Raw genomic sequence first — 122,158 nt, forward strand, 5'->3', positions numbered from 1 at the left:
CGTAAGCTGTAATCCTCAACGTCTGCTCTCGTCCCTAACACCACTCAGCCCTGGGGAGACAAACGCTTCTCCACACCTCTTGCTCTATGTCCTTGAAACAAAAGACCACTGCATCCAAACACCATGAAGCTTTGCTCCGCTGCTGACATCACAGACAGCCACGGTTTGGGGCGTGGAGAAGACTGAGTGGTGAGGGAGCTTAGGTGAGACAAATGAATTCTCTTGTCGAATCCTTCCTCTCAGAGAGCAGGAATGCTGCAGCAAGAATGTACTATTTCCGCCAAGTGCTGAGCATCCATTCTCTTGCTCCACTTCAAGCTTTCCAACGTGTAGACGGTTTTTGCAATAGTAACATATGGTGGCTGAGGAATATCTTGCAATGTTAAACAATGTATTTTACTCTTAAATTTGTTTTTTGTCCTTTTAAGTAAACTCTACATTTGGGGCTTGAACTCACAACCCTGAGATCAAGAGTCACGCGCTCTAATGACTGAGCCAGCCAGCATCCCTGAAACTTTTCATTATAGCAGCATACTTAGTAGTATTGCTCAAATCAAGGCAAGACAAATAGATTTTATGGACTAAAGATGGAATGATTTGTGAATTATGCATATCTTTATTTTCTTACTCATCCAGTATTGCTGGCCCTTGTCCAAAATACCTATATATGTTCAATAATAGTTAAATTCGGTCATGTTTGATAGTTTTATGACTTTCTCTGTGTAAAAAAAAATCAAAACATATTTTCCAACATGTCACTATGAACGTATAGTTGTCAATATTGGCAGGAAGATAGATTTCTTGCCGCTGCATTCCATGAGAATCCCGTTTCTTGCCCATGTGTTCCCTACTGCACTAGGTCGGGATTGGATGGTTTTTGTTCCTGGTCCTGGATGTGGAGGCGCCTTGCAGAGGACAGCGGCGGGAGCTGGGGATGGTGGAGATGCTGATGAAGATGCGGCAGGGAGGCGGTGAGCACTGCAGCTGGGGCAGCTCTCCTTCCCCCACCTTCCCCAGTTCTCTGCCTCTGCGTGCAGAAGACTCCACCTCAAGTCTGGTGGGCAGCGGGTAGGGGGGAGCAGAGGAGCCCAGGACCGGAAGCCCCAGGTACCCAGGTACTGCTGTGGGGGTGGGGGGGGTGGGAGCTCTCTCTGCAGACCCCACTCTCCGGCTGCCAGCTGCGTGACCCCAGCTGTGTGAATTAATTCTCCCGCCTGGGCCGCTCCCTCACCCCGCTCACATGGGGCTGCGTGAGAGGCAGGTGGCTACTGAGCAGAGCGCTGGGCACAGGGCGCCCTGTATGTGGACTTGGCTTCCTCATTCTAACACCAGGCTATAGGCGCTTTGAGAGCAGAAATCCGATCTCTTATTCACCGCATTCGCTGGCAACACGGAGGTGCTCCACAAACAACATTTAACGACACCTTCCTCTCCACGCCCCAAGGTCCCCCCCTTCCCGCCGTGGGTGCGGGGTGTCGGCTCTGTCCTGAGGCCGCACCCCTTACCAGGAGAACGGGAGCCAGGCTATTGTTGTGGCTGAGATTCTTTCCTAAACGGAAGGCCCCGAATTACAGAATAGCTGCTCTAATCTCTGTGGGGGCGCACACGGCCAGCGGAGGGGCCCCTCCTGTGGTGCCCAGCCCCACTGAGGCCAGCGTGAGCCCCTCCTGCTCCCTGAGCCAGACCCCACTGGGAGCCCCACCTCTCCTCTGAGCTGCCTTTTCTCAGGACCCCCACCACTTCACACATCTCCTCACAGAACTCCTCCCTTCTCTGCACCCCATCTTCCCTCTCAGCCCCCTTGAAACTCACCCTCCCTCTTCCTCTCCTCCTTCTCTCTCCCTCTGTCTCCGTCTCTCTCTCCCTCTCCTTCACTCTCTCCCCCCTCCCCCACACCCCAGCCCCTCCCTTCCCTAGCCTCTTGCCCTCACTGACACCCTGGCACTCCTGCTGTCTTTACGCCTGTAGCTCTCACCATCCCTCCCCCAACACCCCACCCCCCACCTCCCATCCCACCCAAGCCAGAAATCCCTTCCCCCTGCCCCCCCCCCTTCTCTGGCAGAACAAATGACCTCCGCTGTCCCCTGCTTTGTTGGCCTCTTTCACAGAAGCACTGCCCTGGCTGGAGTTGTGATCAGTCTGTCATGCCTCTGCCACACACACCCCCAAGCAGGCCGAGCTCCCTGAGAGCAGCAACTATGTCTGACCTATCTGCTGACCTCACAGCACACAGCAGTGTCCAGAATGATTTGTTGACAGCAGCTGAGACTGTGGGGTTGGAGAAACGACTCAGGCTGGAGGTGTCCGGAAGGTGTCTGCGCTGGATGAGAGCTAAGAGGCAGATTCAGCTAGTATTTATGAGCAGCTTAAGGCACCAGAGGCTTTCTCAGTCGCCACAGCCGCTACTTCTCCATGCCGCTCAAGAGCTGGGTCTTACCATTCCCATTTTACACAGAAGGAAACTCAGAGAGGTTAAGCTCACGCTCCGGGCCACACAGCCAGCCAGTGGCTGCACCAGAGCCTCAGAGGCAGGGCTGAGGTGTGGGTGGCTGTGGTGAGGGGGCTGTAGCTGGCTGCTAAGGAAGGAAACAACGTGGGTCTGGGGTCTGAGGCTGGATCTGAAGGCCTCCCTGAGTCATCTCATTATTCCCGACACTGACCAGAGCAGCTCCCCCAGCAACCCCCCCCCGCCCCCACCTTCCCCCACTCTCTCCTGCGGAAGGAGCCAGTTCTGACTCAGACCCATTCCAAATCCATCATCAAGGTGATCCGGGAATGAGCTTGGGAAGAGGAAGGAAACAGCTCTCAGATTTGGCCTCCCACTGGCCCAAGGTCCTGGCAGGACCGGAAGGAGCCACTTTAAGGATCTCCCTAGGGATCCATGACCAGAAAGACAGATGATCCGTTCATGGTAAGTGTGACCAAGAGAGCGGCAGGGCAGGCAGCTGCAGTTCCACCTCACGATCTCCCCCTCCCGATGACTCTTGGTGGGGGGGGTTCTTTCACCCAGAAAGCCGAGCCGGTTTGACCTCTCCTCCATGAACGCGCTCTGCCAGCACGGTAGAGGGTCTGTGTCCATTGGCACCCTGGGACAGGGGACTGTCACCCCTCATACTGGGAGCTCCTGAGAGCAAGGCTCCTTGACCACCCCCCCACCGTGGACTCCCGAAGGCAGAGCTGTGTCTCCCCTCTGACTGGGCGCTCTGAGGTCTGGAGCTGTCTTCCCCCCTCTGACTCTGACTGACTGACGGGGTGCTCCTGCCAGGAGGTGGGGTCATTTCTGGTCACCCTCGTCAGACCAGAGGCTGCCGCAGGTGCTTTACACTCTGAATCCCTTCTTTCCATCGCCCAGCATCTGTCTTGGACTCCAGAAAAGAGCTGAGAAGCCCACCCCCCACCTCCCACCCCTACTCTGCCTGCCCTTCCACCCAACCCGGATACTCCTTTAAGACCAAAGGGATGGGGGTTGTATCAAGTCAGACACAACAGCCCCATCCTCCCCCTCCTTCACAGGCCAGGTTTCCTGCCATTGACAGCATCCCAGCTGGGCCCTGCCCAGCCTCCACGCTTAACCCCTTCATGACCAGATCTCAGTGCCAGGGGCCTGCACCCCAACCTGCATCTATAAGATTAGGAGAATAAAAGTACCCCTTTCACTGGGTTGTTTTGAGGATTAAATGTGTTAGTCACAGAACACTGCCTAGCATACATTAATCCCCCAATAAAAGTTAGCTCCTAGTCTCATTGTGTGAGCTTGGATGGATCATTTCACATTTCTAAGCCTCAGTATTCTCAGCTGTTAAATGGGGAAGTAAAACACACTACTCCCCAAAGACTGTCTAGGGATGAATTGTGATCATGTAAATAAAAGTATTTTGCAAAGAAACATAACATAACAATACAATATGGAGCTATCATGGACCAATAAACAAAACAAAAGTAAAAACAAAAACAAAAAAACCTTCCTTTAACTAGGTGATAAAAATCTCTTACTGGCAAATGGGCCTCCCGGTTTTTCAGACTTGTTACCTTATTTGAAAAGCAGAGGGTACAGCGGAAAGGGTGGTTTTGGAGTTGGGTTTCGGCAAGATCCCATTTCCTCATCCATCAAGTGGGGTGGTCACCCCCACTGGGCCCCCCTCTAGAGTTCTTAGGAGAGCCAAAGGAGATCCGAGAGCACAGGTGTGAATGTGCTTTGCACACATTAACAGTTCTGCAAGGCAAGGAAAGGGGCCAGCTGGAGGGGGGCAGGGTGCCTTGGCAAAGGCATTGGTTTTTGAGCTCTGGGTGCTGCAGTTTACTGGGGAGAGAGGGGGAGATCTCCTGGCACCAGCACTGTGGGGACAGGCTCCCCCTTGAGACACAAGATGTCAGCTCGAGAAGTCCCCAGTGGGGCAAAGCAGAAAAGAGGCCAAAGACACCAGCTTGGCCCTGGAATCATCCCTTCAACACCCTCTTCCCAGCCAATCCCATTGGCCATCAGAGGAGCTTGGGCAGAGTCACCTCCAATGGGCTCTGAAGTGACTGTCAAGCCCAGACTTGCTAGGACAGGCTCACCCTGCACGTCAGCAGCGCCAATGCCCCCACCCTTAGGCTGCAGATTCCTGGCCTCACCCCTAGGGAGAGCAGGCCTGCCACCATTCCCCCCCCCCCCCCCCCCCCCGTCAGGACAGGCCTAAACCTGCTACAGAGGGAGACAAACACAGTCAGCTAGAACCCGGCTCTGCCTTCGCCTGCTAACCCAGAGACTCTGCCAAGGCCTAGCAGATGGGGCTGACCCGCATGCGTAGCCTGTCCCTACCCCAGGCCTCTGGAGGAAGTTAGGGAATCAGGAAACCTTGTTTGGGTCCTGGCTGTACCCCAAGCTCACTGTACCTCCATGCAAATCACTTAACCTGTCAGGGCCTGTGTGACCATCTGTAAAATAAAGGGTCTGGATCTGGTCCAAATGTCCTCACCAGTACTAAGACTGTGACCAGGAAGGAGTTAACTGGAGACCAGGCTCCAGGTCAGGAAGGCAAGGGTTAATCTGGGGGGGGGGTGGAGGCTCTCTCTCCTTTTCCTGTGGAGAGTGAGGTTTGGCTGCCACCAAAGTTACTTCCAGTCCTTGCTGTCCCTCCTGCCCTTGTCTGGTCCTGCCAACGGACCCCTGCAACGAGCTTCGGTGAGTGCACAGAGGTGAGGGCATCCTGAGCCCAGGGCTGGGGTGGGAAGGCACTCAGGGACCCAAGGGCAGGGAGACTGGCACCAAACCAGTGAACAAGTCCCCCCATCCCCCCAGCCCATGTCCAGAGCTGAAGCTGTGGGCAAAGTTCAGACCACTAACCACAGGACTGGAAGAAGATGGGCAAAAGGACGGAGGGCACAAGGATGTCTGGAGGCTTCTAGGGTGGAACGTCTGTGGTCAAGCATCAGGGCCAAACCAGGAGGCAGGGGAGAGACCGTGGATGGCAGGGTATTTTGGTCCCTGTGTTTAGGGACTTTTTATAGCCTTGCTGCTCAGGGCTGGGAAGAGGAGACAGAGATGGGAGGATACTCATAAGGTCAGACAAGCATGGTGCCCTCCTGGGACCTTGGAATCCGACCCATTGCCTGGTATAGTTCTTGAAAGCCAGGAGGGAGGGCGCTGCCAGGCTCTCCTTGACGCCTGGGCTCACAGTCACCAACTACCTATGGACTGACTTGACACTAGATAGCGGGGTGTGTGTGTGTGTGTGTGTGTGTGTGTGTGTGTGTGCTGGGGTGGGGGGTTTGGCAGGGTCTCTGTTCCAAGGCTTCTTGGGGCAGCCTCCCCCCATTCCTAGCAAGTTCCATTCTTTTGTTGCCTCCTGACTGAAGTTCCCCTCAGCCCCCAGAACTTATATGTCCCTTTCAGTTGAATGGAGGATTCAGGGAGGAGGGAGCAGGGGTCGTATGGGGTGTGCTGAGCTGTGTGGGTGGCCCATTCTGTTACTGCCAACAGCACTGTCAGCTCTTGATTTACAACCCCTCCTGGTCCCCTTCCCCAGTGGCAGAGGGGAGGTGGCGGACAAGGGTCACAGGGTCTCAGGATGAGAAGAGGGCAGGGACCCTGAGGGCAGGTTTCTGGGAGTGCTGCTTATTGGGAAGAATTTGTGGAAGGAACTTCTTAGTGAGGCAAAGGGCCCGTGTCTAATGGAAATTGCTTGGTATTACTGCAGCGAGAAGAGAAGCAAAACCTAAGAGGGAAGTTCTGATGGGCCATGAGACAGGCCATCTGAACTAGTTCTGCACCGCAAGGCTAGAGACCTGGGTTTCAATCCCAGCCCCTAACTCTCAGTAAGACCTGAGCAAGCCCCTTCCTCTCTACCAGTTTCCTTTTCTGTAGAAATGGAAATGCAGAGGTAGGCGAGGTGGTTATTTTACAGGCGGGCATTGTGGGATCCCCTTGGCAGGGGTACAGAGGTGGTAGGTAGCTGGCTGACATGACCTGGTGGCCACCTCTCTCTCTCTCCTCATGGCCCCGCTGGGACTGGGCTGGGCAGTTGGCTGCAATTACTGGAGGCTCCTACCCTGTGGTTATATCCCTGACCTCGGGTGCATGGGGGCGGGAAGGGTGGGCCCTCCTGGAGCCAGCCTGTGGCTGGGGAGCCTTCTTGTCTTGGACTCAAAGTTGCTGGGTTGGGAAGAGGTATTTTTTCCGGTTGAGGCCACTTTCGGGAACTGAGCCGGGACCAGCCCCATTTCCTTTTCCAAGTGTCCCACTTGCTGATGCTTAGCTCTGTGGCCAGACTGGGGCACCCTCAAAGGGGCATGTTTCTGGGTGGCCAGGGTGCCCCTGCTCAGTGTCTTTGAGGGATAGGGGAGGGGGTAAGCGGTAGCCGGAGCCTCTCCCTCAGGCATGGTACCGGCTGATTTGGATGGGGGAGGGGTGGCTGGCTGGTCCTATTCCCAGGAATGCCTGCAGGAGAAGTACAGGGACATCTACTCTCTCCCTGATCGGTCCTCTTTCCGTGTAGGCACCAGGGAGTCCCGGCCAATTGCTCTTGGTTCCTCAACTAGCTGCTTACTTCCAGTGGCTTATGGGGTACAATCCTGTCCAGTCCCGCTGAGATGATCCTGGCTTCTCCCTCCACCGCGTCCAGGGGACGGACCCCCAGCGCCGTGGAGAGGCTGGAGGCCGACAAAGCCAAGTATGTCAAGACACACCAAGTGATAGCACGACGCCAGGAGCCAGCTCTGCGTGGGGGTCCCGGACCGCTCACCCCGCACCCCTGCAACGAGCTGGGGCCCCCTGCATCGCCCAGGACGCCCAGGCCCGCCCGCCGGAGCAGTGGCAGGCGGCTGCCAAGGCCTGACTCCCTCATCTTCTACCGCCAGAAGCGGGACTGCAAGGCTTTGGTGAACAAAGAGAACGCCAAGGGCCAGGGGCTGGTGCGGCGCCTCTTCCTGGGCGCTCCCCGAGACGCCGCCTCGAGCAGTCCCGGCCCACCCGAGCGACCAGCGGCTCCTGGGGTTTGGGCCGCGCCCCAAGATGCCCCGGAAGCGGCAGGAAAGCGGGCGCTGTGCCCCACCTGCTCACTACCCCTGTCGGAGAAGGAGCGCTTCTTCAACTACTGCGGTCTGGAGCGCGCGCTGGTGGAGGTGCTGGGCGCCGAGCGCTTCTCTCCGCAGAGCTGGGGCGCCGACGCCAGCCCCCAGCCCGGAACGTCGCCGCCGCTCGGTTCTGGGGACACCAGCGACTGGACGTCCAGCGACGGCGACGCGGATCGCCCGGACGGTGCTGGCTGCGACGGCGGCGGCGGCGGCGGCGGCTCAGAGGCAGCGGGCTCGGCGCGGGACGGGCGCCCCCCGGTGTCGGTGGTGGAGCGCAACGCGCGCGTCATCCAGTGGTTGTACGGCTGCCAGCGCGCCCGCGGCCCGCCGCGCGAGTCCGAGGTGTGACTGCGGCCGCTGGGGAGCAGGCTCCGGGGGAGTCCGGGGTCCGGGGAGGGCGAAGGGGTGGGCCCAGGGCTGGACCCGGGCACGGGCAGGGATGCCCTGCCTCTGACGCGCCGGGTGCCTTTAGGCGAGCCCCTCCCTCTGCTTTCTTGGTTTTCCCCTGTGAACCTTGGGAGGATGGGACAAAATGATTCCGAAGGCCCTTCCCAGAGCAGACGACGGAGGGGGAGGGGGCAGCTACGTGGCCCCTGTGGAGGCCTGGGGTGGGAGATCAGAGAATCTGCAGAATAAAGCCAAAATGTTATTTAAAGGGTTCGTGATGTTGGATTAGAGAGCAGATATTGAGGAAGGGGAAGGGGCGGGCTGGCGGGGTTACGCGCGTTGGTTTTGGAGTGCGGGTTCCGGAGTGCGGGTTCCAGGCTCACTGTGTGACTCTGGGCAAGCACTTAACCTCCCCGAATCACAGCTGCACCCCTCGGTGATCGAAGTATTTTTGAAATGGTCACAAAGCGCATGGCAAAGTGCCCGGCATACAGGAAGCGTTCGATAAGCGACAGCCACTAAGACCACCACGGAATTAGTACGAACTCTGTTATGATTATTTCCTCCACCGACCCCGAGGTCGGTCCACACTAGATCTGGGAGCCAGGAATAGCGTGTTTAGGGAGTTCTGGGGAGGGGTTGCCTGCAGAAATCTGGGGTCCGCCGGCCCCACAAGGCCCCCATTCCTGGAGATTTGCTGCCCCCTTTTGGTTACCAGCTGTGAATGGGCTGAGATACGAAGAATCCAGAATTGAGGACAGTAAAGGAAGGGACCCTTCAAACCAGGATTTTGCTAACCTGCAGCCTCACACCGGGCCACTGTCTTCCTTTCCCTCAAAGACACACAAGGTCACTTGTTTGCCTCACACGTCCACACCTCCAAGTCCTTGCTTACGGTCCTCCTCCCTCTGCCTGGGCTACCTTCCCCTTTCTTTCCACTCACCCTTCTAAGATTACATGTGTTCGTTCTCCTTCAGAAATTCCTGAATTCCCAGTCGGCCTCATCTCCGAGCTCCCAAGTACAGCCTTATTTTTGTGCCTCAACTTGTCACCTCGTGTGGGACCCGCTGGTCGTCTGAGTTCTCTCCCTAGTCTCTGACCTTCCCCTGGTACAGGAACGGTGCAGAGCAGAGCCACAGGCAAGGTTTCTCGAATTAAAAGAGGCTGAACAGGGCGATGGGGCCTGTCCTCTGGGATTCCCCAGCTTCCTGAAAAGTTGTACCCTAAATTGGACACAATCTATCCTGACACCAGGGCTGTCTGGTCATTTTCTCCCTGTACGTTTGTGGGGGAAGGGAGTGAGGACGCTTTGAGCTGGACCCTGCCTTGAGGTTGCCCACCCAAAAGCAGTCATCCCCGCTGTCCGGACAAAGGCACGCGGTCACACGGGGTGTCGGGTCAGGGGTTTTATGGGGGTAGGGGAAGGAAGGAGCAGGGGCCCAGCTGGGCCGGCCGGCTAGTCGCCCTTGGGCGCAGCCTTCACCCTCATCTCGGCCAGTTTGTGGGTGAGGAAGCCCCACTTGAAGCCGGCCACGGCGTCGGCCTCCCCCGGCTCGGGGCGCTCGGTAGCCTCCTCCGCGGCCTCGTCCCCGGCTTCGGGGTCTGGCTCCGGGTTGCGTTCGGCGCCGCGCAGTATGGACGCCGCTGCCGCCTGCTGCTGCTGCCACCTGCTGGCGAACGCGTCCCAGAATCCAGGCCCGCGCGGCTCCGCCTCTGTCGCGGTCACCGCCTGCGAGGGGCGCCGTGCAGCCAGCGGGCTGCCGGAGAAGGACGGGCGTCACTGGCCGAGAGGCCCGAGGAAGGAACGAAGAGGGGAGACGGGGTGCAGGCGCCAGTAGTGGGGCAGAAGGGACCAGAGGGAGGTCAGGTGACTGGGGGGGGGCGCGAGAGCTGGGAGACTGGAGACCAGGGGAGGGCTCAGAGGCACCGGGAAAGGGGGCTGGGGTGGGACAGGGTCAGGGGATTAGGTGAGGGGTCTGGGAAGAGGGGGCCGAGACCAGGATTTCTGGGGAGAGAGTCGGGGCCAGGGGTTTAGGAAAGACTCGAGGAGAGGAGTACGGCCAGAGGAGGAAAGCCTGAGGTGTGGAGTCTGGAAAGCTGTGGGAGGAGCCCGGCCGGGGGGGCGGGGCCCAGCGACGCTTGGGGCGGAGTCAGACTCTGGGAGGAAGGGTCGGGGAAGCCAGGGTTGCAGCCCAGGGGCAAGAGGCAGGGCGGGGGCAGGGGTGAGGTTCTGGGATGGAGGGAAAGGGGGACTGGGGAAATGAGGGAACACTGGAGAGAAGGACGGGTGGAGCGACCCAAGGAAATGAGAAAGGCCTAGATGAGGGCTTGGGGGGGAGGACTGGGGAGGTGGCAGGGAGTGTGGGGGGAAGGGCAGTGATGGAGCGGTGATGAGTCTTGACGTGGGAGCCTCAGATCTGAGGAGGAGTCATTGGAGCTCTGGGAGGGACAGGTGATGAGCGCCAGGAGGGAGAAAGGAAGCCCTGAGGCTGGAGAGATGGGTGGGTTGGGGGACCCCAGGGAAGAAAGGAATAGGGGAGTGTCAAAGAAAGGGGTGTGACTAGGCTGGAGGAAAGGACAGAGGGGGTGTGTGCTAGGATAGAGCTAGGAGAAAGGAGCTGCCCTGGGTCCCACTCCCCACCCCCCAGCATCAAAGCCCTTCTAAATCAGTGGTTCCTAACTAAGCTAGTGTGCCTCAGGTCCTCAGGAGCAAGCTGCAAATACAGATCCCAGGCCTCAGCCCACATTGGGAACCACTGACCTGGACCACCTCTGTTCCGAACACCTAAATGTTCTCTCTTCTGTTCCCTGATTGTAGGGAGATGACCCCTCCCATGCGGATGGGGAAGAGAGAGACAGAGCCTGAAGTACCTTCTAGCACCTCAATCCCAACAGCCCTTCAAGTCCTCCTAAGATCTAATCTCCAGATATGTTGATTTGGCCTCCTTCCTGATCAGACAAACGGAAACAGCCGGGGGCTGGCCCTCCCCCTCCCTCCTGGGTCAGAAAGATAGACAAATAGACCAGAAGGAAAGGACATGGGAGAAGGGGGACCCTAGGCCCATCCCAGCCCCCACCAACACACGTACTGGTCAGCACTGGGCTCCGGTGGCAGCAGCTTGTCCTCATCTTCTTTGTTAAACAGAGACGACATTGTCAGCCAACCTTTCACCCCGACCCCCTGAACCTGGGAGGAAGGGGCTGGGAGTCAGGGAGGGGTCACAGCAGCCTCTGCCAGGCTCCCCCGCGCTGGGATGAAGAAGGGAGGACTCACCCGGCGGGCCAGCTGTGACATGGAGTGGAAAGCCTCTTCTGCAGGGTCTGCTGGCTCGGGCTCCACTAAGGCTGGGTTCCCTCTCTGGGACACAAGACCCCTCCCAGCATGAGAGAGGCCCCAGAGGAACGGGACCTTCCTCCCCCACTGCTAGCCTGGTATGCACACCCTGCCACCCCCAAACCCTCACACCTAAACACCCATCTTGTCCCCTCACACCCTCCGTAAATACAGACAGGTATACCTGTATTATACACACCCGCAGACATAGCCACATGCACCCACACATGTGTGGACGAGGGCATGCCTGCTGGTGTAGACACACACCTGTGCATGAGCATGCGTCCACACCGCTCTAGCTCTTCACCTGTGCACAGATGTATGTGCTGGGAGGCACCCTACAAGGACACGTGCGGTTACACCGTTCACACCCGCGAACTTACACGAATGCAGACAGCTGCACGGAGCCCCGCCTACAGCACGCTACACCACTCCGCCCATCCACAGACATGAAGGCAGAGACGTACACACACACCGTACAAACGTAACACCTGCCAACGCCTTCACAGAGGCACTCGGGAACAAACTTAGGCCCCAAATACACGCCTGAAAATACCTATCTCCAGTTCACACCTCCCCGTACGACTTCAGGGGGCCAGTCTTCATACTGACCCACAGATACTTCTACACAGGCCCATCCTGGGGCACCAAACTGTCTAGACAGATACTTACTCACACACATACACTTGTGCCCTACAGAAATATTTCCTGCCCCTGCGATTTCCGTGTGCACAACTGCCACTTATCACAGCCTCTAGATTTAAGACTGTTCCCAGTTTCAGAGCTTTTTTGATCTTTAATGTCAGGACAAACATGGTGCAAGTCTGGTTCTGACCTGATGCTGCGACAGTGATTGTCTACGTCAAGCCCCACTTCCCCTACTTCCAGTCCCATAGGGCTCACTTTCCTCTCAAGGCAAAGCCATCCCGATTCTGCTCAGCCCTGCCCACTAGAAAGTGTGTCAAGCCCCATGTACCCTGGGTGGCTACGGCCCACTGGTCCTGGAAGGATCTCTTCCATGTAGTGGCCCTTGAGATCTTCGGAGACAACAATCATTCATCTGGTGGCCCCCAAATCTTCTTCCTCAGTTTTCTTAAATACCCTGGCTTTCTGCACCATCCCATTTGTCATCCCTGAATGTGCTAGTGGCTTCTACACAAATGTGCACTCCCCCCAGAACCTGTCTCTTGCCCTTCCTTGTACCTCTCACTCCTGCCGCCCATCTGCCATGACCCACCCAGCAAGCATGGATGGTACCCACCTCCTCTGCCAGGTCCTCCTCAGATTCCCCACTTAGGGTCTGTAACACTTTGGACTTGTAGGTTTTCCAGAAGGCCTGGGTCATGGCTGCAGGGAGATAGACCCGGCACCCACGCTCAGGAAGGCAGTGAGTCAGTGGGCACCCAGTGGGTCTGGCTCCAGGAACTTGGTGAGGCCGAAAGCCTGTCCCAGGGATCAGGTGACTTCATTAAAGATGCACCAGCCTTCCCAGATGGCACAGCGCCCAGCAGGTGAACCTGACCCAGAGGAGTCTGGGGTGGGGACAGGACAGAGCTGGCTTCTGTGGCCTCAGCCCCTTGTCTTGACCCATATCGGCCAAGAATAATGAAAACATCTCCTCGGAGGCCTCCTTCCTGCCCCTAGGGGTACTTGAATTTGATCCCTTGGAATAGCTCCAGAAAAATCTGTCTTCATTCACAAAGTCCATTTATAAAGTCCTTGGGCCCAAGACCCACACTGGAGCCCCTGTGACTGTAGCCATACCAGTTGTGCCCTCAGCAGGGCCTGCCTTCTATCCCCATTCAGCTGTGAACTGGATTGAGGAGCTCCCAAGGCCCCCAGTTGGCACCCTGGGATTACATTTCACTGCTTTGTCTGGGCTGGAAACGGATTCCTTTCCCCAGGGGATGCACGCGCACGTCTCCCTGTTACCTGGCAACAGGTTCCAAAGAGCTGGAGTCCCTGAATTATTGCTGAGCTCCTCTGGTCAGCCAGGAAGGCACCAGGCTCCGATGAATGGGGAAAGGCTCTTGGGCCCACTCCCCACTCTGAGCACACAACACCTAGGCTGTGCCTCTGCCTTTGCCTGGGAGTCCAGAGCTCAGGGAAAGGGGCAAAGATGAGAGGTCCTTCTCTGAGCACTTCCTCTTCTTGTGAGAGGAGCTGACCCCAGTTCAGTCTGAGTGGATGCCCGAGCACTGTGCTCCCTGAGGAGGAACACTCCTTGCTCAAGGATTTGGTTGGGGGTGGATGAAGGCTGGAGATCCAAGGGAATAAGTGGGGAACCGCGAGAAGTGGTGAGGGCTTTGTCAGGAACTGGAGGTATCTCAGGAATCCTTGTGGGGGCCGGGATCGCAAACGTAGTCACTCTTACTCATTAACTCATTTATTCACGTCACAGCCATTTTTCAGTGCCTCCCAGGGTTGCTCAAAGCATTTTCCCTCTCCCCTCTGACCCTGGAGTCTAAGATCTGGGAACAAGCAAGGGGTGATAGTGCCCCGGGATGGCGCAGAGATAGGCGGGGCGAGGCCGGACGGGAGGGCAGAGGCCGGAATCCCCCGGGGGTACGCACCACCCAGCCGCCCCCCAGCGAGAGCCTCGCCCGTGGCGGGTGACGCCGCTCTGGGCCGCGCCCGGCGCTCCGTCACTGACGTCGACGGCCGCCTGGGGGCGCTCAAGACTCGAACCGCGCGAATGACGTCATCTGAGGCGGTCTGGAGGAGCGGGCTCTGCCCCCGGGCGTCACGTGACGTCACCCAACAATCCGGAAGCTCCCACACGTGTGCGCCGGACCCGGTTCTGGGCCGCCCGGCCCCGCGGTCGCTGGCCATGGGTCGCTCCCGCCGGACCGGTGCGCACCGAGTCCACTCTCTGGCCCGCCAGATGAAGGCGAAGCGGCGGCGGCCGGACCTGGATGAGATTCACCGCGAGCTGCGGCCCCAGGTTCCCGCACGGTCTCGGCCAGACCCGGGCTCTGAGCCCGACCCCGACCTGCCAGGGGGCGGCCTGCATCGCTGTCTGGCCTGCGCGTGAGTCCCGGCCCGGTCTGGCCTGAGTTGGAGAAGGGTAGGCGGGACGCGACGGGGGCGTGAGGTCCGGGCCCCGGGACGCTCTGGGTCTCCTCTCGTGGGACCCGTGGGTCAGCTGATCTCCCATCCCTTCAGGCTCACTGCCCGGCGTCAGGAAGAGCTAGGTTCAGGGAGGTAGGCGTACCTGAGAGCCATCACCTCACTCTTCTTACCCACCTCCCATCCCTACAGGAGATACTTCATCGATTCCGCCACCCTGAAGATCCACTTCCGATCCAAAGACCACAAGAAAAGGTATGAAGGAGTAAGGAGACGGTTGATGGATGAGTGCTGGTTAGACAGGGCTTGCATCTGGTCAACTCCCAACTCTCACTCTTCTTTCTCCCAGGCTAAAGCAGCTGAGCGTGGAGCCCTACAGTCAGGAAGAGGCCGAAAGGGCAGCGGGAATGGGCTCTTATGTGACCCCCCAGCGACTGGCAGTGCCCACGGAAGTATCCACTGAGGTCCCTGAGATGGACACAACACCCTGACCTGACCTGAGGATGCAAGGCAGGGGGGCTGCCCATGGACAGTGAGGCAAGGGCGAGGCTGGGAGAGACTGTGCCAACATTTTTTGGCCCTGGGTTTCGGGAGTGGATGGCCTCTTCTGGGTGCCCTCACCCCCAATAAAGGAACTGGATAGAGAAGACTTGCCTCTGACTCTCTAACCTCCAGGCCACTCCCCCCAGCTCCTGCCCTGTGGGGTTTTCTGCTACTCTTGTTTACAGGGCCTAGGGTATCTATTCCTCACTTGGTCTAGCTTTGGAACCTACAGCCTTGCCTTCCCTCGGGGGTCCTGGCATCTGACCTGGAGCCCCCAGATGGAGCCCAGGTCAGTGAAGGGGAGGGGAGGATCAGGTTCATACTGTCCTGCTCCCCGTGAGACCAGGGACTGGCCCGCAGAAAAGAAATGGGCTCCTGAGATTGCAACCCCTGCTGAGTCACCTCCCCCAGGACCAGGTGAGGGGCCGCCTACTTTATCCTCAGGCCCGCGGTGGCCGCCGCTGCCCCACCATCTTCCACACGGCATAGCAGGAGCCCCCCAGTCCGAGGACAGCCAGCAGTGTAGCCACAACCCCAGCCAGTGGACTCCGGGGCTCTGCTTTCAGCTCCCCAGCTATCTGCATCTGGAGGTACACAGAGGGTCCATCTGAGGGGTCAGTTGAGACTTCCGGGAAAGTAGAGGGTGGGAAGGAGCTAGAAGGTACAGCTGAGTGAAGGAGATGCCATTGCTGCCCCAGGGAGATTCCACCCCAATCCCTCTCGCTTCACTGCCCATCTGGGCCCTGGCTGCTGCTCAGGCGGCAGGAAACGTGACAGCCTGGCTGCTGGGGATGTCAGCCCAGCTATGGTAGGGGAAAAGTAGGGGGTCAGTAGCAGAAGCCATCAGCGAGAGGTACTTACCTGTAGTACCCGGAAGTAGCCAGGGGTCAGGCGTCGGAATCTCATGGTGGATGCCACTAGTCTCCCTGGCGGCCTGTGGGGTAGAAGCAGGAATGAGGAGTAGTGGTGTTCATGATAGGAGCGGAAATGAGTGCATAGAGGTTTCTGACCTCCCATATACATGAGAGCCATGCGTCAGAGGATGCTCACCAGCGTCCGCTCTCCCAGGTCTGGCAGGGGGCGGGGCAACTGGACCTTTAAATCTGGTCCCTTCCCCCGCCTGCCCGGTCCTGCCAGCCTCAGGAGCAGCTGTCAAGAGAGATCAGCATCAGGCCTGAGCAGCACCTCCCCCACTCACCAGGGAGGCCAGGCTGGGTAGGCAGGAGAGGCCTTGCCTGGCAGCGCTCAGGAGTCTGAGACCTGGACCAGGTACGAGGAAGGTCTCCCCAGCCCTGGTCCTGGCTCTGTCCCTACCCCTCAGATGGTTGGATATCACCAGTCAGTCCTCAGCAAAGAAGGAGCAGGGTGCCTTATTAACCCCCCATCTTCCCAGACATTGGTAAGCCTTTTCACTTGGTTTCTGTTGGATCAACAGCCCCTACCTTGGGAAAAGGCACATATCACTTCTTTCTCCAAGATGAAGTTCCTGCAGGGACTTTCCTATTCTTGGCTTGGGGACAGTAATAAAAGATTAGTATATACTGATTAAGAAAATTGTCCATGGCATGCTAAAAAACAGTAGCCACCTGTGCCAGGCAGTATTCTAAGAAGTGAACGTGTATTATTTAATTTGATATTAACTTTCTCATAAAGTGAAAAAAAAAAGCACATTTTCAGAATAGCATGTGGAGTATCTGCCTACGTAGAGAATGGAAACTTTACAGTGGTCCCCACTTGGGAATGGAATAGAGATATAACGACCTACTGTTAACATTTGAATGTTTTACAACAAACGTGCAGAAGTAACATCTCTAAACTCATAAAACTACCTTTAAGATAGAAGCTACCATTTACTCTACCCTTACCTGCCTAGCCCTGCCAGGTGCTGGGGGCACAAAATAAAGGCCATGTCATGGATGTGAGGCCCCCAGTCTTTTTAGGGGAGCACGTGAGTACAGTGGTGAGTCCCTGCCTGTTTGTCCCATGCAGGACTGCGTGTTCAGGGAGGGCAGGGGCTGGCTGGCTGGCTCAGGGTAGGTGTTTGGTGAAATCAGAAAGGTGGAGACAGGTCTGTGTTTATTGGGCTTCCCCAGAGTGCTACAGGTGGGCTGTTGAAGCGGAGTGATGGAGGGACACATGCTGCACACGGTGTGAGGAGGCATGAGGCAAAGGAGGAAGCCAGAGAGGTGAGGGCTGTGTTGCACATTTGGAGCCTACTGGGTCACCAGGGAGGGAGCGAGGCCTGCAGGGACCTGCGGGGACCTTGAAAGAAGCAGCCAACAATTTGCATTCATGTCTGATGCCACATGTCAGCAGCGCTGGCCGGGTTCCAGAGAACTGGATATGTATATGAAATCATTAAATGAGGACAGCCGAAACACACACACTAGGTGAGCCATCCATAGGCCAAGTGCAGAATTTGGATTTTAGGGCAAGATCATGACAGGCTTTGAAGGCTGGGTATTGGGGCACTGGTAGGGATTCCAAAGTGACAGTCGGAAGGCCAGGCCCCTCTCCACAAAATTAAAGCAATAATACCTCAGATCTATCCCATGTGACGGATTTCGAAGTACTTCAAGGAAATCATCACAGCGCTAAGGTCTAGGTGTCCCTGTTTTAGACAGGAAGAAACAGGTTCAGAGAGGTATTGAGGTGAGGCTCCATCACACAGCAAATGGCACTGATTCTGTCTGATTCCTGGGAGTCACCTGGCCTGGGATGGTGGTGACGATGGTGATGATGGTGACCACTACAAACAGTATGTTTCAGACTTGTTCCAAGTGAAAGGCTCCTAACTGGGATTCAGAATTTAGGGGCCCCATAAACTTGGATGGGAAAAACTAATATATATTCACTAACCTGTAACCAAAACTTACCACTTCCTTCTATATGGATTGAAGTATCAGCAGTATCTATGGCTTTTTCACCTATTGAAATCACAGATATTTTATATTAAATTAAAGTTACTCAACTATCTCAATATTATATATGCTCACGAGTATTTCAAAATTGTGGTGGTTATTAACCCACTACTAAAAATTGCGCTCTTTCAGACACTCCTGCTATGTAGCTGCCATTCATGGGGCACCTCTAGGCCTAGTAGAGGGTCAGTGACCAAATGGTGAACGTACCTATTCCCACCCCGGCGACCCGGGCTTCTCCATTACGCTCCTGCGTTCCTTATGTTTAGCTGTTAACTGGTAAATGTGTGCAAAGGGGTGAGTCAAAGACCACCCCACAGTTTAGTGTTCTTCAAGTTGACCAACAACACGCTGATACTGTAGAAACGGAAAATTTAAGTCTTATTTAATACTGATAAACACATTACTATGTCATAAATTCATGGTGTATTTTTTTTTAAGATTTTATTTTTTTGAGTACTCTCTACACCCAGTGAATGTGGGGCTTGAACTCAACCCCGAGATCAAGAGTTGCACACTCTACTGACTGAGCCAGCCAGGCACCCCAATCATAAATTTGTGGGGTTTGGGTTTTTTTTTGTTTGTTTTTGTTTTTTTTAAGATTTTATGTATTTGCCAGAGAGAGAGGGAGAGCACAAGCAGGGGGAGCAGCAGGCTCCCCGCTGAGCAGGGAGCCTGGTGCAGGGACTGGATCCCAGGATCCTGGAATCATGACCCAAGCTGAAAGGCAAATCTTAACCCCTGAGCAACCCAGGTGTCCCATAAATTTGTGTTTTAAATATATTTTGATTATAATTCTCACCTTCAGCATTTTTTAAACGCTTCCAAAAGCACTATTCTGAGAAAGGGTCCATAGGTTTCACCAGACTGCCAGAGGGTCTGTGTGCCAAAAAAGAGGGAGGCTAAAAACCCCTATTCCAAAAAGTTTTAGACCTATTAATGCAGGTATTATGCACAGCAGCCCATTTTGCAGACGAACTGACGCTGGGTGGGGAGGGGCGCGGAGCTAACAAGCCGCGGAGCTGATGTTTGCAGCCAGGGCTCTGGCTCCCTAACCTCTGCTTTGTGGCTGCACTCCCTGCTCACCTTTATGACTGACTTTCTTTCCTTTCTTTCTTTCTTTCTTTCTTTCTTTCTTTCTTTCTTTCTTTCTTTCTTTCTTTCTTTCTCTTTCTTTTCTTTCTTTCTTTCTTTCTTTTTTTTTGGCGGAGCCTAAAGGTCAAAGTGCAGTTTGGGGCGGGATCCCGGCCCGCCCCCAAGTCGCCTAGGTCGCACACCGGTGGCACCGCCTCCAGGCAGGCAGCCCAGCAGTCCAAGGACGCCTGAAGGGCGGGGCAGGAGGCGGGCAGGGGGCGGGCCGATGGCGGTCGCGGCGCCTCACCTGGCGGTCTAAATTGGACCCAGGTATGCCAGTGGCTCCGCCCAGCGCCCGGCCCCGGTCCCTCCCCAGGCCGGACTCCGGGAGCGGAAATTCCTGCGCGGGCGGGACCCGGCGGGAGCGGATCCCAGCGGGCGGTCTCGGCCATGGAGCCAGTAGCGACCTGGACCCCCGGGAAGGTGGCATCTTGGCTGAGAGGTGGGCCTGGGCAGAGTCGGGCTGGAGGGGCACTGCGACGGGGAGAGGAAAAGGGGAGAAGGACGAGCCAGGTCTGCCAGTTGGTTAGTCAACAAGCGATTTATAGAGCGCCTGCCAGGTACCCGGTACTGTGCTAGGCAGAAGGATCGCCGGGATGACCCCGGGGGGCCTGAGAACTCAGAGGGGTCTCCCATCGCCCCAGCATCGCCAGGGGCTGCCAGGGTGGCGGCGGGGAGGTGGTGGTTGTGTCATGAAAACAGAGGGGCGGCCCTACTGTGCCCAGGCCCACTCAATCTCCTTTATCTTCCCTCCGCCCCAGGGCTCAGTGGGCTGTTTTTAAACCCATTTTTCAGAAGCGGCAACTGACGCACTGAGCCAGGAAGTGATTTGCTTGGGCTTTGGAATAGGGCCGGTCCTCCTGTCTTTTCCCTTCTCCCCACCTTGAGATTCCCATTGAGAGAAACAGAAGGCCCAGTCAGACCGAAGGGCTTGGCGCAGCCCCACCCTGGGGGACTCAGGGGGAGGACGTGAGCCCTATTGGGTGGGAAACGGCCCAGACTGAAGCTAGGAGAGGGGAGGTGAGTCCCCACAGCCTTCCTGGTGGGGGAAGCTCCCAAAGGAGTGGAGGGAAACGGACGACGCTGCTGGCAGGCTCAGGGCTCAGGGCGATCAGCCCTGGAAAAGCAGGGATTCCGGGCTGGAGTCAGATTCCCAGGCCGAGTTCCAGGCCCCGCCCCTCCACTCACCAGCTCTGCGACCAGAGGTCTGTTTCTCTATCCATAAGATGAGAAAGTCACCAATGATCTCAGGAGGTAGACAAAATGAGACCATCATGGCAGGTGCCTGGTCTGTGTGGCTCAGTGTAGGACACTTTGGGGAGGACGGCAGCGCAGCGGGGTCACTGTACATGGCAAAGGAGCTGCTCCGGGTCTGTAGCCACGGCGTCACAGGTCCAGGAACTCCCAGTCCAGTGTTCTTGATGTCACATGGGGAATGAGGGAGAGCTATTAATGACACTCACATTCCCCGGCGATGGAGCCTGACATGGAAGGAATTCCTTCAAAGAGAGAGCAAGCTACTTAATCTCTGTTTGTACCAATTTTCCCATCTATAAAATGGGGATAACAGTAGTCATTACCGTCTACATTCAGTGAGCACCAAATGTGTTAATATGTAGAAAGCCCTTAAAATTTTGCCCAGCACAGAATAAGCTTTCGATAGATATTATTCCTATTTTTGGTCTGCCTTGTCTACCCTGTGCCAGGCATGGGCTAGAATTAGAGATGAACAGTTATTTATGGCCCAGAGCTTGAGGGGCAGTGGGAGCAGGAGAGCCCCCGACCCACCCTGGGGAGTTATGGAAGGCTTCCTGGAGGGAGTTAGATTAAAAAGGGGGAGTAAAGGAGCTAGAACACTCCAGGCAGGAGAGATAGCCCATAGAAGACCCTGAGGCAAAAGGGCATTCCAGGAGCTACAGGGAGTTAGCGCTCTGGATCGAAAGTATTGGGTTTGAGGGGCTGTGCCAGGAGATGAGACTGGAGAGGCAGGTGGCGGCCTGGTCATACAGGGCCTTGTAGATCAGGTCAGAGAGTCTGGTGATGATACAATGGCAGCTCTTACCGACTACCATGAACCAGGGAATGGGCCAAGCGCTTGACATGCCTCGTGTCATCTGATACCCACATGATCAGAAAGTAGGTGCTTTTATTATTGCCATTTCACAGGTAAGGAAACTGAGGCACAGAGCAATTAACTTACTTGCTGAGTAGTGTCATCTGTGAAATGGGCAGAACACAGCGTGGTCTCAGGACTGTGGTTAGGAACAGCTGGGAGGGAAAAGGGCTTTGTGTGAGTGAGGAAGTGGCCTAAAAGGCCACGGCACCCCTCTTCTCCCTCCAGGCCTCGATGACTCCCTGCAGGACTATTGCTTTGAGGACTGGGAGCTGTCTGGCAAGTGCCTGCTCCAGCTCTGTCCCCGAAGCCTTGAGGCTCTGACCGTGTGGCCTCTGGGCCACCAGGAGCTCATCCTGGAAGGGGTGGAACAGCTCCGGGCCCTGGTGAGTGAACGGTGGCCACGCTGGCTGCGGCTTCCAACCGCCTGGGGGTTGTGGATGGGGGGCTGGCCACTACCAGGAGACAGCCTGCCTTTTTTCTGGCACAGAGCTCTGGGCTACAGACAGAGAACCTTCAGAGCCTGACAGAGGGGTTGCTCGAGGGGACCTGTGCTTTCCAGAGCTTGGTCCGAGGCCACCTGGAAGGCTGTGCTGAGCCCCCTGCTGATGTCCTCAGTGCAGCGGTGCGGCTGGTGCGTGAGGCCCGAGTCCTCCTCTTCTGGCTCAACAGGTACCTGGGCCCCTCCTCAGCCCCTCGTTGGGCTGGCTGGTGAGGGGGCCCTTCTCATCCTTGGCCTCCTCCGGGGCCTGGGAGAGAAGAACAGAGCTTGGCTGTTGCTCAGAAGTCGTGGAGCGGGCAAAGAGGTTATCTGTGCAGGGGCACCGGGGCGCCTGGGTTCCCACCCACCCCCAGCGTGTAATCGTAACCGTCCTAACACTGCACAGAGAGCTTCTCCACTCCCTTCAAGTGCTGCTGCTTGTCCCGCAGGTCCCAGCTCAGGTGTCACCTCCTCTGGGAAGCCTTCCCTGTTGCAGGTTCTCAGAGCTCCCTACTGTTCACAGCGGCTGGAGTTATCTCATTATTGATGTACTCATGTGTGTAAGGCCTGTCTCCCCAGCGCCTAGGACAGGGCCTGGCACGTCTTAGGCGCTTGACAGCTAAGTCCTGTGCTGAGCTCTGTCGACATATCAGTCATCTCCTTTCCCCCAAGCAGAACCCGTCAGAGCGGCTCTTCTCTCCCCCCATGCGGCGATGAGTAGTTGGCTCTGAGTGGTTCCAAGACCTGACTGGTCATCACAGCCCCCTAACCACTGCCCCTCCCATCCTTCCCCCTGCCAGGTACCTCTTCTCCCACTTAAACGACTTCTCGGCCTGCCAGAAGATTGGGGAGTTGTGTGGGGAGCTGGGCCAGGCCTTGCAGGAGGTAGGAGAACCAAGGGCCAGGCTTGGCCCAGGCTGTAGAGACCAAATCAGGCTAGAGCTTTTTATAACGTGTGAATCAGCACAGGATCACGTGTGGGGGTTGGGAAGAGGCAGGGGCAGGAAGAAAGGAGGCCTGGCCACGGGGTAGGGGGCGATGGGGGCCTGGGGTCTTCTAGCTGGCAGGGGCAGCTCAGGAAGTTTGACTCTGGGGCAAGGGTGGAGTGGGTGAGGGCATACATGGTGATTTCTGGGGTTTGGCATCAGGGGGACAAGACCTTGGAGCCAAAGCTCTGAGGCCGTGTCATCCTGGGAGGAGACCAGCATGCAGGACACAGGGAGGGACCCCAGGGAAGCCCACCCGGCCCTCGGGAGAAGGCAGTGCCCCTGCCTCAGGGAAGGCTGCTGCCCTCTCTGCTTCCAGGACAGTCCAGTGGCCGAGAAGGAGAACAAGGTCCTGAGCATCGTGAGTGTGGGTTTGACTGAGTGGGGCGGGAGGGGGGCGTGCTGGGAAGGGGCGCAGGCTCAGCATCCCCTCCCCCAGTGCAGCCACGTGGCCGGGATCTGCCAGCACATCCTGAACTGCAGCCCCCAGGAGCTGCTGGAGCAGAGAGCCATGCTGGAGCGCGTGCAGCTGGACGACCCGCGGGTGAGCTCCGGCCTGGGCAGCCTGGTCTGGGCCCTGAAGTACGGTTGTCGGATCCCACAGGATCCTGTCCTGCTCTGGCTGGAAGGCCTCTTCTGTACAGCTGTGAAAGGCCCAGGGGACTTTCCTGGGGTCTTAGGTCATTAAGCACTTCTCCAGTCCTGAGGTGCTTTAGCTGGTGTGGTCTCAGGTGACACATTCCAGCCCTGGGACATAGACCTGGCGGGTTAGGGGACTGGGGAGAGGACACGGACTTTCTTGCTTTCATCTTTGACTCGTTGAGAACCCCAGAGCCCCCAGCCCTGCCCCTGTCCTGCCCCCGCCCGCTGATCCCTTCAGGAGGGCTGCTGAGAATCTCCTACCTCATTAGTCAGCAAGCCCAGCCTCCCTCTGGCCCTTATTGGAGGAGGCGGCAGGGGCCCAGAGAGGAGGGGCAGGCCCAGAGTCACACAGCAAGTTGGGCAGTGCCGACCTGGGGCCAGCTCTCCCCCCAGTTCCACCCACTGAAGAATCCTGGTCCCCCAACACCCTCAGTGACTGCAGCCTCTGCTTCGGCAGGGCCTGGAAATCCACACCACCAGTAACTGCCTGCACTTCGTGTCCCGTGTGGGCACCCAGGTGAGAACCCCGCGCCCTTCTCAGCCGCCCGCCCCAAGGCCCTGCCCTCCAGCTGAGCCTGCCTCAGGCCCACGGAGAGCGAACCCTGTGAGCCCTACCCCGCATACCAGGTTCCTGCTGACTCCCGGCTGCGGATCCTGCCTGGAGACGAGATTGTCCAGGTCAATGAGCAGGTGGTGGTGAGTGAGGAGAGGGACACGGGGTTGGGGAGTGAAGGGGCTACTGAGTAAAACCCAGGGCCGGTGGGTGGGGAGGGACCCTTGTGGAGACCAGGCTTGGGGGAGCTGCCATCCCTGAGATGAGCCAGCTCTTACGGGTCAGAGTGGCCTTGGCAGAGCCAAGGTGAAGGGCTGGTGGAGGCCTCCTGGAGGAGGAGTGGCAGGAGACCGAGGGCAAGGGCTGTTGGCTTACTTCGGAGCCTCGTGGGCGGCTGCATCAGCCCTGGGTCCCTGGCCTGCCCCCTGCCTCCTGCCCTGTCCAGGTGGGCTGGCCCCATAAGAACGTGGTGAGGGAGCTGCTACGGGAGCCAGCCGGGGTCAGTCTAGTGCTGAAGAATGTCCCCGTCCCGAAGACCCCTCCACAGGTACTTGCCCTCCAGCCCTGCCCCCATCCCGCTCTCAGACCCCTGTCGTCAGCTCTGTCACCATTTCTGGTTGTTCCCCAGACCCCTCCTCAGGCCCCAGGCTCCCCACAGCTGTCGAGCCCCTCGCTGGCTTTCACCCCGCTGTCTCCCAGGTAACAGGCTCTGCCGTCGGTGGGTCTGGGCGGGGGTGCCACGAGCTCACTCATCTCACCTCCCCTTGCTCTCCCCAGGGCCCCATCCGAAGACGTCTTTGCCTTTGACCTGACTTCAAACCCAAGTCCTGCACCCAGCCCTACCTGGACAGGTAGATTCAAAGTCCCACCAAGTGGCAGACGCCCCGGCCAAGGCATGTGGGATGCCTGGCTCTAACCTCCCCCCCCACTCTAATGTCCTCACCCTACTGCCCAGCATGGGGCTGGTCTCATGGATGCTCCTCTCTCTCCTCCCTCCTGACAGACGCTACCTCCCTTGACTCTGAGTCCCGGCCCGTTCCCCCCACACCCCCAGCCACACTGCCAGCAGGGGTAGTGGAGACACAGGAAGCCCCAGAACAGCCTGACAAGGTAAGATGAGGGCTCAGCAAGGAGGGTTGTGTGGCTCCGGCCCCAGACCCTTCTCTAACCGCTTATGGCCTTTTCAGAGTCCTGTTTCTGGTCGGAAGAAATCAAAAGGTAAGAGACGTACTTGACCGGGTGGGGATCCCCTGATAGGAGCTCTTTGAAGTCTTTACAGTGTTTGGCAAGACCACCCCTCCCATTTCATACACAGCCTCTCCTCAACAGCTGGGTGTGACAGACCTGTGCGTCCAGCCTGGGCCTCTCACCAGCTCTGTGACTTTGGGCTAATGACTCCTCCTCTGATCTTCCGTTTCCTCGCCTCTGAAACGGGAAGAGTCAGCCCTACCTCAGGGAGACACCTGTAACCTTTCAAGCCCAGAGTATGGGTTCAGAAGATCAGCTGGGAATGCTGGGGGGGTGCAGGTGCAGGCTGGGGGGTCCGGGTGGCCCTGCCAGCCCCTAAGCACCCAGGCCGTGCTCCCGCAGGCGTGGCGACACGGCTGAGTCGCCGGCGGGTGTCATGCCGGGAGCTGGGACAGCCCGACTGCGACGGCTGGCTGCTGCTGCGCAAAGTGCCCGGCGGCTTCATGGGCCCGCGCTGGCGCCGCTGCTGGTTTGTGCTCAAGAGACACACGCTCTACTGGTACCGCCAGCCCCAGGTGAGCCCCCGCCCCCCCGCCCGGCTTCGCCAGGGGGTCAGAGCCATGGTTCTTGTCCTTATCCTGCCGGCCCCTCCCTCTGTGGTCACGGGCAGGCCACCGACCCCCCGAGCCCCGTCTGTAAAACAAGGTCACTCCTGGAGAGACACAGACGGATGTGTGTGTGAAAGCAGGCTGAGCAAGGCATCACGGGCAGTGCAGAGTCACGTCTGCTCTGCCCACTTTTCCTTCCTCTTCTGTTACTCCATCTATCCTGTTTATTCATTCGATGAACATTCAGGTGCCGGCTGCGTCCCCAGCTCTGGGCCGTGTGCTAGGGACATAGGGCAGACGGGGACAGTCCCTGCTCCTCTGGGCCGGTAGCGGGGAGGGTGCATGCACGCTCAAGGACCGTTTGGGGAACACACGCTATGCTGAAGGAGAAGCCCAGGGGTGGGTAGGAGCCCAGTGGAGGTGGACAGTCCAGCCCGAAGAGTCGAGAAGGCCCCCTGAGAAATCAACGCCTGGGGGTTAGTCAGATGGGAAGGAGAAAACAGCAGGAAGGGAGAAGAACGTTTGTAAAGCTCAGGGGCATGCAGCAGCTTCCCGTGGCTCTGAGGACAGAACAAATGCATAAGCAGTCAGTCTTCTCTTTTGGGACTGTTTTCCTGGATATCTTTGGCTCCCCTTTCCTGGCTCAAAGGCCCCCCCTTGGTCACACCCCCTGCCCCCACCCCAGATTCCTGCCCTGAGCTCTAGGCACGAGGAGATTTGTGGTTGGAGAGCCCGGGAGCACTCTCTCCCCTGCCCACCCCAGGAGCCTGACTGGGCCTCCAGGGTAATGGGGCTGCAAGCTGACCCTCAAACTGTGACTTCTCCCAGGATGAGAAGGCTGAGGGCCTCATCAATGTTTCCAACTACAGTCTGGAAAGTGGACAGGATCAGAAGAAAAAATAGTTAAGTCCTGGAGTGTGACACGGCGCGGGGGGAGGGGGCGAGAAAGGGAGAGAGGAGAAGACGTGGGGGGTGGGGGCAGCAGGTAGCTGGGATTCCCGGGGCAGCCTCATGGGTTCTGGATGGGCACAGCCAGGCTGAGTGAGGCCGCTCTGCTCCCTGGCAGTGTGTTCCAGCTCACCCATGACGTGTACAAACCCTTCATTTTCGCTGCTGATACCCTGGAGGATCTGAGCATGTGAGTGCCACCTACCCACAACCCCCAGCTCCCACATGAGTGCTTGTGAGCCTGGCTCAGGAACCTGGATTCTGATCCCAGCTCTCCGATAGTGGCTGGTCAAGGCACTCACTTCCCCAAGCCTCAGTTTCATCATCTGTAAAATGGGTTAATAAGAGTTCCTACCTCTCAGAAGTGCTCTGAGGATTAAGTTAGAAGAGGATGGAGGTGCAAACCCCTGGCATACAGTAGATGAAAACTCCGAGACCCGTTTGTCCCTCCACAGGTGGGTGCGCCATCTCATTACCTGCATTTCCAAGTACCAGTCTCCGGGCCGCGTCTCCCTGCCCCGAGAGGAAGGTGGGTGTCTCACAGGGGTGGGTCCCACCAGGTCTCAGCTGAGCCTCTGTCTTTCCTGCAACGGGGGCTGAAAACTCCAAAGCCCTAGCCCACTCCCTGGCCTCCCAAAACCCTGTGAAGCTTAGTGGGCTCCCCAACTGCTCCTGTTCCCCCAGACTGCTACAGTGAGACAGAAGCAGAAGACCCTGACGATGAGGCTGGGTCCCGCTCGGCCTCGGTGAGTGGGAGACTGGTGGGGAGCAGAGAGCAGGCCATAGGGCTCAGAATGATACCTACCTCTCCTTGCGCCCTGCCCATAGCCCAGCCCAGCCCAAGTTTGGAGTCCACTCCATGGAGACACGTCACCTGCAGCCACCCCCATGCAGGGCAGCCCACGGACTTCCTTTGGCCCACCAACAGGTGTTGTGCTGGGGTTGGGAGCTGAGCTGGAGGGCGGGGGGCTGGGGGGGCCAGGATGGGTACATCCTCATCTGCCTCCCCCTCCCACAGACAACAGTGAAGGGGCGCTGGAAGGAATGGTGCAGGGGCTGAGGCAGGGTGGCGTGTCCCTCCTGGGCCAGCCACAGCCCTTCACTCATGAACAATGGCGGAGCTCTTTCATGCGGCGCAACCGAGACCCCCAGCTCAATGAGCGAGTGCACCGCGTGCGTGCGCTCCAGAGCACTCTCAAGGTCAGCTGGAGGGCACTGGGTGTGGTGAAGGGCTGGGCTCTGGGCTTTTGGTTCTGGTTTCTGGCCCTGAGCTCTGGGCTCGGCTGTGGACTGGGCCAAGTTCTAGGTTCCCAGAGCCAGCCTCTCAGTGTGAGGGTCAGGGCTAGACCGGGCCAGGTGCTGGGTTTTAAGCATTGGACTCCAGAGTGAGCTCTGGACTTGGGCTCTGCCCCTCTCCCTGGGTGATCATGGCTCCTTAGCCCCTGCTCTCTTCACAGGCAAAGCTGCAGGAGCTGCAGGCTTTGGAGGAAGTGCTAGGTGACCCCGAGCTGACAGGAGAGAAGTTCCGACAGTGGAAGGAGCAGAACCAAGAGCTCTACTCAGAGGGCCTGGGAGGCTGGGGAGTCGTGCAGGCTGAGGGCCACTCCCAAGTCCTGAGCTCTGACTCCAGAGAACAATCTTCCCACCCCCTGCCCTCTGACCCTGAGGAGCAGTCCCATCTCTGCCCCCTGACCCCAGAGAGCAACCTCCGACCTCCTGACCTCTGACCCTGAGCAGTACCTTGGCTCCTGACCTCTGGCCTTGAGGACCACCTCAGCCCCCAAGCCTCTGATATGTCCAGGACAGAGCATCCCCGGGTTCTGTTCAAGGCTGGAAGTAGTGCTAGTCCATGTGTCACCCCAAGATGCCCCCCTTTGCCTACACGTCCACCATTTCTGCTCCTCTCTCCCCTGGAGTGGGGTAAAGTGAGTGAGCTCTGTGCCATCCTCTCTCTTGCCAATGAAGGAGTGACACGCTGGGCTGAAAGAGATTCTCTCTCACCTCATCCTCCGACCTGTGGGGGCACAAACCTATCCCCCTCCATCTCTGGAACTTCTCCCTTCCCCAGACCAGTCTTATATAATCGTTCATTTTACACAAGAAACACTTTCAACAAAATAAAATCAGTTTATCTAAAATGAATCTACATGTGCCTTGACTTCCGTGTTAGAACCAGGAGTCTGCTCCCGGACGGGACAAGGATGGAAAGCTATCAGAAGGACATGAGTGTAACTAGTCTTGGTAACTAGTTAGTCTTGGTAACTAGTCGCTGGTCGGTAACTAATTTGGTAACTAGATAGTCTCGGTAGCTAGTCCACCATGTGCGCAGACCAGTGGCCCGGGCCCTGCAGCTGAAGTTCTGGGCCTGTCAGGATGCCGGGTTGCTGATCCGCGGCTAGCGGGCTCTTCCACGTGTGCCCATCTCTTCCCATCTCCTCCCAGCCCTTGGAGACCAGGGGGTGCTCTCCGGCCCTATCCCCAGGATGGGCGAGGGGGGGGGTACGAAGAGAAACAGAGGCTGGCCTTTCACTCTAGATGGAGAAACACACCTTGCATGGAAGGACAGGACGGGCAGCCCTGGAGACTGGGGTCTTGGACGGTGTAGCCGGTGGGGAGGGGTACAGGTTGAGGCCAGCTGGGAGGAGGGCCTCTGAGCCAAACATCCCTCTCCTTTCCTCCCAGTCTCACCTCCAGCTCCTGGACCCAGAGTAGGGACATGTCCCTGTGTCTCCATCCAAGCTGCACAAGAGACCTGACCTGCTCCCATCAGCCTCTGACCTCTAACCCCAGCCCAGCCCCCGAGTGTCCCTGGCTTCCTCCATGGGGTACCGAGGGGAGTCAGTGGGAGGAACTTTTCTTGGTATCAGGATTCCTTGGTGGAATGCACAGCTGGAGGTCACAGAGTCCTCTGTGATATCACCACGAGGGGGAGCAAGACCCCTTGGAATGAAGTTTCTGACGGGTGGGAGGAGACTGAGCAGCTATGATCGGTAACCGAAACAGCGGGTGGCTGCAGTGGACCCACGCCAATACCAAACCTCTGACGGTCATGGTAGGTGGCCCCTGCCTTGGTCCACCCAAGCCGGGCGTGCCAGGGAGGGGCGGGGCGCAGGGCCCGGCGCTGGCTCCCGGGGGCAGAGCCGCACTGATGGGCCGGCTCCTCACTCTCGCAGAGGGCCGCTCACGAGCCCTACGCCCGGCCAGAGGAGCAAGTACTCATCAACCGCGGAGACATCATGAGCACCAAGGTGAGGAGGCCGGACGGCCGCCCACAGCGAGCCCGGCCCCACAGTCACCCTCAGCAGCTGTGCCCTGGGGGCACCAGGCCGCCATAATAACTCTGCCCCTTCTAGCTTCTAAACGAACGTCCCCCCTGAGGACCTGCCCTAGCAGTGACCCCTACAGTGACCCCTTCATGGTATGTTAGTACCCACCTGGCAGTGCTCCCCGCGGGAACCCCTCTATAATGACAACCGCTCACCAGCAGAGCCCCTAAAGTTCTCCCTTGCAATGACTCCCACAAAGATTCCCCAGCAGTCACCCTCTTTCGGTGGCCGTTTAGGTAGTGACCCCTACACCAATGCCCCCATATCATGACCCCTCCCAGGCAACTTCTCCCCCTAGAGTGGCCCTTCCCGCAGGGGCCCCCATTCACTGAGAACAAACGTCCAGGCAGAGGCCTCCACGGTGACACCTGCCTGAAGGAAGGTCCCCGCCCTCTCCCAGGATGCCTGGGACATCCAGGAATTCATCACTCACATGTATGTCAAGCAGCTGCTTCTACACCCGGCCTTCCGGCTGCTGCTGGCCTTGCTGCTGGTGGTCAACGCCATCACCATTGGTCTGCGCACCAACTCCTTCCTTGGCCAGGTGGGACTCCAGCCTGACCTCTGCCCCCACTGATCTATGGGGGGGGGGGGGAATGCTGGGCAAGACACTTCTCTCTGGGCCTCAGGCTCCTCATCTGTTCGTGACGATTGCACTGAATGTTCTTCCGGGGCTGTCAGCTCTGACTTTCTAGGAAATTAGAGATCAAGGAAGACTTCATGGTGGAGGGGGCCCAGATTTGAAAAAGGCATTAGATTTGTAGAGAGATAGGGTGGGAGAAAAATGGTGTGAGCAGAAGCAGACAAATGGGTCCCTGGTGGGGGAGGGTATCCCATTTTTAATCAATAGTCACTCTGTGCCAGGGTCCAGGTGTGATCACAGCAGACCCAGTTCTGTCTCAGACACAAGCACGTCATTACGGATGATGAGTGTCACGGGGTACGTGGGAGCTCAAAGTAGACGTCAAACCCAATCTGTAGGGTCAGGCAAGGCTTCCTGGGGAAAAGAACGCTTCAGGTGGGAATAAAGAGTAAGTGGGAGTCAGCCAGGCAGAGAGAGGTGCGAAAGAGTGTTTGGGGGTGGAAGAAACAGCTTGTGAACAAGTTCTGTATGTCCATCTTCAAGTCCAGTATGATTTTGGTCTTATCTTTGATATTTTAAACTCCTACAAGGAATATACTACATACATGAATTGTGCTATTTGAAATCAGTATTTTAAAAATGTCCAGTGCAGTGGCTGGTGATTTCAGAGACGTGGCCAGCAGCTAGCTGGTGCAGGGTCTTTATCTTAAGGAGGATGGCCTCTATCCTATGTCATTGGGAAACCAGGGAACGGTTTCAAGCATGGAAGTAACATGACCAGACATGTGTTTTAGAAGACTTTTAACACTCACTCCCACAGGGTGGACCACAGAAGGGAGGGTGCTGGGAATGGGAAAAGATAGATCAGGCCGAACTGTGTTGTGATGTTCAGTGAAAGATGATGGGGCTTGAACCGGGGCAAGGGCCATGGGTAAAAGAGGTCCCATGCATCTGAAGCTCTCTAGGAGTCAAATCCATGGGCCTTCCTGATTGCTTGCTTGCTTGCTTGCTTTTTAAAGATTTATTTATTTGAGAGAAAGAGAGAGAGACAGAGCAAGCAGGGGGAGGGGGCAGAGGGAGAGAGAGACAAACATTGACTCTCCGCTGAGCCGGAAGCCCGATCTCAGGCTTCCTGAGATCATGACCTAAGCCGAAATCAAGAGTCAGACGCTTAACCGACTGAGCCACCTAGGTGCCCCCCTGATCGCTTTTCTTTACAACAAACGGTGAGCACTTCATATGTGCTGCCGTGTTTAACATACCTCATCCTCTCACGCATGTAGAGAAAGGGAGAGCAAGGAGTCACCTTTCTGGCTTGAGCAACTGTGTGGGGACAGTGCTGTTTGTTGGGATGTGGGGACACAGGACAGTGAGCAGTTTTGGGGAGGATGCTGAGGTCAGTTTGAGTTGAGTAGTGTAGTGGTTGGAGGTGCTGGGGCAATATCCACACAGAGATGTCTAGGGAGAGGTTAGAGGTCAACTCTGAAACCCTGCCAAGAGGTCGGGCTAGACATGGCAACATGAGGGTTGACAGCATCTGGGTGGATGGTTGCCAAAGCTAAAGGAGGAGATGAGGCCACTGGGGGAGAGAGTGTCCAGTGAGGAGAGAAGAACGCCAGGACAGAGCTCTGAGGGGGGCCTCCCAGTGAAGGACAGAGAATGGAGGTGGCTGCACGGAAGGGGACTGAGGAGGGCTGGTCAGTGGGAGGACCTGAACGTGCTGTCAAGAAGGGGATGCAGGGCCAGAAGAGGCGAGAGAGGAGGCCAGAGAAGGATCGCGGAGCATCCCTTGGGTTTAGTTCTTGTGGCCTTGACAAGAGCGGTGGAAGTGTGGTGGAGGCAGAACCCCAATAGCCAAGATGGCCGAAGGAGTGGACTGCAGGCAGCTTCCCCCCCTCACAGATTGTGAGATTGGTTCAGACAGCAGATACCAGCACTCTCAGATAGAATGAAGTAGCATGAAAAAGAATGAAATAGAAGCTGCATGTGTGTATGTAAGAGAGGGAGGGAGGGTGGGGGCAGGAGAGAGACAGACTACTGGGAAATATAAAATACATCAATCTTACCATGGGTCCTGGTCAAAAACGCTAAAAGCCCTGGTAGAAGATATGTGTCCATAAAGGTCATATCCTAGAGGCCTGTGAGTGCCAGACTGGTTTTGAACCTTGCCCTGCAGGCCATTGGGAGCCATGGTAGGCTTGTGCGTAGAGGAGGCAACTCTGATTTAGCCATAGATGCTCATAACTTGGAGGAGGCAGGAGGACTATTTATGAAGCTCTCGCAGTAAATAGTGAGGAGAGCTGTTGCCTCCCAGGGCCAGCGGGATGGAGCTGAGGGGACAGATGACGGGAAAGAAAGTTCTTCCTTATCATAGACAGACATCCTTGGTCTGTGATGCCCTCTGGGAATTTGGAAGAGGTAGGGAGCCCATGACCTTAACGTCCCATTCCGGGTTTAAGCAGCTGTGCTCAGCCTCTCATTGGCCAGTGGGTACGGGTGATGACAAGGTGTGGGGACCAGGAGGCCTCTGTGTGGCAGTGAGCCTTGAGGCATTGAGTCTGTTGGCCATGGACGTGAAGGGAGGAGTCCTCCTTACAAGACTTTGGGAACTGCCAGGGGGGCGTCGGGCAGGCTGGGAGCTGTTGATGGGGTCACAAACCATAGTAGGGTCACAGCTTCGTGAGAGATTGGGGGAAAATGAGTTGGATTTTGAAAAGAATTCAAGCTCATCAAGTCATCCGTCATCCATCCAACCGTCAGTCCACCCAGGGAAATGGACCCATGAGTGTCGGGGACATGCAGGAGTCGTGTCAGGCCTTGCCAGGGGATTTGGGAGCTCGAGCAGCTGGAGTAGTTGGGACAACCAGAGAAGGACGGGTGGGACTCAGTGTCCAGTGTCCGCCATCTCAGGGGCCAGGGCCTTTCTTCCCAATCCTGGAGCCTGTTGTGCCTCTCCCCAACCCCTCTTTTTCACGCATCCCTACTCTAGAGGTTAGGAGCAAAGGTTTATAGTCTTTATTGCTCACTGTCTGACCTTGGGCACCCCTCCGATTCCTCCTGTGTGAGATGGGAATAAAACCTACTTTGTAGGACGGTGGTGATGCTGACAGGAAAGGCACATGCAAATGGAAAATGTACTCTAAAGGGAGCTGCAGAGATGCTGAGGAAGACGAGCAGCAGGAAATGGGCCTGCCTTCCCCCGCAGACGCCGCCGTCCCTGACCTCACCCAGGCTCTTCGCCACTGACCTCTCGGCCCCTCTTTTTTTCTCTGTCTTCCATGTAGCAACACTATGAGTTGTTCTCTACCATAGATGACATTGTGCTGACCATCCTTATCTGTGAGCTTCTCCTCGGCTGGTTAAATGGCTTCTGGATTTTCTGGAAGGTGAGATCCTGGGCCCTCCTGCCATTGCCCCAACTCCTCCGTAGGGACTGCACCCCACCCCTGTGCTTCTGGCCCAACAAGCTGAGAATGTGTGTGTGTGTGTGTGTGTGTGTGTATGTGAGAGAGAGAGAGAGAGACGTGGAGAGAGCGAGAATGACTACTTCTGAGATGTCCGCAATGCAGCAGAAAATAATTTGTCCTAGGAGCGCAGCTTCCCTGGTTTCCTCCCTGGGTTAGCCTCCCTAGTTCCGTGATCTTGGGAAAACCTTGACTTCCTTACCTAAGAAATGGCTTTGAGAGTCTCCACCTTAATTGACAGGGTTCAAGAGCAGAGGTCAGCAAACTTTCTGTAAAGGGCAGGATAAATATTTTAAGCTCTGTGGGCCGTACAGTCTCTGTTACACCCACCTCTGCCTCGGGGCACAAAAGCTCTGCAGACAGACAAACAGCTTGACTGTGTTCCCAGAACGCTTTATTCATGGACACGGAAATTTGAACTTCATATAATTTTCACATGTCACAAAATGTTGTTCTTTTGATGTTGCCCCCTAACCATTTAAAAATATAAAAACCATTCTTAGCCTTCTTAGCCTGAGGGTCTTACAAAAAAAAGGGGCCGCTGGCCAGGTTTGACCTGCAGGTTATAGCTTGTGACCCCTGCTGGGGAGAGTGTCGGAGAGCTGTCCGGGTAGGAAACGGTCTTATTGCCGCATTAAATGAGATGAAGACTCAAACTTTGTTGTTGTGTTGGTTTTTTTTTTTTAAGATTTTATTTATTTGACACAGAGAGAGAGAGAGACAGCCAGCGAGAGAGGGAACACAGCAGGGGGAGTGGGAGAGGAAGAAGCAGGCTCATAGCGGAGGAGCCTAATGTGGGGCTCGATCCCAGAACGCCGGGATCACGCCCTGAGCCGAAGGCAGTCGCCCAACCGCTGTGCCACCCAGGCGCCCCTCGGTTTTTTGTTTTTTTTTTTAAGATTTTATTTATTTGAGAGAGACTCCAGAGCAAGAGAGAGCATGGGGAGGGGGCGGGAGAGGGAAAGGGGGAAGCAGGCTCCCCAATGCGGGCTTGATTCCAGGACCTGGGATCATGACCTGAGTGGAAGGCAGACACTTAACTAACTAAGCCACCCAGACGCCGCAGAAGTATCATTTGAATACTGTTACTGGGGGTGCCTGAGTGGCTTGATCAATTAAGAGAGTGACTTTGGCTCAGGTCATAGTCTCGGGGTCCTGGGATGGAGCCCCACATCGGGCTCCCTGCTCAGTGGGGAGTCTGCTTGTCCCTCTGCCCCTCCCTCCGCTCCTGCTCTCTCTTTCTCTTTCAAGCATATGAATAAAATCTTAAAAAAAAAAATACCATTACCAGGACAACCAATTAGAATTATAAGCTTTCCAGGGGTCAGAGGTTTCACTCCATAGAACCCAGAGTGTAGAACCCAGAACATTTCTGAAGTCTGGATGTCTTAAAGACTGCCTTGTGCAAACGACATTTGCAAGGATGTTTATTAAGAGTAAATAGAATGGACTGGTGCATATTTACATGTTTCCACACTCAAGAGGAGGGTAGGTACCATGCTTTCTGTGAACGTTTCAATGCACCACCTTATCCGAACTAGCCCTAGGAGGCAAGCAGACACCTGTTCCGTAAGAGAAAACATCTCCTCCTTCGTATCTTCTTGAGATTTCTTTTCAGCAGCAGTTAGGGGGTCTGCATTTTCTTAACAGTGTTATTGTTTTTTTAAATTTTTATTCTTATTTTTTTAAGTAAGCTCTATGCCCAGTGTGGGACTTGAACCCATGACCCTGAGATCAAGAATCGCATCTTCTACTGAGCCAGCCAGCTGCCCCAGGGGGCCTGAGCTTTCAAGGCTAAGTCCCAGGGTTTCATTAGCGCGAGAGAATTGAAGCAAGCCTGAGAATCTTATGTTCCTCCAAGGCACCCTGCTTGTCCCCTAAAGCAAGGTTTCTCAACCTTGGCACTATTGACATTTTGGCCTGGATAATCCTTTATTGTAGGGACTATCGCATGTTCAGACACACCCCTGGCCTCCCCCGCTAGATGCCATTAGCACCTTCCTCGGTCGTGGCAACCTAGTCGTGACAACCCCAGACATTCCCAAATGTCCCCTGAAAGGCAAAATCATCCCTGGCTGAGAACTAATGTCCTAAACCCTAACCTTCCTCTGGGGCCCAGCTTCCGGTGCCAAAAACCAGGGCTTGTGAGAGCCCGCTTCTGCCTCCTTCCCTCACCCCTCTCCCTGCCCCTGGGTCCCAGTTTACAAAACCTGCTCCCTGTTGAATAGCTGGGGTGGAAGGGGAGGCAAGAGGAGGGAAAGCGGAGATGCAGGAAAGGGAGGAAAGTCTGTAAATTAACATCTTAAAATATTACCCAGCCCTACAGGAATCCGCAAAGTCTTGTCCCCGGCTCTTACTTTTCTTCTGCCCTGCGGGGTCCCTTCCTCCTCCTCACCCCCACAGCCTATTAATCACTATTTCACCACCTAAATATTTCTCAAATCCTTAAAAATGCTGCAGTGGCTCCCTATTGTTTATAGAATCAGGTCCAATTACTTTACAGTACTTGAGCCTTCCGAGGTGCTCACTTTTACGGCCTCAGCATTCCCTGACTTGCACTTGATGTTCCAGCTACCAAACGGCTTGTAGTCGCCTTCCCCAACACCCGCGCACACACATACACACGCACACGCGCACGCGCACGCACACGTGCCTTTGTCCCAGCTGACCCCTAGTCTATGAAAGCCCCCTGCCACTTTATTCACTTGCTTTACTCCCGCTTATGGCTTAAGACTTGGTTCAGATATCTTCTCTTCCAGGAAGTCCTCCTGTCTCTCCCAGGCCAGGTGAGGTGTGGCTGTGTCTCCCTGATACTGTGTATTTATCTGTCTCGCATGGAGTTTAAATTTACTGTCTCTCTTCCTGGAAATAGTTGGTGTGCCCTGCAGGGCAGAAATCCTGTATCCTGGGGCGCCTGGGTAGCGCAGTCGTTAAAGCGTCTGCCTTCGGCTCAGGGCGTGATCCTGGCGATCCGGGATCGAGTCCCACATCAGGCTCCTCCGCTGGGAGCCTGCTTCTTCCTCTCCCACTCCCCCTGCTGTGTTCCCTCTCTCGCTGGCTGTCTCTCTGTCACATAAATAAATAAAATCTTAAAAAAAAAAAAAAAGAAAAGAAATCCTGTATCCTACCATCCAGTTCAGGGCCTGGCATATAGTAGGAGCATAATACTGGCCGGATAGAGGGCTGGATCTGTAGACAGACAGATTTGCATCTCCTTGCGTATGTGTAGGCACAGTCATGCTGATTGTGGGATACCAGGAAGGCTTGTGTTCATTGGACTGCCCGATACATTTAAGAACATTTTTTTTCGTTAAAAAATAGTTTTCTTTTTGAATATTTAATGCGGATACGCATTGGTCAAAACTATATTGAAAGGTACACAGGGAATATTTCCTTCCACTCCTTCCCTTTATCTCTTCCCCACCCCGCCAAGTAATCTTTTTATATTTATAGTCTCTTGTTTATCCTCACAGTGTATATTTTGCAATCATAAGTTAATACGTGTATATCTTAGTCCTCCTTTTCCTTTGTCCTCCCTCCCCTTGTACTTTGCTTTTGTCACTTACTGGGTCCTGGCAACCTTTCTATGTCAGTACACGGAGATCTTTCTCATTCGTCTTTGTTGCCTGGACAGTGTTCCATTGACTAAACGCTCCGTGGTTCACTCAACCAGTGTCTCATTGCCGGACACTTGTTTTCAACCTTATGCAAATGTCATTTTGTACTTGGACCAGAGTTTCCATGGGTCAGATTTTAGAAGTGGAATCACTGGCTAAAAGCTAAATGCATCCATGGTTTGCTACATAAATTCCCCTCTTTAGTGGCTGTGCTTGAACTTTTCATACCTGGGAGCTTCCTTCGTCTGTCCCCATTCCTATACGACTTTGTGCCTTACTGGACAAAGGGCTTGTAACAATTCCCTGTGTCTGTCTCTCTCGCACAGTGAGAGCTCGCTCACTTCTGAACTGGCTACTGAAGCAGTAGTCTTTGATTTCTTAGCATTTATTGTTATTGTATTGTTAATTGTAGCGTGTGTCGCACAAAGCCTGCAGCATCCAAACACGTTCCCGTCACCTAACTGTAGGGCAAGGCCATTTTCAGCACTGCACTAGCCAAGGTGGGTGCTTAGCTTAGGAGTCAGCTGTGTGTGTGACGGTCTCCACTGTCTCTGAGGCTGCACTTGGCTGTTGACACGCATATGAGACAGCAAGTGCTTGTGGGTTTTGTGGCACATTTGGGGAGGCAGCAGGAGAAGTAACAGCAGTGGATGGCAGATGACTGGTCCTGTCCTGAGAGGCACACTGAGCCCCCCATCCTTGGGGTGGTGGGAGGGCAGACCCTGGATGTCCCCACGGGCTGGGCCTGATAGACCCTTTGGGGCTGGCCCACCCCCCATCCCCCACCACCCCCAGGACGGCTGGAACATCCTCAACTTCCTTATCATCTTTATCTTGCTCCTGGGGTTCTTCATTAATGAACTCAGTGTCAACGCCATCACCTATACCCTCAGGTGAGCCGGGAACTCTGGGGAATGAAGGGAACCTGTCTGGACCCCGGGAAAGAGATGGGGTGGGGATCATCTCTGCCCCTCTAGGCAGGTCAGGGGGCAGTGGGGAAGAGGGGCCTGGGAGGGGCCGAGGGGCACCCCTGAGAGGCTGTGCCGCAGGGCGCTTCGTCTGGTGCACGTCTGCATGGCGGTGGAACCTCTGGCCCGGATCATCCGCGTCATCCTGCAGTCGGTGCCCGACATGGCCAACATCATGACCCTCATCCTTTTCTTCATGCTGGTCAGTGCCCTCCCCTAACCCCCACCTGCTCCCCTTTCCTGACCAGGGCCCCTGGGTCATTGGGGATGGGGAGCTGTCTGGAGAAGAGGAGAAACCTCTGGGCCAGAATCCCTGGGATTCCCTTGGCAGTGTTCATTTGCATGGCATTTGCATGTCCTGTCTCCAAGGTCCTTGGGTAAAGTTCAGGCATCGTCTTTGGTCTCTCTGGCAGGTGTTTTCCGTGTTTGGGGTTACTCTCTTTGGTGCGTTTGTGCCCATGCATTTCCAGAACATGCAGGTCGCCCTCTATACCCTCTTCATCTGCATCACCCAAGATGGCTGGGTGGACATCTACAATGACTTTCAGTGAGTGCCTGTGGGGTGTCCCCCCCACCCCGCGGGGCAAGGCAGTAGGAGTGGAGCTCCAGGGCTTGGGAGGAAGATGGCCCAGCAGGAGAGGGCTGCCCAGGGCTTCAAACTGGGGAAAAGGACACTCTGAGGACTGGTCTTGGTCTGCTTGAAGGCTTGTCCCCCTTTCAAAGTCCTACTGCAGATCTGTTCATGAAGACGTCCCCTGTCATGCTAACCAGCTGGGTAGCGAGGCCTCGAGCAAGACAGCAGATCTGTGGTTTCAGGACAGCCTCCCAGCCCAGTCCTAGTAGGCCTTGAGATAATGTCCCCATTTCATAGAAGGGGGAATTGAGACTCAAAGGACCAGGGAGGTGATGGAGCCCCTGCCTGCTATCTCCAGGATGGAGACAAGAGAGTACGCGATGGAGATTGGGGGTGCCATCTACTTCACCACCTTCATCACCATCGGTGCCTTCATTGGCATCAACCTGTTGGTTGTCGTGGTGACCACCAATCTGGAGCAAATGATGAAGGCAGGAGAGCAGGGGCAACTGCAACAGATAAACTTCAGTGAGGTGAGGGGGGTGGGGAGGGCAGAAGGGAGGAGAGGGAGAATGTATGAGTGCTGACTTGAGGGCACGCATGTGTGTGTGTGCGTGTGCATGTGTGTGCACACATGCTTGCACACTCAAGGGCCTGGAGAAAGTCAAGTCTGAGACCTGGGGGCAGCATCCCCCACCTTGAGTACCATCTGAGTGGTGTGGATTGCCTAGTTTCTATGGCAACTCAAAACTGAGGGGCTGGGGGACCTTAGGGCAGGTAACCAATCTAAGCCTCGATTTCTTCTTCTGTAAAATGGGAATAATAATAGTACTTCCCTCAAAGGACAATTATGAGAATTATATGGATAAATGAACAGTAGTTGGCACACATATAGAATTCATTAAATGTTAGCTACAGTGTTATTCATTCAGGGGTAGGACTTCCAAAAATTGGTGGGGTGGAGGGGGCTGTGGCTGTGACTTGAGAGTAGGTAGGGCTTTAGAAGTTTGCTAGGTAGGATTTATCAGGAGTGAAACTGGGTGCTAAGTTTGAAAAGCTTTTTGAAAAGGGGTGAGAATTTTCAAAGGGGTGGAGGCGGGGCTTGTGCATTTGAAGTTGAGCTCCCACAGCAGGGTAGGGGGGCTAAGATTGGCTGGAGCTGAAATGAAGGGCATTAGAACCCTGGTGTCCTAAGAGACTCATCCTCCAACAGGCCAAGCAGGAAGGGGCTGGGGGAGGGGTGCCGGCTGAGTGGTCCTTCTCCCCATTTCCCTCTTTCCAGAGAGGCAAGCAGGAGGTGGATGGAAGTAACGAGCTGCCGCTGGTGCACTGTGTGGTCGCCCGTTTGGAGATGTCTGGCGTCCCGCAGGAGCCGCTGTCGGGCGGCCACCTGTCTAACCTCTCAGAAAACACCTGTGACAACTTTTGTTTGGTGCTCGAGGCAATACAGGAAAACTTGATGCAGTATAAGGAGATCCGAGATGAGCTCAACACGTAGGGCGGGTACTGGGGGTACCCCGAGTCCCGTGAGTCTGGGCTGAGCAGAGCCTCGGATTCTTCTGGCTTCACGCCCTCCCCGCTTTATAATGCGGACCCTGGGGCCCAGAGGGGCTTCAATGACTTGCCGGGGGTCCGTGGGTGGAGAAGCTGGAATCCATACCTTCCTGTTCCTTCCGTTTCACACGAGCGCACAGCTTGGCCTGGCTCTCCATAGGAGTCAAGGGGGAGGGCGAAGCGGGGTGGATGCCAGGGAAGAGATGGGAGGGCAGTCCCCCTCTTTCACCTCCCCCCCACCACGCTCCCTCAGCCCTCGGAAAGTACTCACCCCTCCGCCCCCAGGATAGTGGAGGAGGTACGCTCCATCCGCTTCAACCAGGAGCAGGAGGAGGAGCTGATGCACAAGCCCCTGTCACTGACCCTGTCGGTGGTGAGCGGGTCCTCCCTGGACATCCGCGACATGACTTGCCAGCAAGACCTGATCACCGCGCTCATCAACAGGGAAAAGGTGCACGCAGCTTCCCTCTCCTACCCAATAAGAGCTCGCCCGCCCCGCCCCCGAACCCCCCCAGCCCCGCCCAGCCTCTGCCCCATTAGTTAAACTTTCTGTCTATTCCAAGATCTGATCCCCTGCCCGGGCTCTCACGCACCCCGCAGCCGCCGCTGAGCGGGTTCGGTTCCACCCTTTCCTCCTCGGAGAGGCTCTGCCCCGCCCCCCATCAGGCTCCTCCCACTGAGTCACTTAAGTCTCTGACGTCCTCAAACCTACCCCTTCTTAGGGTGGCTTGAGCCAGCTCAGTTTCCACCTGGTGGCAGATACCTGGGTGCACTGTAGGCAGAGAGGATCCCTGGGTTCTCGCTAGAATGCATCCCGAGGCCGGAAGCTTCTAGGGAGAAAAGACACACACCCATATGACTTCGTTTTTTTCTCTGCTTCGCACACCACGTGACTGGGCTAGAATGACTGGAGCCTTGTGGAGGTCCACAGCCTAGGCTCCCAAGCTTGGAGAGGACACTAGGCAGCTAGAGTCAGACATATGAAGCACTTGCCTGGGAAGCCTGGTTGGGGTAGCTGCTGAAGCTAGCAGAGGGGAGTGAGGGAGTGTTTGCCCCGTGAAAGTGAAGGACTGACAAACCCCTTGTTTTGCAGGTTCAGGAATCCAACACAAACATACTCCTTAACAAGCACGGGAGCAGTCGCTGAGAGGCAGCCTGGGAGCCAGGGGCCTGAGCTGCACCTTCCTGCATCTCTATGTGACTTGGCACAGTCTGGCCTGAGCCCGTCTTCTCCCTTATACCTAGGCAGATGCCTGGGGCTGTGAAGGGGATGGCATCTCCAGGGCTTGTGTCTGTGAGCCCCAGGTCCGGAGGAATTCAGATGGACAAGGATGCTGGATGAGAGAGGGAGCCCCACAGCAAAGAATGAGCACAGAAAGGGGGTGCTGGCCAAGGCAGCCAGGATCTGTCCTAAGGATGGACAAACTTGGCCCCCTGCTTTAGGCCAGAGCTAGCTGGGGCCCAAGCTGGCCTAAGCACCAAGAGGAGAAAGGTGAGGCCAGTGGGACCAGGCATCTATGTATTGACAATAAAGTTTTGTGTTGGGATCAATATGTCTAACTGGTGGATCTCCCAGCTTGGGGCAATCTTGCCCCAGGTCTGATGGGCAAGACATATCTTGACCCTCAAAGGCCCATTTGTCTGATGGGAGAGTTACTGACAGCACTCTAGAGCTTTCCAGTCTAATGGGAGAGAGAATCTATACCCTGAAAATTTCTGACTTCATGGTAGGGCTGTAATCTCCCCTGAGTGTTCTAAATTTTTGTGGCAGGGGAGGGGGTGGGAATCTGGTTCTCATGGTTGGGAGCCCCAGTCTGATGAAGGAGACAGCCTGAAGGTAGAGAAGACTGGTCCTCCTTCTGGGGGGCCCTCGTCTGATGAGGTCACCACTGACCAAGTCATGCAAGTACAGGCAGTTCTCTCCTGGGGCAATGGAGAATGACTGGCAAACCATGGCTCCTGGTAGGCTTGCCAGAGGAGAGGAGCACTGGCACTTGCTGGAAGATCGCAGGAGGAGTTTCTGGGTTAGGTGAATGAGATCTGGTGGGGTACTTGGGACCTGTAGAGATCTCCTTGGGACCTTCACACTAAAGACTATTGAGAGCCGCAGCAAGTTCCTGAGCTAGAAATCCAAGAGTCTGAGAGAGCTGCGGCAGTCACAGGCATTAGGAAGAGCTGCCTCAGAGAACTGGATTCTCATCCTAGGGTAAGTCATAGGGCCTCATTTTCCCCATCTGTGCAGTGGGGAGAGGGTGAGATTGATCTGCAACTCGAAAATCAAGTGGCTAGCACTTAGCCCAAAAGTTGGGAGACCAGTAAGATCATCCATGTGGCTGAGACTCAGAGTCCCTCGTGTTGGGTTGGGGGGAAGGCTGGAAGGCCCAGAGTTCTGCCCAGCTGGTCAGCCAAGCCTGACAATTAGGGGCCTTGGGGATAGTGACCAGTTGGAATGGGAGTCCCCAGAGGCCCACTCATTGCAGCTGATGGGAAACTTCATCCTCCATCCCCCTCTAGTCTACTTGGTTCCAGCCCTGTAAAGCCCCCTGGGGCCAGCTGGGAAGGAGTCTGGACGACTGGGGATGGGAATGGTAGTATCCTCAGGCAGATGAGAGATGACACCAGTGCCAGAAGAGCCTCACTTTCTTGCAGCTGCTGTCTGTTCCCTGTTTGAGTCAAGACTCTTTCTCAGTGCTCTCCAGGTCCATCAATCAGCAGGGTCGTGGGCATCCAGCGACTTTTGCTACTACTGTTATTTCTTGCAGATGGAGCCCTCAATCTTCCCGGTGAGCACCCACATTATACCTGTTCCATCTATCCTTCTCCGGGGGCTCTCACAGATCAGAAGAGGGGGGAAGAAGGTGACAAAAGAAGAGACAGAAAATAGTGTCCCCAAGAAGATCTTATAATGTGAGTGCAGCCATCACCCACCCAACCCTAAATTGTCTGAATGGCTTGGGACACCAATGGATTTGGAGGCAGGAGCATGACAGGGTAACCTCCAAGGGACTTCCGGCTTTGCTCATCCATCCTTTTCCAGGGTGCTACCTTTGTCTACTCCCTCCATCTTGTCTGTCAGCCCAGCTGTCTCTCCCCTGCTGTCTATCCTTCCCATCTGCGCCGGGCCAATAGCTTAGGTAGTTCCCTCTCAAGATGGCCCAGAACTGGGGGCCCAGGGCCTTGGACCCCCGCTGCCCTCCCCTGCCCTACTCCAACGAATAACAACTGCCACCTCCAATGTCTCTCTGAGCCTGGAACCTGAGCCCCTAGGACAGTATGGGGGAAGACACTGGGAAGCGGCAGGAAATTGCATGTGTCATCACTCCCATGAGTCCATAACTTTGCCGGAAAGAAGTAACCTCTTCAAAGCACCCAGGAAGCAGATACCAGTCTTGGTGAGAGGAGCAGAGGCGGTAATCATTACCAGTAGCAGATTCTACTTATCGAGCACCTATTATATGCTAAGCACCGGAACAGGTGTTATCTCATTTATCCCTCATGACCATCAGTGAAGTGGGTACTATTATTATCCCTGTTGTATAGCTGAGGAAACTGAGGCTCATGACCATGAAGTGATTTGTCCCTTATCACAGCTGGGATTCTATCCCAGGTCTGACTTCAGAGGCCAGTCTACATTCCACTGCTTCTCAAAAAAATTGCTATGGAGGGGGAAACCTCATTATCACAAAGTTGTCCATTCTTACCAAATCTATAATTGTACCACACTGCCAACCAAAATCCCAACAGGGATTTTGTAGAACTTGGTAAGCAGATTCTAAAATATATGGAAGAACCCAGAGCCAACAATAGCTGAGATAATTTTGAAGAGCAAGATGGGAGACTCACTCTACCAGATACTGAGATTTACATTAAAGTAAGATAATACGGTGTTGGTGCAGTGACAGACAAGCGAACCAAAGGAATGAAAGAGCAGGGAAATCGGTCTAGATACATAATGACAAATAGCAGGACAAATCAGTGAGGAAAGGATGGACTTTTCCATAAGGCAGCAGGGACAACTGGTTAACCACATGGGGGAGGAAAAAAACCCCATAAAATCAGATCCAATGGAAACATCTCTCCCTACAAATAAAAACTTGAGAGCTGTGGCATGACATGTGTTCATTACGGCCAGGATTTTTATTGCAAATAGACCCACAGACCACTAGAGCTTAGAGGACTTCTACAATATTGAGCCCAAGCCCCTCACTGTTTTGAGGGGAATATGGAAGCACTAAGAGGATTGGGTCTCCCTCAAGATTATACAGCAAGTCAGTAATAGAGCCGGGTCTAGAACCTAGGTCCTCCTACTCTTTCCGTGCATTCTGGCCAGCTCTCCTGCCCTGCTGTGACCCCTTAGCTCTGCCCAGGGCTAGAACAAAGTGGGGTGTGGAAGGGGCAGGTGCCAGATAGGGGCAGAATTGAAGACAAGCGTCAGTGCCTCTTCAGAGCTGGGTTGTGGGAAGGATGAGCCTGCCACCTGGGTTGGGTCAACTCCAGTTTTGGGAATTAGTCCTTTGATGATTGTGCCAAGGATGCAATGACAGAGCATCAGGTAAAGGACCTGTTTCTGCCTATTGCCCAGGGGAAAGAGGAAGGTTTCCAAGAGATCCAGCTTAGCATAGCTGATTTGGGCCTTTCTCTCTAGAGAGAGTGGTTGGCTCAGCCATGAGAATGAAGCTATATTTTTGCAAGGCGGTACAGTGCGACAGGGAAGACATTTGGCTCTTGAGTCGAACGGACCTCATTTCAAATGCAGCACCACCACTTCCTGGCTGTGTGACCTTGCACAAATCTCTTTGCCTGTCTGAACCTCAGTTTCTTCTTCTGACAAATAGAAATAATAATCATTACCTCAGATTCGTTGTGAGGATTCAATACACCAATGCAAAAGAAAGAGCAGGCACAGAAAGAAGGGAAGGGTTAAGTATTAGCATCTCTTTCATCACCCCAAAAGCATCACTGTTTGACATGTATCAGGACCCCCTGTGTTGCAACTGGCAGAAAACCCAACCCCAACTGGCTCGAGCTAAATAAATAAACAAACAAATAAATAAATAGAAACCACGAAACAAAACAGAATTTGTTGGCTCATGAGACTTTTTAAAAAGTCTTAAAGAAGAGTTGAAGATGCTGACGCCCCTGCCTCCTGGTTATTGTTAGGTTACTGTCACCTCAAAAAAAGTCACCATGATGATAGTGTGGACAGTTCAGACCACTATCTCCTAATCCCTCAGCTCAGAATTTTCTCTATCAGACTTTGCCTACCAATGCCGACATTGCCACCAATAACTGAGGTCTCTTTTTTTCAGTTTGGAGCAATTATTTCTAATAAGTGATGATTGATAAACTATGCCCAGTCAAGCAAACTTTATTGAAAGGAGAGAGCCTTAGAAAAACAAATAAAATTAAGACAAAGAAAACTAAAAGATTGGGGCGCCTAGGGTGGCTCAGTCGGTTCAGCATCAGACTCTTGGTTTCGGCTGGGGTGGTGATCTCAGGGTGGCAGGATAGAGCCTCTCAGCAGGGAGTCTTCTTCTCTCCCCCTTCCTCCGCTCTTCCCCCAACTAGCGCACGCACATGCTCGCTCTCAAAATAAATCTTAAAAAAAAAAAAAGAAAAGAAAACTAAAAGATCATCTTGCCATGAATTACCACCACCACACCATGAAAATAATAGTGAAGAGAAGAGAAGAAGAAACAAAAACACGGAGAGAAAAGTGTGGAAGAGAGGGAGGGAGGGAGGGAGGAAGGAAGGAAGGAAGGAAGGAAGGAAGGAAGGAAGGAAGGAAGGAAGGAAGGAGGAAAGAAGGAAAAAAAGGGAGGGAGGGAAGGAGAGAGGAGGGGGAGGAAAGAAAGGAGTCAGGGGAAAGAGAGAGAGAAAGAAAGGGGAAGGGGCAAAAGTCTAGTCTTCCTCCTAGGATTGATGTGAGGATGAAATGAAAAAACGCATGTGAAGTTCTCAGTAGGAGACGCAGCATCTGCACTCAAACAGCACCAGCGAAAAGGGGTAAATCAATGTTTCTGCGTCCACACAGCCGGCCCAAGCCTGGACTCCAAACAGGGAGTGACGCTGCCTCCCCCCCACAGCTGCCCAGTCAGCAAACCAGCTGCTCAGGGGCTGCGGGCCAACGGGGCCTCTCTGCCAGTGACGCTGGCCTTCATTCAACCCGCTCCACTTCGTGACGAACGACACGTTCTACCTGCACAGCCGAGTGACCTTGTGTGATGAGCGGAAGGGACACCCGTGCCAGCCGGTAAGCAGGCAGCCCTGGGAGATCCAGGCAGTCCCTGCAGCCTCCGCCTGGCGCCGCTGGCGGCGGCCACTGGGGAGCCAGGAGCCGAGCAATATGCCAATGCTGCCACCCTGAGGGCGGGATTAAGGAGGGGCCTGGAGGACGGCGGTGCTGGGGATTGGCTTATCTTGCTAGGGGAGGAACCGAGGGCGGGGTTTGTGGAACAAACTGCCAGTAGAGTGATCTAAGGGGCGGGATTTCGGGGACCACACCTAGTTCCCTGGTGTCTCCGGTCTCGCTAACCTAAGGTTGTGTCCCCCACAGCCCTGTAGGCAGAAGACTTCACCTGGGAGATCCCGGCGCAAGAGCTCCTGGAGAGCGGCGCGGGCTGAATGGGGTTCGGGCCCAACTGGATAAGCGGTAACTGGGTGATTTAGGTGCCTCCTTGATTCCTCTTGCAGAGCCTCCCACTGACCTGCTCTGAGACCCGTCCTACCTTCTTGTCCTACATTTCTCCCCCAATCCAGGTCCATATCCTCCCCAAATCTATATCCTCAGCTTCTCCTCTGCTCTGGAGGGGTCCCCTCCCCTCACGGATCCTGTTCTCATTCAACTTCTCCTCTCCTCCCATTCCCACCTTTCCTGCCACACCAGTTCACTCTTCTCCTAGTCTGTTTGTCCCTTGTGCCAGCCCGCTTTTGTATATTCTCCTTGCCGGTCTGGAATAGTCTCTTCTTTCTATTCTGTAACAGTCTTCCAAAGAGCTGACCCTCACAGGAAAGCCCGTCTTAGTAAGCCCATTCTAATTAGAGGCAAAAGGGTCATCAGCAAACCCTTCTGAGGCCCTGCTTCAACAAAGGGTCAGCCCTTTCTCTCAATCTTGATGAAACAATGGGAATCCTGTCGGGGTGGTTCCTTAAATTCAATCTTTCTTACTGTGCGGTTTCAGAGTCCAACGCCTCCAGCAGCAGGTGTTTGGCAGGTGTGCACAGGGATTGGTGTGAAAATCTGGTAGCTGCACCAGGGTCTGGGGGTGCACACTGGGTTCTGGCTGGTGCCGGTCTTGGATCCTGTCTCTGCTCAACTCTGTGTTACTTGGGAGAAGTCAGTTACCTTCTCCAAGTCTCAGCTTACTCAGCAATACATGGCAGTTGTCATTGTGGGGTTGTTGGTAGTCACAGTTAGAGTTTTACACCTCATCAGAACCTGAGACTATCCAGAAATGACTCAGAGGGTTAGGGCCAGGCAGGTAATAAGTGAGGCGGGCTGAGTGGGGTCCCATTGAACTAGAGAGTGCATTTCATCCCTGGACTCCATCTGCCTCACCCCCAATTTAAGGGAGGGACTGTCAGACAGTTGGGACAGTGGGCCCAGGAAAGCTTTTTTGAAAGAATGCATGAATGGATTACTAAATAATCCTCCAAAGTGGAATATCTAAACCTAAAATGTTTCCCAGGCTCCCAAAGCCACTGAATCCTATTTGTAATCATTTCTTTCTTTCCTGCAGGAGCCTAGATGACTATCTTTCTTTTGATGGTGATAGGCTTGATGCTGGGATAAAGTCCTGCCCAGATATTTTCCCCAACTCTAGCCCTTGGCTTCAGAGTTTCATTGTCTGAGGTAAGGGTGGGGTGGAGGAAGATTTAGGGAGAGAGTAGACTGTCCTTTTGTTAGGGAGTGAAGATGGAACCCGTGCGTGTCCCAACTACTATCTGGTAAGAAATGTCTCTGCTGAGCCTCAAGCTGTGCTTCCTCATCCCACCATCCCTTCCCATCTCTGGAACTCTTCCAAGGGCGGGATTGGGCTGTGCAGTGTGGTAGGGGGCTGGGCAAAGAGAATGGCCAATAAACAGCAAGGAGTTCTACTTTGACTTTCCTTTTCTGTGTCATCTGACTACAAAGCTTCAGCGCTTTATGACGAACAGGGTACGTGTATATGTGAGAAGTACTTTATTCTGTATGGGTTCTGGTTCCCTTATATGTGAAAGACTTTGACCAGATGATCTCTGCTTGACTCTGCTTCCAGGGAAGGTTCCTGGGCATTGGCCAACTGGTCCTGCCTCCTTTCTTCTTCTTCTTCTTTTTTTTAAAGATTGATTGATTGATTGATGAGAGAGAGAAAGAGCACAAGCAAGCCAAATGGCAGGCAGAGGGAGAAGCAGACTCCCCACTGAGCAGGGAGCCCAACACAGGGCTCAATCCCGGGACTCTGGGATCACGACCTGAGCCAAAGGCAGATGCTTAACTGACTGAGCCACCCAGGCGCCCCCTGTCTCCTTTCTTCTGCAGAATGGGCAAGAACTATTCAATTTCAGAATTAGGATTAAATGATTCCATATGTTATTATCCTGCCTATTAATTATTCCTGACCTCATAAGCACCCCCCTTCCTAGTAGAGGTGGATATAGGGAGCAGTCTTTGTGCTACTATCATTTATCCATTCAAAAATGGGCTGGGATCTACTATGTGCCTGCCTGTTCCTGTGTTAAGCCCTGGGGATTCAACAATACATAAGACACAGTCTTTGGACCCTACAGAAAGGACAGTTGAGTGCAGGAAGCAGGTGGTATGGACCAGGAAACAGGACAGGCTTTATAAGTTGGCAGAGGTGGCACTTTCACAAAAGCACAAGAAGGCCTCTTTTTGTTGTTTGTTTTTGAAATACTACTTTTGATTGATATCTATGATCATTTTGGAAATTAATTTCTTGGGAAAATATTTTGGTACAAACAACAATAAAAGCTAAATTTAACAGTCCTAACATTTCATCTGCAAGGACTTTTCTTATAATTTAATGCTTTCACAGCTCCTGAAAAGAATTAAGTCAGATGATCAATACGTATTATTTTTTATGTACACCAAAGTCACACATTTATTAAATCAGCATGCAAGTAATTACCTTTCATTGGGAATTCATATTCACTTTATAGGTCTGGAGTAGTTTGTTTATTTATTTATGAGTAGACTATTTAAATAGACCTGTTGGTGAAGGCATTAACCCATGCTGTTATTTAAAATATATCCTGGGGGTACCTAGGTGGCTCAGCTGGTTAAGCGTCTGCCTTGTTAAGCATCTGCCTTTGACTCAGGTCATGATCTCAGGGTCCTGGGATGTGAGCCCTGTGTCAGGCTCCCTGCTCAGTGGGGAGTTGGCTTCTCTCTCTGCCCCTCCCCCACCCCTCGTGCACTCTCCCTCTCTCAAATAAATAAATAAATAAATAAAATGTTTAAAAATAAAATATATCCTGAAGGATAAAGGCAAAAGATTACGGACTATACTATACTAAGTATCTACAAAATAGAATAAAACAAAATTAAGTAAAGAAGAAAGCTATTGAACTTAAAACTACTTAGTCGACCACATGAAAGAAGCCTGTGCTGTGTAACAATAGATGCTTATAACATAAGCCACTAGACAACACTAACGCATGCGAAAGTGGTGGCTCTAATGATACGATTATAACTAAGATACAGATAGTTTTCTCATGTTCTTTGATTAAGCTGAGGTGGAACATACCTGGGTAACTCTTTCTCAGTCATGTCAGGTGATAGTTCCATTGACATTTACTTTTTTTAATTTTTATTTTTTCCATTGATGTTTATTAAATTTTCAGCAAGTCTTTTTTTTAGATTAATTTATTTTGGAGGGAGGGAGCACAGAGTGGGGAGTGAGGGAGGGAGAGAGAATCTCAAGCAGACTCCCTGCTTAGCTGTGGAGCTCAATTCAGAGCTGGAGCCCACAACCCTGAGATCATGACCAGAGCCACAATCAAGAGCCAGACACTTAACCAACTGAGCCATGCAGGCACCCCTTTCAGTAAGTCTTTTATGGCAGCCAGAGCACAGGATTACATGCTTTCTTAACATTATCTTTTTATTTTTTTATTACTTGTATGTATTTTATTTTTATTTATTTATTGAAACTCAATTAGCCAACATACAGTACATCATTATTTTTTAAAGATGTATTTATTTATTTATTTGTCAGAGAGAGAGAGCACGTAAGCAAGGGGAGCTGCAGGCAGAGGGGGAAGCAGGCTCCCCGCTGAGCAAGGAGCCTGACTCAGGGCTGGATCCCAGGAACCAGGCATCACGACCCGAGCCAAAGGCAGATGCTTAACTGACTGAGCCACCCAGGTGTCCCCAGCAAGTCTTTTTAAATAATAGAGTAACCGAAGATTTAAGACTATCTCTTATCAAAAAATTGATTGTGAATATTCTCTGAAATTAATCTTTGTTAAAATATGAAGACTCACTCACATTTGAAAATTAGTAGTATGATAATTGGGTTACTTTTAAAATACAGATATCTGGGGACGCCTGGGTGGCTCAGTTGGTTGGGCATCTGCCTTTGGCTCAGGTCATGATCCCAGGGTCCTGGGATCAAGTCCTGCATTAGGCTCCCTGCTCGGAAGGGAGCCTGCTTCTCCCTCTGCCTGCTGCTCCCCCTGCTTGTGCGTGTTCACGCTCTCGCTCTCTCTGACAAATAAAATAAAATCTTTAAAAAATTTTTTTAATTAAAAAAAATAAAATACAACTATCTGGGCCACCTTGCTGGCTCAGTCAGACATGCAACTCTTGATCAGGTTGTGAGTTCTTCGGTGTAGAGATTATTTAAAAAAAAAATCTTCAAAAAAAATCCATTGGAGAAAGCTGTACAAATGCACTGTTTGCCCTTGTAAATTTAAATCTTAGCACTACCACTGTGTTTCCAGTCAGGTTTGTCTTCCATTACCTGCATCAGCTCTTCAAATCCTACCGGTTCTTCTCAGTCCTCCCTGTTCCCTCCCTCTTCATAGATGTTTTTCACAAAAAAATAGAAGCAATCAAGTAGATGTTTCCACCACCCATCAGTCTACTTCCTACCCACTAGTCCACACATTTATTCATTTAGATACCTATCCTTACCATAGATGTTTTAACAAAAGCATTTGGTCCTAATTTCAGAGAATACCCCCTAAATGCATCTGTCACATCATACCCAGATTCATTATCCATTAAATCTATTTTATGCCTTCTATATGCTTACCTTAAAATGTTATATGAAGCTGGGCAGTGGGGCGGAATAGAATTTTGGAGCACATCTCCAGAGTCCTAACTCCAGGGTGAATTTCATCCGGTAATTAACTCTCTTTAAGTCTGGTTTTTCAGAGTTAAGAAATCACACAACTTTTTAATCCCTCTCCCTCCCAAGTCAGGTTTCTAGAAGCTTTGAATTTTTCACTGTCCTTTGGCTGATGGCTTTGTTCCTCCTTTGAACAATTCCCCAGTCTGATTCTTAAGTATATATTAATGCAAATGAACTTAGTTCTTTTCCTGGGGACCGAGTTTAGGTAAGGAGGCAAGATCGATCCGTTAGTTACCCTTCAACCTGAGTCCTGGTCACAGTCTGACCCCTGACCCTAACCCAGCCCAAGCCCTGACCCCAGCCACAGACAGCCCTAACCCTGACATGGCAGTGACCCAGGCCATACCCTAACTCGGGACCACAACCTGAGCCCCTGCTTCATTTCAGGTGGGAGTACGGATAGGCCGTGGGGATATGGGAGAAGGGTGGGGCAGGTGCGTTTGGGGGAGCTTCGGAATGATTTTCCCTGGCCTCCAGCTCCTCGAAGAGCCCAAGCCCGGCAAGCCACTCCAGACCCGAGGGACGAGGGCTCCGCCCACAGGCGAGACCGCGCAAGGGGCTGAAGAGAAGGTTCCGAGAAGCGGCGGAGTCATGCGCAGAGAGATGCCTCCGCTCCGCGCGCCGGGCGCAGCGTGCGGGGGCGGGACACCGGCGCGGCCCGACTCCCGATTGGCCGCAGGCGGGCAGAAAGGGGCGGGGCGGGGCGGCGCGCGCTCTCAGGCGCGCGGCCTGGCGGGCGTGTAACGGCCGTTAGGGGAGCTGAGGGACTGAATTGCCGCCCGCGGCTGACGTGGTGGCCGCAGTCGGCGTCCCTGGGTGAGGGATTTCGCAGTCCGCTTTCGGCCCTACGTAAGTCCTCCTCCCCTCGGGAGCCCTTGTCGGGCTGGGAGATCCCGCCCCACCTTGGGGAGACCCGGAGGAGCCCCAGAAGAGCCCCAGACACTCGTGACCTACCTTCTTCTGGGGCCGCGGGAGAGCGAAGCGCATGCGCGGAGCTGTTAAGCCGTCCCCTTCCCCTCTGGGTCTCTCGCTCGCTGGGCTTCCTAAAATAATGCCCCGCACACGCCCCCTCGCCACTCGCTCTCCTCCCTGCCCTCTGCGCGTGGCTTTCTCCATCGTTCACAGCCGTTGCTTTACCTTTGTAAAGGGTAGGCCCTGTGCCAGTCTCCGGGGGAGGGGACGGAGGGAAGCACGTTGCTTGCCTTCGCGGAGCAGACGGTCCCGGGAGAAGAGCAGACGTGAAGCGGGTGACGACTCGGTTCGCACTCCGTGGTGTGGGCTGGAGAAGTACACAGCACGAAGGCAGAAGGCGCCGGTGTAGTCCGAGAAGGCAGGGAGGCCTCCCTGTGGAAGGGAATTGGGGGCTGAGGGTTACAGGATGAATAGAGACTTACGGTTGGGGGACAAGACAGCTCTTGTGAAGGCGCTAGGCTGGAGTTTCCAAGCCCGCACGGGGTATTTGACGGTGTCAGGAAACATTTCCAGTTAACACAACTCGGGGATTGCTCCTGGTATCTAGTGGGTAGAAGTCAGGGCTGCTTCGAAACACCCGACTATGTGCAGGAGAGCCCCCCCCGCCCCCAGCAAAGACTTATCTGACCTAAAATGTCAGGAGCATCCGGATTGCCTAGAGCACCGTGCTCTAGACAAGGAGGAGCTGGTGCTTTGGATGGACTACAAGTTCAGTGGGTTACAGCGAATTTGTTCAGTAGCACTCCTTCACGGTAAAACAGGAAGATCAGAATCCCGTTTGTCTTTTACACCGGTATATTCCCACCACTTGGCACAGAGCCAGGTGAATAGTAGGCCCTCCGTAAATTTTGGTTGATGAATCGAATACTGTGTGCTAGGTAGGGACGGGTGATGATACCAGGATGATTAAGGTAACCATGCCTCATTACCTGCCCTTAGGCCTTGCAGGTTTTATAATAGTCTGGTGGTGGTGTAGGTATCAGGACTTTGTAAAGGCAACTTCTTGGGAAGGATTTGGCTTCTCTTTAGGTCTGGTTTAATGAATGATCGGGGTCGTGAAAATAGTGCGATGGTGTGAGATTCTTAATGTGCTTTTGTCAGCTGTGTATCCCTTCAAATCCTTTCCTGTCTTGATGTGGTTCTCAACAGCTGCCAAGTGTGACGTTCTGCCAAGTGTGAAGATTATAATTCTTCAAGGGGAGAAATACTTATAATAGTCAAAACCTAATTCTTGGGTGGCAATTCAGGAAATAGAGCCTGAGTGGTGACCAAGGGCAACATGAAGAAATTGTATGAGCTGTCCCTGCTCCTAACTACTTTGGGGCTTGCAGCTCTGGCTGTGTCTGAGGCAGAAACTCCAACTTCTGGTGCCTTCATAACTTCATTTCTTTTTGTCACACACAGGAAGAATGCTGACTAGACTCTCTGTAGCATTAGAGCACAGTCCTGTCTTTGAAGCCTCTTCCTAGCTATATGATCTTTACTTCTCTAAACCTTCATTTTTTTATCCATAAATAAGGGTAATAATAGTAACTGCCTTGTAAGTTTGATGTATTAAATATACATTTATTGTATATTTACATTGTAATAAATGTATATTACATTAAATATACATTTATTGTAAGCATTAAATATGGCATTATACCTGTAATAGAGTGTTTAGCACAGTGCTTTGTGGGTAGTAAGTACTCAATACATGTTAAATTTGTTGAATGAATACTTAGGTAGTTTAAAGGGCTTTGAAGATAGAAACCATCAATGTTGGGTGTTTCTTTTGTCTGCGTCCATTCACTGCTACCTTTCTTGGCTGTATAATTCGTTATTTTTGTTACTTTTTGTACATTCACTTCTCACTTTTATTTCAGGAAATCTTTATGTCTTTCAAATGGTCCTAAAAACTATCAGTAGCTCATCTACTTCTGAACTTAGTAGGAAAAAGTCAAGAATTATCTCTTCCAGGGGCGCCTGGGTGGCACAGCGGTTAAGCGTCTGCCTTTGGCTCAGGGCGTGATCCCGGCGTTATGGGATCGAGCCCCATGTCAGGCTCCTCTGCTATGAGCCTGCTTCTTCCTCTCCCACTCCCCCTGCTTGTGTTCCCTCTCTCACTGGCTGTCTCTCTCTCTGTCAAATAAATAAAATCTTAAAAAAAAAAAAAAAAAAGAATTATCTCTTCCAGGGGCACCTGGGTGGCTCAGTTGGCTAAGCGTCCAGCTCTTGGTCTTGGCTCAGGTCTTGATCTGAGGGTTGTAGGTTTGTTTTTTTTTTTTTTTAAGATTTTATTTATTTATTTGACAGAGACAGCCAGTGAGAGAGGGAACACAAGCAGGCAAAGTGGGAGAGGAAGAAGCAGGCTCCTAGTGGAGCGTGGAGCCCGATGTGGGACTTGATCCCAGGACCCTGGGATCACACCCTGAGCCGAAGGCAGATGCTTGACAACTGAGCCACCCAGGCGCCCCTGAAGGGGGTTGTGGGTTTGAGCCCTGCATTGGGCCCCATGCTGGGCTTGGAGCCTACTTAAGAAAAAAAAAAAGAATTATCTCTTCCGTACTGTTTTACTACTTGTGGGAGTTGTTTTTTTTTTAATTGAGATAAAATTCATGCACAATAAAAGTTTTATGTGTGTACAATTCACATCCACAAGGTTGTGCAGCCGCCACCACTATCTAATCTCAGAAGATTTTGATCACTCTGGAAAGAAACACCATATCCATTAGCAGCCACTCCCCATTTCCCCACCTCCCTCCTCTTAGTCCTTTGCAACCACTAATCTACTGTCTATATGGATTTGCCAGTTCTGGACATTTCATATAAATGGAATTTATCTATTTATCAGTTGATGGACATTTGAGTTGTTTCTGCTTTTTGGCTATTATAAATAATGCTACTATGAACATTCGTGTTCAAAATTTTGTGTGAACATATGTTTTTATTTCTCTTGAACATATACTTAGGAATGGAATTGCCTAGTTATAGAGTAACTCTGGGTGTTTTTTTTTTTTTTTTAAGATTTTATTTATTTATTTGACAGAGAGAGAACACAAGCAGGGGGAGTGGGAGAGGAAGAAGCAGGCTTCCTGTTGAACGGGGAGCCGGGATGCGGGCTTGATCCCAGGTCCCTGGGATCAGGCCCTGAGCCGAAAGCAGGTGCTTAACGACTGAGCCACCCAGGCGCCTCTAGAGTAACTCTGTTTAACCGAGAGTTTTTTTGTCATCCTGTTTTCAACTCCTCTGAATTTGGAAAGGTCTCAGAGTCCAGTGGACCTACTACCATTTTGTTATACCTTAAAGAAATGAATGAAGAAAGGGATTTTGATATTGACCATTTGATATCACTGCTAGGTAGATAATCTAATCCTTCTGTGTCGCCATTAACACACTAAATGATAATAGCTATAAATCAAAGCTTTTACCGAACAACTGTCTTTTGCCCACTATGTGAAGACCTGGGATTTCAGGGGATGGTACCATTTCTGTTGTAGATGCAGTGCAATTAGCAAAGGTTTGGGTTGTTGTTACTAAGAGAAAACTATAGAGGTCAGTAAAGCACATTAGAGAAATAGTACCCATATAGCCTTTGTTTTCTTACCAAAGTTGAATTTTACTTCTAAGAATTGTGATCTGTTGACTGAGTTTGTCCCAAACTCTTTGGGGGCTCTTGTAAATTCATTTTCTAAATTCATACTTTATCTTCCAGGGATGATCATATGCCACTTTTTATTGATTTAAACTACCTAGTAATAATTTAAAAAAAACCATAATTAAGCACTTAATATGCATCAGGCACTGTTGTGAGTTAATTCTAAATGAATTAGCATGAATTAGGTCCTGTCTTTATCCTCATTTTTATTTATTTTTATTATTATTATTATTTTAAATAGGCTCTACACCCAGCATGGAGCCCAACACAGGGCTTGAACTCACAGCCCTGAGATCAAGACCTTAGCTGAGATAGAGTTGAACACTTAACTGACAGACCCAGCCAGGCACTCTTGTCCTCATTTTCATTTATTTTATTTTATTTTTTTAAGATTTATTTATTTGAGAGAGGGAGAGAGTGGGTGCATGCCCACAAGCTGGGGGAGGGACAGAGGGAGAGGGAAAGAGAGAATCTCAAGCAGGCTCGCTGCTGAATGCACTACCTGACACGGAGTTCCATCCACAACCTTGAGACCATGACTTGAGCCAAAATCAAGAGTCAGATGCCCAACCGACTGAGCCACCCAAGTGCCCCCATCCTCGTTTTAATTTTTATTTATTTATTTATTTTTAAAGATTTTATTTATTTATTTTTTTAAAAAAGATTTTATTTATTTATTTGACACAGATAGAGACAGCCAGCGACAGAGGGAACACAAGCAGGGGGAGTGGGACAGGAAGAAGCAGGCTCCCAGCAGAGGAGCCCGATGTGGGGCTCGATCCCGGAACGCCAGGATCACGCCCTGAGCATAAGGCAGATGCCCAACCGCTGTGCCACCCAGGCGCCCAGATTTTATTTATTTGAGAGAAAGAGAGTCAGAGATAGCATGAGTAAGGCAGAGAGGGAGAAGTAGACTCCCTGCTGAGCAGGGAGTCCGACATGGGACTTGATCCCAGGACCCTGGGATCATGACCTGAGCTGAAGTCAGATGCTTAACCAACTGAGCCACCCAGGCGCCCCCCCATCCTCACTTTTATATGAAGGAACTGAGGTACAGAGATATTACAAAATTTGTGCAGGGTTACATAGCTAATTAAGTCAGACTTCAAACCCAAGCTGTCTGATCATAACTGCATACTCTGAACCACTTCCCTGTACTGCCATGCCTCTCAAGTACTATGGAAATATAAGATATTATTATTATTTGCTATTGTTAGTTACATTAATTAAAGCTTTTGTTTACACAGATAGTAATCAGACTTTTGCTGAATTCTCACAGCCTACCATTAGAATAAATATAAATGTTCTAAGAAGTAAGGAAATGGGAAGAAAATCTTATGTTCCCAGCTGAGACTTGGGGTTCTGCTTATGACCAAGAATTCTATTTGTGCATCATATAATTAGCTTTCATTACTGGAGGAGTTGGGGAATTTATGTTAATCATAATTGAAGTTATACTACTTCACTGTTGGTTTGGTTATTTAGTTCTTTCACTACCCCACTCTCTTCCTGTTTCCATGGCTAAGAAAATCCATAGTAAAGTTTTTTTTTTTTTTTTTTTTAAGATTTTATGTATTTATTTGACAGAGAGACAGCCAGCGAGAGAGGGAACACAGCAGGGGGAGTGGGAGAGGAAGAAGCAGGCTCCCAGCAGAGCAGGGAGCCCGATCCCAGGACCCTGGGATCACGCCCTGAGCTGAAGGCAGATGCTTAACGACTGAGCCACCCAGGCGCCCCAATAGTAAAGTTTGTTAATTCAGAGTAATATTATGGGGCACCTGGGTGGCTTAGTTGGTTATGCGTCTGCCTTCAGCTCAGGTCATGATTCCAGGATCCTGGGATTGAGCCTGGAGTCATCAGACTCCCTGCTCACTGGGGAGCCTGCTTCTGCCTCTCCCTCTGCCCTTCCTCTCTACTCTTGCGTGCCTGTGCTCTCTCTCTCGCCCTCTCGCTCTCAAATAAATAAAAACCTTTACAAAAAAGTAAAAGTAATATTATTTTTAATTTTTGCAACAGTTGAGGGGTTCTAGGACATATAGGATCAGTATTGGGAATCTCCATTTGGTTCTAGATTTTCTCTCCCTTACTTTAGGAAGAGAAGTAGGATGAAGTATTGGAAGTTGCTTTGCCTTAAACAATATCTTTAGGATGGGCGCCTAGGTAGCTCAGTTAGTTAAGCATCTGCCTTCGGCTCAGGTCATGATCCCAGCGTCCCAGGGGAACTGAGCCCCACGTTGGGCTCCCTGCTAAGCTGGGAAGTCTGCTTCTCCCTCTTCCTCCACACCCGCCCCCCGGCTCATGCTCTCTCTTCTCTCAAATAAATAAATACAATCTTTTTTAAAAAATATCTTTAGGAGTAAAACATGTGGAAGACGAATCTTCTGTGTGGTTTGGACAGTTTCAGCTGAATGGGAGCAAGTTACAAGGAATTAAAAGACAGTGGAGAGATCTGACTGGTTATTCCTTCATTCTACAGCTGGCTCAAATAACAGTGTTGATGGCCATGCAGGAGAAATACCCAAGTGAGAGGATCTCTCATGCCACTTCACCAGGTGAGTAGTCAAAGTTTTCTGACCTTTGGTCTGTGTTTTCATAACAGAAATTTCCTTTAAAGGAAATACTTAGCAAACAAACATTCACTGAAATGCTGGTATTTAAAGAACAAAAATAACATGACTCTATATTGAATAGAAAAACAGCCCTCTCCAAAAGAACAACTATTTATCTCTGGTCCTACATGGCTTCCAAGAAGACCACATGATATATTTGGGAGGGGAGGACACATGAAGGAACAGAATGACTTGGAACATAGTTCCATTTGAAATCAGAAAAACACAGCATAAATTACTGTGTTCTATGTTGTCTTTGTAGTCCTGTGGGTGGGTCAGTCATCTGCTAGCCCACAAAGATTGGAATTCTTCTTGGATGCCAACAGTCTCAGTTACGTTGTCACTAGAGACTCAGGAATTTATCTTTAGAATGGATTGACAAGACTTTGAAAGCTCAATACTAAGTGCATATATTTAGTATATATGTTAAACATATATAAATATATAAATAAATATATATATTCAGTAGACATATTAAGTAGATATGGTATATTTAAATAGAAAGTAGGATAGAAAGCTTTTTGAATTCTGGGGTATGAAGAGAGGGGTACATTTTTTCAACTAAGGATATATTTTATTTAACTTTAAAATCCTGCAGTGCCTTACAGCAGACATTTATTAGATATTTGTTGTGTTCTCCTAGGAACTGCCTTGCATGGATTAAGTATTTTGAAAAGTGTTTGTTGAATCCGTTCAAGATGCCTTCAGCAAATATTTGTTGAACATCTGCTATATGCCATATACACTGTTTTAGGGCTGGATCGTATAATTTCACATGGCAGTTATGTTTTAACACACAAATTTTGGGGATGTAGCAATTTCTAACAAAACTCACTGCTTTTCTGATGGCTTTGTCTTCAGTAGTCTCTCATTCGATTATTTATGGTCTTAATATTTTGATAAAAAAGATGTTGGTGATAGGACATGTGACATAATACAAAAAAATTTCAGCTTTCAAACTTGAATTTTGAAATAAGCATAAGCCTCTATACCTATACCAAAATACATTTTTTTAAAAGTTTTATTTAAGTGATCTCTACACCCAGTATGGGGCTTGAACTCACAACCCCAGATCAAGAGTTGGATGCTTTACTGACTGAGCCAGCCAGACACCCTCCAAAATACATTTTTATTTTAGCAAATATCTCTTCAGAATTGATGTATGGAGTGAGGAGAGAGAAAAGTGGTACTGGTAAAGAATGGAAGATTAGTAGTAGTAACAAGAAGTAAGAGGCCAAGAAGATGGTAATAGAGGCCCTCAATCGAATTTCATTATTTTAAATGGCCTGGAAATTTGTCTACTGACTAGAGTGATAACACCATATAGACTTATCAAGAAGTCAAATTTCTTTCCTTCTAGCTAGAAATATACTTAGTACAGATGGTAACACCAGTTAATCTTACACTAATCGGTAGCTCTGATTGTTGGGTATGTCTTCTGTGAAAGATTATTATAGATTACTGCATGTATATAGATTCTTTCATATCAGACAGTGCACTGTGACCCTAAGAATAAGTCCTTGGGGGAAAGTTAGAGTGCCTTCAGTAGAAAGCAGAGGGTAGCAGAATTAGAGGAAAGTGAGTTAAAAATGATGGAAGAAGCACTAAAATTGGAAGAGAGAATAAAGTGATTTGTGTTCAAATATCATTTGCTTCCCACTAAGTCAAAGAGGCTGTAGAACCTTGTTTTCTGATTTCAACTAAAACTATGACATTTTAGATGGATAAGTAGCCATCATTACATTTTTGTCTATTTGTTTATGTGGATCGTGAGATACAGTTTAGAAAAATTACAGTGTTTTTTTTAACAATAAATACTAGTAAATCAAGCATTTATTGAATACTTTCTACCTACTAGCCAGCCCTCAAGTAGCAAGCTAATAAAGTTAAATAAATCTCTTCAGTCTTGTTTTGTCTTACCCACTCAGACATTTTAGTGGTTTCTTTGCATTGCACTCAAAATAGTCTTAAACTCTTCAGATTGACTTTTAAGACTTACCTTGATCTGCATTCACGCTGCCCACAGGGTACCCAGTTCAGTCAAACAATGGTTTCCTTCTTTCCTTCCTTCCTTCCTCCCTCCCTCCCTCCCTCCCTCCTTCCTCCCTTCCTCCCTTCCTCCCTTCCTTCCCTCCCTACCCTCCCTTCCCTTCCCTTCACTTCCCTTCCCTTCCTTTCCTTTTTCCTTTCCTTTCCTTTCTCTTTCTTTCTTTCTTTCTTTCTTTGAGAGAGAGCCCACACATGCATGAGTGGGTGGAGGGGCAGAGTGAGAGAAGCAGACTCCTCTCTGAGCACAGAATCCAATGCAGGGCTCAATCCCAGGACCCCTAGATCATGACTTGAGTTGAAGTCAGACGCTTAACTGACTGAGCCACCTAGGCACCCCCAAGCAATGGTTTTCAACAAGAGACTGGACTGCCTGTTATCCTAGGGAGCATTTGGAAACATATGGGGTATTTTCATGTTTCACAGTGGTGATGGGATAGGGTTAGGGCTGCTACTGGCATTTAATAGGGACCAGGGATGCTAAACCATCCTGACATGTATAGACTATACATTGAAGAATTGTCATGCACAGTATGCCAAAAGCATCTATTGAGAAATCTTATAAGAGGAAAGAATGTGGATATTGTAGTCAAAACAACATGGGGTCAAATCTCAGCTCTATGCTCTGTAAAATAGGGGTGATGATACTGTTCAGTAAGTAAGTAGATGAGATCATGTTGGTAAAGTGTTATGGCTCCTAAGTTTCAAAAAATGGTAGCTACTTTTGAATAGTAGTTTTCTATCCTAGTATTCCTGGATTCTTGGTAAGTCTTATTTCTGTCTGTGAACATTCTCACCTCTCATCCTATTTCCATTTAAAATTAGCTAACTCAGAGAAGCTGAAATAGGCACAGGAGAGAGAGTGATGCTATTTTTTCATAGGTTTAAATACCTTTAAGTACTTTATTTAAACGGTCTTGTGGGGTTACATCAACTGGTTCACACTAAAGATGGGAAATACCACTTGTTTCAGGTTCCGGTGTAATTCAAAAGGGTAGTTCCCTGGGGACTGAATGGCAGACCCCAGTTATCTCAGAGGCTTTTCGGAGTCGCTTCAGCCGCTGTTCAAGTGTAGCTGACAGTGGGGACACAGCCATTGGCACATCGTGCTCAGACATTGCAGAGGGTAAGTTTGGATTAATGTTTTGATTACTAATATGTGTTGTCATTTTCAGATTGTGTTGCAGGTGATTGTCATTACCAGAATATTCATAACTCAATCCCTTCAGCCAAGGAGTTTGCTTGATTTTTCTTACTCCTTGTTTCTTACATCTGGCCCTTTCTTTTCAGTTTTTACTGTTTGTCCTATCTTAAATAACTTTTTTTTTAAAGATTTTATTTATTTATTTATTTGACAGACAGCCAGCGAGAGAGGGAACATAAGCAGGGGAAGTGGGAGAGGAAGAAGCAGGCTCCCAGCAGAAGAGCCTGATGTGGGGCTCGATCCCAGAACGCTGGGATCATGCCCTGAGCCGAAGGCAGACACTTAACGACTGCGCCACCCAGGCGCCCCTTAAATAACTTTTTAATAGGTTTCTTGTCCTCAAGTCTTTCCCTCTACTGCCAGGTTAATCTTTCTAAAAGCCTGGTTTCATAGTTTCCCTTTCCTGTAAATCCTCAACTTCTTCTGTTACTTGGATGATCAAGTTCAGAGGGCTTATTAGTTCTGTGATCTGGCCCTATCCCACCCATTCAGACATATTTCTCATTGTTACAAAGTGTGGCGTTTTACTATGCAATGAAAAAGCACAGAACTTTTGTTGTTGTTGTTGTTTTGGATATCTGAGCTCTTTTCTTCTTTAATCCAGGCCCATTTGTGCTGTTTCCACCTCCTCTTGCACTTCCCAGCTATGCTGATCTTATTTTTTAAAAAATCTAGCAAAGTGTCTGAAAAGACTTTTTCCATCCCCTCCACGCATTACTGATCTCCCTCTCTGCAATCTTTTTTTTTAAGATTTATTTATTTATTTATTTATTTGAGAGAGATCATGGGGGGTGGTTAGAGGGAGAAGCAGACTCCCCGCTAAGCGGGGAGCCCAACATGGGGCTCAATCCTGGGACTTCTGGATCATGACCTGAGCCGAAGGCAGTCACTTAACCGACTGAGCCACCCAGGTGCCTGGCAATCTTTTTTTTTAAAATAAGATTTCATTTATTTATTTGAGAGGGAGGTGGGAGGGGGAGAGAGAGAGAATGAGAGCAGAGGGAGGGAGAAGCAGACTCCCTGCTGAGCAGGGAGCCGGATGGGATGCGGGGCTCAACCCCAGGACACGGGGATCATGACCTGAGCTGAAGGCAGATGCTCAACCCACTGAGCCACCCAGGCACCCCTCCCTTTCTGCAATCTTGTATCTTTATTGTATCTGCCATTTTGGGGACACTTAAATTAAGTAATAACTGCCAGACAGCGCTTTACAAGAGTAGTTTCTTTTTTTAAAGTTTTATTTATTTAAGTAATCTCTACACCCAGTGTGGGGTTTGAACTCATGAGCCCGAGATCAAGAGTCCCATGCTTTACTAACTGAGCCAGCCAAGCACCACAAGAGTATTTTATTTTTTCATTTAGATAGTGAGTTCCTAGAGGGCAGAGGACCTGATGATAACAATAACTGTTTATTAAATATTTTATGATGGATACTAAACTAAATTTTTTCTACGTTTTTCATGAACATCTTTAAGAACTCTATGAAATATTTCCATTTTACAGCGCAGAAAGCTGAATTTCTTTATTTTTTTTTTAAGATTTATTTATTTGAGAGAGAGAGAGAAAGAGCATGAGTGGGAGGAGGGGCAGAGGGAGAGAATCTTCAAGCAGATTCCCTCCTGAGGGCAGAGCCCTCCACAGGGCTCGATCCTACAACCCATGAGATCATGACCTGAGCCAAAACTGAGTTGGACTCTCAGCCGACTGAGCCACCCAGCCGCCTGAAGAAAGCTGAATTTCAAAGTGATTAGATGACTTGATTAAAGTCACCAAAGTCACTTTAGTACTTTATCAGATGTCACACCCACTAGGATGGCTATAATCAAAAAGATAATAACAAGTGTTGGTGAGAATGTAAAGAAATTGGAACCTCTATACATTACTGGTGGGAATGTAAAATGTTGCAGCTGCTTTGGAAAGCAGTTTGGCAAATCTTCAAAAGGGTAAACATGGAGTTACCCTATGACTCAACAGTTCTACTCCTACCTATATACCCAAGAGAAATGAAAGCATATGTCCACACATAAACTTGTTACACGAATATTCACAGCAGCATTATTCATAGTAGCCAAAAATGGAAACAGCCCAGATGTTTATCCGCTGATGAATGGATGAGTCAAATGTAGTATACCCATATAATAGAATATTATTTCACATTAAGAAGAAATGAAGTACTAATACATGTTACAGAATGGTTGAACTTTTAAGACATTTATGCTAAGTAAAGCCAGACACAAAAGGCCACATGCTGTATGATTCCATTTATATGAAATGTCCAAAATAGGCAAATCCAGAGAGACAGAAAAAAAAGTGGTTGTTCAAAGCTAGGTAAGTTAGGGTAAATAGAATGTGACTGCTAAAGGGTAAGAGGTTCCTTTTTGGGGTGATAAAATATTCTATAATTGATTGTAGTGATGGTTCACAACAATGAATATACTAAAAACCATTGAATTGTACAGTTCAGGTGGATGAATTGACTGTTATGTGAATTACATTTCAGTAGAGCTCTTTTTTTAAGAAAAGGATAGAAATGTTTGGGGAAAAAAACCAACAAAAACCAAACAGATATATAGTAGTGTTGACTCCTAGACACCTGATGTTTAATTTTAATAGTTTGATAGCTGTGTGTGTATGGGCATGGTGCTCATAAATGTTGAGTAGAACTGAATCACAGATTTCGTTGTAGACAGGACTTTGAAATTCATTTAATTCAGTTCCTTTTTGCTGGTGAGTAACAAAAATTCCCTGAGGGCTTAAGTAACTTGCCTAATGTCATACAACTAGTAGGATTCAGATCTCCCAGCTGTAGTATTTTTTCTGTCACTTATGTAATCAGGTGTTCCTCTCAGTTTAGTTATTTGTTAAGGTTTTGTCTACATGTGCAGTCATGGGACCTTTTTCATTTTGACTAAATAATAGCTCTTTTAAAAAGTCAAACACTGGGGGCGCCTGGGTGGCGCAGTCCTTAAGCGTCTGCCTTCGGCTCAGGGCGTGATCCCAGCGTTCTGGGATTGAGTCCCACATCAGGCTCCTCTGCTATGAGCCTGCTTCTTCCTCTCCCACTCCCCCTGCTGTGTTCCCTCTCTCGCTGGCTGTCTCTCTCTGTCAAATAAATAAATAAAATATTTAAAAATAATAATAAAAAAAATAAAAATCAAACAATGGTCTAGATTTTCCCTGTATTGAATTGAGCGGCTGTATTTAGTTCAGTCACATTGTTACACAATGTGTGCTTTTTATTCCTTTGGGGGAGGAAAATATATTTCTTGTGTAGTGAGTTCTTTTTAAATTGTAGTAGCCTTGATGTAGTGCTTATTTTTGTTTTTTTGTTTTTTTAAGGACCCAAGGTGGGGCACCTGGGTTGCTCAGTCAGTTAAGAGTCTGACTCTTGATTTCAGCCCAGGTCATATCTCGGGGTGAGATCATGTGAGACTGTGAGATTGAGCCCTTCATCGGACTCCGTACTCAGAGCACTCTGCTTGAGATTCTCTCCTCCTCCCTCTGCCCCTCCCCCCGCTTGCACACGCACAAATCTCTCTCTCTCTCTACAAATAAATCTTAAAAAAAAAAATAAATAAATAAATAAATAAATAAATAAAGGATCCAAGATGTCTTCTCTGCCATGTTTGTTATGTACAATGGTCTTTATCTTAATCCTTGCTCATCAGTCTAGTTCGGTTTTATTTGGAGCCCAGTTGACAAGAACCCTTATGACTGGTATAAAATATAGTTCGTTGTTGCATCTTTCTTTTTTTCATTGTTGCATCTTTAAAATGAACAGGCTTGCTTTTGATTTCACCCTTCATTAAAATGTTTTACCTTGAAGACTCTCAAGGGATGGGGTAGAGGTGGATACTGGAGAGCTCAGAAGGCTTTCAGCCGAAGACTGCAGTAGTTACTGGCTTAGTTCAGACTACCTTACTTCATAAACCAGTAAGGGATATAGACAGAAATGATCAAAATTTAGCAATACCTAAATCTACCCCTTACCAAAAAAGCAGGGTTGTTAGAAAGAATTAGGGAGTGGGGAGAGAGTGTGGTTGAGAGAAAAGATTTAGAAATATAGATATCCTTAAAGTGGCAAAATCCCAATGATTCTGAGAACTGTAGACGTCTCTAAAAATCACATATCCCATACACAAAATTTTGAAAGTCTTTGAAAATTGTAGAATCTAGTGGCCCTTTTGAAAATGAGCGTTGCTGTTTTGCTTCAAGGCGTTTCAAAATACAAACCAGACTTAAGGTGTAACTTGACATTTTATAGCAATTTGTCAGAATTGCCAGTTTCCTATTAGATAAACCTAATAGATAAGTGACATGCTGACAAAGATTTTACTTTATTCTTTAATCAGTGAATGGACCACACGCCTAGAAAATTAAGAAAACTGGGGCGCCTGGGTGGCACAGTCGTTAACTGTCTACCTTCGGCTCAGGGCGTGATCCTGGTGCTCTGGGATCGAGTCTCACATCAGGCTCCTCCACTAGGAGCCTGCTTCTTCCTCTCCCACTCCCCCGGCTTGTGTTCCCTCTCTCGCTGGCTGTCTCTCTCTGTCAAATAAAATAAAATCTTTAAAAAAAAAGAAAAGAAAAGAAAATTAAGAAAACCAAATTTTCCTGGGCCGTTTGGTACCTTTTCAGGCTTTGGTTTTGGCATTACTACTTCGGGGGTTATGGGCTCAAAACTGAATTTGGTGAGTCTTGAGAGTGAGTGGTGCCGTAGATGGAGAATGGAAGGAAGTGTTACAAAGTTCAGCGTGATAGCAGCCCCTCATATGCCGAAACCTCACTGTCTTCTGTTCCATAATTATACTTTGAGAGCAGAGACCCTTGGTGAGAGTGAATATTATGGTGCTGTTACTGAGGATTTGAAGTAGAGAGCTTAGTAGTCTTGGATGTTTTCATCACCACAGTCTACCTTAGCTTATTGACTATTCCTGTGTATAAGTTACGGGACATCAAAAACTGTGTCCTTTGCCTCTAAAATGTTCTTTCTTGGTCCTTGGAGGCAGACATATATATCAGAAATTACTGTTGGGGTGCCTGGGGAGAAGCCTGCTTCTCCCACTCCCACTCCCCCTGCTTGTGTTCCCTCTCTCACTGTGTCTCTCTCTGTCAAATAAATAAAATCTTAAAAAAAAGAAAAGAAAAAAGAAATTACTGTTGTTTTGTTTTGTTTTAGTATGACCTTTTATATATATCCCAAGATTATCTAAATATAGGAAATTAGATACTTTGCCTTATCCCATATGTTATAAGGGATAATTTGGTGTGTCCATGGTTTTCATTTTTGGGGTGTTTTTTTTTTGTTTTGTTTTGTTTTTTTAAGATTTTTTATTTATTTGAGCACATGTGCATGGGAAGGAAAGGAGAGAGACTCTGAAGCAGACTCCATGCTGAGCACAGAGCCTGATGCAGGGCTTGATCCCGCAGCCAGATCATGACCTGAGCCGAAACCAAGAGTCAGATACTTAACCAACCCAGCCACCCAGGCGCCCCCTCTTTTTTTGTTGTTTTTAAGATTTTGTTTATTCATTTATTTTAGAAACAGAGAGTGTGACTGAGGGGAGGGGCAGAGGGAGAAGGAGAGAATCTCAAGCAGACTCTGTTCTGAGCATGGAGTCTGATTTGGGGCTCAGTCTCACAACCCTGAGATCATGACCTGAGCCAAAATCAAGAGTTGACACTTAACCGACTGAGCCACCCAGGTGCCCTGTGCTCATGTTTTTAAAGAGCTGCTTACAAACCCATATGAGAAGATGGTAGCTCATCTGTAGTAATTCTGGGGAAGGTTGTAGTATCTGTCCTCATTAGCTGAGTGTGTTTGTGTTGGTTGATGGAAAGAAAAAAGACAAATGAATTAAATTGGTAGTCCACTCTTCTCCATGGTAGATGTGCTTGGTTTGGAAAGAGTACTGGACATAGTTGAAAAAGGAAGGCATTTATATTCTTTGTCACCTTACTCCGTTTTCTCCCTGCTGAAGATAACAGGTATGTTTCCTGACATGCCTGCCTTGTTGTTTGCTTGCAGCCCGCTGCCTTGACACATTAATTCTGTGACCTTATAGTCTTTTTCAGATTAGTACTTGAAAGTTGGAAATAATGTAGAAATGTGTACCTTCTGCAGCAGGTCTAATCAGAGAGTTGTCTCCCAAAACCAGGCGAGAGCTAAAGGAAGCATAAATCCAGTGTGAAAGAAAAGTGAAAAGTCACAGTTGGATATAAACAAGGGGGAAGTGAAAGGCAAAATATAAAATAGAGGATTTCAGTGTGTACCCACTTGAGAGTGCTCACTGTGCTGGAGTGAAACCTGAGAGTTACTAAGAATAACTTCACATATCCAAGCAGTCAGGTCTGGTGTGTGGGAGAGAGAATAGAATCCTGATTCAGATGCTGTACTCCCTGTCCTGGGTACAGAGCAGCACTATGCACTTTGCCTATTCTTCGGTTAGTTTAGATTCATTGCTTACCTTCACTGGGAAGCTTTTGGAGTCCACAGAGAATTCTGGCAGCCCTTGGAAAGAGTATTTTTATTGGATTGGATTATAGCTTGAGAGTTGCCCAGCTCCCAGAAGAGTAGGACCTAATCCATTTCCCTTAAGTAAGTGATTTTTTTTTTTTAAGTTCGTTTTTCAGCTTTGTTTGTTGACTGGCAAGATACTTTTCGAGTAAAAGGACAGAGTGTAAGTTAAAAGTAAAGCTAATGTTGCCTTTTGTTGGCTTACCTTGCGAATGGCATTGGAGATCCTAGAATACACGTAACTTCTCAGTTAGGCTGCCTTTCTGCCTGATATTTGGGATGATAGTGTCTATTCTGCCTGGTCTCAGGACAGGCAGAGAACATCTGGCATAGCAGCCAAATTCCAGAAAGCCTGCTGCTTCAGTTTTGACTTATGGAAGACTATTCTCTTTGCAGATTTTTGTAGCTCAAGTAGCAGCCCTTCTTTCCAGCCCATCAAAAGCCACATAACCATTCCAACAGCCCATGTGATACCTTCTACTTTGGGGACCTCTCCTGCCAAGCCAAATTCTATACCTGCTGGACTCTCTTCCTCCAAACTCCCTTTGTCAGGGCTGGCTGAAAGTGTGGGGATGACAAGAAATGGAGACCTTGGTGCAATGAAACGTTCTCCAGGCCTGTCTAGAGATTTCATGTATCTTTGTGGTGCTGCTGGAGAAAATGGAATTGAGCAGTCCTGGTTTCCAGCAGTGGGCCATGAAAGAGAAGAAGAGGTGAGGAAGTTTGATATTCCCAGTATGGAGTCTACCCTTAATCAGTCGGCAATGATGGAGACACTTTATTCAGATCCCCACTACCAAGTCCACTTTCACAACCCAAGAGCTGACACAAACAAGGAGTTATACAAAGTGTTGCCTGAGACCAAGAAGGCACCGGGCAGTGGGGTGGTGTGTGAGCGGAATGGACCTCACCCTAATAGCAGTGGAGTGCTCCCTTTGGGACTCCAGCCTGCTCCTGGCTTCTCCAAGCCTCTACCCTCTCAGGTATGGCAGCCGAACCCTGACCCTTGGCACCCCCGTGAGCGATCTTGTGAGCTCAGCACTTGTCGGCAGCAGCTGGAGTTGATCCGTTTACAGATGGAACAAATGCAGGTAGAGGCCCTTCTTTCCTTGGATTTTGTGAGTTCTTAGAAGAGCTTAGAACTATATAGGTTTTGTCCTACAAGTTTTGACTCTAAAGAAAACATTTGTAAGAAAGATGGAAGATGTTTATAGATGGGAAATGAAGGCTTGTGAATGCCATTGAATATGTTGGTCGTCTAATTAAACACCAAAAGGTCCTCCAGAGTAGAGGGTTATAACAGAAGACCCCAAAAGTATGACATTAACACTGATTGTGTACTTCTGTACCAGTCACTAGGCTAGTTTCACATACAGAATCTTAATTTAATCCTTGTAGCACTTTGGTGAGGTAAATGTAGAAATTTACCAGGTTCTTAGATTAAGTAATCTGTCCAGGGTCACAAAGCTGGTAAGTAGCAGAGCTAGGGATTAAAAACCATCTCTGAACCCCTGTGTTTCTTCCATTATACCAATTTTGTGTTTAAAAAAGAAAAAGGCCTTGTGCTGCTTAAGAGTGGGAAGGAAAAAAGCAAGACATATTCTCCTTTCCTGGTTGGTGAGGACATCTTAGCTCCTTGTTTGCCTCTCTTGCCAGATAATGTAAGATAAGTGACCTTTTCTTAGAAACTAGAGCCTTTGTGAGCAGGGAGTATCCAGCTGGCAGAAGTCTCCCTGGCAGGTTCTTTCCAGTCATGCATCAGAGCTAAAATTATTTCATAAACACTGGGCTTTCTCAGGCTGAGCCAAAGTGAGCCTTGACTAGAGACCCAGCTGGGTATCGCTCAGGTGTTTTCAGGTGCCTGTGGGTCAAGATCAAGCTCCTCTGGGCCTCCTTGTCTTCCAGCTTCAGAATGGAGCCATCTGCCACCATCCTGCTGCTTTTGCTCCATCACTGCCCACATTAGAGCCAGCACAGTGGATCAGCATCTTAAACAGTAATGAACACCTTCTGAAGGAAAAGGAGCTCCTCATTGACAAGTAAGAGGTCAAGGGGTGCCCTAGGACCAGCCTCTGCTCTCCCAGCCCCCACTGAGGGCACCTAATGAGGTCTATCCAAGGGTGGCACATCCCTCTCTGTTTGGGTCCATACCTTGCCTCACACATGGTAGAGCTAGGTTAATAAGCAGCCTAGTCCCTTATCTGACTAATGGGATAGGCCGATTGTGTATCCTCTGCAGGGACTCTGGGAGTACCTAAAGCGGGCAGCCAGTTCTTTGTAGCTGATCTTTCCTCATTTCCCCCAAGTCAGCTTTCTTATTTGCTCTTCCTCCTTCAGCAAAACAGTACTGCCCAGACACAAGGCCTTTGCCTTACATAGTATGAATTGTACCCACTTAAGGAAAGTAGGGGCTCATGTTGGAAGTGGATTAGTGTCAGGACCCTGGATCTCATTCTATTGGCTTTTGCAGGCAGAGGAAACACATCTCTCAGCTGGAGCAGAAAGTACGGGAAAGTGAACTGCAAGTCCACAGTGCCCTTTTGGGCCGCCCTGCCCCCTTTGGGGATGTCTGCTTGCTGAGGCTGCAGGTAAGGATTGGCGTCCAGTTTCTTTCTTCCTTTTGCTTGGTACTTCTAGGTACCCAGGAGATAGGAAAGGGATCAAGTGATATAAGGTGTCCTTGCCTTTAAAGGGTAGGCATCCCTTGTTCTTCCTTTGTGGGGGCAGAAAAGGTTCGAGGGTAGAATCAGGTATGCCTTGGTGTCAGGACGTACTTGAGAGAAAATGAAGGCAGAGCAAGGTACATCGTAAGATTCTAGAGTTGGGTGATGTTCTGAGAAGTCTTAATCTATCAGCCTTAGCCAAATGGAGGGAGGCAAAGGTAATGGGATTTAGAGCCATTCTCATTTTTTTATTTTTCCATGTCTAGGAGCAACTAAAGGAAATGATGTTTTCACTGAGGGTGGTAGCTCCTAAAAAAGCCTGCTTTGTTGACGTCTTCTGCAGTGTGGGCTTTTTAGCGATGGGTATTAAGACAGATTATGGTACTGGCTTTGCCACCTAGGGGGCCTGTTAATACAGTGTTCTGTCTTATAGAATCAGAATGTTAGAGTGAGAAAGACCCTTCCATAAAATCTAGTTCAGTCCTCTAATGCACTGGTGAAAAACTTGAGGCCCAAGAACGTGGAAGAACTTTTGTCTAAGATCATATAGAGAATGACTAGAGGAGAAAATTGAGTGTGCTTCAGAATCGTGTGGAGGGCTTGCTAAAAGAGATTATTGAGCCCCATCCCCAGAGTCTCCGATTCAGTGGGCTGGGAGTTGGGCTCAAGAATCTTTATTTCTGACAAATCCCCAGGTGATGCTGAAGATGTTAGTCCTAGGACCACACTGAGAAGCACTGCTTGAAGAAATTCTTAGAGAAAGATGATATTTGACCACAAAGTAGACCGAGGTTAAGTAAAGTACATGGGGCTGTAAGGGTGAGGAACGGTTACGTATCGAGAATCTTTATGCAGGAATTGCAGCGAGAGAACACGTTCTTACGTGCGCAGTTTGCACAGAAGACAGAAGCCCTGAGCAAAGAAAAGATTGAGCTTGAAAAGAAACTCTCTGCTTCAGAAGTTGAAATCCAGCTCATCAGAGAATCACTCAAAGTGGCGTTGCAGAAGCATTCAGAGGAGGGGAAGAAACAGGAAGAAAGGGTGAGCTAAGGAATTGGTAGCTTTCTAATTCACAAAGGAGTTGGCAGTCAGCCTTCTCCTGCCAAATCCTAAGCTGTTCCTTGGAACTAGGAGGAACCAGTTGGGTAAGATGCTACATTGACTTTTCATGCAGGACTGGCCTGCTAGAAATGGCACCCCTCCTTTTTGCTTCAGCTCCACAAAACTGCCACAAAGTCCCTCACTGCCCCAAGTTGTGATGAGCCTTCAACTGACCTGGGTAGAAAACCAGCCTGGGCAGTCATACCGGATGGTACTGTTGCGAGATGTTTAAACATCTGTGGTAAATTTACGTCATTTAGCCTGGTTTTTCCTTATTCTACCTAAAAAGTAGAAAAGAATTCCGTGTGTACAGCCAGTTAGGGAATTTTTACATTTTTGCCAGTGCTCTTAGAATGGCCTTAGGGTAAGATTGGTCATCATAGAAGGAGCTGATTTAAAACCTTTTGCTTCGGTTTCACAGCTTGCTCTAATGCAAATGTTCTTGGGGAACCAGTTTAGTAATGTTTAGTTCTGGACTGCTTGCATCAAAATCAACCAGAGGAGTGCTTCTTAAACTTTAATATGCTTAAGAATCACTGGGTCATCTTGCTGAAAATGCAGATCCAGGGGCACCTGGCTGGCTTGTTGGTGGAGCGTGTGATTCTTGATCTCGGGGTTGTGAGTTTGAGCCCCACGTTGGCTGTAGAGATTACTTAAAAATAAAATCTTTTCTTATTCTCTTAAAATGCAGATCTAGATTTAGTATTACTAGAGTGGGGTGTGCTTGATATCCTGCATTTTTAAAAAGCTCCCAGGTGATGCTGGTGCCACTGGTATAGCAAGGACTTAGAGGCTTGTTGAAAAAGAAACCTTTAGTCAGAATACGTGTATCTAAGTTAATAATCAAATACCAGTATGTTTATAATAAAACTTAGTAGCTCTGTACCCAACCCCACTCCACAAAGATTTCCATTCTTAACTCTTTTTCTCCTGACATGTACCTCTTTATTTCTGAGTAGTATTCTTGAGGTTTTTGCTGTTTTGGTTCATGGGTGCAACTTCTCTCTCTGATGATATTGATCATATCTTTTGGGATGTCTACATCTGCTTATAGTGTTGTTTCTTATTTTTTCAGAACGTTTTATATTGTTTTGGTGTCTTTCATGATCCTTGAATGAATGGGCACTCATGTTTAATAATGAAGTATTTAAAAGCCGGATAGAAGCTCTGGGTTCATGGTAATTTCCTGGTGGACTGCATTATAGGATAATCAGATTTAGACTGCCTTCTCACTTGGGGACACTCAAATATTAGTATCTGAATGTCTTATCTCACTCTCTCCAGAAAAGCATCAATCTTCAGCCTGCTGCCTAGTTGGGAGGCTAAGGACAAGAATGCTTTTGGCCTTTAGGATCTCAATACTGAGAAGGAGATTAGGCTTAGAGTCCCACAGTTCTGTACATAGATTTTTACTTACACTTACTTTCAACCCAGTGCTGCACTCTCTCTACTGACTGATATCCCTGCATTTGGAATCTCCCTCATCTGATTTCTTTAGAGAATAAATCTCCTCCAGTCTCCTATTGGGGAAATCTAGAGTAAAAATGGTATCCAGCTAACCTCTATGTAGACTTCCAATGAGTGCCCTGTTTTCAGATCTATGTCTGATACCTGCCTCCGACATACCTGGTGCTCTGAGTACAGAGGCGCTTGTGGGGTATGAAGGGCACATTGTTTTCCAAGTTGTCTGTAACTCCCATTGCAGGTTATAACTCTTCTCTGAGTAATTTATCTCCCATCTACTTTCATCTTCTGTAAACACATTGAAATCTCTCATACACTTTTGTCTCTTCCTCTATTAACTTTTTAAAGTTAGTACTTTGTTTCCTTTCTGTCATTTTAGAGGTGTTTTCGAAGGGAGAAGAAAGAAACGTCTGTGGGTAATCCACCATTTTTTTTTTTAATTCAAAGATTTCCCCAGCAGGAGACTGGAGATTTTTTCTCTGGAGAAATCAGATGAGGAGGATTCCAGACTCAGGGATATCAGCATTTTCAGTAAGCTTCCCAGCTGAGTCTGAGACATATTAAAATGTAAGAATCACTGGTTTAGAGCTTAAAAGGGTACAGGTTATACCTGAAGTAAATCCTTTGGCTGATTTTCAGGTATCCATTCTTAGTACTTTCTTATCTTTGGATTAAATTAGGTCTGTGTTTCCTTTTGACTTCAGTAGATCTGCCTTTTTCTCTGCTTTCTCTTGCTCCTTCAGCATCCTTTTTTCATAAGCCAAAGAAAAAACCATAATAGTGAAGAAAAAGTCTCCGTTCAGCAAATCTTGGTTGGTGCCCACTCTGTGCCAAGCATCATACTTGGCACATCATATTGGGGCTATGATAATGAGCAAAATGGACACAGCTCCTTCTCTCAAGAAGTTAGAGTCTCATTAACCCTTCCACATGATTGCTTAGCTATAAATCATGTGTGGTGTTTAGGGAAGAATGCATTACCTATCTCACCAGGACAGACCAGACCACTAAGAATAACAAAGACACTCCTGTTATTTGGGAAATTCTAAGAGTTTTGAAGTTTTCTCCCGGGCCAGGAACCCAGGACAAAAACCAGACAAATTCTTTTTTAACAGGCACACCTTGTTTTATTATGCTTCACTTTATTGTGTTTCTCAGATACTGTAGTTTTTACAGATTGAAGGCGTGTGGCAACCCTGCCTCGAACAAATCTGTTGGTGCCATTTTCCCAACAGCATTTGCTCACTTCATGTCTCTGTGTCATATTTTGGTAATTTTTGCAATATTTCAAACTTTTGCATTATTATTATTATTATGTCTGTTATAGTGATCTGTGATCAGTGATTAAGACTTATTGAAAGCTCAGATGATGATTAGTATGTTTTAGCAATAAAGTTTTTTTTTTTTTCAAATTTATTTATTTATTTTAGAGAGTGAGAGTCGGGGGGAGAGGGAGAGAGACTCTTAAGCCAGACTGCATGCTGACTAGGGAGCCCAATGCGGGGCTCGATCTCGGGGCCCTGAGATCATAACCTGAGCCGAAACTAAGAGTTGGATGCTTAACCAACTGTGCCACGTAGGCACCCCAGCAATAAAATATTTTTAAATTAAGACATGTACATTGTTTTTTAGATATAATGCTATCGCACACTTCATAGACTACAGTATAGTGTAAACATAACTTTTACATACACTGGGAAACCAAAAAATTCATTTGACCTGCTTTATTGTGATATTCGCTTTATTGCAGTGGTCTGGAACCAATGCTGCAGTGTCGCCCAGGTATGCCTGTATATAGAAGTGCTACCAGTTTTTTAAAACTGCCCAAGGAGCCCTTCTTCCCTACCCTTGATTGGAAAGTTCAGGTGTGTTAACTCTGCAGTGTGCCCTAATTTTGAATGACAAAATTTGATCACCTCCCTGCCTTCATTGCAGTGGAACAACATTTACAGCCCTAAGGGCAGAGACAGTGGTCACTTCAGAAAAACCGTGATGTTCAGGGTCCTAGAAGAGTCAGTGGAGACAGATTCTTGACGCTTCTTTCCCTAGGTAAAGGGTCGTGATAAGCATATCAATAATTTGAAAAAGAAATGTCAGAAGGAATCAGAACAGAACCGGGAGAAGCAGCAGCGTATTGAGACCTTGGAGCGCTACCTGGCTGACCTGCCCACCCTGGAAGACCATCAGAAGCAGAGCCAGCAGGTAGCAGCAATGTCTGGGCATACCTGGGGCAAGCGGGGAGTAGCCAAGCAGGGGCACTTTCTCAGCCTCTGCTGTACGCAGTCACACTATGGTTTCCTGAAAGGAAAAACCCAAAGGAGTCATGTCCAGACTCACGTCTGTCAAATTTGCAACTGGACTGCAGAGTTTTTGAGATACCCAGTGTTCTTTGGCTTGTTGACCTAAGCATGGGATCCTGTCTCTTAGCTTAAGGATTCCGAGTTGAAGAGTACAGAGCTGCAGGAGAGAGTGACAGAGCTGGAGAGTTTGCTGGAGGAGACCCAGGCAGCCTGCAGAGAGAAGGAGGTTCAACTGGAAAGCCTGAGACAGAAAGGAGCAGAATTCTCCATTAGACACAGGTAAATACCCCAGTATGGTAGAGGAAAGGAGTAGAAAGCTAAGTCTGTCCCACTCACTACCTGTGTGACTTTGGGCAAATCACTTTCCTTTTCTGAGGTTCGTTTCTTTAGAATATGAGTAATAGGAAAGCTGCTTATGGGTAAGGAATAGGTCTTTGAGATGGAGAGTGGAGGGTATAGTGGTGCAGTGGGGGCTTGTTATTGTATCCTTTGGAAGGTCCAACCCAGTGCCTGACATGATAGTTACTGGATAATAATTGAGTATGTATGTGTTGAATGAAGGGAGCCACTTTATAAACTGGGAAATTAGTTATCTGTATATTTGTAAAAGCAGATCCTGGTGTTAAGGACTGGAGAGGGGATTATCTACATTTTGAACCTTGTAAGCTAAAGGCTACCAGGAACATCTGTTTCTCTTCAGCCCTAGGGATTGTTCTCGATGGTCATGACAGGTTCTAAGAACAAAACAAGATGCTATAATGTACTCTCAGGGTGTCTTGAGAGCCTCTTCCATATTAATTGCAGTTTCTGAAAATGTGATGTCTGTGTTTCAACAGCCTCTTGAACCAAATCCAGTTTCTAATGGGATGGATTAGATTTCTCATCCCATATTCAACCACAGTGACCTTGTTGTTTATCTCAGCAGATGAAGCATGATGAAAGTGATTGTGGGGATCCATTGGAGGAGACCACTGGTTGGAGTCAGAAGAGCGATTGGGGTCAAAGTTGACTCTGCGCCAGACTTTGTGTGCCAAGAAAAAAGATTTTTTTTGTATTTTCCAAAATTTCTGCAGTATACATATATGACTTTTATAATCTAAATACATGCGATGTTTATTTTTAAATATCAAAACAAATATAAAAGAGCTTTGGGCAGTTAGAGAATTGATGGCACATTAGATAGATGCTAGCCTCTAGGGAAGGGAACTAACTTACACGAGGCAGCTTGTGTATGGCACACACTGTGTTACAACAGACCTAACATTATCCCCAGCTACGGCTTGGAAGCACCTGAGTGTCTTGCCCCAAAATATAAAGTAAATAATAGAATCAGGAGTCAAAGCCACATCTGTCTGACTTCAAAATTCTTGAAGAGGCCACTGTTTTTCAGCCTGCAAGATAAGCAGTGTGTGGAGGAGGCCAGTGGAGAAGGTTCAGCCCAACAGGGAGAAGGTCCAAAAGCGGAAATGGAGTCCTGGCAGAAAGAATGTGATTCCCTCCGAAAGGTGACTGAGAGTGTCCAGGCTGTAATAGGGGGCAGGCTAAGAGGAAAGAAGATTGTGTACTAGGAAGGAACCATGAATTTCTGGCCCTAGGCCACCTAAGCTCTATTACCCAGAGCTTTCCTCCCTTTTCTGACAAGTCACCCTGCATAATGTTTGCATTTTAGGTATTTATCCTTCTGACAGGCAAGCAGAGTTAGGGGAGGGTGTGCTTCTGAACATCCAAACTAGGTGCTCCAAAATGGTGCACTGAAGCTTGGTGCATTTTGTTCATGGCTTAGGCCCCATACAGACCTCTTCCACTGGCCAGAGTTCTAACCAGTGAGGTGGCCCTAATTCAGAGAAGAAAGTCTCCAAACCTGTGGGTGAGACTGATGGCAGGTCAGCCAGAAAGAAGACCCAGAAATGGTTCAGAGAATACCTGGGGTCTCAAAGGACAAGAAACTGGGCCTGCTCAGGTTCTCTTCTCAGTGTGACCAAAGCTATAAATAATAGCATCCATCACAGCCCTGCTTAGGATAGACTTCATTAAACTGAATTTTTAGTCATGTCCTTTACTAAAGAACCAAAATGTATACTGGTTATATATAAAGTTTATTCCACTGGCCCACAGTTATCAGGGTGGGTTCCCCCTTCCCCCCAGTAGTGGTCATAGGTCCACACTACATTCCTATTTCAACCTCTTCATGAGCAGAACACAGAAGTGTGAAGCTAGCTAGGATAGGGAGTCTGGATTATATTTCTGTAAATAGAGCTAAATTGTCTTCACCCTGGTTTCACTGTTGATTGGCTGTAGCCTGCCTTAATAACTTTGCCTTTCAGATTGTGGAGAAGCAACAGCAGAAGATGGATCAGCTGCGTTTACAAGTACAGGTGAGCTGGTGTCCTTGTGGTACAGTAGGCAGGACTTGATGGAATCTATAGAATTCAGCCAAATCTTTATTCTGTGTCATACAGTTTGTTCAGTGTTGGGAGTATAGCAAGAATGAGACCCAGTCAATGCTTTTAGCCTACAGTCTTATTGGGAAGGGGTTTCAGCACAGTACTGTGTGAAAGCAATGTCTATGTTACTTTGGGGGAGCATAGAAGAGTCAGAGCAGGGGAGGTTAAGGAAGGGTTTCTGGAGATCATGAGCCTGGAAGGAGGAGGAAGAGTAGCCTGGGAAAGAAGAAGAGCTGGATAGGTTGGTTTTGGAATTCCAGATAGAAGGAATAACACTGGTGGGAACATGGAGGCATGAAACAGCAGAGTTTGCACACAGAGCTGCAAGCAGTTTGATATTGTCGAAGTAAGGTGGTGAAAAGAAACTGGGCTATGGGAGGGCTTCATCTTTCCAACTAAATTTGCTTTTATTCTTTTAGTAGGTGATGGGAATCTACTATAAAGATTTATTTATTTCAGAGAGAGCACTTGCCAGCAGAGGGAGGTGCAGAGGGAGAGGGGAGAGAAAGAATCTCAAACAGATTCCCCACTGACTGTTGAGCCTGATGCTGGTCTCAATCCCAGGACCCTGAGATCATGACCTGAGCTGAAATCAAGAGCTAGATGCTTAACTGACTGAGCCACCCAAGTGCCTCATGGGAATTTCCTATAGAATTTAATTTAGGTGTGATGTAGTTGGGTTTGCAACTCAGGCTTGAGTTGGAAAGAAGAGTGACATTTGGGGAGAGGCAAGGCTGGAGGCTGGTAGACTATTACAGAAATCCTGGTGAGAGATGATGAAGGAACGTGGCATAAGGCAGCATAGCAAGGAGGAGATGTGAGTGAACAGATTTAAGTGAATTTTAGGTAAAATTGAGAGGAATCAGTGATTGACAAGATGTAGGGAGTTAATAAGGAAAAATTACAGATGACTCCTGGTTTCTATTTTGGGCCAGAGTGTGGGGTGGGGGGGGTGTCCTTAATTATGTTCTCCAAGAAATCCTAAGCAAAGCAGGTTTACTCAGGTTCTCTTTGGACTCCAAAAGAGGTTTTCACACCAAAACATGTGAAATGCACTCACTCTGAGAACAGCTCAAAGCTGCAGTTCTGCCTTTGCCATCATGTGGGTCAGGCTGTGTCTGTCTACTTCCCCTATTTCAAGTCCTGTTAACGGTAGTCAAGCCTTGTGAGTGTTTATACCCATTTAAAATCCCAGATTCTTGGTAGAGTTTTTAATGGATCTCAGATACATTTTCTGGAACCCACAGGTTCCAAAGGTTGAAAAAGCCCAACATTTAAGTGGTACATTTACCCATGATGAAACTCCTCAGGCAAATTAAAGTATCAGGTGAATTTGCTGGAATCAGGTAGATTCAGAATGGTCGCCTAGAGTATTTCATGGTGACGAGGTGTTCTCCTTTGGCAGTTACATTTTTTTATTAATACAAAATGGAAAATTCAGAAAATTTTTGAATACTTGATTTAAATAAGTTTCAAAACTGGGGGAGGGGATTGGAATGAATAGAATGAGAGGCAAAAAAAATAGCAAACATAAATACCTCCCTCTCCCTGACCCTGACCCTCCCTACACACACACTCTCTTCCTCCCTCCCTCCCTTCTAACTAGATTAGGTGCCTGTGGGAGCTCTCTCCTACTCTTTATCTCTGTCAGAAGCATTTAATATACAGTATTCTCAAGGGCTTTGGCTGTGAGCTCCTCAAAGACAGGTATTGTTTGGTATTGTCAGTATCCTCAGTGCGTGTTACAGTAAGTGCTCAATAAATACTGAACTCAACTGAATGGACATTCCCTACCCTCAGGAAAGTTATGGAGGGGGAATCATGTGCACAGCCAACAAATGTACTCATGAACCATGACAGAGGTATGAGTAGCAGGGCGAGAATATGATTAATAGGATCTGATCTGCAGATTGAGGAAGGCTCAGGTGGGCCTTGAAGGTTTCCTGGGTGACAGAGCGGAAGAGTAGCCTGGGCAAAGGGGAAGGAGAGAGCGCAACAGCATTGGAGCTGGAGCCTTTGGGAATGAAGGCTGCTCAGTCATTTGGTGTGACCGGAGTGGACCCTGTGTGGAAGGTAAAAAGAGATATGGCTGGAAAAGTAGGTAAGGGCCAAACTGGCCTGGAATGCCCTCCTGAGAAGCTGGCCTCTATTGGGTACATGGTCATCGACTTACAGGAGGTTTTCAAAGGGAAGTAGCGGATCAGGGCTGTTCTGAGGTAATCTCTTAGCAGTGTGTGGGTGGGGTGGGGCTTTACTGTAGTCCGGGCCAGAGGTGATATGGTCTGAACCAGATTTGTGACTCCTCATGTGTAATCCCACCATTCAGAGCCTAGAGCAAGAAGTGGCTCAGGAAGAAGGAACAAGCCAGGCCCTGAAAGAGGAGGCCCAGCGGAGGGAGACAGCCCTACAGCAGCTGCGCACAGCCGTGAAAGAGGCGAGTAGCATCAGCTGGCTTCTCAGTACTGCCTCCACAAACCTGACTGCTCTGTGAACCCGTCCCATCCCTACTCCCACAGAGCCCTCCTGTCGGAGAGGTCCCTGCTGAGCTTTTTTGGCAGAAGAATGGGAAGGGACATCACACCATCCTCTATATTAAAGGTCCTAAGCCCATCTCAGAGTGGCCATAATTACCCAGGAATGCTTTTGGGATGTGAGAAGTCTCTCTGTCTTTCTGTAGCCACAGGTTTGTGGGGCTGGGGAGGAAGGGTTCAAGAAGGCTGAGAGCTTGGTGGTCCTCATGGAATAAACAGAGCTGTCAGCAAGGGGTGACCAAGTTCAGTGACCTAGGAAGAAGTCTCTCAGAGCTGGGATTTGTCAGATGGCCCAGTGTGGGTGAAGGCCTGGGACTGGAAAAGGAACTGTATTCAGTGTCTTTAAATCGGAATAGAGGTAGGGCGGGGAGAATGGGTTAAGCTGTTCAGGGAGGGGGAGGGAAGGAGACACAGACAGACATGAGTAGCTGGTCTTCGTAGAGAAGCCTGACTCCACTGAGATGAGGGTGTGAAAAGGCAGGCAGGACACATTCTAGCACTGTGTTCTCCAGGTTCCTAGTTTCTCCAGCCCCCCACCCGGTGGCCAGCCGCTAGCTGTATTGTTGTCTTTCTTGCCCCCTTTATTCCTCTGACACGCTCTGATCAGGCTGGCGGTTGGCCACTTTTGTCAGGGTGGCAGGGAGAGATTGAAACCAGTGTCTCCTCAGATTTCACAGTTCACGTTAAGCCTTCTCTAATAGCCTGGTTAACAGAGTTGGCTGAGGGACTGGCTTCAGATAGAGTTCCGAGGGGCGAGAGTATCTTCTCTGGTTCCTGAACAGAAACCCGGAGGCTGATGACTCAGTCTGTTGGGGAGTGGTTTCCTCTCCAGTGCTGGAACCCTACAGGCGCAACCTACCTGCAGGAGAATTGGTAGGGTTTAGGAGGGGGGATACCACCTGTGACTCCTATATATCTACACACAGATACAGATATTCTGCCCTTCCCTTGGCCTGGGTTAATGTGTCTGCCTGTCTATATGCTCAGCTTTCAGTGCAGAACCAGGACCTGATTGAGAAGAATCTGACACTCCAGGAACACCTGCGCCGGGCCCAGCCAGGGTCCCTGTCTTCACCAGACACAGCCCACCTGGCATTTGAGCTGCACCAGGAGTTGGCCAATTGCCTTCAAGATCTGCAGGCTGTCTGTAGCATTGTGACCCAGAGGGCCCAGGGCCATGACCCCAATCTCTCTCTGCTCCTGGGCATTCACTGTGAGTCCTCAGGCCAGTCTGGGACCCAGGAGAGAGTGACTTTCACTCTCTTATCACCCTCACCCAACTTTCCCATCCGTATGGTAATGTGTGAATAAGGCTTTGTAGGTCTGGTCACTGCCCCCTGGGAGTTTATGTGTTTAGCAAAGTAGACAGTAAATCTGTTTTGGAAACAAGCATCCCTTAATGGGTACCTGAATGCAGGACAACCAGAAGATTGCCCTGAGGCAGCAAGTTTTCAGCCCACTATCCCCATCTGCTTTTCTAAAAGCATGTTGTGTCCTGGGATACCTGGGTAGCTCAGGCGATTAAGCATCTGGCTCTTGATTTCGGCTCAGGTCTTGATCTCAGGGTGGTGAGTTCAAACTCTGCATTGGGCTCCATGCTGGGCATAGAGCCTACCTAAAACAAACAAAATGACGTGCCGTGTCCCCAGATCATGGGCCTCAAAGAACTACTTATCTATATTGCCCCCTCCACATGAAAGCATCTCCTAAGTGACTCACTAACATTCTCTCGAAATGCTCTCCTACTCAGCTGCACAGCACCCGGGGACTCAGCTGGATTTGCAGAAGCCGGATGTGATCAAGAGGAAACTAGAAGAGGTTCAACAGCTGCGCCGTGACATCGAGGACTTAAGGACCACCATGTCAGACCGATATGCCCAGGATATGGGAGAAAACTGTGTCACACAGTGAGGAATGCTGGGGGTGGCACACGCTCTGTCCCCCCAGGGAAGATCTGGTCTGCTGAGCACCCAGTCTGGCAGGTCCTGCCCTGACAATCTCTTGCCTCCTGTCTGCTGCTATTCCCAGAGAGAAGGGGTAGAGGGGCTTAAGAACCTCCACCGGGGGCCAAGGGCTGATGAAGGAGCTGTGCCTGCCCTGCCCCACACTGGCTTTGCCTTGTTGGATTGCATTTGTCCTGTCATCCTGATTTACCCTTTGAGGGTGAGTTACTAATTAACTTTTGCAGGTTGACTGGTAAGTCCTACAGACTGTTCCAGCCCCAGGCTGATGGCAGAGGTAAACAGGCTGCTCAGTTCCCTTTTCCATCCTCTGGGACGGATTCACATTCATTCCCACTCCATACCTTGGTCCTGCTAATGCCCAGAGTTCAAGTAGAAGGGCATGGAACGGCTGGGTAACAGTCACAGTGGCCATGTGAGAATTCTCAGGCCAGTAGGCCAGTCTGCCTGGGATCTGAGCTGGCTTTTCTTGGGTATTCTTAGGCCTGGTCCCACTGCTGCTTCCTCAGGGCTCTTGTTCTCACAGACGCCTCAGGGTGATCTGTTTATTAGCAAAGTACCCACTAGAATTGGCCTAAAGATTATATCCAGGCTGCCTTCATCTGTGCTGTCATGCCATTTTACAGGATGCCCCACTCTCCTGCTGCCCTGTCCCTTGGGGCCCTGGTCATGTGGTTAGCACAGCTCCCTTCCCTTTTGTTCTCAGGCCAGTCAAGTAGCCCCCTTGCAAACTCTTCTTTATGGTTCTGGATTTGGGCAGGATTTTCCCCTAGAATACCACAGGGCAACTATCAAGCTGCTCACCTCCTCCTCCTGGGGCTAAGGGCTGGTGTCCAGCCCTGATTTGTGCCTCTCTTTTGTTTGGGGGCAGGGTCCTTTCCCTTTCTTGCTCTGGGGCTTCTTGAGAGTTCAGAGTACCCAGTATAGTTTGGTTCTAAGGTATAGCTTTCCTTATTTGCTGGGTTTTGTTTGGGGCCTTTAGACCCTACGCTTTCTGGTTTGTCCTGCCTCACTTAGGGAGCATCTCACAACACAGTTGTTTGTATCTGGTTATTGGGCTGACCCCAGGCCTCCACTAGATCTGGAGCCAGGCCAAGCCAGGGCCTTGTAAGGGTGTGGAGGGAGGAGCACAGAGCAGTTCAGGAGCCAGCCACTATGAGTTTGTTGGTAAGCTTTGAGCCATCAGAGAAGCGTCCTGAACCTCCCTCTTGGGTCTGAATGAGACTTCTTAAGTGTTTTTACAATTTTGTGAATTATTTATGGAGTGATGTATCCCTTCCATTCAGAACAGCCCCACCCAGCCATCCCCTCAGCCTCTGGGCTCCTTCCTGCCTCCTAAAAGCAGAGCTGCCTGGCTGGTCTCCACCCTGTGCTGGGAGCCCAGCCACCATGCTCACGGGTATTTTTCCTCAGAGTTTATAAACAGTTATTTATATGAATCCTTGTTATGTCAACTGGTTTGTATTGCCTATTTTGATTACAAAATAAAATATTTAACAAACTCCTCAGTTTTCCATCACCATCATCACCATCCCTTACTCCACCCCTCATTTTGGCTTATTGGAGCCAAAGCCCGGGTGTTTAGCCAAGTTCCCCAGATGGCAGCAAGGAGGGACCTTTGGCAGGTCCAGCCTCACGTCTGTATTTCTACCACTTCTGCTCCTCTGTTCTCTGTGGGGACAAATAAGATCTCTTCCTGCACCACTTTCTATTGGGTGAAGCCGCCCTGAGTCATTGAGCAGGTCTGTCGTTGGAGAGAGTTTCAGTAATCCTCTGAGAGGAAGTCAGCTGCCTCTAGGTGGCTGTGAGGAAGTGGCTGCTCTGGAGCCGGGCAGGCCACTGTTTGCCTTGGGGAGCTGGGCTTATCTTCCTGGGCTGCTATTCGACCCCTGGACCTGGGGAGGACTCGTGAGGGGAGTCATGTCCAACCCCAGACAGCCAAGCCTCCAGATTTGGGCTGGTTGCTGGAGTCTGTTCCCTCTGAACCCCTAGATTTTTTCTGGGAGCAGGAGCAGCGTCAGAATGCCATCAGGGGTTGAGGTTGAGCCAGGGCCACCCTAGGACCATCTGTAGATCTTTAACAAGGGTGGGTGAGGCTCAGGAGTCCTCGCCAGCCTCCCCTCCACCCTTTCTGAAGCTAGCAGCCTCTTACCGTGGCCTCCATCTGGTGCCTTGAGGGTGTGGCCCTGTCTCTGGCCACCACCCTTCCTTGTCTAAACCTGAGTGCTGAGGAACTTTTGGGGAAATCTCCCAGCAGGGGCTGTCCCTGGTGTGCCATGGGGTTAGCCAGGTGTGCGTGTCGCCCAGGGGGCTGTGGAAAGGGTCCCTTGGAGTGAGGTTCCCTAGTCAAGGAACTGTCGGTTTCAAAACAGCCCAAGCCTTCAAAGCTCCGAGCTGCGCTGCGCTCCGTGGCACCAGGGCTGGGCAGCTGCGCGCAGCAAACCCGGGGGAGGCTGAGGCGGCCTTGGCCACACCCTCACCCCTGCCCTCCCTGGCCTTTCCGGCCACCGGGGCCCCTCCCCAGCCTCACACGGAGCCCCAGATCTGGGAAGGGCCGAAGGGGATGGCCTTGCACGGCACTAGGGTCCTCGGCGAGTCGCCACTGAGGGGGGAGGGGAGGGGGACAGCGGCGTGCAGGGCGGGGTCGCGCAGGCTCCGCCCCGGCCGCACGCCTGCCCGCGCCGCCCATTGGTCCCGAGAGCGGTGACTCGCGGGCTGAGCAGGAAGGAAACCGCTCCCGAGCGCGGCGGCGTCGTCTCCAGGCCGTGCAGCTGCCGCCACAGCCGTCCGTCCGCCTGCCGGCTCGCCCGTCCACCCACAGCATGAGCGGCCTGCGCGTCTACAGCACGTCGGTCACCGGCTCGCGTGAAGTGAGTGCACGCCCGGGCCGCGCTGGGGGAGAGCGCGGGCGGCGGTGTCGGGGCGCTACGGCCCGGCGCCCGAGACCCACCCCCAGGGCGGGGCGGGGGGGGGGCGGCGACGAGATGTGGGGCTCGGACTCCCGGGTCGGGTCCCAAGGTGGGCTCCGAGGCTCGAACCCCTCCTTTGGGCATCCTGGATCCTAGGCAGCCCCAGCACAAGCTGCCCACGCCCATCCCGTCGCTCAGACACGCACTCTCTGCAACCCCACTACCACCCCGATCACGTCCTGATCGTTCCCTTCCTCTCCTCCACTTTGTGTGTACCTGGGCGGGGGTGGCCCCTTACCAGCCTCCACCCAAGCCTGCCCTGCCTTCCCCTCGCGGAGCTCCTGGTTCTCTCCCGCTCCCCCACCCCGAACTTTATCCCACTTCCCTTCTTCCTTCTGACTCCCCTCCGCATGGTGGTCCCTCTCTCATCCTGCACCACCGCAAGCCTGACTCAGCCTCCTAACTCCCTAGTGGCCAGAACGCTGGCCCAGGTATGGAGGGAGACAAAAACTACTGGCCACAGCCCCTTTCTTTCTGTCCAGGGTTCCCCCATGAATCCTCCAGCCTGCTCACTAACCCCTGCCCGCCCTCTACCCCCAGATCAAGTCCCAGCAGAGCGAGGTGACCCGCATCCTGGATGGGAAGCGCATCCAGTACCAGCTAGTGGACATCTCCCAGGACAACGCCCTGCGGGATGAGATGCGAGCCTTGGCGGGCAACCCCAAGGCCACCCCACCCCAGATTGTCAACGGGGACCAGTACTGTGGGGTATGGGCCCCGGGGGTTGGGAGTGGGGAAGTGTAGGAGGACTTCTCCTGAGTCAGAAGTCCGAGTCAGACCCGAGACAAAACAGCAGCACTCAGGTGACCATCTCCCCTGCCCTCCTCCAGGACTATGAGCTCTTCGTGGAGGCGGTGGAACAGAACACACTGCAGGAGTTCCTGAAGCTGGCCTGAGCCCCCGGACTCCATCACCACATTCCCCCAGCCACCGCCCGACCATGAAGGACCTTCTGACCTTGGGATCTCTCCCCCAACCCGAGCCCCTTCTCCTCCCCTCTCCTCCGTTCAAAGGCAACATTCCTTACCCACTAGTTTCAAAAATTGTCTTAAGCAACAGCCCAAGTGCTGGCTGTCCTCCGCCAGGCCCTGAGGCTGCCACCCTGCCTGGCACTGGCTGATGGGCGCCTTTGTTGGTTCCATCAGCCAGGGCTCTGCCAAAGGCCCCGCATTCCCCGTCCTGGGAGCACCCTAGAGACAATTAAATGTCCCATTCCATGGACACCGTGTCTGTTTGATGTGACCCGCGCCCTGGCTCGGAGCAAGGCTGGTAGATGGGATTGTGCTGCGGCTGGGCTCCTGTGGGCAGCTCGGTGGAGCGGTCTCCTGCATGGCACCCGTGGGTATGACTGTGCACGTATGTGGGTGTATGTCTGGCACACGCATAACTGTGTGGACCTGCGTTTCTGGAAACAGTGTGGGTGGGTCACCTCCTGATTCACACGCATGTGATAGTGTCCTGACGTGCCCAGGTTGGTGAGTCTAGCACATCCTTATGCCACTCGGTAATGTGTCCGTGCCTTGTGGCCACCTGCCCGGGATCCAGCAGACTGGCTCGGAGTGCGTGTGTCATGGAAGTGGGTTCACAGCTGCAGTTCTACCCGTTCGGGGACAGTGGCTTTGTGCAGAGCGTTGAGGAAGTGTCCCTGTGTGCTTGTGGTTCTGTGCCTGTCTGTGCACAGGGATCTGCCAGTGGCACACGCGCACGTGAGGTTCTTCTACACCAGCTGCGGCGGAGCTGGAGCCCGCCTTCCCTCCGCTGGCTCTCTCAGCCCTTCTGCGGAGAAAGAGGAACCTAGAGGACAAAGACCCAGCGGCCAGGCCCGCCAGCTGGGGCTCGAGTTACAGAGGGGGCGGGTCGGCACCGCCCCCTCCCCGGTCCAGCTGGGCCCCTGGCCTTCCTTGGCGCGGGGCTGGGCTGCCCCGCCAAGAGAGCCTCGCAGAGCAGCCTGTGTGGGAGCGGGCGTTTATTTGGAGGAGGGGCCGGGTCCTGGAGCAGGCGGTGGGGCCCGGCTCGCCCGAAGCAGCAGCGCTGCATTGGGCACCAGGCCCGCGGCCTGCAGTGTGACTGTGTCGTCGTGGTAGACCGTGGGTGGGAACGTACTGATGATCTCGAAGGTGGTGGCGTCCGCGGCCCTGGGGACCGGGCGGAATGCATCAGGCCGGGTCCTGGGGCTGGAGAGCCCCTGTAGGTGCCCGCCCTGCCCCGTGCCCACCTGGCCTGTGCAAGCAGGGTGCGCACATCACCAACAGTGTCCTCAGGCCGCATCATCAACAGGAAGGCCTGCTCACCATTCTCAGACTTGATGCGCAGCATGGAGAGCAGGGGTGCCGGTGACTCTGGTGACTCCTGGCTCCTGTGGGCCCAGAGGTCATCAGTGCCCCCTGGTGGCCCAACCCCAAGGTCCTTACCTCTTCACTATGCCCTCACCTCTCACGCTCAGCAGCCAAGGCTGGTGTCTCTACCACGATCTCCTGGACCTGGGCAGGCAATGGGCAGCAGTTCTGGAAGGCATCGATGAAAGGATGAGCCCTGGGCCCTGCTAGAGTCACACCCTTCCCCAACTTAGAGGGGACTTCTACCTGACCAAGGATGGATGAGACCAGTGAGCCAAAGGGGGAGAAAATGGAAGCTTTGGGAGGCAGCCCCGTCATTCCCCTAAGAAGCCTTAAGCTCCCCCAGGGTAGTGGGGGAGACAGAACCCCACACAGTAACTGGGCTGGAGGCCTAACTCAGCAAGGGTCAGGGAAGGCTTCCCAAGGGAAATGACACCTGAGCTGTGACTAAGGATGAGGAGTCCATAGAAATGGAATGGGGGCAGGAAGAGAACCCCTGGTCAAGGAAACCTTCTCTGGGAGATGATACTTTTGAGAAAGTGTTAGCAGTTCACGTAGCTGAAGCTGAGAATCAGGCTGGACTGGAAGAAAGAAAAGGTTGGATATGGGAAGAGGGCCAACAAGGGATGGTGGGCCTTGAGTGCCAGGATAAGAGCTTGGCCTTACCCAAGAACCACTGGAGGCTTTCAACAGGGAAGGCCCAGATCCAGTTTGTTTTACAGAAGCACAGAGACCGCGGGGGGAGGACAGTTGGAAAGGCAGGAGTGGGGATGGCGGGCCAGCAAGAAGGTGCTGTAGGTGTCTGAGACAGCCACTCTGGGGCCTAGTCTGGGTTGGTGGGCAGTGGGAAGGGAGAGGAGATGGATTTGGGAGGAGGGCTAGAGATGGACAGATGAGACAGGACTTGGCAAGGTGGAGTGAAGGAAGCAGAATGGTAGGAAACGGAGGTTTGGTGCCTTTCACTGGTGGGGATGGGGAGGAGCAGCAGGATGGGGAGGGAGGAGGGAGGATGATGTGTTCTAAGGGCCAGGAAGGGAAATCCAGGACCAAAGTGGATATTCTGGTCTGGACCTCGAGGAGGTGGCCCAGGCCTTGGGCTCACCCCTGGCCTAGACTCTGACTTCGCCCCTCTTACAGCCACACGGCCGCCAACCCAGCCTCTCTCTCGGTGCCAGCCCGGAGCCCTCCCCAGATTGTGTTCAGAAGACAGTGGAACTACCCTGAGAGCCTCATCTCTCCATCCAGGCCCTCCTCAGCGGCCCCTAAGCCTGAGTCTCCAGATAAGCCACTGCTCTGGTAGGCTGGGCCTGGGAGCCCAAGAAGGCTGGGGGAGCAAGGGCTGGCCTCACCTGCAGGGTGTCCCGGATGGGTCCCCGGATATCAATCACCTCGCCTTGCCGGATCACAAACTTGGGGAGCCTGTTCAGAAACTTCTCAGCAGTCATCCTGGAGCCTGCAGGGAGTGCATTGGGAGCCTGGGCCGGGGGAGGGACTGTGTGATGGGTGATGGTGGAGGAGGCCGCCCAGAGCCTGTCCTGCACAGTGCCCCCACCACCCGGCTCGGCCTCAGCGCCAAGCTCACCTGCGTGCTCCATCCTGTCCAGCAGCTTGTGACTCTTGTGTCGGCCCACCACGCGGCCCTCACCTGGGAACGGGTCCAGCCCATTCTCCGGGTAGACCTGATGGCGCAGGTCACTCACCTGGCAAGAAGGAAGGGCAACAGCAGTGAGCGCAGACCTTCAGCCCTGGGCTCCACCCCACACTTTTCACCCAGAGGCCTTCCTTCCCCCCCTCCCCCCAGGAATAGGCTCAAGGATGGTCTGATGCAATCCCCATTTTACAGATGAAGAAACTGAGGCCCCCAAGAGAGCAGGAAAGCTGCAGTTCATGCTGCTGTCACCCACCTGGGCCCGGCCCCTGCAAGCACCCCTCACCATGCCAGCTGGAGCCACCATACTGACATCCTCCCCAGAGAGCCACTCTCAGGAGCCAGCCAGGAAGCGAGGGACCAGGGTGTTAGGAGAGGGCAAAGCCCCGTCTTGGCATGGACTGCCTCAAACACCCCCGGTCGTGACTCACACGGTTTGCCAAGCCCAGGTGGTGGGGGCGCACCCTCCCTCACGCACCCTTGCTGTGGAATGACGCACCACCCTCCCAGATGCTGCTCTTGAGCTCCCACCGCCGCAGCCCTCATCTCACCCCCACCCACCCCACCAGCGGGGGCCTGGCTCATGCCCTGTCCTTTAGTCCCAACATTTGCCCCCCAGAGCGCTGCCTTCCACACCCACCACATGGCTTCAGGGGCCTCTGGGGCAAGCCAGGCCGCTTTTGCATAGAACCTCGGGAACCCCAGGCTGTCAAGGAAGGTGTCCTCGACGGGGAGGGGCAGTGGCCCTGCAAGGCTGAAGGCTGTGCCTCTAGGGTGCCAGCAGGGGGCACTGCCTGCCGCTCAGCTACAGGCCGTCGCCCTGGCTAATGGAGCCGCTGTGGCCTTGCGGCCTCCCTCCTCCCTTCTCTGCCCAGCTTAGGCTCACCCTCCTCCCAGAGGTCATCAGACTGGGGCTCCCTTAGGTGGGGCAGTGGCTTCCCCCCCAGGCTGGGTGATGCCCGAGGAAGCAGTTTATCCCCCACCCCCTCCAAACTCCTCACACAGGGTGGTTTGAGGAGCAGCCCATCACCTTAAAGGGGACCCCATCGGGGTACAGCCGCTGGAGCTCTGAGGGGAAGAAGCCGTCCAGTATGTCTCGGAGGCAGCGCTGTGGCGGGGATTGGAAGAGTGAGGCCCAGCTGGACCCGGGCGGTGCCTCCTGCTCTGCTTCCTGTCTGGACGACCGGCCCTGGGCCCTGGGTTTACCCAGTGGATCACACTCTGGACATTTTCAGGGCCCCAAAACTTGGGCGGGGTTGGGGCGCGCTCTGCAAGTTGCACGTGGGCTTGGGAACCTATGCAGGGTGGCTTGAGCTGCCCACCCAGACTCCAGCTACCGGTGAGTGAGGGCGGGGCGAGGCCGCCAGAGCGGCCTGTCTCCCCTCCCCACCACTCCTACCTGCGTGGAGGGGTCACGGAAGGGCCGGAAGGGCCCATCGAACATCATGAGGCCATTCCGATAGAGCTTCAGTGGGATGGGCTCCAGGACACGGAGCCGTGCTCCACCGGGCATTGGTGTCACCTGGGTGTCACCGTCTACCACCAGCTCACTGAGATCCTTCAGGCTGGCCAGCAGCCTGTCAAAGTCCACCTCGGGGGGTGCCAGTGAGTCCCCTGGCAAAGAGGACAAACACCCATGAGGCTCTCTTCATGGCAGCTGTGTGCTCCAGCAGCCCCGACTTCCTTGGCCCCTAGCGTGGGCAGCAGTGGCCTCGGCGTCTCTGTGAGCGGCCATCTGGGCAGGGAGGGGGGACAACTACCGCTACAGAAGAGCTGTCTCATTGCATACTCACCTTGTGCTGGGGGCTTAATACCTATCGTGCCATTCTCGTCCTACCAACCCCTATGCTGGGGCTGGGATCACCTCCATTCTTCCGCTGAGGAAACCCCAGATTAGAGAAGGTTCGCGGCGGCCTGGGCTGCAGAGAGTAAGCAGCGGGAGCAGGCTCTGATACCAGCTCTGCCTGCGTCAGCTCTGGATCATCCATCTGGGTTCAAATCCCAGCGCTTCAGCTCCCACCTGTGTGGCCTTGGTCAAGTCCCGTAATGCTCTGCACCACAGCCTCCCCTCCTACAAGGGTCTGGGAAGGGGACTGTGAGAGGGCCAGCTCGGAGCAGGCCGGCTGCCCAGTGGGTTATTGCTACCAACCCTACCTTGCACAAACGGACCTCAGGCCAACCCCGAGGCTATGACACAGGAGTCATTCATCTCCATTGTACACATGAGGAAACAGGTCCACGGAGATGAAAATGACTTGCCCCAGGTCACTTGGCAAATTAGAGGAGGGGCCGACTCTCGAGTCTGCCTTTCCCATCCGCACCATCCGCACCATCAGGAAAGGGAGGTGGGGGTAGGGACACATGGCTGTTTGGGGGCAGGGGGCGTTGGGACAGCTGCTGGACAGAACAGATATGCGGCCAACCTTGGCTTGTGCAACTATTTCTGGGTCACACACCCCTTTGAGAAGCTGACAGACACTTTGGCCTCCTCTTCTGAAAAATGTGTTGCACGTACACGTGTGCCTAAGCTTCAGGGGATGGTAGGGACAGCCACAACAGACGCCAGAACAAGAAGGCTGGAGGGCAGTGGGATGCTGGAGGGGGACAGGCCGGGGGCCCGTTGTCAGTCCTTGAAGGGATCTGGCTCCCCAGTAAATCATCCACTAGGGTGTAACCCTACGAAACCTGTTTTCACCAGGACAGCCAGGCTGCGGCAGGATGTGGGTCAGGACTCTGGGGGCCCAACTCCTTTCCTCACAGTGGCGCAGTGGCTCTGGAGGCGTGGCGGCTGTGCTGAGCAAGTACAGATGTGGGCGGCTTTGCTTCCTGTTGCCTTTGTGGCTGCCACGGCCCCAGCTGGACTCCTCCCTCCCCTACATCTGCTAGGTTGTAGGGGCTGCACCTGCTCTCCACCTCCTTCTGGGGTCCCCTGGAGTTCCTGAGATGCCCAAGAAAAACTCACAGGACACCTGGCATCCCTGGTATGAGTCAGAACAGTATCGAGCCACTTTTCTCTTTAACAACGAACTACATTCAGAACACACTGGTAACCCTAAAAATAACAACAGAAGAGCTTGTCTCGTCGAACTCCTGCCCCTACCCCTATGTTCTTACAGGCGGGAAAAGTGAGGCCTAGAAAGGTCAGGTGACTGGGCCCACGCAGACCACACCAAGCTGACCCAGGACCACTCAGATACGCTGACTGCGAATCCAGCTGCATCCGGGAACCAAGGCTTTCTCAGGGAGCTGAAGGACATGGGGTGAGGGACAGTGGAAGGGGCAGATGGAAGCCCGGGGGAGGATGCCACGAAGCAACTAGAGGGAGAAGAGTTTGCTGAGAGTCAGCCCTGGAGGCTGTCAGCTAGTGGGGCTAAGGTGTGCAGAAGTCAGCGCGCTGGGCTGGGCAGGCGGCGGGTGCAGCTCGTGGGGACACAAGGGGCCCAGGAGATAGAACCGCAGCTCCGGGCCAACCGGGCCTGAGAATAAGGCAGGAAGCCTGGCACTGGCACCACAGAGCAGGGAGTGTGCCACAGAAGCCTGGCCTGTCGCCAGGTCACATGGCGCAAGGCAGGTCAGAGGTCTACTGAGGCATTTCCTCTCTGAGCTGGCGGCTCCCGTCCACGGATGGGAGAGAACAGGAACCTTTATTCCATCCAGCAAGATCCAGCAGGGGGAGCTGACTAAGGGCTCAGTGAGCGTTCACTTCGCGTCGCGCACCTAGAGGCGGGTATTAGCACTCCCGTTTTAGAGATGAGGAGACGGGGCCTTGTAAGGTGACATGCTCCTGGTCGTGCGGCTTCGGGGCCCAGGTGACCCCACGCCTCTATTCTCCGTGACCATGCAGGCTGCCTCTCGGCGTTGGTTCTTCGGAGGCTGCTCCCTGGGGTCCCTTTCTGAGGAGGGGTGTGGTGCAGGGAGAGATCATCTCTGAGGCCTCATCCAACTTTGAGCACCCATGATTTTATGAAAAAGGAGAGTTGGGGAGGCATGGAGATCAACACCAAGCTCCTTGGCCCAAAGCTTGAAACCCCTGGAACCCCGGTTCCCCATCCTCCCCTCAACCTGTTCCCCCATCACTCTCTGGAGCCATCCTCCCAGGGCTACGGCTTCTAAGCTGTGTGATCCTGGACAAGTGGGTCAACCTCTCTGGGCCTTGGCTTCCTCCTCTATAAAATGAGGACGATAAAAGTCCCCACTTCACAGGTGGCTGTGAGGCTCAGAGGAAGTGCATGGCAGACTGTGGCTTTTGTTGTCACCAACCCCCCCTCCCCTCGCTCATCACTGGCTCAGGGTGCTCACCCACAGCCTCCTCTGAGAGGCCTTGCCAGGAGCCCCTGCCCTGGAGACTCAGCCTGCTGAGCTCCTGTAGCCCTTGGGCCCACTCCGGAGCGCGGCCCTTATCACAGGTTGTTGTCCTTTTCTGGTTGCTTGTCTTTCCAACCACAGTGGGCACCCCTCGAATGCAGGCTAGAGCGTCCAGCCTGGGGCCTGGCCCAGAGTGGGGGCTCAAGGAGCACGTACTGGACCCATTCCGCCCTCCCTCCATCCCACCAGTATGTCCAGAGTGCCCAAGCTCTGCTCGGCCCTGAGAATCATGGCTGTGCCCACACTGAGTCCTGCCCTCCTCAAGCTCCTACTTGAGGGAAGGAGACAGGGTGACAGCAGTGACAATGACCTGTGGTAAGTACCGCTGTGGAGGCCCTTGAGCCCAGAGGAGGGCCAGACCTGGCCACTCTCGGCAGGTGCCTGCTCGGGGCTGGCTCCTCACACCTGCGGGGAAGGGCCACCTGCTGCTGTGAATACCAAGGTCGTGCCCTGGGGCCCCGGCACGCCTGTCCCCACCACCTCACACAAAGGCTGCACAGGAAACAGACCTGCTGTCTCCACACACCCGCAAGCCTGGCCCTGCTCTGGGGACCTACGTTCACTCTGCTCCTCCGCGGAGCCGGTGAAAGACATCAGGCCCTGAGAGTCCGATCACCGCCAGGGTCACGGCCAATTCTCTGGCCCCCGCAGTTGAGCATCGTGCCACCCACCCCTGCCTCATCCTGTGCAGAGGGTCATCCCGGCGTGCCAGACCATCCAGGCCTGGGCACCCAGGCACCCCCACCGATCCCGCGCACAAGCCCACGCCCTGGCCCCTGGCCAAGCCCCGTGCTGGGTACTCTGTGGCCTGACAGAGGCTAAGCAACCACGGCTCACAGTCGTCGTTCACACGCCATCAGTGACCCGTGGGAGCCTCCACGTGCGCTACGGCATTCAGTGCCCTCGGTGGCCTGGGCAAACGCACGCCACCTGCTCATTTCACAGATGAAGCCACGGAGCTCAGAGGGGACAGGGATGAGGAGCTCAGAGGGACAGGGATGAGGAGCTCAGAGGGACAGGGATGAGGAGCTCAGAGGGACAGGGATGAGGGGAGGAGGAGCTCAGAGGGGACAGGGAGGAGGAGCTCAGAGGGACAGGGATGAGGAGCTCAGAGGGACAGGGATGAGGGGAGGAGGAGCTCAGAGGGACAGGGATGAGGGGAGGAGGAGCTCAGAGAGACAGGGATGAGGGGAGGAGGAGCTCAGAGAGACAGGGATGAGGGGAGGAGGAGCTCAGAGAGACAGGGATGAGGGGAGGAGGAGCTCAGAGAGACAAGGATGAGGGGAGGAGGAGCTCAGAGAGACAGGGATGAGGGGAGGAGGAGCTCAGAGGGAATGGGGAGGAGGAGGAGGAAGAGTTCACAGGGGACAGGGAAGGGGGAGGAGGAGCTCAGCGAGGACGAGGACTGGGACGAGTGACAGTGGGGAGTTCGGAGGGGAGAGTGAAGCAGGAGCAAGGAGCTCTCAGCCCTAAGGCTCACCACCTGGTAATGGGTTGCACCAGAGCAGGACTGTCCCTTTCAAGTCTCCGCATAGCCTGAAGCACCTGGCATCCTATTTAATGCTCAATTTACTGGTGGGGAGGCTGGGGAGGGGTGAATGATCCAGCCTGAGGCCAAGTCCTTGCAAGGCTTCCCCTGGGCTGAGTCCCCTTCCTGGGCCAAAGAAGCCTCCTCCCCAAGGCAAGAGTCCTGGCTCTAGACCAGTTAGCCCCATACAGATGCGTCGCCCACCCTGCACTGCCGCCTGGGGGGCCTGGGTCGTATCCAACAGAGGGAGAGCCAGAACAACGAGCCAGAGTGTCCGGGCCAGCAAGAGGCCAGCTTTGTGCCCCTGAGGGCCCTTGGGGTGGCAGCAGCCTGGCACCTGGGGACAAAGCCGTGGGGGAGGGGAGAAGCCAAGAGAGATGGGGGTGCCAGGAGGAAAAGCTGCTGGAAATGAAGAGCTTGTAGTTCAGGGGGCAGAAGAGCTAAACCGAGGCCACTCCATGCTGAAGAATCAGAAAGCCGGGGGGGGGGCGGCGCGGGCGGCAGCACAGCGGGGGGCTGCGGCCAGTGGTTTTCGGAGCTGCTTTAGCTTTGAAGCCCTGGGCTTCAGAGCCAGCATTTTTTTTTTTTTAAGATTTTATTTATTTATTCGACAGAGATAGAGACAGTCAGCGAGAGAGGGAACACAAGCAGGGGGAGTGAGAGAGGAAGAAGCAGGCTCACAGCGGAGGAGCCTGATGTGGGGCTCAATCCCATAACGCCGGGATCACGCCCTGAGCCGAAGGCAGACGCTCAACCGCTGTGCCACCCAGGCTCCCCTAGAGTCAGCATATTCTGAGCGTAAACAAACAACACGGAGCAGAGTGAGGGCTGCAGCGAGAGGGTAGGAGTCCACACAGCCAGGTCCGGAAACCAGCTAGCCGGGCTGACCCCCAAAGGAGCCGGGAGCCCCCCCTCCCAGGAGGAAGGCCGCCCTCCAGCCGGCAGGGGCGTGTGGGGGGCCCAGGGTGCAGTGGGGGCAGGCCTCTGGTGCTAGACCCCAGAACGTTCTTAGAGCATCTGGCGGTCACCTTTCAGGGCTCCACCTCCCACCCCGGAGCGGGTGTCCCGGACCATCCCTGATTCCTCCTGTCTGCTCCCTGATACATAATCACCGAGACCACGGATTCCAGCTCCTAAATCTGCCCTGCCCTTCCTCGCGGTGCCCACCAGGATCACCCTTCTGCTGGACACATCTCGTCTCCTGCCTGGAGGACTGGAACCACCCCCTAAACGGCTCTCGGCCTTACGTCTGGCCCCCTTCGCTCAACCGTCTCCAGATTTCTTAAGCGCCTCAGTTTTCTCATCCATAAAATGGAACAGCCCCTGGCCCGTGTCAAGGCTATTGATGAAAACGCTCTGAAAGCTGCAAGTGGTGTGCAAGTGGGAAGTGAGGTTTTTAGAAGACGCAGTGAGGGAGCTGTGCCCTGAGATTTAGGGGGATCTGGCCGAAGCTCAGGCCGGAATGGGAGGCAGGACTCTCATGTTTTGAAACGTGTGAAATCAAGACGGCGTCGTCATTTTCCAAACACTCCCTCGGGAGCCACACTCATCCACGCTCCCGAGGCGCCGCTGCCGCCTGACCGCGGAAAACAAGGGAAGCCCCTACTCGTGGGGCCGAGGACACGCAAGGTCAGTGCCAGGTGCTCTGCATCGACCCCGCCGACTCCTCCCAACTCCACGGGGAAGAGCACACCCCCGTTTACTGATGGGGAACTGGAGGCTCAGAGAACAGAAGTCATGTGCCCCAGTCCCACCGGCCACGGGCGGTGGAATGGAGATGAGCACCCAGGTCTGACCCACTCCAGAGCCTGGAGAAGTACCTCCTGGCCAGTCGCCTCCGTTCTTTGAAGAGAATGGACCCGGCTCTCGGAAATGGCCGGTTCTATGGCCCCACACGTGTGGGGGGCATTCCTCTAGATCTGAGCAGTTAAGTTCAGAATAAAGAACGGTGGAGTCCCAGAGAAACAGGGCGAGTTCAATGGTCTGGCTACAAGCAAGGCTGAAAAAGGAACGCAAAGAGGGGATCGAGCCTGGCACTGAGGGCAGCTTCCAAAGCAGAGGGCTCACTTTTAAAAAACTGGGATGGACGACATTTTGTAAACTATGGAGCCTGAGACAAATGAGGTCTTCTTACATCTCAAATCTCTGGGTCTCTGCAGTCTTTGAAAGATGAGCAAGCAGAGGGTCTGAGGCCAGACCAGAGGAAGAAAGCGGTCGGCAGGTCAGGTGGTCAGTGATGGAGGCAGAGGCCTGTCCTCCCTGCTCCTGGGTCAGGGGCACGAGTGAGATCGCCTCCGGACAGCTGCTGGCCAATAGTGGTGTTGAAGAATTCCTTTTGTAGGAGGGACTGGGGGCGGACCCCCTACTTTACCTGGTTTCCAGAACTTCTTGGCTGTCATCCAGTCCTTCTTGCCATCCTCTGAGTCTGACTGGTCATCTGAGCCCTCCTGGTCCATGGGCTCGCCCACCCACTGCAGCCCGTAGTCACCGAGGAACCGCTGTACGGAGAGAAGAGGCAGGTGCAGGGGGCACGGTCAGCTCAGCCCCTCAAGGAGCAGCCAGCAGCAGCCCAGTCCCCAGCCTCAGGCCTCAGCTCCTAGAACGCACTGGGCAGAAGGGATGGGCGCCCGGGGTCGTGGCTACTTCCTGGCTGTGACCTTGGGGAGCCACTTCACCTCCTAGAGCTGCAGGCTCCTCCCTGCCCCACGCGCGTGTGAGGAGGATTCAGTTAAGGTAATTCACATCGAGCACTTAAAGCACAGTCTGGCGCCAGGAAGGCCTCACTGAAGGCGGCCCTGATGGCAGTGGGGCACCTGGTGCGTCTGGCCTGAGTGGAGGAGGGGCAGGGCCACGGGCTGTGCAGGACCGAGAGGACGTGGTGAGCCACACGCAGCCTCTCCCGGGCTCGGCCTCCCGTCCCCTCTGCCACAGGAAAACTTCTGACTCTTCTACACTTCCTGTCGCTGCTTCCTCGACTCCCTTGCTCTCCTGAACCCACTCTACAGGGCCCCCATCTCACAACTGACTGCAACTGCGCAGGTGCGGCCACTGACGGCCAACCCGGGGCCAAACCCAGAGGGCTTCCGTCCTCAGTCCTCAGCCCCTCAACACGTCTCGCTCCTTCTCACTTTCGTATTTCCTGCCGTCCACGCTTAGAGGTCTCAGAGGCATCGCAACATGAACTGTCCCCAACGGTCACGACTCCGTGTCCCCACCTCCCAAACCTCTGCCCCTCCAGATCCCCAGTCTCAGTCAACAGCACCCCCTCCACCTGGGCCTCAGCCACGACCCGCAAGGCCTCTGAGCACCACCTGCAACGCACACTCGAATCCCTCCACTCCGCTCCAGCTCCTCCCTCAAGCCCCGGCCGTCTCCCCCTGGACAACTCAAACTGCGCTTCCACCGGCCTCCCCGTCCACGCCTCTGAAACCTTCCCATGGTCTCCCACGCTTGAGGACAGAACCCAGCCCCGCACGACAGACGAGCCCCGGATGGTCCTTGCCACCTCTCCTTCTCACTCCCGCTCCCCGCGTCCACGCCACCGTCTGTGTGACAGGAGGTGGGGCCTGGCATCTCCTCCGCCTCGATCCTCCCTCCCTGGTCTCATCTCCAGATCTGCCCGATGCCACCCTGCAGAGTGGCCCAAACTCCAGCTCGCCTCTATCCTGTCACCCAGCTAAAGATCTAAATATTTCGTCATATGCTCTGTACTCGTGTAGCTGCGCCCTTGTTTATGTCTCTGTCCCCTCCAGCCGGTTGGCCCCGAGGACAGGGACCACGTCTACCTCCCCGCGCCTGGCAGGATGCCTGGCACACAGAGATACTGCGTGTGAGTTAAACGAAGTAGTCGATACGTGAATGCCACCAACGTGGGAGCCGCGACCCCCTCTGCCCTGAAGCTGTGGGCACGGCGCTCACCCCCTGCGGCAGCTGCTCGAAGCCCCCGGGCTGCCAGCCCTCTCGCAGGCCCGGCAGCCCCAGGTATAGAACAGGCCCGGGGGGTGAGGGCCCTCAGCCACAGTGTGCTTCCGTGGTCTAAATTAGGCTGGGGCTTTGGGAGTCAACTCTGTGCCAAGAGGGAGAGGTTAGACCGAGGGAAGAGCTTCTGGGGGTGGGGGGCCCGTCATCAGGGGTGGGGGCCCTGGGGAGGCCTGTGTGCCCAGGACCCTCCCTTGAGTCTACGATCCCTACAGTTCGAGTCTTGCTGTGTGAATGGGGAAGTCAGTGGGCGCGACAGAGGGCACATGGTGAGTGAGACGCCCCGTTCGGAGGCCGGGGGTGGCCGTGGCCCGGCGGCGAGCACACACAGCCGGGCGCTACGCCGGCTCCTGGCTGTGCAGCAACCAACAGGAGCAAGGGCGTCCCTGCGTTCGTGCAGCTCGCAGTCCCACGGGGAGACTGAGGCCCCCTGGGAAGGGCCCCCACCCCGATTTGAGGCTGAGGCTGAGTGAAGACTCGCCAGGGGAAGGTGGGAAAAACCTTTCCCACGGGCCAAGGTCCTGAGGTGGGAAGAGCTCGATGGGGTCAAAGAACAAGAGGCAGGCCCGGGGCGGGAGCGGAGAGGCCCCCGGCGAGACCGAGGGGGTCGGCAGAGGCCAGCCTTCAGACTCTGGGTTAGTCCTGCAGAAGGATTTACAGGGTTTATGAGAGGGGGACCCAGACAGGAGCGCTCCGAGCCAGGTCCCGAGGGGCAGACAGCCCTGGGCCGCCGCCTCTCTCACCTCCATCTCCCCGACCTGCCGCTGCAGCCGCGAGCACGTGGCCTCCAGCTCCTGCTGCTGCTGCGCGGTGACCCTGCCTGCGGGGAAAGATCGAGAATGGTTCTGCTGCCCCAGCAGGGAGGCTGCTGGACCACCTCTGGCCCTGCGCAGCCTTCTGCCCTGAGGGTCATTGGGAGAAGCTGCCCCTTGAAAACTCGAAGGGTCCCCTGAAAACGGCCTCTTGGCCTCTCCCCCGACCTTGAGAGGGGATGCCCAGACTGACTCTCGGGAGACCGCCACCCCCCAACCTCACCCCCCGAGGCTCCTGAGGGGCCTGTGTTCCTCCACACTTTTGATGGCGTGCCCAGTGCTCAGGGCTAGGCTATGTCCACACTCCGGGGACTCAGCGAGGAGGACGGCACTGTCCTGGTGTGTCACGGTCGCTCTCTGGGCTCCGCTGTCCAGGCCCCACTACAGGGCTCATCTTGCCGCTCCTGGAGCCCTGATGCCCAGGAGCCACCGGCCCAGGGGAGGTGCCCCAGGAGGGCTGACCGGCCCACCAAGAGAGCCTCTTACCCTGGTGCTCCTGGAGGGTCTGCACCATTTCCTCCAGGGCCCGTATCTTCCGATCCTGCAGCAGCAAGACAAGGAGGGACAGGCAGACCGGAGCCCCTTCCAGACGGGAAGACCCAAACTTCTTGCCTCTGTGGGGCACTGGGGAGTTTAAAGACCCTGCCCCTGCCCCCTTTGGCACAGCCACTGCTCCTATCCCTCAGATCTCTGTGGTTCCACTGCGATGAGGAGAGGCGGGGAGCACCCCCAAGTCCCCCAGCGCCAGCAGCCACTGCTGCCACCTCGTCCAAGGCTACTGGCCTTACTCAGCTGTAGAGAAGACCCTTCGCCTCTCTGCTCAGGTCACAGGGACCCAGATCAGCCCCAGCCCCTACGTGGCCCTCGAATTGGGAGGTTCAGTGGGAGAGATGGTTCTAGAACACACCTGCCCTGACCTATTGCAGTAGTAAACTCACTGGCCTCCCCAGCCTGGGCCGCTCCACCCCTCAGACCAGACCCCGGCCCGCTCCCCGCCCTCCATGGGGTCCCACCTTGGACAGCAGCTCATCAGTCTGAGACCTCACTCGCTGCTCCAGATCCCGCATCTTCCTGGTCAAGGTGGCCACCAGCTCCGACTCATGGAATACGGGGACTGCCAAACAGACAAAGTCCTGGAGCCCAGACCTAGAGTGGAGGCTGAAGTGTGGGGGTCCAGTGGAGGGGGACAGGGATCCCCAGAAGCAGAAAGAGTAGTAGAAATAGTAGCTGCCGCTTAGATAATAGGGACTGTCCTAAATACTTTGCCTATATCAGCTCGTGCTGTCTCCAAAGTGCACCTCTGTTGACAGGAACACAGCGGATAGAGGAGCAAGTCAGCAGCGAGGACAAACAAGCACCCAGATCAGCGTGTGAGCTCTCTGAAGGACACATGGCCCGGGCTCCTCGAAGAGTCATGTCATTTTAAATTTAAAAAGGCAAGGACACTGTTCTACAGAGGTTTAACAGTCAGATGCAGAGCACGACTCCGATTAGAACCTAGATCAGGAAAAACAATAGCCAGGAGCTAATTCTGGAACATAGGAAGTTTGAGCCCAGAAGAGGGGCTTGAGAGCATCACCGAGTTACCACGCTCTTGGGTGCCGTCCCGGTACCGTGGGCATGTGTTTCCTTATTCGGAGGAGACGCTCGCTGAAGCATTTAGAGGTGAAATGGCATGATATTTGAGATTGACCCCTACATGGTTCATCAAAAAAATACATTTACATCCACACATAGGTGTATGTGGACAGAGAGAAAGCAAATTAGCGGCAAAATGTCACTCGTTGCATCTAGACGGCAGACATATGGGTGTTCACTGTACTATTACATTAATTTCTTTATAGGCTAGAAATTCTTCAAAATAAAAAGTTTGGGAAAAGAAACAAAAGAAACACAGCGGGAGGAACGGGCCCTCTCCTTCCCCTGCATGCTGCCCTGTGTGTGGAGCAGGGACTACGTTTGTCACCACACAGCCATGTGGGCTGACATGCCAAGGATGGCTCATGGAAAGATGGAGAAATCTGAACTTTTGTTTTTAAGATTTTATTTATTTATTTATTTATTTATTTATTTATTTATTTATTTAAGAGAGTGAGCACGAGTGGCAGGAAGGGGCAGTGGGAGAGGGACAAGCAGACGCCCCGCTGAGCCCAACTCGGGGCTCCATCCCAGGACCCCGAGATCATGACCTGAACCAAAGAAGGACGCTTAACCGACTGAGCCACCCAAGTGCCCCGAAACCTGGACTTTCCATGATGTCTTTGAGTGGCTGGATTAACAAGCCCGGGGCTGCCTCCTGGACTTGGGGCTTGGCGGGACGTAAGTCCTCCTCAGTGTTCCCGCTAGCTGAGTTAGGGTTTTCTCTGCCTTGCAGGCGAAGCTTTGTAACGGCTATACAGACACCTGGGCCTGGTGTGTGCATGGAGCACGGATGAGCTCACTGAGGCAGTGGAGAGAGAGAGAGAAAGAGAGAGGGGGCGGGGGGAGAACTCAAGCGAGAAGCATCATACTGAAAAGCTGGGAGGAAAAGAAGGAGCTAGCAAAGACAGGAAAGAGCCTGGGGGGCAGGAAGAAATCCGAGAGAGCAGTGTCATGGTGGCCCAGCGCCCAGCGCGATCCGGGAAGGAGGGAACGGTGACCCGTGTGGAATGCTGCTGTGCAGAGAAGTGAGACAGGACAGGCAAGTCCTTGTTTGTGACCTCGGTGAGGACAGACACTGGCTGACAGTGGGGTGAGGAGCAGATGCCAGGGGAGAGGCAGAGAGCACACAGGATGGCTCCTTAAGGGGAGGAACTGGTTATTAGGGTTTGCTAATGAGAGTGTCCCCAGCTGGGCTGCAGGAGATCCTGACTTTGTGCCTGAATGACTGTGGAGCCAGGCTCTTCTGGTCTCCTTTTCCCACCTCCATTCCCTGTCCTATCACCTGGAGGGGTGTTCCATGGAGGATTGCCTCCCACCTCACAGAAGAGGAAATGGGAGGCAAAGAGACAGAATGTTGCTTACCCAAGGTATCAGAGCTAGTGGAACCTTCTAACCTCATCCCCATCTCCTCCAGACTTGCGGCAGACTGTGACCCTACCTGCCCATGTCTCCCTAGTGCCCATGCCCGTTCCACCTTCCCTCCTCTGGGAAGCTGCCAGTGAGCCCCATCCGGGCACCTCTGAGATCAGTGCCATCACAGCCCTTTGGGGACAGTGCAGGCCAGATGAGGAGGGCTGTCTGGGGACCAGTGGCTCACCCACAGCAGGCCAGAGTAGGTCCATGCCTCTCTGGGCCTCGTCCCCTCTCTGAGACCCTCTCCTGCTGCTGGGGACCCAAACCCCCTCAGGCCTCTGTTCTCACCTTGTCTACTCACAGGGGCACCTACGCCACCATAGCAGGAAGGGACAGAGATCCTTTCTTCTGAGTCAAGTCCGTTATTCAGCACGTCCGCCTCGTCCTCTGCCAACAGGGATGCCCGGGTCACTACTCTAGGGCTGAAGCCCAGAGGAAACTGGGACCCTGGGCTCTGGCCCAGATGAAGCAGCCTGTACTCTGTACCCCCAAGTGTACGTGGATAGAACACGTGAGAGGTCAGGGAGCAAGGATCCAACCAGAACAGGCTTTCTCTCAATTCTTCCAGCCTGGCTCCCGGGAGGACCTGAGCAGCCAAGGCCAGCCACACGGTGGCAGCAAGAATGGGGTTTGGGAGGCAAAGGTCTGAGCCCGCGGGAGGCGGGGCAGCGAAGTGAGGATGGGGCTTCTGGGGGAACAGGCGGTAATGGGCTGGAGAGGCTGTCAGGGGAAGGAGAGCTGGGTCTGACCCCCATGGCTTCTTGGCACCCACCAGCCAACCCCACAGTGAGCGGGGGGGGGGGGGGCGGGGGGGGGGGGGCTTTCCGTGTCAACAGTGACGTCTCTGCTAAGGGCGTGGGGCCTCCTCATCCGAGACCTGTCAGAAGTCCTGCCACAGGGCGGTGTAGGGGAGCTGCACGCGGGCCAGCTGTTCTGACAGGGCCATCATCCTGGCCCTCTCTCCATCTGCAGGACCCCAGGGACACCCAGCAGGTGGGAGGTGAGGGGGACACGAGGGCAGAACCCACACTTACCATCTCCGTAGATTTTTATCCCTCGCCTGCTGGGAAGCCGAGCAGGAAGGAAAGGACAGACAAGTTAGGACCCTCTGGAGTGTCACTGGGGGAGCAGCTCTGGCACTAGGTGCCCAGCCAAGCCTAAAGGAAATGGAGGCTGGGCCTCTGCCTCCCGAGGCTATCTCCTCCCCAAAACCCATCCTTGTGCTGGGGCAAGCCAAGGGACGGGCTTTGAGGTGTCCCCTCCTCCCAACGGAGACGGGCGGTAGGGCTGAAGGGCAGAGGTCTGGGTGGAAGGCACAAGAGCTCCCGAGCCCAGGAGCCCAGCCCCCGCCCCAGCTCCGCTTTGAAATGGCTGTGGGACCCCAGGCCTGTTGCTAAGCTGCCCTAGATCTCCCTGGCCTTCAAGCGACTCAAAGTTGTGTTCGGAAGAGCAAGGAGGTAAGAAATGCTTCAAAAGGATGAGAGCATGGGACAGATGTAACGGAGTCCCTTTCCTGAGGGCCCAGCACAGGGCGGGGCCGGAGTAGCTGGCCCATCGGTGTTGGCAAATCGACACCTGAACAGGGACTACCCGGGGCTGTGCCGCTCCCACCCAGCCCCCACTCTGGCAGAGGACACAAGCCAGCGCTTGGCTCAGACATGCTGCGGAGCCTCTCTGAAGAAGTTACACAGAGAAAGACACGGTGGTCAGGGAAGGCTCTGTAACTCCTCATTTTTTCCCTGAGACACTAGGAGCCATTCTCCTAGTCCACGGGGGCCAAGAGGAGGTGGGGCCGTGAACACAAAGACACCCCACCCCCGCCCCAGGCAGGTTCCTTACCCTGGATTCACAGGCTCTGACTGCAGGGGGACTCTTCGGGTCTTGCCAAGGGAGGCCAAAGGTGAGCTCATGTTCCACTTCTAGATTCTAGCTGTCAGGAACTCCCTGAGAAGAAAGAAGGAAGTCAGTCCTTGGGGACAGAGGGGGCCCAGGGCTTCAGGACCAGGGACACTTCCTCTTCCCTGGTTTCTTTTCCCAGGAAGGAGCACTGTCCAGGGAGCAGCACCCTTCACTTCTTCGCACCACACCTGCAGAGTTTTCTGGGGGCAGGTTGGCCTCAGGATCCCTGTGCTTGATGTCGGTTGGGAAAACCGTGATGGGGGTGGGGGGTACAGAGATGGGCCAGGGACTTAGAGCCGGGACACAAGACTACTCAGAAGGCCTGAGGCTTTTACCTGTCCTTCAAGGAGTTGGTTGACACAAAGCTCCAGTGTCCCGTCCCCTCCTACAAGAACCCAGCTGTCACTCTGACTCTCAGAGCCACAGAGGGGGAACCCAAGGGCAGGATATGACCAAGGCACAGTCCATGCGGAAGGCAGGTCAAGAGCGCAGGCTCTGCACAGGCTCTGCGACCCGCCAGGGTAACCCGTGCCTTGGTTTCCTTGGATATAAAGTAGGGATGGTGATAGTACCAGTCAGGTAGGGTTATCAAGGGGATTCAGAGATAACGTACGTAAGGCACGTAGCCCAGCACCACGCTAAAAGGAAGCACTTAAAAATCTGACCTGTGGGGGCACCTGCCTGGCTCAGTCCAGTGGAGCCTGTAACTCTTGATCTCGGGGTCGTGCGTTCGAACCCCATGTTGGGTGTATGGATAACTTAAAAATAAAAAAATTTAAAATAAAATAATTTTTTTTCTTAAGAAAAAAAGTTTTTTAATGTGGCTGTTGCAGCTTTTGTTACTATACACTGAGGACACTCATACACGTTCATGCCCTTCCTTCTCTCTTCCTTCAGGAAAGATGAATGCACATCAGGAATGGAATTAAAGGCCACTACTCTATTCAGTGAATTAAGTATATTATGTGGCTAATATCCAGAAATCCTAGAACAAAAGTACCCCCACTAGGGCCTGAATCAAGTCTTTTTAGGACAAATCCAAGGCGGTTGCCCTTTGAAAACGTGTGGCATGGCCTCCCAGAAGGGGAGCTGTGCCACTGGGAGGCAGCTTCTCGGTCTTCATTCCAGAGTTTGGGACTCCTGCCCCAGGCCTAGAATTTCCTCACCCCCACCATCAGCCTTCCCAATCTGCCCCTAGCCTGCCCCGGTCCCTGCTGTCTTGTCCAGGCATCCTCATGGTTTGTGTGGCCAAGTGTGACAGCCCCTCCTGGTTCCCTGTGCCAGTCTCCGGCCAGAGAGATCTTCAGAAACAAAGCTAACAGGTCACTTCCTTGCTAAAAGCTCCCAATGACTCCTTCTTGCCCAGAGAAAAGAAATTCAAAATGCTGGGGCACCTGGGTGGCACAGCGGTTAAGCGTCTGCCTTCGGCTCAGGGCGTGATCCCGGCGTTATGGGATCAAGCCCCACATCAGGCTCCTCTGCTATGAGCCTGCTTCTTCCTCTCCCACTCCCCCTGCTTGTGTTCCCTCTCTCGCTGGCTGTCTCCATCTCTGTCGAATAAATAAATAAGATCTTTTTAAAAAAAAAAAGAAAAAAAGAAATTCAAAATGCCATAACAGAGATGATCAGGGTCCTGACTGTATCTCCTGACCTCACTCCCCCATCTCCCCTCCTACACTTGAGCCAGCCCGGCCTCAAATGCACAGGCCTTGGCACACATGGCTCCCCCAGCCTGGAACCCATTCCTGGAATGGCATCCCCCCTCCTACCTGCACCCTTCCCTTGGTTGGGCTAACTCCTCTTTTTTGTTTTTGTCTGCTCTTTAGTTATATTTTAAGTTTTTATTTTAAAACTGACTGAGCCTGGGTGGCTTAGTCGGTGAAGCGTCTGCCGTCAGCTCAGGTCATGATCCCAGGGTCCTGGGATCGAGCCCCGCATTGGGCTCCCTGCTCCATGGCAAGCCTGCTTCTCCCTCTGCCTCTGCCTGCTCCTCCACCTACTTGTGCTCTCTGTCAAACAGAGAAATAAAATCTAAAAAAATAATAATAAAATAAAATAAAATTATTATAGATTCACAGGAAATTAGGAAAATAGTACAGAGGGGATCTGTGCACCCTTTACCCAGTTGCTCCCAACAGTGACACTACTCGCGTGTACCCTTTTATGCTTTGTCACCCACTGGGACATTCCAGGTAACCGCAGTCAAGCTAAGGAACCACTCCATCACACACAGAGATTCCCTCACCCTGACGATCTCCCTCATGCCAACCCTTTCTAGTCACATCCATACCATCCCCCACCCCTGGCAACCACTACTGTTTTCTTACTTCGAGAATGTTACATAAATGGAAACATACAGTATTGACCTTTAAAAAGAATAGCTTTATTGAGATCTAATTCACATACTTAACCCTTTTAAAGAGTACAAATCAGTGGTTTTGAGTATATTCACAGAGCTGTGAAACCATCACCACAATCAATCATCAGAACATTTCATCACGCTAACAGGCGATGTTCCTTTTGTGGCTAACACTGTCCTGCACGAGCTTCCACCAGCACCGATCACCCCTCCCTTCTCCAAATTCTTACCACCGTCACAACCCCTCAGAAGAAACTAGCTAAAAAAAGACAGAAGTTCACAAGTGTTGATGAGGAGGTGGGGAAATTGGAACCTTAGCTGGAATGGAAAATGGCGCGGCAGCTGTGGAAAACCGTCTGGAAGTTCCTCAAAAGGTTACCTGATGGCTCAGCAATTCTGCTCCTGGGTATCTACCAGGAGAAATGAAACCTTATGTCCACACAAAACTCGTCTACATGGTTGTAGCAGCACCCTTCATAATATCCAAAAATGGAAGCAACCCAAACGTCCATCAGCCAACGGACAAAGAAGTCTAGCGTATCCTTACAGTGGAGTATTATATGGCAATGAAAAGAAATGGAAGCCAGATCACCACATGAATGGACCTTGAAAACATTATGCTAAGGGAAAGTCACAAAACACCACATATTATTATGAACCCATTGATATAAAATATCCAGAATGGACAATTCTAGAAACAGAAAATAGATTAGTGGTTGCCTAGGGCTGGGGAGCACTGGGGTGTAAATGGGGGTAGTTGCTAAAGGGTACAGAGTCTTTTTAGACAGATGAAAATGTCCAAATTGATTGTGGTGGTGGTTGCACAACTCTCAGGAATGTCCTAAACACTGTTGGAATTTAGATTTCAAAGGGGGGAAGTATATAGTATGGAATTATATCTCAATAAAACTATCACAGAAAAAAAGGGGCCTGGTCCCTAAACCAAACCCAACATCTTCCCTCAAAATAAGCTCCTCCCACTTCCCCCTTCTTAATGGGATCCCTTCATCCAACCACAAAATTTTCCTCTCCTTCCTCCTCTCTTAATCCCATTCGTTGCCAGACTTTGCAGGTTAAACTCCGCAGTGTCTCTCACACAGCTCCTTCTTTCCATGCCCACGTTGGCCATCCTCGTGGGGCTCTCACTGCCCTTCCTTGGGGCTGTCACGACGGCCACCAAGTGACTTCCCTGCTTCCCGTCACCCTTCAGGCCAACTCAACACACTGTCTCCAGATTAATTTTCCCATGGATTGTAAGAGACCTCTGAGGGTGATGAATGCATCTCCCTATCAGTCTAGGGACTCCTGAGCGCGGGACTGGGTCTCCTCCTCACTCAGACCCGGGGTGGGGGTGGGGGTGGGCCTGAGGACAGAGCCACGTCTACTTCCCTCACATGGGGGCTTCCAGGGGCCGACTGTTGACTTCCCCCTCAGGCTGGAGACTCCTAAATGTTGGACTGTCTCCCCTTCAGGCTGGGGCTTTGAGAGGAAAGCTGTGTCCCATGCCCCTACGTCTTTAGGACCCAAGTCAGGGCTGTGCTTGACCGATGACATCCTCCGGCACACCTGCTCGGTCTACTCGCACAACCCACCCCAGGCCCCCGAGCTCTCCAGCGCCGACAAGGCCCGGCCGGCTGCACGCCTTCAAGCCCTCACTCTGCAGCTGGAAGCGCTCACGAAGGCCTTCAGTCACGACCTAACCCCTCCCTGGGAGCCGCGTCGCCTCCTCCCGCCTCCTCGCTAGCCACCGTAGGCGGGGGCTCAAAGCCGCTCCCAAGACGCGGAAGCCTGCTGGGCCGCCAGACCGCGGGGCTCGCGGGGCCTCGGGCGCTCGGGGCGAGGGCCCCAGCCTGCGTGGGGGCGGGGGGGGGGGGCTCCGGAGCCGCCAAGGTTTGAGCCGGGACTCACCACGCAGGGCCATAGAGCCGTCCCGCGGCGCCGCCATCTTGTTGTCACGCGGTTTCCCAGGCGACCAGGACCCGTGCGCTTCTCATTGGCTAATTCAAGGGGTCCCAGCGGGGTACCACCGCCTGTGCTCGAATTCTATTGGCCCACGAGTCTAAACTCTTCGCGGGATACCGCAAATCCCAGAATCCACCGCCGTGACTGCCTTTGGAGTCTGGAGAAATGGAGCGTTCATTTATACCTCCCACTCTGAGAAAGGAGAGAACCTGGAGTTAGATTCTTGAAGCGTCTGAAACCTGAATGTGTAATCCGACAGTGCAACCGTTTTTGCTAAATTGATTTGGGGGGAGATTATCCCTCTGCGTCTCTTGTTTCCCCATCTGATCAGTACAGTACATCGCGGGGGCTTTTTTGAACATGAATTGAAATGATGCAAGTACTTAATAAATGTTTCCTAAATCCGAATTTCTCTGCTCACTTCTTGACCAGATGGAGCCCTACGGGCATGCTCAAATCCTAGTTCCTTTGTGTAAAAGTTCAGGTGAGACTCGTTTTGCTTCTGGATGACATTGACTTTGAGTGAGATATTTCCCCTCCCAGCCTCATCTAAAAAATAAGACGTTAGGTTAGAACTAGAGGCAGTTTAATTAAGAGCATGGATTTTGGCCTCAGGAGTCCTGGCGCCTGACTTGTGTGTCCTTGAGCAAGTTACTCACCTTCGTTTCTTCATCTGTAAAATGGGGATAATACCCACCCTGCAGGGTTACATTGAGGATTAAATGAAATAATTATTCACAGTACCTATCACAACACCCATACAGAGTAAGTTTTCAAAAACATTTCCTGTTTTTAACTATTGTTAGCATTATCTCCCAACCTTTCAGCAGTGATGGTCTGAAAATCGGTGACTTCTACTCTCAGGCACCCACTTCCTTATGGATGGGCTCAACCACCAAAACTCTCTTGCATATCTCAGACTGCACCTGTAATATTTTCCATTTGACTTTCTAATCTACTGCATTCAGGGGAGGGCCAGCTCCTTGGGGCATTCCTTACACAGAGCTACGAATTAATGAGTGCCTTCCCAGTGCCAGATGCCAACATTATGAGGTTCACAGATGAAAAAACAAGCTCAGAGAAGTGAAGAGATTTGCTCGGGACTATGCAGGTAATCAGTAAAAGTGGATTCAAATCCAGAACTGTCTGCCTCCAGAATCTGTGCTCTTTCTAGAAGCTCCCACTTCGGTGAAACAGGCAGGCAAAGATAGGCCAAGGGGTAGGTGGTACAGGCCCACCGCCAAGGGAGGGGTTCAGGTGGAAAGTGACTGGAAGTGAGAGGTGGGAGAGCTCTTTTGCCACTGAGCTTCTCCCAGAAATTTCTCTGTGGCTTGAGGTAGATGAGTTGAGAAATCTTTAGGTTACGCTGGGCCAGGTGTTTTTGAGGGGGTTGGAGCCATGGTCAGCAATTTTATACCGTCACCTTGCTTATATTCATTCTGCTCTTGAGGGTAAGCAAGGACCAACAGCATGGGAGGTGAGGGGGGGGGTGGTCTGGCCTCATGAGCCCTGCTGTGGTCTGCCTACTGCCTCCCTCCTCAGCAAGACTGGGGAGCATGGATTGGCATTTACCCGGGCATCAGAATTTACCACATACCTCCCTCCTACCCAGGATCCTGGAGCAGCAAATATTCAACAAACACCTAGTTGATGTGAGAGAGGTGGGAGCCCTCTACCCTGGTAGGCCAGTTTATTAGTTTTTTTAAAAAAACATTTATTGGGAGAAGTCAGAGCCTTTTTATAAAACAAGTATACATTTTCACATAGAAACTTGGCAAATAACTATAGCCATCATTTATCGAGGATGTATTATGGGCCAGCATAACTTATCAAGTCTATAAAGCTGGGATCTGTCACTTGCAGCTGGCTGTTCCTGCTCAAGCCACTTCACTGAGCCTCAGTTTCCCTATCTATAAAATAGAGATACTAATAGAACCCACCTCATAGGACTATTTTTTTAAAGATTTTATTTATTTATTTATTTATTTATTTATTTATTTATTTGAGAGAGAGAGAGAACAAGAGAGAGAGCATGAGCAGTGGGGAAGGGCAGAGGGAGAGGGACAGGCAGGCTCCCTGTTCAGGAGGGAGCCCAACGCAGGGCTTGATCCCAGGACCCCAGGATGATAACCTGAGCCGAAGGCAGACGCTTAACCAACTGAGCCACCCAGGCGTCCCTTATCTCATAGGATTATTGTGCAAATTAAATCTCATAACATTGTCGCATTATTGATTTCAAAAAGGTGTTTTCCAGAAATAAAGTTATGAAAACAAAACAAGAGTTTAAGCTCACCTAATAGTTATTTTTCCTAGGTTTCACTATCCCTCAGCTTAGATGGTTCTGGAAATCTTGGCAAGGTCTCTAGGCTCACATGAGACTTGAGTGTTGGGAGGACATCGGAGGCCACTCTGCCTGGCTTCCAAGGATTCCCTCTGGACTTCTTGGGTGGGGTCCACTCGGCCGCTTCTTCATTCCATCCCAGGGTGGATGTTCACTGTTTGACCACAGTGGACAGACCCTGGACTGGGAGGAGGGAGGTCCTGAGCAAGGCTGTCTCTGGGCCCGTTTTCCCACCTGTAAGATGAGGAAGTAGACCCCAGACCTGGCATTAGATGATTCTGGAAGTCTCTATTCTTGGGAATAGACAGAGTCTTCTGCTTTTAGGTCATTTCTTGAAAGACCCTTATCAATTATGACCCCTTTGGGGTTAAAGAGTTTATTGGGTCCCAACAGCTGAGGAGGGAAAGGTAAGTAATAAAGGAAAGAGAAGTCCTCAAAGTCCATACATTCCTTTCAGAATAAAACCCTGGTCATCTCTCCCATCTTCCCCTCTTCCCACCTACATCGAGGCCACTTTATGCCTCTTTCATGCCCCACCATCTCTAGTTTAACTGGCATTTAGGGCCTTCAGAGTATGAGTCCTGCCCTCCATCCTTCTCAGTGTTCCAGAAACTATCATGCTTTCTCCTATGTTCAGGCCTCTCCTTCCAGTGAGAACATCAACCTTTGCCTTTTCCCTTGGGAAAATCTCCCTTAATCATTCAAGGACTAGCTTAGGTGTTCCTTCCTGCATGGATATGCCCACACCTCCCAAGAAGAATTACACTCTGCATTCTAATAGTTCTGCTGTCAGTACAGCATTTCTTATTCAATTTTGTGATTATTACAGTATGTGTCTCCCTCTTAGACTATGAACTCCTCAAGTGAAGAGACCCTCACTCATTCATCTTGCCTAATACACAGTATGTGTCAATAAATTGCCTGAAACGGATGGATGGGCAGATGGGTGGATGGATGGATGGATGGATGGATGGACGGATGGAGGAAGATTTACCTTAGAGTGCCCTGGGTACTATTGGATCACAGCCCTCTCTCAGTGTGGATGAACAGTGCAGGGCGGAACATATGGTAGTATATGCTGCAACCCCCTTCCCCTCCCTCCCAGGGCTTGGACCCCAGTGATAGGTAGTTGAGGGCTCCTCCTGCTTCTCTCCTGAACCAACAACCCCTTCAAGACTCCTGCCCCCTCCCTCCTCACTTCCTGGCTTTCTCTCACCAGTCTTCACTCTCAGTTCTTTTTTCTTTCTTTCTTTTTAGCCAGGGATGGATGCCCCTAAGTGCCCACTCAGGTTTTTCTAAAGCTTGCAACAGGAGTCTTAAAACCACAGAAGGAAAATGAGAGAGGTTTTCTTTTACTACCTGGCAAGCAAATGCACAAAATAGACTAAGGAAGGGTGAGTGGGTGAGGCTAGAGCTGGGCTTCAGGGACAACCACTGGGTCCTCTAAGAGGGAGAGGGGCAGGGAATCACTGACTACTAGGGAAGCCCTAAAGTTTACACACATGTCTGTGGCTTCAGACAGACCTGTATTCAAGTTCAAATGAGGCTGGCTCCACCATTTACTACCTTAATATCTAAGCCTCAGTTTCTTCATCAGGAAAATGGGGATAATTAGAAAACCTATTGCAGAGCCCCAAGAGAATAAAGTGAGAGAATATATAAAGAATAGAGCACCACCTAAGCAGCTTTGTGACTTATCTCATCTTCCACCCCTTGCTGGGACTTCATGGCCATCCCCACTCCAGATCCTTTCTGCTACAGTGTAGTCACCTGCTTGTCCCTCCACTAGCCCTCCTCCCATCCATCCTAGATTGATATTGTGAAAATTAATAAAGGGAAACCTCACTAAAATGTGGTCAGGAGGCCAGAAGGTGGAGCTCTCACGCCATCTCACTCAAGGCCAATTACAGGAAAAATTGTCAATTACAGACCCCAACAGAAGAATTGTCCAGAGGAAAGAATCATCAATTACAGGCTCCAACAGGAAGAGATGTACATTGCATCTCCTACAAGAAATCAACAACCCCAGCAACTCAGCCAATGAGAAACTGTCATCACCTTTAACTCATGCTTTTCTTCTTTGGACTTTTGTTCCAAAACACTCCTCCCAACTTTATCCTTCTTCACCATAAAATAATGTTTCTCTTCTTTGTTTGTTGGACTAGCCTATGGTATTTGCTGTAGGTTGTTTGTTCTAAAGTGTAATTCTCTACCATGCCCAAATAAACCCATTTTTGCTGGTAAAATAACTGACAGTTTTGTTTCCAAGGCTAACGTCACTTGGTGTCAGAAGTGGGATCCAGAGGCGACCCTATTCCCTCCCTACCACCTAACGACTCCAAGGCCGGTGAGCAAACAGGTGCCAGTACCCACTGGGACCACTGAGCTCAGTGCTTTCTCACTGACACTGGACCTTGAAGGTAAGTCTCTGCTGGACATTGAGCTCCACTCTCATTTTGTTTTGTGCTTTCCAGGCTTTATTCAGGATCTGTTTTAAGGATTTTTCCTTTCTGGGAGTATTTGTCTGGCTTTTGGCTTGACTGCTTTGGGGAACTGGGCTATTCCTATTGGAACTATGCTGTTTAGGATACCCCCCCCCGAAAAGCCTGTAAGCAGTGGGATCCCAGTAATCAAAATGCTTTGAGAGTACATCCCCCCTTTTCTGGCACCCCAGCTGGTTTTATGTTTAAAAATTGCAGTCCCTTTTCATGTGCATTTCTAACTAAGTGGATCACTTAAGCAAAAGTAATTTAGAACACAAATGACCACTATGGGGAACTTTCGATCACCCCAAACTTACTTTTCTCAAAACCGAATTGAACAGCCATGGCTCTAAAATTGCCAAAATGGCATGGTTGAGGTTTTGAAGCTTCCAAATGTTATCAGGAATCTAAAATTGCCTTTCTGAAAAATACAATTTCTGGACTGAGGCAAATAAACAACTAAAGAGAAAAGGGCTTATGAGGCCTCTCTTTTCCCTCCCCCATTCCCTTTGTTTCTAAACACACAGTCCCTTTAAAGTTAAGTCTTCTGAGGATTCAAATGACCCCCAAATGTCTTCTGTTCCCTGGAAGAAGGCCCAATTGTGAGCCATATTTAAAGAGTTTCTTATGAAACTGACTGAGGACCCTCATAGGTTTGCTGAAGAACTAATAGCTATTCAAACTTACCAACCTGGTTTCTCAGATTCATATCAGTTAGTTTGCTGCTGAGGACCAGGCCAAATCTTGGCTAAAATTTGCCTGATGGGCACATCATGAACAGGATTTTAAAAAACAAGCCCCTGGGGCTCCTGGGTGGCTCAGTCATTGGGCGTCCGCCTTCGGCTCAGGGCGTGATCCCGGCATTCTGGGATCGAGCCCCACATCGGGCTCCTCTGCTGGGAGCCTGCTTCTTCCTCTCCCACTCCCCTGCTTGTGTTCCCTCTCTCACTGGCTGTCTCTATCTCTGTCAAATAAATAAATAAAAATCTTTAAAAAAAAAAAAAGAAAAAAAACAAGCCCCTAACTTATGGCTAGAACACTTGCTGAAAACCCCCACCGAGCAATTGCAGCAGCTTTCCCTAAGCCTGTTAATTGGAACAAAATTCAGGCCTGCACACAAAAATCTGATGAACCTTTTCGTGAGAATTATAATCAACTTCAGATTGTTTTCAAAGAAAACGCTGGTCTTCCTTTAGCTGGTGGATCCTCTCGGGGAGACTTTGTTTATTCATGGGCTGACCCGGGATCTTTCTCTTTCAGTTAAAAGGACCAGGATGGAACAGGAAACTATGTCCACTCCAGATTTAGTTAATTTGGCAAACCAGGTCACTTGCACCCTAAACGAGTCACAAGAAAGGCTGCTAAAATTAATTTTCAACTCTGGCAAATCAAGGCCCCTAAACAAAAATAAAATATGTCCTAGTTTCTGCTATTACTGCAAAGGGCCAGGATATTTGAGAAAAGATGGTTACAAACTCAAGTGCCCCAGGCATTTTTAGCCCCCTAGCCAGCCTTTCCAATGTCCTTCCAATTCCCAGAGTCGGGGCTTTGAGGAACTACAGAGGCTCTTCCCAGTCCTTCCTATTTATCAGCTCAGAGAAACCACTCTTTAGAATGAGAGTGAATCTCTGTCCTTACAGGTCCCGGCCCTACACTATCCGTGCTCAGCCCCACTGTAATAAAACAGCACCTGCCTTGGAGTGCTACAAGAGTCTGCTCACTTTGGCAGCACACACACTAAAACTGGAATGATAGGGAGATTGGTACAGCCCCCGCGGAGGGAGAACTAAACAGCTCTCACGGAGGGGTCTCTAATAAACCTCAACATGTCCCTGTCTCTGTGCCTGTTCCCTTTCATTTAGGCTCTGAGAGGTACACACCTTTTTCTCTGAAGTTCCTCTGTCCCTATTCATTTATTAGGCCAAGATTTCTATTTTTTAGAAGATTTTATTTATTTATTTATTTATTTATTTGAGAGAGAAAGGGTGGAAGTGGGGGGAGGAAGAGAGGTACAGGGACAAGCAATCTCTTGCTGCCCAACGTGGGGCTTGATCCCACAACCCTGAGACCAGGACCCGAGCGGAAATCAAGAATCAGGCACTTAACCGGCTGAGGCACCCAGGCGCCCCATCAGGCCAAGATTTCTTGAGAGAAGTATCATGCCAGAATTTCCTTCTCCCAAAAGGGGAAAATAACGCTAGAATTTGACAGTAGCAATCGAAATAGCCAAACAAGTGAATTAAATGTCCTTTTGACTCTTCAAATTAGCTCTATTTCTAATGGCACTATAGCTGAATGTGGGGACACTGATCATTAGTTCCTATTGGACCAGGTACCACCCTTCTGATGGGCAAAATCTTCAACTGATATTGACAGAATCCATAGGGCCTACTTCACGTGTCCCACCTGTCCAAAATACAATCCAGGGAAATCTGTTGTCACAGCTCCCACTTAAAATGGCTGAATGGACCCTTTGAGTTTTGACAAATGGACTTCATACAGCTTGCCCCGTCTCATCAATATAAATACGGTTTAGTCATGGTTTGTGTGTTTTCTCACTGAATTGAAGTCTTCCCTTGTAGACAAGCCATTGCCTTTTCTGTGGCTAAAATTCTGTTAGAAAAGATTATCCCTATCTGGGGAACCCCTCTTGAACATCATAGTGATTGGGGAACCCATTTTACTGGGCAGATGCTTTGACAAGTCTGTGCTGTTTGGCCAGTTTTGCAATACTTTCATTGTGCAGACCATCCTCAATCCTCAGGGCTAGTGGAACATGGCACTGTTAAAACTCAATTGGCAAATTTGTAGAAACCCTCCAAATACTTTGGCCTGAAGCATTGCTACTGCTCCTTCTAAATCTCAGACCCACCCCCTTGGGAACACAGAGACTCTCACCCTTTGAGATAGTCACAGTAGGTCCAGTGCACTTGGCCCCTGCCTCCTTTGACCCACAATTAATAAAAGAAGGTGTACTTCAATATGGTAAAGGTGTAATTGCCTCCATTAAAAATAACCATGCTGGGTGGTACTGGCACAAAACAGACACACAGATCAAAGGAACAGAATAGAGAACGCAGAAATGGACCCTCAACTCTATGGTCAACTCATCTTCGACAAAGCAGGAAAGAATATCCAGTGGAAAAAAGACAGTCTCTTCAACAAATGGTGTTGGGAAAATTGGACAGCCACATGCAGAAGAATGAAACTGGACTTTTCTTAGGCCATACACAAAAATGGACTCAAAATGGATGAAAGACCCAAATGTGAGACAGGAATCCATCAAAATCCTAGAGGAGAACATAGGCAGCAACCTCTTTGATCTCGGCCACAGCAACTTCTTGCTAGACATGTGTCCAAAGGTAAGGGAAACAAAGGCAAAAATGAACTATTGGGACTTCACCAAGATAAAAAGCTTTTGCACAGCAAAGGAAACAGTGAACAAAACCAAAAGACAGTTGACAGAATGGGAGAAGATATTTGCAAATGTCTTATCAGATAAAGGGTTAGTATCCAAAACCTATAAAGAACTTCTCAAACTCAACACCCAAAAAACAAATAACTCAGTCTAGAAATGGGCAGAAGACATGAACAGACACTTCTCCAAAGACATCCAAATGGCCAACAGACACGTGAAGAAGTGCCCAACATCACTCAGCATCAGGGAAATACAAATCAAAACCACAATGAGATACCACCTCACATTGGTCAGAATGGCTAAAATTAACAAGTCAGGAAATGACAGATGTTGGTGAGGATGTGGAGAAAGGGGAACCCTCTTACATGGCTGATGGGAATGCAAACTCGTACAGCCACTCTGGAAAATAGTATGGAGGTTCCTCAAAAATTTAAAAATAGAGCTACCCTACAACCCAGCAATTGCATTAGTAGGTGTTTACCCCAAAGATACAAGCATAATGATCCAAAGGGGCACCTGCACCCCAATGTTTATAGCAGCAATGTTCACAACAGCCAAACTATGGAAAGCCTAGATATCCATTGACAAAATGAATGGATAAAGAAGATGTGGTATATACATACAATGGAATATTACTCAGCCACCAAAAATTGAAATCTTACCATTTGCAACGACATGGATGCAACTAGAAGGTATTATGCTAAGTGAAATCAGTCAATCAGGGAAAGCCAATTATCATATGATTTCATTCATATGCAAAATTTAAGAAACAAAACAGAGGATCATAGGGGAAGGGAGGGAAAAATAAAATAAGATGAAATCAGAGAGGGAGTCAAATTATAAAAGACTCTTAACTATAAGAAACAAACTGAGGGTTGCTGGAGGGACGGGGCGGGGAGGATGGGGTAACTGGGTGATGGGCATTAAGGAGAGCATGTGATGTAATGAGCACTGGGTGTTCTCTGTAACTGATGAATCACTGAACTCTACCTCTGAAACTAATAATACACTGTATGTTAATTAGTTGAATATAAATAAAATGAATTTAAAAAAATAACCATGCTGGGGTGCCTGGGTGGCTCAGTCAGTTAAGTGTCCGACTCTTGATTTTGGCTCAGTTCATGATCTCAGCGTTGTGAGACGGAGCCCCAGGTCGGGCTCGGGCTGGGCATGGAACCTGCTTGTCAGACCTTTCCAAAATTATGTACCCAACAAGGAGATCATCTCCGATACTACGTTCTTGATAAATATGAACTGTAGGTGGAAAGTGCCCGAGATTTCTCCTGCTTCCCCTCCCTCTTCCTCAAATGGGAATTTCCAACCTGTACAATTTGCTTGATTTGGGAAATGACACCCAGGGGAAGTCCCTTCCTGGCACTGAGGGACAAAAAGCCACTGAATTAGGAAAACCGGACTCTTGATCAGTGATGCTTTTGGAGAAAGTTCTTGATCAAAAGGAGGAAATGTGGGGCGCCTGGGTGGCGCAGTCATTAAGCGTCTGCCTTCGGCTCAGGGCGTGATCCCGGCATTATGGGATCGAGCCCCACATCAGGCTCCTCCGCTGGGAGCCTGCTTCTTCCTCTCCCACTCCCCCTGCTTGTATTCCCTCTCTCGCTGGCTGTCTCTCTCTATCAAATAAATAAAATCTTAAAAAAAAAAAAAAAAAAAGGAGGAAATGTGGAAAGAAAAGGAAACCTCACTAAAATGGAGCGGAGAGGCCAGCAGGGGGAGCTCTCAGGCCAAATCACCCAACCTCAATTACTGAAAGAAGTGTCGGTTACAGACCCCAACAGGAAAAGCGGTACATTGCAACTCCTACAAGAGGCGGACCACCCCAGCAGCTCAGCCAATGAGAAATCAGCACCATCCTGAACTTGCCGCCTACTCTCCTTTCGACTTCTGTTCAAAACAACTCCTCCCAACTTCCTCCTCCTTCTCCATCAAATAAGGTTTCTCTCCTTTGTTGGGCTAGCCTCTGGGTTTGCGGGTAGGTTGCTGGTCCTGAATTGCAATTCTCTGCTATTCCCGAATAAACCCGTTTTTGCTGATCAAATAATTGTTTGTTAAGGTCAGCAACACGAACAACCCATCTGCTATTTTCTGTATCTAAATCACAAAATTTTAGACCTTAAAATAATCATCCACTCCAGTGTTCTCACTCGAAAGGCGACACCTGAGGCCTGGAGGGAATGGGCTCACCAGAAGTTAGGTCTCCGGATTCCTAAAGCTGTGATCCTTTGATTTCACAGAAATCTATGAACCCTAAGCTTTCATGTTCCCCAAACGTTCATTCGGAGCCTGTGGAGCCAGCTATCTTACCTTGAAACCTCAGCCTACCTCAGCCTCTTCTTCAGCTCCTATCCCCTGCTGCCATCTTAATTATATTGCATTTAATCCCCGGACAGCTCTAGTGTTAAAGCCTCAGAGAGGCGCAGGGGCTAGCCCAGGTCTCGGGGTTGCTAGGTGATTAGACCAAGTCTGCAGGACTCCACGCCCCACAGTGGCTCCCTTGGTTTGCCCACCGCCCACGCCGACGACACTTGCCTCGGTCCCTATCCGGAACCGACTGTCTACGGAGGGCCTTAGCACCTAGGGCCTGGTGTCCTCAATCATGAGGTCTGGAGAAAGGTAGAAGCACCCCACCCCACACGCATAGCCCCTCCTTCTTCCTGCTTCTACCCCGCCTCTCCTGCCTCCTGGTTCAAAAGCAACCAAGCCAAGAGGCCTGCAGACAAGCCTGCGCTCATCTCTAAAAGCTGCCACTGAGACAGCCACTAAGATTCTCCAAAGATGAAGGGCTTCCTCTTCCTCCTCCTCACCATCAGTCTCCTGGTTATGACTCAGGTAAGAACAGCCCCTCGGAGCCGCCTGACACCACCACCCAGGACTCCCCAGACCTGCCTGGCAGGGGAGGGAGGAAATGCATCTCCTGGGCACTCAGCCTTCTTCCAGGGGAGCAGAGGGCCTGGTGCCCGCATTCCAGCCCCCTGGCTGGGGGCAGACTGCTTGAGGCTGGGGGGAGGGGGGTGTTCGCAGGGTGCCAGGCACAGTGAGGCATACAGGGGGTGTGCTGGAATAGGAATGACCAGGCTTGGGGACAGCTTGGAGTGAGGATGGCATCAATCTGCAGAGAAGGTGGGGAAGTGGCCTTGTTGGGAAGGGGCCAGGACGGGTTCAAGTGGAGCCAGAGCTGGTCCTGGAGATAGCGGGGGGGGGGGGGGGGGGACTACCCCAGGGAGAAAAGCCTGTGTGTTCAGGAATGCAAGGAAGATAGAAATCTCACACTCCAGAAACAGCTGGAGTCTCCAGTTCAAATGCTATTCCAGGAGGCAGCTTTGGCAGCGTCCCATGTGCCCTAAGGGCGCTAGTCCACCTAGACCAGGGCCATCAAGTTCTAGATCAAGAACAGCTTGATCAAGCATCAGGAACAGCTTGATCGCCATCAAAAACAGCTTCATCTCCATCAGGAGCAGCTTTACTTGTAGCCCGGTCAAGCGTTGAGAACAGTTTGCTCACCAGCTGGTGATTTCCTTGGGCAAGAGGTCACACCCTTCCCACCTCCTTCTCCTGCCAGTGCCTTCTCCCCAGCCCCATCTCACACGACCTCAAGACTGTGATGGGCTCATCCAGAGACGAGGAAGCAGGCTCAG

At 51.7% G+C, this 122,158-nt stretch overlaps 9 protein-coding genes across 23 annotated transcripts; 6 read left to right on the plus strand and 3 right to left on the minus strand.

Annotated features, from left to right (window-relative positions):
- The first annotated feature begins 5,076 nt into the window (after window positions 1–5,076).
- Window positions 5,077–8,216, plus strand: FAM110D (family with sequence similarity 110 member D). 2 transcript variants are annotated; one of them, XM_026516981.4, is made up of 2 exons: window positions 5,077–5,178; window positions 6,978–8,216. In XM_026516981.4, the coding sequence occupies exon 2, from the start codon at window positions 7,072–7,074 to the stop codon at window positions 7,900–7,902; it is 831 nt and encodes a 276-aa protein (XP_026372766.1). In that variant the 5' UTR covers window positions 5,077–5,178; window positions 6,978–7,071; the 3' UTR covers window positions 7,903–8,216. The 2 variants fall into 2 exon arrangements, with proteins under 2 accessions (XP_026372766.1, XP_026372765.1); XM_026516980.4 differs by having other exon boundaries at window positions 5,077–5,164.
- Window positions 8,217–9,361: 1,145 nt separating this feature from the next.
- Window positions 9,362–12,620, minus strand: CUNH1orf232 (chromosome unknown C1orf232 homolog). Its single transcript, XM_026517206.3, has 4 exons — window positions 12,537–12,620; window positions 11,216–11,299; window positions 11,031–11,128; window positions 9,362–9,698 (listed from the first exon to the last, which is right to left on the minus strand). Exons 1-4 carry the CDS (start codon window positions 12,618–12,620, stop codon window positions 9,398–9,400), a joined length of 567 nt encoding a protein of 188 aa, XP_026372991.1. The 3' UTR covers window positions 9,362–9,397.
- Window positions 12,621–13,648: 1,028 nt separating this feature from the next.
- ZNF593OS (ZNF593 opposite strand) lies at window positions 13,649–21,800 on the minus strand. Of its 2 annotated transcripts, XM_044390513.3 has the most exons (5): window positions 21,605–21,800; window positions 21,143–21,210; window positions 20,131–20,359; window positions 15,749–15,821; window positions 13,649–15,471 (listed from the first exon to the last, which is right to left on the minus strand). In XM_044390513.3, exons 3-5 carry the CDS (start codon window positions 20,163–20,165, stop codon window positions 15,328–15,330), a joined length of 252 nt encoding a protein of 83 aa, XP_044246448.1. In that variant the 5' UTR covers window positions 20,166–20,359; window positions 21,143–21,210; window positions 21,605–21,800; the 3' UTR covers window positions 13,649–15,327. The 2 variants fall into 2 exon arrangements, with proteins under 2 accessions (XP_044246448.1, XP_048077923.1); XM_048221966.1 differs by lacking the exons at window positions 20,131–20,359; window positions 21,143–21,210; window positions 21,605–21,800 and adding an exon at window positions 17,426–17,513 and having other exon boundaries at window positions 15,074–15,471.
- On the plus strand, window positions 14,018–15,005 carry ZNF593 (zinc finger protein 593). Its single transcript, XM_026516979.4, has 3 exons — window positions 14,018–14,305; window positions 14,537–14,599; window positions 14,694–15,005. Exons 1-3 carry the CDS (start codon window positions 14,106–14,108, stop codon window positions 14,833–14,835), a joined length of 405 nt encoding a protein of 134 aa, XP_026372764.1. The 5' UTR covers window positions 14,018–14,105; the 3' UTR covers window positions 14,836–15,005.
- CNKSR1 (connector enhancer of kinase suppressor of Ras 1) lies at window positions 19,102–28,599 on the plus strand. Of its 8 annotated transcripts, XM_026516976.4 has the most exons (21): window positions 19,102–19,384; window positions 21,284–21,441; window positions 21,546–21,727; window positions 22,337–22,421; window positions 22,842–22,883; window positions 22,962–23,066; window positions 23,622–23,681; window positions 23,792–23,860; window positions 24,163–24,264; window positions 24,346–24,416; window positions 24,495–24,568; window positions 24,721–24,827; window positions 24,905–24,935; window positions 25,308–25,480; window positions 26,342–26,415; window positions 26,580–26,651; window positions 26,917–26,990; window positions 27,146–27,207; window positions 27,290–27,389; window positions 27,480–27,661; window positions 27,919–28,599. In XM_026516976.4, the coding sequence occupies exons 1-21, from the start codon at window positions 19,333–19,335 to the stop codon at window positions 28,186–28,188; spliced, it is 2,145 nt and encodes a 714-aa protein (XP_026372761.1). In that variant the 5' UTR covers window positions 19,102–19,332; the 3' UTR covers window positions 28,189–28,599. The 8 variants fall into 8 exon arrangements, with proteins under 8 accessions (XP_026372761.1, XP_044246442.1, XP_044246443.1 ...); XM_044390507.3 differs by lacking the exon at window positions 24,163–24,264 and having other exon boundaries at window positions 19,149–19,384; XM_044390508.3 differs by lacking the exons at window positions 19,102–19,384; window positions 21,284–21,441 and having other exon boundaries at window positions 21,560–21,689.
- An 845-nt stretch (window positions 28,600–29,444) lies between these two features.
- CATSPER4 (cation channel sperm associated 4) lies at window positions 29,445–41,694 on the plus strand. Its single transcript, XM_026516543.2, has 11 exons — window positions 29,445–29,513; window positions 29,635–29,709; window positions 30,188–30,331; window positions 33,655–33,756; window positions 38,247–38,344; window positions 38,501–38,621; window positions 38,833–38,966; window positions 39,352–39,526; window positions 40,276–40,487; window positions 40,833–40,998; window positions 41,641–41,694. The coding sequence occupies exons 1-11, from the start codon at window positions 29,445–29,447 to the stop codon at window positions 41,692–41,694; spliced, it is 1,350 nt and encodes a 449-aa protein (XP_026372328.1).
- Window positions 41,695–52,588: 10,894 nt separating this feature from the next.
- CEP85 (centrosomal protein 85) lies at window positions 52,589–84,860 on the plus strand. 6 transcript variants are annotated; one of them, XM_026516970.4, is made up of 15 exons: window positions 52,629–52,756; window positions 58,993–59,068; window positions 62,145–62,297; window positions 69,289–69,605; window positions 69,876–69,983; window positions 70,798–70,931; window positions 71,363–71,480; window positions 72,411–72,596; window positions 76,170–76,322; window positions 76,548–76,699; window positions 77,811–77,925; window positions 78,745–78,795; window positions 81,191–81,298; window positions 82,383–82,608; window positions 83,146–84,860. In XM_026516970.4, the coding sequence occupies exons 2-15, from the start codon at window positions 59,014–59,016 to the stop codon at window positions 83,304–83,306; spliced, it is 2,037 nt and encodes a 678-aa protein (XP_026372755.3). In that variant the 5' UTR covers window positions 52,629–52,756; window positions 58,993–59,013; the 3' UTR covers window positions 83,307–84,860. The 6 variants fall into 6 exon arrangements, 5 of the variants coding, with proteins under 5 accessions (XP_026372754.3, XP_026372755.3, XP_044246331.3 ...); XM_026516969.4 differs by having other exon boundaries at window positions 52,589–52,756; window positions 69,289–69,983; XM_044390396.3 differs by lacking the exon at window positions 69,876–69,983.
- A 1,184-nt stretch (window positions 84,861–86,044) lies between these two features.
- SH3BGRL3 (SH3 domain binding glutamate rich protein like 3) lies at window positions 86,045–87,546 on the plus strand. The gene is made up of 3 exons (XM_026516975.4): window positions 86,045–86,226; window positions 86,866–87,033; window positions 87,156–87,546. Exons 1-3 carry the CDS (start codon window positions 86,179–86,181, stop codon window positions 87,219–87,221), a joined length of 282 nt encoding a protein of 93 aa, XP_026372760.1. The 5' UTR covers window positions 86,045–86,178; the 3' UTR covers window positions 87,222–87,546.
- Window positions 87,547–88,273: 727 nt separating this feature from the next.
- On the minus strand, window positions 88,274–110,271 carry UBXN11 (UBX domain protein 11). The gene is made up of 15 exons (XM_026516974.3): window positions 110,213–110,271; window positions 105,886–105,990; window positions 105,081–105,109; window positions 104,335–104,433; window positions 102,006–102,106; window positions 101,479–101,533; window positions 100,924–101,000; window positions 98,574–98,700; window positions 91,709–91,923; window positions 91,340–91,417; window positions 90,244–90,361; window positions 90,011–90,114; window positions 88,756–88,829; window positions 88,541–88,681; window positions 88,274–88,460 (listed from the first exon to the last, which is right to left on the minus strand). The coding sequence occupies exons 2-15, from the start codon at window positions 105,954–105,956 to the stop codon at window positions 88,292–88,294; spliced, it is 1,458 nt and encodes a 485-aa protein (XP_026372759.2). The 5' UTR covers window positions 105,957–105,990; window positions 110,213–110,271; the 3' UTR covers window positions 88,274–88,291.
- Window positions 110,272–122,158: the final 11,887 nt, after the last annotated feature.

Source organism: Ursus arctos, unplaced genomic scaffold, assembly GCF_023065955.2.
Source record: "Ursus arctos isolate Adak ecotype North America unplaced genomic scaffold, UrsArc2.0 scaffold_32, whole genome shotgun sequence".
In the NCBI taxonomy this organism is placed as follows: Eukaryota; Metazoa; Chordata; class Mammalia; order Carnivora; family Ursidae; genus Ursus; species Ursus arctos.

Coding starts and splice junctions, on each gene's coding strand:
- FAM110D (XM_026516981.4), top strand. CDS start 7,072: ATGATCCTGGCTTCTCCCTCCACCGCGTCCAGGGGACGGACCCCCAGC.
- CUNH1orf232 (XM_026517206.3), bottom strand. CDS start 12,620: ATGACCCAGGCCTTCTGGAAAACCTACAAGTCCAAAGTGTTACAGACC. Junction 11,300..12,536: donor AGGAGGACCTGGCAGAGGAG/GTGGGTACCATC, acceptor CTTGTGTCCCAG/AGAGGGAACCCAGCCTTAGT. Junction 11,129..11,215: donor TGTCACAGCTGGCCCGCCGG/GTGAGTCCTCCC, acceptor CCTTCCTCCCAG/GTTCAGGGGGTCGGGGTGAA.
- ZNF593 (XM_026516979.4), top strand. CDS start 14,106: ATGGGTCGCTCCCGCCGGACCGGTGCGCACCGAGTCCACTCTCTGGCC. Junction 14,306..14,536: donor CATCGCTGTCTGGCCTGCGC/GTGAGTCCCGGC, acceptor CCATCCCTACAG/GAGATACTTCATCGATTCCG. Junction 14,600..14,693: donor TCCAAAGACCACAAGAAAAG/GTATGAAGGAGT, acceptor TCTTTCTCCCAG/GCTAAAGCAGCTGAGCGTGG.
- CNKSR1 (XM_026516976.4), top strand. CDS start 19,333: ATGGAGCCAGTAGCGACCTGGACCCCCGGGAAGGTGGCATCTTGGCTG. Junction 21,442..21,545: donor TGGAACAGCTCCGGGCCCTG/GTGAGTGAACGG, acceptor TTTCTGGCACAG/AGCTCTGGGCTACAGACAGA. Junction 23,067..23,621: donor TGCAGCTGGACGACCCGCGG/GTGAGCTCCGGC, acceptor CTGCTTCGGCAG/GGCCTGGAAATCCACACCAC.
- ZNF593OS (XM_044390513.3), bottom strand. CDS start 20,165: ATGGATAGAGAAACAGACCTCTGGTCGCAGAGCTG. Junction 15,822..20,130: donor GACCTCTGGTCGCAGAGCTG/GTGAGTGGAGGG, acceptor TCTACCCCACAG/GCCGCCAGGGAGACTAGTGG. Junction 15,472..15,748: donor GCTACTTCCGGGTACTACAG/GTAAGTACCTCT, acceptor GTGTACCTCCAG/ATGCAGATAGCTGGGGAGCT.
- CATSPER4 (XM_026516543.2), top strand. CDS start 29,445: ATGATCGGTAACCGAAACAGCGGGTGGCTGCAGTGGACCCACGCCAAT. Junction 30,332..33,654: donor CCAACTCCTTCCTTGGCCAG/GTGGGACTCCAG, acceptor TCTTCCATGTAG/CAACACTATGAGTTGTTCTC. Junction 39,527..40,275: donor AACAGATAAACTTCAGTGAG/GTGAGGGGGGTG, acceptor CCCTCTTTCCAG/AGAGGCAAGCAGGAGGTGGA.
- CEP85 (XM_026516969.4), top strand. CDS start 59,014: ATGGCCATGCAGGAGAAATACCCAAGTGAGAGGATCTCTCATGCCACT. Junction 62,298..69,288: donor GTGCTCAGACATTGCAGAGG/GTAAGTTTGGAT, acceptor TTCTCTTTGCAG/ATTTTTGTAGCTCAAGTAGC. Junction 71,481..72,410: donor TCTGCTTGCTGAGGCTGCAG/GTAAGGATTGGC, acceptor ATCTTTATGCAG/GAATTGCAGCGAGAGAACAC.
- SH3BGRL3 (XM_026516975.4), top strand. CDS start 86,179: ATGAGCGGCCTGCGCGTCTACAGCACGTCGGTCACCGGCTCGCGTGAA. Junction 86,227..86,865: donor CGGTCACCGGCTCGCGTGAA/GTGAGTGCACGC, acceptor CTCTACCCCCAG/ATCAAGTCCCAGCAGAGCGA. Junction 87,034..87,155: donor ACGGGGACCAGTACTGTGGG/GTATGGGCCCCG, acceptor GCCCTCCTCCAG/GACTATGAGCTCTTCGTGGA.
- UBXN11 (XM_026516974.3), bottom strand. CDS start 105,956: ATGAGCTCACCTTTGGCCTCCCTTGGCAAGACCCGAAGAGTCCCCCTG. Junction 98,701..100,923: donor GGCAGGTCGGGGAGATGGAG/GTGAGAGAGGCG, acceptor CTCTCCGTACAG/CGGTTCCTCGGTGACTACGG. Junction 90,115..90,243: donor GGACAGGATGGAGCACGCAG/GTGAGCTTGGCG, acceptor CACTCCCTGCAG/GCTCCAGGATGACTGCTGAG.